At 46.5% G+C, this 121,896-nt stretch overlaps 2 protein-coding genes across 2 annotated transcripts; one reads left to right on the top strand and one right to left on the bottom strand.

Moving 5' to 3' along the window:
- Positions 1-271: 271 nt before the first annotated feature.
- On the bottom strand, positions 272-60,998 carry GRK5 (G protein-coupled receptor kinase 5). The gene is made up of 16 exons (XM_082266715.1): positions 60,853-60,998; positions 26,690-26,785; positions 25,296-25,408; positions 23,667-23,744; positions 22,378-22,478; positions 19,549-19,641; positions 19,407-19,470; positions 9,932-10,072; positions 8,025-8,215; positions 7,899-7,936; positions 7,537-7,626; positions 5,064-5,272; positions 4,409-4,546; positions 2,694-2,831; positions 2,469-2,600; positions 272-827 (listed from the first exon to the last, which is right to left on the bottom strand). Exons 1-16 carry the CDS (start codon positions 60,902-60,904, stop codon positions 729-731), a joined length of 1,773 nt encoding a protein of 590 aa, XP_082122841.1. The 5' UTR covers positions 60,905-60,998; the 3' UTR covers positions 272-728.
- A 30,057-nt stretch (positions 60,999-91,055) lies between these two features.
- PRDX3 (peroxiredoxin 3) lies at positions 91,056-105,049 on the top strand. The gene is made up of 7 exons (XM_082267563.1): positions 91,056-91,195; positions 94,160-94,274; positions 97,893-98,034; positions 99,311-99,446; positions 101,069-101,172; positions 103,595-103,760; positions 104,873-105,049. The coding sequence occupies exons 1-7, from the start codon at positions 91,160-91,162 to the stop codon at positions 104,921-104,923; spliced, it is 750 nt and encodes a 249-aa protein (XP_082123689.1). The 5' UTR covers positions 91,056-91,159; the 3' UTR covers positions 104,924-105,049.
- Positions 105,050-121,896: the final 16,847 nt, after the last annotated feature.

Genomic DNA, 121,896 nt, shown 5'->3' with positions numbered 1-121,896 from the left:
ATCTGATCAGATAGTATATTCCTTATACTGGAATTTTTTTGTCCAACTTTCTCTCCTGTAAATACTGCATGAAAGTTCTGCCTTTTGTGCAGCCAACCAATGATACACATTCTGCAGCAAGATGTTCTGTGCATCTATGCATACTCTCATGTAGTCTCACAGACAGAAATGTGCCACCTGCTTCACCTGGAGTGCTAAGTTATGAAATTAAACTTTAAGTCCTTCTGTTTTTCCACAAAATGTTGTAACAAATGTTAGACACACTTAAAAATCCCGAAAAATAAAACATTTTTTTAATTTCTTTTGTTGAAAATAAAGATATAGAGTACAACTGCGGACTTAGAGGCCAAGAGGCCCATTGGTCTTGTCGCTTGTCATGTGGATTTAGTCCTTTTTGTTTGTGTACGATGTGATTTTGTTACCTGTTACATGCAATTGGCAATGTCCTATTGCAAAGTCATGTGACTGTGGGAGGTATAATTTTTCTTGTTTCACCCCTGTCATAAAAGGAGGGGCTTGTACCCCCTCACCTGAGCGAATCTTCCATGTGAGGCTTCACTGTGAGAAGAGGAAAGAAACTCTCGTCTGTCAATCCTGCCGACACACATATACAGCTTTCCCTGGTGGAAGGCTGTCAGGCCTCTGACTCTCCTCTCTCTCTGACGTCAGCAGTAGAAGAAGGTCACCACTCCTGACTGTATTTCCCTGTTGGTGAGTGCACTCCCTCACTAACTGCTTCCCGTTGAGTTGGAATTGATATGGTTGGTGTTCACTTGATGGTTTATAGAGGGCTTGGGGACAGGCAAACTGTTGGAGTTGTTTTGGTGCTAAAGAAGAAAAAGATGAATTAGACATTTTTTCAGATTTCACAGATAGATGTACAAATCCTGGTTGGAAGTCGAAGTGGTTCAGTAAATAGACTTTGCACCTGACAAACCTAGTTTTCTCAGAAAAGCTATGTAGGGATTCAGGGAACATTCAATTACTGTAGCAGGAGATGTACCTCAAGCTGTTTTTTTGAAAGAACGCATGTAAGCATGTGGCAGAATACATGTACAGTATATTAATCAGCATTGTACGCGTCACCCTGTTTGTTCAGTGTTCTATGTGAGTGGTCATCAAACTGCGGCACGTGGGCCGAATGTGGCTCTTTGCTTACCTTTACCTTGCCCTTGGGGCACTGTTCCTCCCACTGATATGAGGCACTAATTCTTCCACTATCACCAACGATCATGGAACCATTCCTCCCACTGACGGCCAAATTGGGGCACTATTTCTTCCATGGACACCGATGAGTGGGCATTATTCCTTCCACTGACACCAATGATGAGGCAAAATTACTCCCACTAATACCAATGATTGGGGCAGTATTCCTCCTCCTAATGACCACTGGTGCTATGTAATTTTTACTCTCTTTGACCATCAAGCCTGAGACATGATCTACTCCCACTAATGCTGGGGAATTTACTACTCTCACTGGCTACAGTCCAACCCTCCTAAAGTCTGAAGGACAGTAAATTGGCCCTTTGCTTACAAAGTTTGGAGACCCCTGCTCTAAATCAATCACCTGGTATGAGTCAGCATTGTATACTTGGCCCATGTACAAGACTGCATGTTAGTATAACCCAACCTAAAGAAGGTCCATGTATACTTACAGCAAGTCAGCTTTGGAACCAAAACCTCTTTTGGAAAAAAACACTCAGTAGACATCCCCCTTGAAGGGCCACATCAGTCCTCACTTAATCTTTTCATTAGCCTCAAACCCAAGGATATCTGTCCTTATGCAACCCTGTAGCACAGACTGTAATGGCTCCCTTTGAGCAGTACACCTCTCCCCCTTTAATGGGATTTATGGTCATACTGCAGGTTCTTTGGATGCAAACCCCACTACTGTATAGAAAGGTTCCTGAACCCATGCAGTCAGGGCTGATGATCTGAGGAACGTGTGTGGCTATGATGTTGATCCTTCAGTTAAAGAATCAGAAGTTGCCGTTGAACCTGTAATTGAAGGAACAGTGCTAGTTGGTAAAATGCTGGAACTTTCTGTCTCTTGAAGGTCTGCTCAGTCTTCCTTTTTCAATACAACTTTAGAAAGTCCTATCTTGGAAAGGTTTAAAAAGGTAAAATGAAACTCATTCTCCTGAATACACAACCCTCTTGTAGAGAGAATTAAACAGTGCACAAGCTGTGCAGCGGATATGTGAGGGGTTTTGACCATAATGAAGTATCTTTATATCTCTATATTCTATGATATAGAATAATTCCTCCTAACAGAACTGCAGCTGTACAGAGATCCTGTAAAGAAGTTGTCACCTGACACCAGAAAGACAATAGCTGACAATATGCATTATATTAACTACTGTCTGCACTAGAAAAAAATGTTCTCAGGAAGTACAGTTCCTTAAATCTTTCTGGAGACCTCTTCCCAGGACAGGACGTGGGCAAATATGACCCTCTGCTCTTCTCACCTGACGTTTAAATATGCGATGTAGCAGACTCTTCTTAGGTGGCTCTGGTGGGTGACTTCGATTAAGATCAGGGGACAGGGTACCATTAGGCCCAAAAACATTCAGTTCTTTGAAGCATTCAGTCTCTACCATCTAAAGGGTGGAGAGCAAGAGTTGTTACATGATGATACACTGAGAACAAAACCTTGGTGTCAATGCAGCGGATATTACCTTTCATCTTCTTACCTCATTTTGCCAGGGGATGGACACTGAGCCTGTAGAGAATTTGCTATAAAAGTCATCGTCTGTTTGGTCCAAGTTCACGCCCTTCACAGTGGAAAACTGTTCGATGTCTAGGACATCTTTGCAGTAGACGGCTCGAGGCTGGAGGAGAGTATCAGTCACACGTAAGTTCAAAAGAAAATTATAATGGGTTTGTATGACTGCTATTCAGTGGCGGCTGGTGCTCCATGGGCCAGGGGGGCGGCAGACGGACTGCACCATACACCCCCCCCCCCTCGGCCCCCACCAGGCTGCACACCAGGACCATAGACTCCCCAAGGACCCAGGACCCCGGACCCCCCAATGGCTCACTCACCCCTAGTGGCGGCGGCAGCTTCAGCTTCGGCTTCTTTCCCTTCATTAGAAGTGTCTCCTCCCCATGTCCAATGGCATGGCTTCTACTTTCGGCCAATCAGGAACCGGGTCTCAGGACCTGTTTCCCGATTGGCCAGGAGGCGGATCCGTGTGACAATAGCGAATTTTCATTCACTATTGTCACACAAGTGGGTGGGATCGGGGCACACTGCTCTGCGCCCCGAGCCCAACCTTTTCTTTAGCCTGTGAGAGCCTCTGGCTCTAGTCACATGGCTAAAAAAAAAAAACCCCATTGAACTCCATGCGTCCAGCGTCCCGCATGTAGATTAGGGGGCCGGACGCATGGATGGGGGGGAGCAGCGCCCCTGCGCCCCCAATACAGCAGCCGCCACTGCTGCTATTTGAGTTGTTTCTTTATGCTAAACTCCAGCTTCAATCCAGAGCTGCTCCCTCAACAGTCATTTCTTTCAGCCATTAGATTTCCTTTGTCTTCTGGGTTAAATAACAGCCAGTGTCATTAACTCCACTTCCTCTGAGCCCAGACTGTTACTGACCTGCCCCCGTGTGGTCCTTACACAGCTGGACGGTGTCACATTTTATTACATGAGAGGTGTTCACTGCAACAGTAAGGACTGGGGCGATCCTTACTACTGCATTAAACACCTATAATGGGTCTTTCCTCTTTTCCTTCAGTGGTAGCGGCGGAGGCCACCATCAACACTGCAGGAGACGAGGAAAGACCCATTTTCCCAATTAGAGGGCTGCATCTAAGTCAATCATTTTTTATTACAAATCTTCTGTAACAAAACAAGGAAAAGACATGCATACAGCAGGGATATCCCTTGTCTAGAAAGCCCCATCCTCAGGGGCCCCTCCACTCTCCTCCATACTGCTTCTGTATTCCCCTCTGAAACCAGCCTGTGTGGAAGCAATGCCACAGACATGGTCATACAATGGGTTCTGGGTTTTCAGCTCAGAGTGGTGGCAAGTAATAAAGAGCGTTGGCCATCCTGCATTGGCAACTGTCTAGCTGGGATGTTGCAGGCCACAAAAGAAGGCCCCCATGAGCCTCCAGTTGGACAGCCCTAGACTATATCAATGCAGGGAGCTTATAGAAGCTATACTATGAGTAGAGTAAACATTGCCGATGACAGTGTTATATGGCAGCAGCATTGGGTGACATACTGGTAGGAGGTGTTCTAAAATAAGACGATTCCTTCAGGCATGCAATCGCCTAACATACAGGATCAGAAGGAGCACCTAAAGCATGCATAGAACCAGATGAGGCAGATTATTTTAATACATTGAGCTTTATAGTGTCCAAATTTCCAGCCAATAACACCAACTATCTGAGGAATACTCACATCGGGGACAAATGGAGGGTCCATGATTCCTGCTTCTAACCGCTTAAAATTTATGACTTTGAAGAAAGGATGTCTCTTGACCTCTGTTATCCTGTCGTTGTGACACCCAAGCCGATGTCTCACGTCTTTGGTTAGAAGCTGAAAGCAATATAATAGAATTAGCAGAATAAGAAAAACACAGAAAGAGCTGTAAAGTGTATGATATAGGTAATGAAGATACATGACATTGGGGCTACCCCTCGACACCACCACACTCTCCTGGGATTGGCTGATACCAGGAACTAGCTGAAGGTACACATAACGTGGATGTGAGCAAACATGGATGCGAAGTTGTAAACATTTACCAACATGCTGGACAATTATCTGCCTTAAAAATATATGTTCATGGCATACTGATTAACACTGAAGCATAGGGAAGGCTGATAGTGCTGACTAGCCCTGCTGAAGGTAGCCGCAAATTCTACCTGGGCAGCAGATACACCTGAGTCTGTGGTGGGTGCCATAATCTGAATGGTCACATAGGGAGGTGATATGAGTGCTGATAGGGGGAGACATGTAAGATCAATACAGATGTCCATGGTGTGGAATTGAGTGACCCTTTGGGCACAGCCTGAAATGAGTACATGTGGAGGAGCAGAGCACTGAGTGGACTCACCATGTTACACAGTGACTTTGCTTCCTCAGAGAACTTCTCGCTATAAACCTCCTCTGTCTCCAGGACCCTCCTGTCCACCTCTTCCCGCTTCACCTTCTCCTTCCTGCCCCTGAACGGACTCTGTCCAGCTATCATCTCATAGATCAAGCAGCCCAGGCCCCAGAAATCAGGACTGAAGGAGTATCGTTGGTTATTGAGCACCTCCGGGGCTGTAAGGACAATTCACAGGCTCAACACATAGAAATAGAGTCAGGCTGCCAATCCTGAGTTTCCTCACAGAAAACTACTCCTTTGGGGTCAGGGCTACCCACACAGCTTCTGTTTTACTAGTGAGAAAGCCCTTGAAGCATTCTGTTTTCAGTCTGAACTGACCTGGTTGGTCATCCTCCCTGAGAGAGGGATGCGAAGCAGAGATTTAAACTGACCACTACCAAAGTTTTCAACTGTTGTAGTCAATTCAAGCCCATATACAGGCAGATTTTAGCACAGTTTTTTTTAGATGACTAGTTATATAGTTACGTACTTGGTAAGGTTGACTAAAGACACCAGTCCATCCCTTTCAAACTGAGTATGTGTGTTTGTGTATGTGTGTTTATGTCACTACCATTTTCCATGGTGCTGTACATTGCGCTCTCTAAGAAACACATCTAAAATGTTTTTTAATTTATCTACCCTCTCCGTCGACACCACCAACTGTGGAAGGGAGTTCCACATTCTTACTGCTTCACCAGTAAAAAACCTCTTACACAGTTTAAGATTGAACTGTTTCTCATCCAACGTTATTGTGTGTCTTCTTTAGAGACTTTAGATTAACCACTTGACGACCAACCGCCGCAGATGTACTGCGGCAGGCTGGCTCTCCCAGGCAAAACCTTGTATATGTACGGCGCTCGCCTGGGAGGAGCTAGGGGGCGAGCGCCTTCTCCCTCGGATGATCACAGAGGCTATGTGATCCTGTTATATAGGATCACATGTCTCTGTGATCATCTCACAAGTCCAACCCCCCCACAGTTAGAATCTCTCCCCTAGGCTTACATTTAACCCCTTGATCACCAATAGTATTAACCCCTTCCCTGCCAATGGCATTATTACAGTAACAGTGCATAGTTTTAGCACTGATTACTGTAGTAATGTCACTGGTACCCCCAAAAGTGTCAAAAATGCCAGTTAGGGGTCCGATCTGTCCGCTGCAATGTCGCAGTCCCGCAAAAAATCACAGATCGCCGCCATTACTAGTAAAAAAAAAAAAAAAACAATAAAAATGTCATAAAACAATCCCGTAGTTAGTAGATGCAATAACTTTTGCGCAAACCAATCAAAATACGCTTATTGTGATTTTTTTTATCAAAAATATGTAGCTGAAAACAAATTGGCCTAAAATGTTAAAACATTTTGATTTTTACAATTTTTTTGAGAATGTCATATAGCAGAATGTGAAAAATATTATTTTTTATTAAATTGTCGCTCTTTTTTTGTTTATAGCGCAAAAATACAAATCGCACAGGTGATTAAATACCACCAAAAGAAAGCTCTATTTGTGGGGAAAAAAGGACATCAATTTTATTTGGGTACAGCATCGCACGACCACGCAATTGTCCGTTAAAGTAACGCAGTGCCGTATCGCAAAATAGGACCTGGTCATTAAAGAGGAAGTAAACCCTCCTCTACAACTTGAACCTATAGGTAAGTCTATGATAAGGCTTACCTATAGGTACTGTAAATATCTCCTAAACATGTACCGTTTAGGAGATATTTACCTTACATGCAGCCAGTGACGTCACTGGCGCATGCGCTCTGAAGGAACGGCCGCTCGTGCCGTTCCTTCAGAGTCCCGTGCCGTGACTGTCGGCTCTCGCGCGCGTGCGCGGGAGTGATGTCACCGCGGCTCCGGCCAATCAGATGGCCGGATGCCGCGATCCCGGAAGACGGGCGACTGGACATGTCGCCCGTCATAGAGGTGAGTGAGCGGCACAGCGGGGGCTCGTTCTAAGGTAAGTATTGTATAATGAGCTAGTATGCGATGCATATTAGCTCATTAAGTCTTTCTCTTGCAGGGTGGAAAAAAAAAAAACTAGTTTACAACCTCTTTAAGCAGCAAAATCTTCAGATCTTAAAGTGGTTAAATAGTTTTCTCCCAATTCTAGAGTCACCATTTAGAGATTTATATATCACTATCATATCCCCTCTTAAGCACCTCTTCTCCAGGTAGAAAAAGTTTAATGTTTTTTAGGTCCTACAGTCCCCTTAATAGCTTTGTTGACCTACTCTGGACTCTCTCCAGTTCAAGGACGTCCTTCCTGAGAATTGGTTACCAGAACTGAACAGCATACTTAAGATGAGGCCGAACCAGAGTTTTGTAAAGTGGTAGAATTATATTTTTACTGCATGTTGAACTAATTTTGACAGCAAAAGAGGTATACTTGACCAAGCCACATTACATAGCAGAGTCATAACAGTAGCACACTCTACTCACCCATATAACCAACTGTCCCCACACGGCCACGGATTGTGTCCCCCTCTGGAATTTTCACAGCTAGACCCAAATCTGATATCCGGATATGACCTGTAATAATGTAGAACACAGACATAGGAAACACTTAACTGTCATAGAAGATTCCCATCATGTTCTTGATAAGTCTAGGTGGCTGTGTCGCATTGCAACCCTTCTCCTAGAAGGCCATGTCACATGCTGACCCTTTTCCCAGTAAGTTGTGTCATTTGCCGACCCTTCACATGCCTACCTTTAACCCAGGAGGCCGAGCCATATGCTGCCCCTTCTCCTAGGAGACTGCATGACATGCTGACCCTTCTCCCAGGAGGCTGAGGTCTACTTACCATGATCATCTAACAAGATGTTTTCTGGCTTCAAGTCTCTGAATAAGACAAAGCAAAAGGGTCAAATTCATTAAACTTCATAAAAATTTACAATCAATAACAACATAAGCAGCCTGGTACTCTCACCGGTACACAATATTTTCTTGATGGAGATCGCCAAGACCGCACAGTATCTCAGCTGCGTAGAAAGAGGCTCTCTGTTCCTGGAAGCCTGGGTTTCCCATGTTATAGATGTGGAATTTCAGGTCTCCTCCATTCATCAACGTCAGCACAAGACAAAGGGCGTCCTTCGTCTCATACGCATATGCCAGATTTACCTGATGTAAAAATAAACATTTTTTATTTCCGAGCTTTCTTATCATATAGTACCATGTAAATGAATATATTCTTGTTGCATCCAGCACCTGCTTCTTGGAGATGCAGACAAAACTGGAGGGTGGTAGGACAGCCTTGTGCTTATCACATCATCCACATGTGGCCACCTCTTGAGGAGGTTCAGCCACACCAAATCTAAACACATGCTAGCAATTGTCCCTTCATTTGCTTCTTTACATCCATCACTGCAACCAGGTGTGTCTGAAATAAGAATTGCCTGTGTGACTCTACATCAGTGAATCAGGTTTTCACCTTGTATTGCACTCTGTGTATTCCAAACACATAGGTAAGGAATGTCCTTCAACCTAGCTACTGTACATTTGATACAGCCTTAATTCAAAGCATTACTGAATTTATATTTTCATAAAACTAATTAAACAAAATATATAAGTCTCTAGCTGTCCCTGGCCGGGTAAAAATGTGGTTGCACAGACCATTCTTATTTTGGGTAATTTTGAAAAATGAGTCTGTGAAGGTTCTTGTGTATCCTGGTCACAGTATCTACTTGCCGTCTGCTCACTAGCTCTTGTAGGTCTGACGACGTAGACCTACGTCGGCAGACACTCCCCCTTCTCGGCGGCATGCGTGCGCCGCCGGAGGCTCGCTCCCGCTGTATTCAGTCACAGCGGGAGTCGGGCCAGGGGAGGAGCGGTGGCGATCGCCACTGCTCTTCCCCGATCGTCGGGGAATCAAGTCTGGAGATCCGCCCGCTCGTGTAAACACAAGCGGGCGGACCTCCTAAGTGACAGGCAGGGTCAGATTTCAGGGTTCAGCATAGCTGAACCCTGGATCTGTCCTTGTGTCACTCAGTCACCTCCCCCCACACACGTCAGTAAGCACCAGGCATACATTAACCCCTCCCTCTCCAATAAAATTAACCCCTTCCCTGCCAGTGTCATTTTTACAGTAACAGTGCATATTTATAGCACTGATTACTGCAGTAATGTCACTGGTAACCCCAAAAGTGTCAAAAATGTCAGTCAAGGGTCCGATCTGTCCGCCGCAATGTCGCAGTCTCGCAAAAAAAAAATCGCAGATCGCCGCCATTACTCGTTAAAAAAAACCCACCAAAAACGACAGAAATCTTTCCCCTAGTTAGTAAACGCAATAACTTTTGTGAAAACCAATCAAAGTACGCTTATTGCAATTTTTTTTAACAAAAATATGTAGCAGAAAACAAATTGGCCTAAAATGATAAAAAAATTTGATTTTTACATTTTTTTTGGGGGGGGGGGGGATTTCATATAAAAAAATTTGAAAAATATTGTTATTTTTTCAAAATTGTCGCTCTTTTTTTGTTTATAGCGCAAAAAGTAAAAATCGCACAGGTGATCAAATACCACCAAAAGAAAGCTCTGTTTGTGGGAAAAAAGGACGTAAATTTAATTTGGGTACGGCGTTGCATGACCACGCAATTGTCAGTTAAAGTCGCACAGTGCCGAATCGCAAAAAGTGGCCCAGACGTAAGACAGCAAAATCCTCCGGTGGTAAAGTGGGTATAGCTAGTAGTAATTTTGTTCTGTAAAGTTGAAGGCATTTATTAGCTTATGCAATGAGTGTGATAAATGAGATATAGCAGAGGGTTCTTGTTCAAACCGTCCTCCTCAGATGCTCCCTTTGCCAACCCTGTACCATCGTCTACAATCTAGAGAGCTTACCACAAATCTGCTGGTCACTTTCTCCAGGATCTGCTTCTCGTTCAACGCCATTGACTCGCCCTTCCTCTTCTTAATTCTCTTTTTCTCTAAGCGCTTACAGGCATACATTTTCCCTGTGGCACGTACTTGACACGCACACACCTGCCAATTACAATCTCCATTTAGTGTATGTCTGTCCTGCATGCCATGCTAAGATATGACCTGTCAATGTCAGGTCAGCACACTTTCACATTCATGGGATGTAGAAGGAGTGAGGATGCCTGAATAAGCAGTGTTGAGGGCCTTAATAACAGTAGAAATTTGCTGTTCCACATTAAGCTGCAGTTTAAAGGTTACAGCCAGAAACCTATACAGTGTACACAAAGTTTTCCACTTTCTCCATCACCGAAGTCTCATCTATCCACAAGGAAAGTTCCAGCCCCTATTGCCCTCCAATCACCCACCAGCGACATGGGCTCCCAAATGTCTCACATTTTGTTAGCTGATTCCCAAACCCCCTTTACCAGGTAGGACCGTTCATATATTGGTGTGAAGTATTGTAAAACAACAGGAAACTCTCATCAACCTAGAAGTTTTTTTTGTCAAATATGCTGCAGATGTACTGTGCTGGAACTTCCGTTGTATCCCCTGTACCTGATGATATCTGGGGTAGAGTGTGAATCATATAGGAAGTTGGGGACACTAGAGGGTCAGTTCCATGTGAAGGTGGGGACACTAGAGTGTTAGTTCCATGGGAAGGTGGGGACACTAGGGGTCAGTTCCATGGGAAGGTGGGGACACTAGAGGCTCAGTTCCATGGGAAGGTGGGGACACTAGAGGCTCAGTTCCATGGGAAGGTGGGGACACTAGAGGCTCAGTTCCATGGGTAGGTGGGGACACTGGAGGGTCGTTCCATGGGAAGGTGGGGACACTGGAGGGTCAGTTTCGTGTAAAGGTGAGTACAATGGGGGGTCAGTTCCATGGGAAGGTAGGGATACTAAAGGGTCAGTTCCATGGGAAGGTGGGGACACTAGGGGGTCAGTTCCATGGGAAGGTGGGGACACTAAGAGCTTAATTCCATGGGAAGCAAGGGGACACTAGAGGCTCAGTTCCATGGGTAGGTGAGGACACTAGTGGGTCATTCCATGGGAAGGTGGGGACACTGGAGGGTCAAATTCATGGAAAGGTGGAGACACTAAAAGGTCAGTTCAATGGAAAGGTGTGGACACTAGAGGCTCAGTTCCATAGGAATGTGGGGACACTAGAGGATCAGTTCCATGGGAAGGTAAAAACACTAGAGGCTCAAGTCCATGGGAAGGTGGGGACACTGGAGTGTCAGTTTCATTGGAAGGTGGGGGCACTAGAGGTTCAGTTCCATAGGAAGGTGGAGCACTGGGCAGTTAGTTCCATGGGAAGGTGGGCACACTGGAGGCTCACTTCCATGGGATAGTGGGGACACTAGAAGGTTGGGAACCTAGAGGGTCAGTTCTATGGGATAAATGGGACACTAGAGGGTCAGTTTTATGGGAAGGTGGGGGATCTAGAAGATCAGTTCCATGGGAAGGAAAGGACATTAGAGGATATTTTCTATAACATCCTATCACACACAATTTACTACATGCAAATAACATTATTGATTTTGGGATTGTTTGGTATGTAAGATTCAATTCACAAAATCAATTGCTTAAAGTGATTGTAAATGATCACCTTGTAAAACAACCCATTCAGTTTAAAATAGAAATGAAAAGCAAACTATTTGTGTATAGATATAAAAAAAAACATTATGAATACCTTTTTTGTCTTTTTTTTATAAGTGAATCACATTCTCTCTGTTCTCAGCTGCATAAGAGCTGGGGGAGGAGAAGCAACAGCACACTGATCTGTCCAGTGATAGGCTGTGCAGGGGGGGGGGGTGTCAGGACAAGTGTGATCATTGGAGGAGAGCACACTGAGTTCCCAGCATAGCTAGAGAACTTACCATGTTCTTCTGCATAGTGTGGTCAGTTTTTTTTAATGGAAAACAGAGGGACTGGCAGGAAGACCAGGGGTTTTACACAAAGAGAATATGATACTTTCTCATACAAGTACATGGTACAGCAGACACATATCAGAAATATGAAATGTTAGGGAAACAAACACTTTAAGGCCTCTTGCACACTGCAGCTTGAAAAAAGCTCAGTAAAGCTCTTTTTTTACTGAGCTAAAATACAGCCCATTAATTGTAATGTGCCTATGCACATAGGTGTAAAAAACGAGCGCCGTGAATTCTTCACTAAAAACAAAATAGAAAAATCTGCATTTTTGGTCAGTAATTTACCCTTTATTCGCACAAATGCGCGCAAAAACACGTGCAATTGTGCGCAAATGTCCATTTACATATTGTGCTGAACAAGAATGTGAGAAAAAGTCTTGAAAATGCCACGTGCATGTGAAAGTGTGCGAACGCATTTGTGCCAAAATACACGCAAATACATACAAAGAAATGGGATTTTTTACTTACCGTAAAATCCATTTCTCTGATGTTCATTGACAGACACAACTCCTGGTATTCATAACCATTGGGTTATACTGCCCCCCTACAGGAGTAGGACACTAGGCAGAAAAAAATTCTGGCTACTCCCATGGGCAGTCCCAGTCCCCTCTCTCTGCTATAGCCACTCTGTTTTGTAACAAACAGTGTAAGGAGAATAATAACTCCGCAGAAGGGTGGGTGCTGTGTCCATCAATGAACATCAGAGAAATGGATTTTACAGTAAGTCAAAAATTCAATTTTCTCTTTCGTTCATTGACGGACACAGTTCCTGGTATTCATAACCATTGGGACGTCCCAAAGCAGTGTTAAACATGAGGGGTGGGAACAATCAAAATATTCCCAAGGTAAAACATTAGCCAACCAGGCAACAGGGGCTCAACCAAACAACCGGAGCCCACCTGAAAAAAACAATAGACCCTCAAAGAGGATCAGGTCCTCTTTAACAGCAGCCTGCAAAACCTAGCGGCAAAGGAAGCATCCACAAATGCCAACACATCCATTAAAAACCTTTATCCTTTATAAAACTTTGTAAAAGTGTGCACCAACGACTAGGTGGCCACCTTGCAAACCTGCGTCACTGATGCCTGATGATGGAAGGCCCAGGAGGCATTAAGCGCCCTAGTAGAATGCGCCTTTACAGGGTATGGAGGAACCTGACTGATGGAATAGGCCTGAACCACCGTCTGTCTGATCCATCTGGAAGTGGTCACAGAGGAAGCGGACAACCCTTTTCGATGTTCATCCTTGTGCACAAATAGAGAGTCTAACTTAGTGAAAGACTCCGTAGCTGCCAGGTACTCCCTAATTGCCCAGACCATATCCAAGGCATGCAAGGTAATTTCCTTCAGATGTTTAGGCCTGGGACTCAGGGAAGGCAACACAATGTCTTCATTCAAATGAAGTGACAACCTTTGGAAGGAACGATGGACAGAGGCGAAAAACCACCTTATCCCTGTGAATCAGCAGGTAAGGTGAATAACAGAAAAACCCCGCCAGTTCCGACACCTTGCACGCAGAATGGATCGCCACTAAAAAAGCCACTTTCTGAGACAACGAAAGCAGGGGAATCTCCCCAATATTTTAAAAAGAAGGCTTCTGCAGAGCTGAAAGCACCAAATTAAGATCTCAAGGCGGCAACGGAGCCCAAACTGGAGGAACCAAATGTCGGACACCCCTAAGAAAGGTACGCACCAGGGAGTGTGTGGCCTAAGGTTGTTGGAAGAAGACCGCCAAAGCCAACATCTGGCCTTTGATGGTTCGCAAGGCTAATTTCTGTTCAACCCCCCCCCCCCCCCCGTTGAAGGAAGGCTTAGATCCGAGCCACCGAGAAGGAGCGAGGAGGAAACCCAAGACACCCATACCACGCAATGTACGTCTTCCATGTATGATGGTAGATCTTCCTAGAAGTAGATTTCCTAGCTTTCAACAGGGTAGGAATCACCGACTCAGATAAACCCCTATCCTTCAGCACCTGCCGTTTAACAGCCAAGCCGTTACAGCCAGCGACTGTAAAGTAGGATGAAAGATCGGTCCTTGGGACAGAAGATCCTCCCTGAGAGGAAGTTTCCAAGGAACGTCGGCAACCAGCTGCACCAGATCGGAGTAACAAGCCCGGCGAAAGCCAGTCCAAAGCCACTAAGGTAACCAGAATCCCTTCTGCCTCGATCCTGCATAGAAGTATGGTCAGAAGCTTGAGGAGAGGGAAGGTGTAAATTAGTGATCGACCGATATCGGTTTTTCGTTGCCGATAACGATATTATGGCCATTGCATATCGGTATCTGCTGATATTGGCCGATATTTTCGCACATTTAAAAAAATGTTTTTTTTTTTAATCACTTGACAGAGCGGCTTTGATCGGGTCTTCGGCGGGCCATGCAGGTTAGTTGCCTGGGTCTCCCGGTGGGACGGGAGACCCGGGAGAGCCGTGGAAGGCGGCGGGAAGGAAGGGGACGTCCCCTCCCTCTCCTTGTAATGACAGCCGAGCGGCTTCTCAGCCGCATCGGTTGTCATTACAAGACAGCCGACCGTCGGCTATGGACGCCGGTACCGGGGTGATGCCTCTAGCTGCAGGCATCACTCCGGTACAAGCGCTTTCCGAAATATCAACAATATCGGGCACCTTGATTCCGATATACAGTAAAACCTTGGATTGCGAGCATAATTCGTTCCGGAAGCATGCTTGTAATCCAAAGCACTCTTATATCAAAGCGAATTTCCCCATAAGAAATAATGGAAACTCAGATGATTCGTTCCACAACCATTTATTCATAAATCCTTCAGTTTATAGTCCATATAAAAAGATTATAGCATTGCGATAGGTTATATAACCATAAAATGTCCATCCACAAATAGCCGCTTCCACAAGGGGATTAGAAGCAAAATCCAGTAGGAGCTACAGAGTATCAAAGAGAAGAAAGGCGCCTCTAAGTGTAGCAATATGGTTCCATTTAATGAAGGTACAACATTTAGCAACTCACATGGTTGATGAATAAAACAGGCACATCTAAGTATGCAGGCATCCGGGGTAAAGCTGTCCACAGGGACTATCTTCTGCACCGCCGGCTGCCAGTCTGTAATCCTGACCGGGAAGACCACCCTGCAGTAAAGGGATCTGAAAGCGAGGGGCAGCATGGAAGGGATGACGTAGATGGCGGTGTGGAGGATGGTCTATGTGGACAGCTTTAGCCTGGATGCCTGCATACTTAGATGTGCCTGTTCCAATCCTCAACCATGTGAGTTGCTAAATGTTGTACCTTCATTAAATTTAACCATATTGCTACACTTAGAGGCGCCTCTCTTCTCTTTTATACTCAGCTGTGACTTGAGGCTACTTGTATATCAAGACATCGCTTGTAAACCAAGTCAAAATTTATTTGAAAATTTTGCTTGTCTTGCAAAGCGCTCTTAAACCAAGTTACTCTCAAACCAAGGTTTTACTGTATTGGGGAAAGTGCATATCGGTCCTCGATATATCGGCTTTGCCGATAATCGGTAGATCACTAGTGTAAATCAGCCGATACTGATCCACGGTGCCACCAGCCCATCTGTGGCGTCCGCCAGGGGATCCCTTGACCGAGCCTCAAACCTCTGCACCTTTGTGTTGAGCCGAGACACCAACAGATCCACCTTGGGAGTGCTCCACCGGAGACACAGCTGATGAAACACCTCCGGACGCCTGCCAATTGAGATAATCTGCCTGACAATTTTCCACCGGAGAATATGTACGGCAGAGAGGGCTGGAACAAAACCATTCTTTCCACCTTAGAATGCCTGCTACCTCCAGAGTCGCCAGGACACTTCTTGTGCCCCCTTGATGATTGACATAAGCCACGGCCGTGGCATTGTCTGATTGAATGCGCACTGGACAACCCTGAAGATGATCCGTCCAATGATCCAGACACAGTCTGATTGCTCGGAGTTCCAGGACATTGATCGGTAGTCTGGACTCTACTAGCGCCCAGATCCCCTGAGCAGAATGCTTGCCGTGGACGCCTCCCCAGCCGGACAGGCTGGCATCCGTGGTGACCACTGTCAAATACAAGGGGAGGAAGGATTTTCCCAGCCTAAGCGCCGGAGAACGAAGCCACCATATCAAGGAATCTCTCATTCCCCAACTCAGCCGGATCTGATATTCCATAGACTGGGGAGTCTTGTCCCATTTGGTCAGAATCTCCCTTTGCAGGGACCTCGTATGGAACTGTGAAAAACCGCCTCGAAAGTAGACACCATCAGGCCCAGCACCCGCATGCAAGTCTGGAGGGACGACCATCTGTTGGACAGCAGGAGATGAATTGCAACCTGCAATTTCTGGAGTTTGTCCAGAGGAAGGAGCACTCTGGCTTAGGCCGAGTCCAGAGACAGGCCCAGATAGTCCAGCTTCGTGGACGGAACCAGAGCAGACTTCTGAAAGTCCAGATTCCAGCCGAACTCCCTCAAAGTCCAGATTGTGATCTCCAGGTTGTCCACCAGAGCACAGGGAGACTCCGCTTGCAGAAGGAGATCATCCAAGTAGACCAGTAGCGCAATCCCCCATTGGCGTAGCAAGGCTAACACGGGGGCTAACACTTTGTGAAGACCTGAGGAGCAGAGATGAGATCAAAGAGAAACTGATAATGCTCCTCTTCCACAGCAAAGCGGAGAAAACGCTGGTGACTGGCACATATTGGAATGTGAAGGTAGGCATCCTTGGTATCGATAGAGGCGAGGAAATCCCTCTGACGCAGAGATGCCACCATCGTTCTAATGGACTCCATTCTGAACTTCTGTACCCGCACAAAGCAGTTTAGCGCCTCGAGGTCCAGGATTGGACGCACTTTGCCTTTCTTCCTAGGAACTGTGAACAGGTATGAGTAAAAACCCTAAAAACATTCTGAAGTCAGAACCGGGACAATCACCCCTTGAAGGAACAGATCTTGTACCACCCCAAACAGGCCCTGTAAGCCGCCTGCGGACAGGCGCAAGTTGGAAGGAAAAAACCTTGCCGGGGAACAAGGGTGAAACCCGATCTTGTAGCCAGCCGGACCAAATGACTTTGTGGACCCACTTCTCTTGCACTAAGGAAGTCCGCAGGTCCGGAAACCAGCGAAGACTTCCCCCCCTCCCGATACGGGTGAGGGCGCACCTTCATGCTAAAGGGGCCTTGTCCAAGGTTCTGGAGAAGCCCGATCTTGGCTTGCCAGATCAGGTTCATTTGGATTCTCCTGAAGAGGCCCTGAAAGGCCTCGAGCCCTTGTCAGTCGACCCTGAGGGACGAAAAAACTTCTTATCAGCTACATAGTTACATAGTTAGTCAGGTTGAAAAAAGACACAAGTCCATCTGGCTCAACCAAAAAAAGGTAGTGAGAAGGAAGGCCCACTCCTCCAGGTTCCTTGCCCTTAGTACCCTGGGAAAGAAAATTACTCTTCTCCCCGTGAGACCTTTAATGATGTCATCCAGGGTAGCTCCAAACAGGCGATTTGGAAGGATTAGAAAGGAAGATCAGTCAAGGCCTTTTTTTAAAGTCTGATCCGCAGACCAGCACTTGAGCCAAAAGACACGCCGAAAGACCACTGCCAAAACAGAGAGGCGAGCCATCAGGGGAGCCGCATCCAAAGAGGCATCACAGATAAATTGCAGCCCCTGGACCAGCTGGTCTGCCAGCTCGGCAAAGGCAGAGGGGAGTTGTTCCCCCTCCAGGTCATGGCGTAAGAGCTTAGCCCACTCAGTCATAGTTTGCGACACTAGGGCAATGATGAATACCAGTCTCATTGCTGAACTAGCCAGAGTGTACATATGGCGGGCCACAGCCTCCGCCTTCCGGTCACCTGGATCCTTAAAGGCCGGGGACTCTTCAACCGGAATCATGGTTGCCTTGTTTAATCTGGAAACCGGAGTGTCCACCACCGGTGGCACAGTCCACTTCTTAGGAAGGGACTCCTCATAGAGGTAACGCCTAGTTAAGCGCTTAGGGACCCCACGGGGACACTTTGGTCGTTCCCACTCTTTAGCGACAATTCTGTCAAAATAGGCAAGGAAAGGAAACACCTTTTCCATTCTGGATGGTCTGTGAGTGCCAAAGGGTACCTGCGCCTCCGTCGCAGCTTCAGCTGCATCTTCTATCTTCAGAGTCTCACACACAGATACAATCAGTGCATCCACCGGCGCCTTTACGTGCGTGGTCACAGACGTGGAGGGATCATCCTCACTATCACAGGATTCCAGGCGCGTGATTGCAGACCCAGCAGGGTGACCCACGTCCGTGGTAGCCGAATCAGATTCAGGATCTGATGAGACAGATGAGGCAAGGGAAGGCGGGGGTTGCTTTTTGCTAGCCCGTTGCTCACAAGCCACCTCCACCTGGGACACTAGGGACTCCAGGACCGCTGTCAGTGCATGGATGGATGGTTGGCCTCAGAGAGGGGATCAGGGGGGGGGGGTGTGCTCCAAAGACTCCATGAGTCAAAAGAGGAACCCCACAAAAAAGTGTAAAACACTGCCAAGGGACAACTCCCACCACACTGGCAGCACCCCCTAGTCACCCAAGAAGAGGCCCATGTCCACCCCAAAACCCTCCAGGGGGAGAGGGGGGACAGTTACTCACCATACCAGGAACCAGGCGGGCACCGCTCCAGACAGAACCCCTCTCCATCAAAATGGGGTGCTGTCGGCAAGGTGGAACGCTGTGACTCGGGCCGAGACCCTGTCTTATGCGACCTCGCGGGACGTTAAACTCGCAGGCCACCCCCGTCCAGTGGGGCTATGTCATGGCCGACCTAGCGCAGATCTGAGGTCTGCGCACGCGCGCTGGCCAGACTGGGGTGACCATTGTATCTAGGTTATTCAGCCCGTCGCTCAGTCCGGCAGTTGATTGTAGATCTCACAGGAAAAATCCAGTAGGAAAAAATGTTCTATCTAAAAAAGATCCCCACAAGGAACTAGGTTCTTGCTCCTGACTAGGCAGAGTGACTATAGCAGAGAGAGGAAGTATACCCCCTGACAATGCCCATGGGTGCAGCCGGAATTTTTTTCTACCTAGTGTCCTACTCCTGTAGGGGACAGTATAACCCAATGGTTATGAATACCAGGAGCTGTGTCCATCAATGAACGAAAGAGAAAAAATGTCTGAAAAAGTAGATGGTCAAACAGGAGTATCGTGTGCAAGAGGCCTTAGTTTGCTTCAGTCTGGTAATAATTGTGAGGTTATTTGAGGTATCTATTGTGCAAATGTGGATATAAAACATCTCTATGAGGTAAAATAAGGACACATGATAAATAATAACTTTACAAAAGTGAAGTGCCTGCATGTTTTAAGAAAAAATAATAATTATTTCAATTTAGTGATGTTCTGATGAACTCATTAATGTGAGATAGAAGAACAAACAATGGCCCATGCCTGCTCCTCCCCTTCCCCCAACCATAAATATCATTGGATAAGTCACACCATGAATATTTCCCCTGTAAAAGGAAGATTACTGGAGCTCACCTCTCCAAAGCCACCTTTTCCAAGAACTCGGTACTGACGAAATGTATTCTTTGTCACTGGCTGCCTATAAGATAAGAGATTCCTCAGTACTGATCATGACATTGATTTGGTAATCATAGAAGACAGTACTCAGGACACCTACCTCTCCAGCCATTTCCACTGCAGGAAACGGTCAAAGTACATGCTGGACAGATAACACTGGAAGGGCTCTCCACTTAGAAAATCATAGACAGACCTGGAAAACCATTGTCATTTTACAGAGCAGAACTACAATTGCCATTATTAGTACATCATATTATCACCATTATTAGTGTCCTAAGTGCTGAGTGCCAGTATATAACTCTTGGGGTTGGCACATCTGTAACATTTTACCCTAAATGTTATCTGTGTACTCTACAGTAGAACGATGCAAGATGGGGGCTGACATGTGTAAACTGCTGCACTGTCCTAATTCCTCAACATTGGAAGAAACCATTTGCAATGTCAGGGTGGGTCAAGTGAAACTTCATATACAGTGTCCAGGGGGAAGGGGGGCATCTGTAAGTGTCACTGAAGGTCCTGTGACACTTCAAATAGGACAGTGTATGGAAGAGACATCTATAGTGGTGGTCAGTGAGAGGGAGGGAGCATCTGTAGTAGCAATGTGGTACATGTGACCTGAGGCTGCCTATGCGTCTGCCCACACCCTCCCCCCACTGCTGTACATGCAGCCCCACTATTCCTGCCCCTACTGTCAAGCACCAGACCCCAAGTCCTCCACTGCAATACATTAGGCCCCACTATTCCTTTCCCCACTGCTGTAAATCCAACCTCACCAGTTCCCCCCCTACTGCTATACATTCAGCCCGACCAATCAGTTTCCCAGCTGCCGTAAATTCTTACTCATCAATCCCTTTCCCACTGTCAAGCATCCAGTCCCACCATTTCCATCCACCACTGCTGTACCTCAAGTGACAGCAATCGCCCACCTACTGGCATACATTGAGCTGTACATCCAGCCTCACCAATCCTTCTCCCAATATTGTACATCCAACTCCATCAATCCTTCCCCCACTACTGTACATCCAACCCCACCAATCCTTTCCCTACTACTGTACACCCAACCCCACCAATCCTCCTCCCACTACTGTACATCCAACCCCACCAATCCTTTCCCTACTACTGTACACCCAACCCCACCGATCCTCCCCCCACTACTGTACATACAACCCCACCAATCCTCCCCCCACTACTGTACATACAACCCCACCAATCCTTACCCCACTACTGTACATCCAACACCACCAATCCTCCCCCCACTACTGTACACCCAACCCCACCAATCCTCCCCCCACTACTGTACATCCAACCCCACCAATCCTTTCCCTACTACTGTACACCCAACCCCACCAATCCTCCCCCCACTACTGTACATCCAACCCCACCAATCCTTCCCCCACTACTGTACATCCAACCCACCAATCCTTCCCCCACTACTGTACACCCAACCCCACCAATCCTCCCCCCACTACTGTACATCCAACCCCACCAATCCTCCCCCCACTACTGTACATCCAAACCCACCAATCCTTCCCCCACTACTGTACATCCAACCCCACCAATCCTTTCCCTACTACTGTACACCCAACCCCACCAATCCTTCCCCCACTACTGTACATCCAACCCCACCAATCCTTTCCCTACTACTGTACACCCAACCCCACCAATCCTTCCCCCACTACTGTACATCCAACCCCACCAATCCTCCCCCCACTACTGTACATCCAACCCCACCAATCCTCCCCCCACTACTGTACATCCAACCCCACCTATCCTTTCCCCACTACTGTACATCCAACCCCACCAATCCTCCCCCCACTACTGTACACCCAACCCCACCAATCCTCCCCCCACTACTGTACACCCAACCCCACCAATCCTCCCCCCACTACTGTACATCCAACCCCACCAATCCTCCCCCCACTACTGTACACCCAACCCCACCAATCCTTCCCCCACTACTGTACATCCAACCCCACCAATCCTTTCCCTACTACTGTACACCCAACCCCACCAATCCTCCCCCCACTACTGTACATCCAACCCCACCAATCCTTCCCCCACTACTGTACATCCAACCCCACCAATCCTTTCCCTACTACTGTACACCCAACCCCACCAATCCTCCCCCCACTACTGTACATCCAACCCCACCAATCCTTCCCCCACTACTGTACATCCAACCCCACCAATCCTTCCCCCACTACTGTACATCCAACCCCACCAATCCTTTCCCTACTACTGTACACCCAACCCCACCAATCCTCCCCCCACTACTGTACATCCAACCCCACCAATCCTCCCCCCACTACTGTACACCCAACCCCACCTATCCTTTCCCCACTACTGTACATTCAACCGCACCAATTTCTCATCCTGTCCCTTAATGCTGTACAGCCAGATCCACCAATCCCTCCATCACTGCCGTATATCCAAAAGCACCAATCACTCACCCAATGCCAGACATCCAGCCCCAACAATTATTTCTCCACTGCCATACATCCAACCCCACCAATCCATTCTCCTACTCCTGTATATCCAGCCCCTCCAATCCTTCCCTACTACTGGACATCCAACCTCAACAATCCCTCCCCGACTGCCATTCAATTAGCCCCAATAATCTATCCCTCACAGCTGTACAGTCAGCCCCACTAATCCCTCCCCTAGTGCTGTACATCTAACCCCACTAATCCCTCCCCCACTGCCATATATCCAACCCCACCAATCCCACTCCCACTGCCATATATCCAACCCCACCAATCCCACTCCCACTGCCATATATCCAACCCCACCAATCCCACTCCCACTGCCAAATATCCAACCCCACCAATCCCACTCCCACTGCCATATATCCAGCCCCACCAATCACTCCTCCTTGCTGAACATCCAACCCCACCAATCTCTCCCTCACTGCTGATATAATGGCACTTACTTGGCACAGTTAGAGAAAAGCTCTTTGTATGGGCAGATTTCCAGTTTCTCTTCCATCTGATGTACAATATCCTGTCCCACTTCAGATACATAAACTGGAGACTGCAGAAAAGGAAACCAAGCTTCAGAATTAGTGACAGAATTTCAAAGCATACACAAATTTTTTTAGCATATTTTGACCCTACTCTTTCTTCTCAAGCCAGTTGTTCACAGGCATTTATGCATATTTTTATAGCCTACCCTGTGGATCCTGGCTATTTATTTCTGCTGCTCTCTGTTTACACTGTTAGAGCCCTTTTCATCCAAATCTTTCTAATCTGCATCTTCAGGATACTCATTTCATACCAAACTTACTCTAGCCAAGGTTGCCAGCATAGCTCTCCGTCATTTGCCTGTAAGGTACAGACAAAGCTAAGAACAGTCCAAATATCTGTACCAAATTGTTCTGTGTCTGGAGCACACAGGTAAATTACTGAAGACATATTTACATGAAAACATCCTAAACTGTGTGACTGCAGTGCACATAGCTAATGTCTAGTGACTAAGGATCATCAAGCCTGGCTTTGGATTAATGTCAATGATGTCATATAGTAGGAAACACAAAATGAACCACGCAGATTTCACATTAATTGTTCTAAACTTGTCCCATCACAGCACTATTGTTATTGCAAAGTCTTAAGCCCCTTACACACGATCAGATTATCGAACGATCTGTCGTCCGTTTTTTGTGGCATGCTAGTCTGATGTGGAAAGTAAAGAGGTTATTTTCATACGAATTTTCCCGTACGACAGAATTCTACTTTAGAAGTGATGTCATGTGTTGGATTGCTTTGTATATGTTCTTTCCTCTCTGAGCATGCCTAGTCTTGCTCTTAAGATTTTTTTCCGTCGAAATCTGTACTAATGAGATGTAAATCGGACGTTGTTTTGATGGACGACAAAAATTATATAGCCTGCACATCAGGATTTTGTCAGCCGAAAAGTCGGAGTTGGCTGTCGAAAGCACCATACTAACAATCCGAAAATCGGCAGATCGGTCGTCGGACGAAATTTCCCTACAGATTTTCTTATCGTGTGTACGGGCCTTTACAGTGAAATTACAACCCTCTGGACCTTACTAATGAAGGATTTGGTAAAAAGAACTGAGGGCATCAGCCACCAGATCAGAAGCTTCTTCTAAAAGAAAACTCACAATCTGGTTACCCCGTCCTGTTATAAACATCTTCCTACTATCAGACATGGACATAAGTCTTGTCTGCAGCAGGTACGTAAACTAAACTGCCAAATTACCTCTGGGGTGAGGAACTTCAGAATAATCTCCCTTCCCTTTTCTCCTAGTTTTTCATCCGGTGTAACTTCATACTCTGCCTGGAGAGGAAACCAAACAGATGATGATAAATATAGGGCCATACAGACCGATTCCACACGTGATCATGGAAATCAATTACAAGAGACCATGAGATGGAGATGAAAAGGTACGGAAAAGTATGAAAATGGAAAAGAGATACAAGAGAATACAATAGAATGCTGCGTTAGAAGTGTGCAGTGAAAGGATGGTGGGATGTTGGATGAAGGGTAAGAGGAGTGCAATGGAGGGATAGAGGGTAAAAGGGGTGCAATGGAGGGATGGGATAATGGATTAAAGGTAAGAAGAGTGCAATGGAGGGATTGTGTATGGAGGGTAAGAGGAGTGCAATGGGGGGGGTAGTGAATGGAGGTTAAGAGGAGTGCAATGGAGGGATAGTGGATGGAGGATAAGAGGAGTACAATGAAGGGATAGTGGATGGAGGGTAAAAGGGGTGCAATGGAGGGATGGGATAATGGATTAAAGGTAAGAAGAGTGCAATGGAGGGATTGTGTATGGAGGGTAAGAGGAGTTCAATGAAGGGAACAGATAGAATGAACAGATAGAAGATCGAGCATTAGAGGAGTGTGATTGAGGAACTGTGGATGAAGGGTAACAGGAGTGTGATGGAGGGATAGAATGTAAAAGCAGTGCGATTGAGGAAAGGTGGATGGAGGGTAGAAGGAGTGTGATGGAGGGACAGGGGGTGGAGGATAAGAGGAGTGTGATGGAGGGAAGGTGAATGGAGGGTAGAAGGAGTGTGATGGAGGGAAGGTGAATGGAGGGTAGAAGGAGTGTGATGGAGGGACAGAGGGTGGAGGAAAAGAGGAGTGTGAAGGAGGGAAGGTGGATTGAGGGTATAGGGAGTGTGATGGAGGAACAGAGGGTAGAGAATAAGAAGAGTGTGATGGAGGGAAGGTGAATGGAGGGTAGAAGGAGTGTGATGGAGGGAAGGTGAATGGAGGGTAGAAGGAGTGTGATGGAGGGAAGGTGAATGGAGGGTAGAAGGAGTGTGATGGAGGGACAGAGGGTGGAGGAAAAGAGGAGTGTGAAGGAGGGAAGGTGGATTGAGGGTATAGGGAGTGTGATGGAGGAACAGAGGGTAGAGAATAAGAAGAGTGTGATGGAGGGAAGGTGAATGGAGGGTAGAAGGAGTGTGATGGAGGGAAGGTGAATGGAGGGTAGAAGGAGTGTGATGGAGGGACAGAGGGTGGAGGAAAAGAGGAGTGTGAAGGAGGGAAGGTGGATTGAGGGTATACAGAGTGTGATGGAGGAACAGGGGGTGGAGGATAAGAAGAGTGTGATGGTGGAAAGGTGGATGGAGAGTAGGAGTGTGATGGAGGGAAGGTGGATGGAGAGTAGGAGTGTGATGGAGGGAAGGTGGATGGAGAGTAGGAGTGTGATGGAGGGAAGGTGGATGGAGAGTAGGAGTGTGATGGAGGGTAAGAAGAGCACAATGGAAAGATGGATGGAGAGGCAAATGACAGAGGGATGGTGGAAAGGAAATGACTAATGGGGGTGGATCCAAAGGTATGCTCCCAAAAACCTTCTGAGCTGCATTCCATTTGCCTTACCACAGTATCCAGGAAGTCAATGAGACACTGGAGCTCCAGCTGCGTCTGACAGAACTGGCGGAAGAGGAACCTCCCGATTGGCTGCTTCTCACACAAATTATAATAATCTTTTTCTACAAGACAGTCACCATCATTACGATTGTCTTAATATTCAACATTGGCAATACACAGAACATTACACAACAATGTGATCACATTAGGGGAAACCTGTACTGAGAAGAATGAAGGGGTTTCCATTACTGACCTCCTTCTAAGAATGCTAGGCTGCCTGGCAGTCTCTTGTTGTACAGGTTTTGACCTCGAACAAGCATCCAGCCTCAAAAATCAGAGTAAAGTCCTGATCTGCATACTGTTTCTAGTCCAGCCAAGCATTAATGCAACTGAATCAACATCATAAGCCAGGCAACTAGCATTTTCGCAAGGGGGTAAGCAGCTTCCATATTGTCTCTTTACAGTTTTAATATGCAGTTAGAGAATGTCAGATTACAGCTGCACTATTTTTACAAATACATGCAGTGTAAAACAACACAAAGTTTACCAACAGAAAGTTACATTGATCTATGTATGGAGAAGGCTATTTTATCTCACATCCTTGGGGGTCCCGACGGCTTTACTCATGTATTAGGCTTGTTCAAACTATGCTTGGTAAACCTGCAATTTTCTGCACTGGATGAACGCAGGACATTTTTAGGGCACATAAAAAAACTATTGTTTTCTATGTGCCACATTCACACAACACTAGTGTGATGTGCGATGCATTGCAGTGTGTAAAAACGCAGCATGTCTGCATTTTACAGTATCGCATTTGATGGCAACACATGTTATTGTGTTAACAATGTAACACTTTAAATAAAGGTGAAAAGAAACAAGCGATGCGACACGCATGGAGGTGCTCCCTGCCAACACTGACCTGCATTTTACAGTACAGGCAGGGCCGTCTTTAACACAGCGCAAAAGGGGCAGCTGCCCTGGGCCCAGTCATTGTTGTGGGGCCCAAAGCAGCAGTTTCTTGAGCCCGCACTGCCTGCAAATAGGTACTAAGTGGATTTTGGAGGGCCCAAGAAAATATTTGCCCAGGGTCCAAACAATATTAAAGACAGCCCTGAGTGCAGGCTAATATGAACCTAGAAGAGAACAAGTAGTGCCATCATCTTCACATGCAGAGTTGCTTCTAGCTCCTGTTGCAGGCTGCCACTCAGTCTCTGATTCTGGACTTTCCTTGTTGGACTGTTTTAGGACTTATCTACAGTATATAGGACTGTCCATTACAATCATATATTTTTTCATCATCATTGATTTTTCCTTCTCTGTGCGCCACATTTCTCTTCTATTTCTAATGCCAACCTAGGCTTAGTTACCAACATTCACTGGAGAACCCACAGTGGGAGGCTCACCTATACTTCGCCGGAGTTCCTCACACTGGCTTATGTGCGGAAACCTCAGAATTTCCTTCCACTTCTTACTCTTCCCCTTCCGCTTTCCACCACCCCCTGGAACGAAAGAGAGTTCAAATGAAGTCAATCTATTGCATACATTTCATCAGGCAGTGCAAACAGCAAAGTCTAGTAGGAAGGAAAGATAATGAAAGATGGTGGACAGGGATTATTGTTTTTATAACAGATTATAAAATACATAACACCGCCGGGGTGATTCTTCATATATACTACCAAACAACCAGGGTTTTTTTTCAGCGGGAACATGGAGGAACCCAGTTCTGGCAACTCCAGCACTGAATGCATGCAATGGTAAGGAGTGCTGGGGTGTCCTGGAAGGTCCACTGATGCTGGCTGCTGGGAATATACTGTTCCTGGAGGAAAATATATTTTTGCATGCTGGAATAGTATTGCTGGGGAGGTCTGTTTTTATTGCTGGTGGGGGAGAGTTATGTTGCTGGGGGGTCATTTGTTGCTGGAAGAGATCTACTGTTGAGGAAGGTCTATTGTTGCCGGGGGATCTATTGTTGCTGGAGGACATCAATTTTTGCGTGGTAGTCTATTGTTGCGGAGGAGGTCTATTGTTGCCAAGAAGTGACTGAAAGGGGTGAGTTCCTGCACTTATTCTTTGAGAAAAAAAGCCCTGCTACCAACATTAAGCTATTATGTTTTGTTTAGTCCCGGTTCACACTGGTGCGATACAGGAAGCCCTGCGATTCAGTGCCGGTTCCCACATCGCACCTGAATTGCACACTGGTTCACAATGACATCTGCAAACCACTGGGGGTGTCAATGTAAAGTTAATGACACCCTCAGATCGGTTCACAGATCTCAGTGCAAAATGTCAAATGGTGCAGGATTCGGATCGCTTTGTTGTGAACACCCATGTAATCTGATTCCAGTGCGGACCAAAAAAAGGGTCCTGCACCATTTTGGTGCAACTTTTGGTTTGTATGGCTGAATTTGCATCGCACAGTCATCGCATGTGTTGTGTACAGCAATGCAGTGCGAATCACATGCAATGTCTGTGATTGAAGTGTGAACCCAGCCTCAAGTGTGAAAACAATTTGAATTAGAGCTGAAAAGGTTTTGGTAGACTGTGAAGAAGCGGTGGCCCTTTACTGATCTGTCAGTAAGATATGAAGGATCAAAAGGGATATTTACTGTTACATTCCAGTCATATAATGAGGTTATTAAAGCGGTATTGAGGTTAAAGATTTAAAAAGAAAATGCTGACAGGCAACTTTTTTATAACAGAAGATACCCTAGTCAGGGGAGGACTGGGTCAGGGGGCAGGGGGGCAATTGCCCCCCGGGCCGCTCTGATGCCCCCTAAAAAGGCTGCACTGCTTCTGCCACAGACATGCCTATAGGATTCCTGGTATAGAGAAGTAAAATGTCCCCACTGCTGACCTACTGAGTGCGGAATGAAGACAAGGACAGAGCGCAGGCCTCTCTCCCCCCCCCAGCATGGATGGTGTAAACTGTGTCTGAGCAGAGGCCCCACTGGAGATTCTTCTCCCCCAGGCAGCCCTGACTAAGCTGTCCCAGCTCCCTCCAACTGTCCCCTGCTGGCCAGGTCAGGGACCCGGATTCGGCCAGTAAGTAGAGAGTGCCTGGAGCGGAGCTTCAGCCTGAAATGGGGGTCAGGAGGAGGCCTTGAAGAGGGAGAGCCAAGTTGCTGCACCATGGGCCTCTGGTTTGTACTTGCCCCCTGGGCCAAAAGTTGCCAGTCAGCCCCTGACCCTAGTGGTTTCCATAACTCCCAACTTTTTGGGATGGGAACAAGGGACACTTATTAGCAAGAGTATGTAGGCATAGGACACACCCCCTGCCACACCCTCTTAAAGAGAGAATTCTAAAAAAAAATGATTAGTTAAACCCTTTATTTCTTTAGATTGGCTTCTAAAATTTACAAATGCAGCCATTTAGAAACTGGATGAAAGGTTTAGCACTTGGAAACACTTTTTGAAAGATAAAAAGTGCATTTTATATACAACTGTAAACACTATAATACCAAAACACAAGGAGAAGCACAGGCGCTGTAGTGTAGCTTTTACTAAAAGATTTATTGGCAATTAAAATCAGACCTACTCATCTCCCAGCGCCGGCCATCCGCACAGCCTTCTCGTGGACCCCCTGTTTTGCGGTATAAGGACCCCCATACACAGTACTATGGACTACATGCTTGATCCAAAATACACTTGTGAGTAGTTCTGATTTTAAATTGTCAATAAATCTTTTACTAACAGCTACACTTAGAAGGCGCCTGTGCTTCTCCTTGTGTCTCCCATAGAGCCGCTTCTTGCTTCTACAAGGAGCTGCCTCAGTTAGCTGTACCTGGACCACACAGGGACTATGCGATCTCTTAATGGACTCTCTAATTTAAATTTTTTATATAATTTTTCTATGATAGTTTTTTTATTTTTTTTATGTATTTGTTCTTCCTTTTTTTTTTACCTTGTTTGCATGATAAGGTGTCCTCCTTGCACCAAAAATGACCTCTCTCTCTTCCACTATATTACCAAAAGTATTGGGACGCATGCCTTTACACGAACATGAACTTTAATGGCATCCCAGTCTTAGTCCATAGGGGTCAATATTGAGTTGGCCACCCTTTGCAGCTATAACAGCTTCAACTCTTCTGGTGAGGCTGTCCACAAGGTTCAGGAGTGTGTCTATGGGAATGTTTGACCATTTTTCCAGAAGCGCATTTCTGAGGTCAAGCACTGATGTTGGACGAGAAGACCTAGCTCGCAGTCTCCCCTCTAATTCATCCCAAAGGTGTTCTCTTGGGTTGAGGTGCAGGCCAGTCAAGTTCCTCCACCCCAAATTTGCTCGTCTATGTCTTTATGAATCTTAAAAAGTAGGCCCGGTCCAGGTGTGCAAGTGAGATGTAGGGCAAGGGGATAAGGGGATAAAGGGGGGAAGTGATCAAGCACACCTGGGCAAAAGGGGATTTAATTGTGCCACATACTCGCTAAAGAAAAAATCTTTAAAAATAACAATGTTTTATTTGTACACAAAGTTTACATATAAATGTTTAAGACCCGTTCACATTAGGTCGCTCCGACTTAGGGGGCAACCTGTGAAGTCGCGTGCAGCGCAACTTCGGCGCGACTTGCACGGACTTCACATAATGGAAGTCAATGCAAGTCGCCTCCAGGTCGCCCAGAAGTAGTACAGGACCCTTTTTCTAAGTCGGAGCGACTTGTGTCGCTCCTATTAGAACGGCTCCTGTACTACACAGTGGGACCGGTGGTGCACAACTTGTCAGGCTGACCAAGTCGCCTGACAAGTCGTACCAGTGTGAATGGACACTAAAACAGAGATAGTCAAAGATAATGGTACATATATACAAACGCATATCCTAATAAAGAGGTATACACTCAGGTTCACTGACGGATCAACGCATTTTGCTGAGACAGCTTCCTCAGGATCCAACAGGTATATCTCAAAGCAGAGTGCACATTATCACACTATCTGTAATTTAAAATCAAACTTGAAGATAATAAGGCAGCACATCATCCAAGAGATATAATAACCAAGACTGTCTTACCAGAGATCCCAGAAATACTTCAAATATAGGGGAAGGTGGGCGGCAGCCTGCTAGTAGGTATGCCAAAATGTCCTGAATTTCCCATAGGTAGACCCATAAATAGGGAAAGTATCACCCAATCAGGACCAAAGAATTGAATAGTCAATAAAATAAATATACAAGAACAACCTGAAACCTCCTTTTGGTCAGGGATGAACTAGGAATCCCCATTTGCAATCATACAAGTGGCCGCAGAAAAAGAGCTACCACCTATATGGACTGGACGTCATGTGTGTAATGGGGGAACATGCCTCCTCCATCTTTATGAATCTTACTTTGTGCACTGGTGTGCAGTCATGTTGGAATAGGAAGGAGCCATCCCCAAACTGTTCCCAAAAAGTTGGGAACATGAAACTGTCCAAAATGTCTTGGTATGCTGATGTCTTAAGAGTTCTCTTCACTGGATCTAAGGGGCCAAACCCAACCCCTGAAAAACAACCCCACACCATAATCTCCCCTCCACCAAATGATTTGGACCAGTGCACAAAGCAAGGTCCATAAAGACATGGATGAGCGAGTTTGGGGTGAAGGAACTTGACTGGCCTGCACAGAGTCCTGACCTCAACCCAATAGAATGTCTTTGGGATGAATTAGAGTGGAGAATGCGGGCCAGGCCTTCTCTCCAACATTAGTGCCTGACCTCACAAATGCGCTTCTGGTCAAACATTCCCATAGACTCTCCTAAACCTTGTGGACAGCCTTCCCAGAAGAGTTGAAGCTGTTATAACTGCAAAGGGTGGGCCAACTCAATACTGAACCCTGCAGACTAAGACTGGGATGCCATTAAAGTTCATGTGTGTGTAAAGGCAGGCGTCCCAATACTTTTGACAATATAGTATAGATCAGACCAAAATGAGGAGGAAAGAGGGACAGAGGGACTTTGTTCCAAATCAGGGACAGTCCCTCGAAATCAAGGACTGTTGGGAGTTATGGGTTTCTTCTGTCATAGATGCTGCTCCTGGCCTGTCAGTGGTAATGTAATATGAGCCGTGCATGCGCAGTTCACCCCATATGTCCAAAACCAACTCTGAGCCGTTATGGAATTATTTTCGTGCGAATGCATGGGAGTGACGCCATAGCAGCCTAGCTCTTTAAATGGCAGGAGGGAAGACCGGGAGAAGATGAATGCACCTGCAGTGATGACAGTGCAGCAAAGTAGGGATGGTTTGACAGATAAGCCTACCATGATGTGCTAATGCTGCATACCAGCCATTATGGCATAATCCTCCTGGGGGCCCATTAAAAAAAAAAAACTTTTTTTACTACTTTAAGTGAACTGTCCACAGCTGCTATCCTTTGAAACCTGGATCTACAGCGTTTTGAAGAAGTATGGCCAAAGATTTTGTTTGTTCTGCACTCCGGTGACCCGTTTTCAGCCGACAGCGGCTGAAAGCTGTCGGCTGACATCACTTAGCAGGTCCAGGCTCAGGAAAGATCCCAACCATATGGTCGGTATCTGCCCAGAAGCCTGGACCTCCACCTGGCTCAGCCTCTCAGTGATCTCAGTGATCCGCTGACAGCCTGAGCCAGCCCCTCTGGTCCTCTTCCCAGAGGGGAGAACTGATTGATCAGCAGTGTTTGAGCGCTCAGTTCTCACTAAAGAGCCGGCAGGGGATCGAGGCTGCATCCATCTAGGTGAGTATAAATGTTTATTTTTTTAAATCCCTAACTTTTAATGCATAGAAATGCGTAAACCAAAATGTATGTCATCAGGAAAGTCCACTGCTTGTTCCAATTATATTACCTTATCAAATCTTAGCATTGCTGTCAGATCCAGAAATTTTCGAATTCTTCATAAACTAAAGAGGAGATCATTCTGGTTTCAGAGTTGGCTGTTTAGTAAAGGTTTCTGTACATAGCACACCATACTTGGAGGCAGAATTTCTATCACTATAGCCAGGGCTGTTGTTAGAAATCACAGGGCCCCATACAGCCACAAAAGTTGGCAATAAGAGAGTACAGCCAACGCTCCTGCTCGGCAGGTGCCTGGGCCCCCCTTTACAACTGTTGGGGCCCGGTACAGGAGGGCCGACTGTACTACTTTATCAGCGGCCCTGACTATAGCTAGAGCTTTGGAAGCTAAAAATTATTCAAAACTACCAAATATCTTAGATTATAATTCTTACTTTGGTCTTTTTGGTATGAAAGTATTTCAATCCTTATTGAATTAAGTTTAGGCAGTCTTGGGGCATGGGGGGGGGGGTCTCTGCACATCACACTTTTCTGAGAGATTGGTATGTAGGCAGGTAAGGCCCTTTTAACACTTGTGGAACTTGTCCTGTGACTTGGGACTGCAAAGTCGCATGACAGGTCGTACCCTATGTTTTCCAATGAGTACCGCTCATATCTGTGCAACTTCAAGGTAGTCCCTGCACTACTTTCGTCTAACTTTGATGTAACTTGAGGTCCATAGACCTCAAGATTACCATACCTCCCAACTTTTTGGGATGGGAACGAGGGTCACCTATTAGCAAAAGTATGTAGGCATAGGAAGGAATGAAATACTGTTGGACAACATCGCCTTGAAAATAGGATGGAACCTGGAAAAAGACTAATCAGTTTCTGTAACTACAATGACCTTACTATATACATTCTAGTATACATATATACAGTATACTTGAATGTATAACATATACTAGCAATCAAAGCAATATCTATGTACCTGAGCTTCACCAGATGGACTTTGTCAAATCAATTAGACTACATTCTCTGTGCCAAATGATGACCAGGGTACTCGCCTGTAGAGATGGTAACCACAAAGTGTGGGTGATGATTGAGCAATTGGGCTCCGCCATTCAAGTACAATGTTTGCCTTGGTTACAACAAAATCCCTGGGAACACTAATGCACCATCCTCTCATTGGGGCGACCACCCTTGTGGTGCGTCAATGCCGTCAATTTTCCACTCTAGAAGGGGAGGTTACTCAGCTCTTCCCAATACTGGGCAATCCTGCATTTCCCCCTGTTCTCACCGATAGTCATTTTCAAAGCCTTCTCGCGCAAGGTACATTCTATTTGGGTGATTTTCTTGTTGATGCCCGATTAAAGACTAAAACTGAACTGCAATTGAAGTTTGACCTATCGTTAGGCCCTTGGCCAATGCAGCAACTCACTCATTTTCTTACCAGTGTACTTCGGTGTGAGTGGTCTGCTTGTTTGAACTCCCCACTGGAAAAGCGATGTCTGTAACCGGGCCCCTTAACCAATGGGGTCTCGGAAGCATACAAACTGCTTATTCGTCTCCCCCAGTGTTAATTTTGGCTTCAAATTTTGATTTAGTTTTAGTTATAGTCTTTTGACTGAAATGCCATTTTTAGTTTTAGTCCCATTTTAGTCATCTGCATTTGTTTTAGTTTTAGTTGTATTTTAGTCTACTGAAATCTCCAGTACATTTTAGTTGAATAAAATCATGTTAATCAACTAAAATCTTATGTGTTTAGGTAATTTGTAATGCATTATTTATGCATTTCTTACTCATGATGTACTCCTGGAGTAAACAAATCTAATATCATGGTATTATGAGGCCTGTAATGCTGCACAGTACTTTGGACGGTGGTCTGAGGAGGCCTGTAATGCTGCACAGTTCTCTGGATGGTGGTCTGAGGAGGCCTGTAATGCAAACAGTGCTTTGGTTATGGACAGCCTGAAGAAGCCTGTAATGCACACAGTGCTCTGCACATAGACAGTCTGAAGAAGAGGCCTGTAATGCATTGCACACAGTGTTTTAGATGGTGGTCTGAGGAGGCCTGTAATGCACACACTGCTCTGGACGGTGGTCTGAGGAGGCCTGTAATGCTGCACAGTGCTCTGGGTGGGAGTATGAGAGGCCTGCAATGCTACACAGTGCTGTGGATAGTGGTATGAAAAGCCCGTAATGCTGCACAGTGCTCTGGATGGTGGTCTGAGGGGAGTCCTGTAATGCACAGTGCTCTGGGATAGTGGTCTGACTATGAGAAGCCTGAAATGCTGCACAGTGCTGGATGCTGGTCTCAGGTCTGAGGGATGACCTGTAATGCACAGTGCTCTGGATGCAGGTGATTACTGGTCACAGTGGTCAGAGGAGGCCTGTAAAGCTGCACAGTGCTGGATGGAAGTCTCAGTTCTGAAGGATGGCCTGTAATGCACACACAGTGTTCTGGACAGATGGTGGTATGATGGGATGCCCCAGGCCTGAAATTGTAATTTACACACTCAAAGTGCTCTAGTTTGCTCTGCTCTGGATGGTTGTCATTGTGACTGAGTCCGGAGTCCGGAGTGGGACTGAGACTGTCATCGAGAGGCTGCACAGTGCTGCTCTGCTATGGTTGTCTGAGGACTCAGCGTGGCCTGTAATGCTGGATGCATGCTATGGACTTGACTCGTTTGCTTGCTGGAAGCGTAAGCAGGCTAAGCTTCATGGAAACTGGAAGTTCCAAATGGGTAAAGGTCCCTGTCTCACATTTTCGTTTAGTTTTAGCTTGTTAACGAAAACGGAATTGATTTTCATCATAGTTTTCGTTAGTGGACCCAAATGAGGAATTGTTTTTTGTTGTGTTTTCATCACTGTAAAAATGCGGCTGATGAAAACTTTGAGGAAAACTTTTTTGTTGACAAAATTAACACTGGTTCCCCGGAAGGATTTGTCCCAAGGTTCCTACTAAAATGGGAAAGAGACTTGGGCGTACCATTCTCTGCTGAACAGCGGGAAGATATACTGTACTTTGCTCACTATTCTTCAGTGGCCAGTAAGTACCAGGAGCTCAACGCAGGTCACTTCTGTCTGGAAAAAAATCTATCCTGAGGCAGTGAGTACCTGTTGGCATTGTGGGGAGGCTGAAGGCACCTTGTTACCTATTTTCTGATCATGCTGGAAATTGGAGTCGTTTTTGACCCAGGTATGGGATACAATCAAGGGATTCACTGACTTTGATTTGGGCACTGACCCAGCCAGATATCTTCTCCACTATTCTGATCTCTCAAGACGTAGATATAAAAACTCCATGTTAGTTCACCTCTTGAATGCGGCAAAGGCCTGTATTCCGGCAGTGTGGAAGAAGAATTTCCCCCCTACATTTTCGTTGTGGCTTACCAAGATACCAAGGAAAATATCACTGTTGTCTTATGTAGTAAGGAAGAGAAATTTAAAAAAAAGAGGTTCTTTTGGACTCAATATACTTTTTCCAGGGATTACAGATCTGCTTTCGTAGCAGAGGATGGGTAAGGGACACACACCCTTCTTTTTTCCCTTCTTTTCCTCCCCTCCTCCCCCCCCCCCCCCCCCCCGCGCTTTTTTTTTTTTGCAGTGTACACTTCACATATATTGTGGGTATTATCAATAAGTGTTTAAAAATTGAAGTATAAACTGGATAGTGAAAACATTAATGGCATCCATTTTTGGTGATCACAGAGGCGTAACTAGAACCTTCAGGGCCCCGGTGCAAGAAACCATGAAGGGCCCCCCCCACCCCTGGCCTCCTATCCAGTTCACTGACACAGGTGAACATAAGAGGAGTGGCGGAGGCAGCATAGAGAGGAACCAATCTCCTCCATTTTCCTCCTGCAGTTACAGGAGGAAAAAGGAGGACAGTGATTTCTCTACATGCTGCCCCCGCCGCCCCTCCTATCCAGGTGTACAGGGGAGCTGCACAGGCCCCCTGGAGCATGGGTCCCGGTTGCAATTGCAACCCCTGCAACCCCTGTAGTTACGCCCATGGGTGATCAATATACTGTAGCATGTCTTTTGATAACGAGCATTTTCTTCTAAAATAAAAAAAAAAAAACAATGATGAAAGAGCATAATTTTAGCAGTAAAGACATGGTCTGGATTGTGAAAGAGATCATAAACTGTTAAAGTGCAAGCTTCAGGCCAAATTGAATAACAGCAAAACTTTAAGTCCTACAAGTTGTAACCTGGACAACACACCCACTACCTTTAGGCTGCATTCACATGTCAGCTTATAATCGCGGGCAGAACCGCCGCGGTTCCGCCCGCGATTCGGAGATTTATTGCAAATCGCGGGACGCCTAGCGTTGCCCGTTGATTTGCAATAGCCCCCCAAACGCAGAGCGATGTTGCCGCGATTTACGCCCGCCGAATCGCGGCAACATCGCGCAAACAAAATCGCGGGACGCAATACGCTCCAAAAAAGTACAAGAGCTTCTTTGAAGCGTATTGCGTCCCGCGATTTTGTTTGCGCGATGTTGCCGCGATTCGGCGGGCGTAAATCGCGGCAACATCGCTCGGCGTTTGGGGGGCTATTGCAAATCAACGGGCAACGCTAGGCGTCCCGCGATTTGCAATAAATCTCCGAATCGCGGGCGGAACCGCGGCGGTTCTGCCCGCGATTATAAGCTGACATGTGAATGCAGCCTTAAAGTATACTGTACATCAAGAACAGATTTCAGATGTTAAACATAACTTATAGAGAATCAGATGAATTTTAGATTAAATTTCAAGAAACTATCAAAGATTAATAACAGAAAAACTTGGATAAAATAAGCGAGACCAATAAATTGAAGTGGATGATGGGAGATACAGTGAAATATGCACAGAAGTTAAGAGAAGCTAAAATTGAAAAATATGAAAATCTTGTATAACTGAAGAGTTTATTTGTAAATTCCAAACAGCTGCTAGGAAGGATAAAGATCAATATTACAGCAACATTTGTGAAGCCTGAAGATGGAAATGTGAAAAAATAAGGATCACATTCCAGAAGATCCATGAAATCAAAAAGAAATTTCAGCCTACGTATGCTCAAAGATATCCATTGAGAAATTATCACTGATAGAACTGAGATCAAGCAAAAATAAAAAGATTACACGGAGGACCTTTATAGAAAAGACATCAATAATCAAGAGACTTTATTGATGGAAGCTATAGTCAGACACCAGATCAATGCTATAAAGGAAGGCCACAGGAATTGATAATATTGCATTACAATTAGAAGCCAAGGAAAAGGTAGTGATGAACTTAAGCCAACAAGTGCCAACCACTCAGTGACCGACATATTGGAGAAGATCAGTTTATTTTCCAATACTAAAAAAAGGAGAACTAAAAGACTATGAAAACGGATATGAAACTGATATTACATGCCAGCATGATTATGCTAGTTATTCAATGTGGACTAGAACCTTACATTGAAAAATAATTATCAGATGTACTAGCTAGATTTAGAAAAGGACAGAGGAAATGTAGATAGCATCACAGATGCATGTTGGATAACTGAAAAAAGCTAAGGAGCACAAGAAGTTAGTTAATATGTGCTTCATCGATTACAGCAACGCCTTCAACTATATCAACTATGCAAAATTATGAAATGCCCACAACATCTCATTGTTATGAGAAACCTCTACACTAATTATGGAGCCACAGGCATGACAGTGTAGCACTACCCCCGAAGGGGCCACTGGTAATAGCTTGTTCTTTCCTAAAAGTACAAAGGTTGCCTACCACTGCAAGCACCAGTCCATTCACACCAGCTCCATTGACACAGTCTAGGGCATTCCTTTTAAAGATTGGGATACTTCAAAACCAGGGGTCTCCAAACTTTCTAAACAAAGGGCCAGTGTACTGTCCTTCAGATTTTAGGGGGGCTGGACTATGGCCATTGGGAGTAGAAAAGGTCCCAACATCAGTGTGAAAAAAACAATGCCCTTTCTTTGGTGTCAGTGGGAAGAATTGTTACCCATCATTGATGTAATTTGGCCTCATTGTTCGTGTCATTGGGAGAAATTGCACCCCATTATTGGTGTCATTGGGAGGAATTGTATCCCATCAGTGGTGTCATTAGTAGGAATTGAGTCCCATCATTGGGGTCATTGGGAGAAATTGTGCCCCATCTTTAGTGTCATTGGGAGGAATCGTGCCCCATGTCATTGGGAGGAATTGTACACCATCTTTGGTGTCATTGGGAGGAATTTTGCCCCTTTACTAGTTTAAGAGGGAGGGAATTATGCCCCATTGTTGGTATCAGTGGAACCAAATCGTGAATTGCACATGTGTAATACAGTGTAGTGGAGGACAATTGGAGTTGCAGACAGTCACTTGGCCGTCAAAATGGTATGTTGGAGTTGATTGGAATGGTTCGATACAATTAGATCCATTGGCTTATCCTTTCCTTGGTTGATCTGTTTGAGATTCTTATATCGTCTGTTTTTGACCACCATCTGGTAAGCAGTTTGTGTGATCATCACGACTGGGTGTATATTCCTCCTGACCTCACCATTGGTATTTGGGATGTCGCTCTGATCTTTCCCTCTCCATATAACGTATTGGACATTTTGGACTGTATTTTATTGGACGTTTTATTCAATTTTACATCAATTTTTTTGGCGCTGCTTTTATCTCTTTTTATACCTAGTTTGTAATCCACTTTTTTAGCTGGCTGCCTCATTCAACTTATTGATATACTTATCTATGTATATATCTATATATCTACATATGTATTTATGCTATTAGTCTAAGCACAGATATCATTCCTCTTTTTCTCCTTATTTACAAGGACCGTGAAATTATCCTGAGATTAGCCAGGGAGAAGGCGGATATTTGTTACCATGGTGCGAAAATATTGCTCTACCCAGACTTCTCGCAGAAGTTCAACAACTACTGGTAGCCAATGCCATTTTCAGAACACTGCACAGTCACAGGGACCAATTTAGGTTGTTTACTCACAAGTCCCCAGGACAGCTGACACCTTCCAGCTTCCTCTTGACATGGTTCAGTTAGTGAGTCCTTCTCCAGACCAGATTCCTTGTGAAGAGTTCCTGAAATCAGGTTCCAGGCCCTCAGCTCTGACACCAATGAGGCCTTTAAAGCAGGCCCTCAGGCTCTGGAACCCAGCTCTCCATTGCTTCACACTATATATATCACCTGCCCAGCCCCCTTCTGGATACTCCTCTCCAGGAATTGGCTGGAGCTTAATAAATATTCAGGCTGGTTATTTGCATCTCCCTCCCTAAGCTCTGGAAGCTTCTTCCAGAGACAGGGGTAAGCAATCAAACCCCCAGCCTGTGAAAATATAACCAGACCAAGGACAAAGGATAACTGTTCCCTTGATTACAGAAAGGAGCCAAAAACGAAATTTACCTAGCATTATACACTGGGAGGGTGCTATAACAGAAAATGGAAATGCAGACTCGTTCAAGCTCAGAAAAAGAGTTAGACAAGGCTACACATTTTACCATCATTGTTTAACCTGTATGCTGAATATATAATGAGAAAAAGCAGGCCGGGAGGAAGATGACAGATGTTTCAGGAGTGGTGGAAGAAACATTGCCAATCTTCACAGTATAGCAGGCTGCTGGCCCAATTAGCTGTGGCTAGGGAATTCCCTGCCTGCAGCCACATGCAACAAAGGAAGAGGGATGCTGGTGAGACCATTGACCGAATATGTCCACTTGGTCATATTTAGTCAAAGATATTGTTTAAATTTTGCCATGTGGCCATATTTGGGTAATGACATTAGCCAGCATTCCGGCCCCTTTGTTTAGTGTGGCTGTGAGGTGAAGAATTCCCTGCCTGCAGCTAATTTGGTTGGGCGCCAGCTTCCCACAGGTTTGGGCCAAGCAGGATTTGGCCTGAACCTTAGCTCCTCCCTAACTACAACACCAGGAAAGACAGCTAACTTCAAAGTCGGTGGAATAGTCAGCGGTGTATTTAGGTTTTGTGCTGCCCAAGGCCTGACTAAACTTGTGCACCCCCTAATTTACATATGACCCACCCCTTCCTGTAAAGGCCTCGCCCTTTACTGTTTACGACCCGCCCTGTCATCTGTGAACCACAGATCACAAGTCTATCAGTGCCCATCAGCGTAGCCTCATCAGTTCCCACACGTTCAGCCTCATTAGTGCCCATCTGTGCAGCCTTATCAGTGTCGCCTCATTACTGCCCATCAGTGCAGCCTCATTACTGACCGCTTTATGGGGTGCCAGACCGATTTGCCTCCTGGACTCTGCCCTCTGGCCCAATGCACCCCATAAGACTTGCACTATATTAAAAGTGTAGCGCAAGCCGGGGAGACCCGTTTCGTGCGGGAACCGGGAGGAGGCTGTTTTTTTTTGTGCAGGGTTCAGCTTTTTTGCTGCCCCCCTTCAAAATGCCGCCCTAGGCCTGGGCCTTGTTGGCCTAGGCCAAGATACAGTACAGCACTGGGTATAGTCATAAAAATAGTAGACAGCTTCTGCCTCAGTTATTAAAAACAAAGGATTCAGCAGTCAAGAAATACAATCCAGAATGGCATGTGGTAGAGCAAGGACGGAGGACTGATGTGTCCAAAGATCAGAAGTGTCCAGGCTATCATATTTTCTGCCACTCTCTATGGATGTCAAAGCTGGACAATGAAGCTAGACAGGAAAAGTATTAATGCTTTTGAACTTTGTGTTGGTGAGGAATTTTATGAATACCATTGACAGCATGGAAATTAAAAAAAAAATGGATCCTTTATTAAATCAAGCCCAACCTTTCACTAGAATCCAAGATGACTAGGCTGAGAGAAGTCAACTCACTCCAAGAGTGAATTTGGGCTTGAATGTTATGAAAAAGTTAAAGAGAGAGGAGGAAGAGGACAACCAGCACAAGTGAATAGATACAGTCACAGGAATAAAGAACATGCAATTTCCAAGGCTTAAAACCAAAACAGAAATCAACTTGACGGCACTTCATATTACAAAGAATGATGGCGCTACTATACACTAGGGATATTTTAGTAAACCTATCTCACCCAGAGACACAGAAAAAAAGGAACCCATGTTGGAACAACGACCAAGAAGCGTTACGGGGTTACACCGTCCATCATAGGCCTTAAAGTATAACTCCATCCTGTCTTGAATGGAGTGTGGAAGGGTTATAACTTCTATCACATGTATAATGCTCCACAAAATAGGAAATAACAGAGCAATACACCCATCTTCTCTGTGGATCTTGATGTGGGGATCCCTTTCATCAAGCGAGGATACAGAAGGTGGAAGAACTTACCATCTATTAGGGTATAAGGGAGAGACGTAGAAGCTTACAATCAATCAGGGTAAAAGGGATGAAACATGAAGGTGGAAGAGTGTACAAACTATTAGGGCATAAGTGAGGACACAATGGACAACAGAACATACAACATAATATGGAATAAGGAAGCATACAGATGGTAAAAGAGCTTATGATGTGTTGGGTATTGTATATTAGAAGATACAGAAGATGGAAGAGTTTATATTTATTAGAGCCCATTCACACTAGGGCGACTTATGTGTCGCCCCAGGTCGCTTGACATAACAAAAGCAATGTTAATCAATCAGTGCCGTCTTAATTGGCACTACTGAAGTCGCTCCGACTTCAGAAAAGGGTCCTGTACTACTTTGAGGCGACCTGTGATCCGACTTGTCCCATATACTTCAATTGGAGTCGCCTCCTTATCTTAATTGAAGCGACTTGTGATCCGACTTGTGATCCGACTTTCCATAAAAATGGTATTGAACAAGAAAAAAACTGAATTTTTGTAAAATCTTACCTGTAAAATTCCTTTCTCTGAGTCCTCCGACAGTCGCCGCCCCTTCATATTCGTCACAATAGGGTTATTGACCTTTGCTCCGTAGGAGTGGCTAGACAACAGAATATGTTAATATCAAAGCTTTTAGCATACCCCACCCCCAGGGGGTGGTCCCCTCAGTCAATACCCTCCTGCTTCCTGCATTCCTACCTCAGTTTCAGTAGCATAGCAGTAGAGTACATAAACAAAACCCCAAAAGAGGGGCGGGGGCGGCGACTGTCGGAGGACTCAGAGAAAGGAATTTTAGAGGTAAGATTTTACAAAAATTCAGTTTTCTCTTACGTCCTCCGACAGTCGCCGCCCCTTCATATTCGTCACAATAGGGACGTCCCAAAGCAGTGTAGACATGAGGGGTGGGAAAAAAAGCAGCCGCGCCTAAGGCAACGCAATACCCACATCAGAGAAGAGAACCTTACCAAAGGAAGGAAACCAACTGGGCAACATGAAAAAAGCTTGCTCAACAGGAGCAACAACCCAGGAAAGAACAAGTAACCTAGGGGTAAAAATACCCCAACAGCCAAGGACCCAAACAAAAGGACCCTAAAGCACTGCCGCACTAAGAACTTTACGGCCAAAGGAAGCATCTGCCGATGCCTGAACATCCACCTTGTAGAATTTTGAGAAGGTGTGAACGGACGACCAAGTCGCCGCCTTACACACCTGGGCCACAGAAGCCCGATGATGACAGGCCCAAGACGTACTCAGAGATGTTGTAGAGTGCGCCTTCACAGGCATGGGAGGAACTTTCCCCCTCAAAGCATAGGCCTGTTCAATGACCTGCCTGATCCATTTGGCGATGGTAGAGGCCGACGCCGCCATGCCCTTCCGAGGCCCCTCTGGAAGGACAAAGAGAGAATCCGTCTTGCGAAAGGATTCAGTCGATGACAGGTAAACCCTGATCGCCCGAACAACATCCAAGGAATGCAAAGCCACTTCCTTTGGATGTTTAGGCTTTGCGCAAAAGCGAAGGCAAGACAATGTCCTCATTGAGGTGAAATTCCGAAATCCTTATCGGAAGGAAAGACGGGTTAGGACGCAAGACCACCTTATCCAAGTGAACCACTAAATACGGAGATCTGCAGGACAAGGCAGCCAGCTCCGACACCCTGCGAACCGAGGTGATTGCCACCAAAAAGGCGACCTTCTTGGACAACATAGACAACGAGATCTCCCTGATTTTTTCAAAGGGAGCATGTTGCAACACGGACAGAACAAGATTCAAGTCCCATGGAGGCAAAGGCTCCCTCCTAGGAGGGACCAGATGCCGCACCCCTTGAACAAAGGTGCCAACTAAAGAATTAGACGCCACAGGGCGCTGAAAGAGAACGGCCAGAGCAGAAATCTGACCCTTAATCGTGGCCAACGCCAAACGCTGGTCCACGCCCGTTTGAAGAAAAGCCAACACCCTAGATACCGAGTATGAACGAGGGGAATACCCCCTGGACTCACACCAGGCAAAATAGGCCTTCCAAGTACGGTAGTAAACCTTCCCCGAAGAGGACTTTCTAGCCTTAATCAAAGTGTGAATGACCTCAGGGGAGAGACCCCTATCCTTCAGGATCTGGGTTTCAACAGCCAGGCCGTCAAAGCCAGCGACTGTAAAGCAGGATGAAATATCAGCCCTTGAGACAGGAGATCGTCTCGAAGAGGCAGACGCCATGGAGCGTCGACCGCCAGATTCACGAGGTCTGCGTACCAAGATCGGCGAGGCCAGTCTGGTGCCACCAGAATCACCGTTTTCGGTTCCGAGGCCAACCTCCGAAGGAACCTGGACAGCAGCTGAATCGGTGGAAAGGCATACATCAGACGATACTGATGCCAGGGCGCCACCAACGCGTCTGAGGCGTCTGCCCGAGGATCGCGCGTTCTTGCCACGAACCTTTCCACCTTGTTGTTCAGACGAGACGCGAACAGGTCCACATCTGGGGACCCCCACTTCTCGCACAACATCAGAAAGACATCCGGGTGAAGGGACCATTCTCCCTGGTCCAGGCTCTGGCGGCTCAGATAATCCGCCTGCCAGTTTTCCACCCCCGGAATGTGAACAGCAGATATCGTCGGGACGTGCGTCTCGGCCCAAGACAGAATGTCGGCCACTTCCCGAGCCGCTCGGGCACTCCTGGTGCCCCCCTTGGTGGTTGATGTGGCATTGTCCGTCCGCACCCGAACCGGACGGCCCTGCAGCCTGTCCGACCAACGCCGAAGGCAGAGATTTATTGCTCGCAATTCCAGAATGTTGATCGGAAGGGAGGACTCCTCCTCCGACCAAGTTCCCTGGGCAGTCAGAACGCCCAGAACACCACCCCAGCCCGACAGGCTGGCATCCGTGGTGATCACCGTCCACGACAAAGGACGAAAGGACTTGCCCCCCGACACCGCCGGGGACTGGAGCCACCACAGAAGGTCCCTTCTGGTGCGATGACTCAACGAAATCTGGAGATCCAGAGATTGAAAACTGGGCAAAGGGTATCGCCTCGAAAGCCGAGACCATCAGTCCCAGATACCTCATGCACGTCCGGAGGGACGAGCACTGAACGTCCCTGAGGGACCCGACTTCTTCTTGAAGCTTCCGGAGCTTGTCTTCCGGCAGGAAGACCTTCGCTTGAACAGAGTCCAGGATCATTCCCAGGTAAGGAAGACGAACCGACGGACACAGCGTCAATTTTGGAAAATTTATCGTCCAACCGAACTCTTGCAGAGTCTGCATCGTGACGGACAGGTCGTTCACCAGGCCCTGACTGGTCGCAGACCGAACCAGAATGTCGTCCAGATACCCCAGGATCGAGATGCCCTGGGCTCTCAACAAAGCCAGAACCGGCGCAAGCACCTTGGTGAAAACCCGCGGAGCCAAGGCGAGACCAAAGGGCAATGCCACGAATTGGTAGTGATCCTCCGCAATGGCGAATCGAAGGTACTGCTGGTGACCCTCGAAAATGGGGATGTGAAGGTACGCATCCTTCAAGTCGATGGAGGCCATGAATTCCCCCGGAAGCAGGGCAGCCACCACCGAGCGCAGGGATTCCATGCGGAACTTGCGAACCCGCACAAAGCGGTTCAGAGCTTTTAAGTCCAGAATCGGACGTACCTTGCCCTCCTTTCTGGGCACAGTGAACAGATTTGAATAGAATCCCCGAAATCTGTCCCGATGAGGCACCGGAATCACCACTCCCGGAGCCCGCAGGTCCCGAACCACCAGGTGCAGATCCCGCAAGCGCTCCGGAGACAGCTGAAGATTTGAGGGAAAAAATCTGCCCGCCGGCCGAGAGAGAAACTCGATCTTGTATCCAGATCGAATGATTTCCTGAACCCACCTGTCCCGAACGCGGGCCAGCCAGGGTTGAAGAAAACCGAGCAAACGTCCCCCCACCCCAGAACTGGGTGAGGGCGCCCCTTCAGGCCGCATTGTTATGGGCAGCGGACCCGGACTGGCCGGACTTCTGCTTACCTGCCCACGGCTTTTTCTGGGAGCCTTGTCCCTTGAAGGGCTTACCCTTATAGTGCGACCGAAAGGCACGAAAGGACCCCTGAGAGGGCCTAAACAAAGCATTCTTCTTACCGCGAACAAACTTAGACTTGTGAGTCTGGGGCAAAAGAGTACTCTTACCCCCAGAAACACCCTTGATCAGAGTATCCAAGGATTCGCCAAAAAGGCGAGAACCCGCGTAAGGCAAATTAGCCAAAGTCTTGCGAGAAGATTGGTCAACAGACCAACATTTCAGCCAGATCAGGCGACGGTTCAACACCGCCACACTCTGCAGACGCGCAGCCAAAGGGACCATATCTAGGTCTGCATCACACAAATACATGACACCCTGATGATTCTGATCCACCATAGCCAATGTCGACGGTGAAGCAGAGTCAGCCACCAGAGTGCGCCAGAGCACCTGCGTCCAATCGGCAATAGCCTGGGCTGCCATAATGGAAGCAAAAATAGGCTTCAGCATAGAGCCCGCAACCGTATAAGAGTGACGGGCCAGAGACTCCAATCTCCTGTCCGTAGGGTCCCGGAACACCGGGGTATCCTCAGCAGGAATCGCAGTGGATTTATTCAAAATCGCCACCGCACGATCCACCTGAGGCGGCACACACCAACGCTCATCAGTAGCTGGTGTAAAAGGATAACGCAGCTTGAACCTACTCGGCACAGCAAAAGGCTTCTTTATGTTTCGCCATTGCTCCTCAACAGCGCGCTGAAATTCCGTACAGCAAGGAAAAACCTGCGACGTTTTGCGTTTTCTCTGCGTCCCATAAGAGGACATCAAAGCAGGAGGACATGGTTCATCCTCCAAATGCAGCGTTTGTTTGATAGAAGCAACCAACTCATCCATGAGTGCAAGCTCTTCAGACGAGCCAGGGGGAGAATTATCAACCCCTTCCACCTCAGCCTCCCCTTCAGACCCCGCAAGGTCTAGAGAAGAACGAGACCCTGAGAAGGGCACTCCAGCCATAGCATCCCCATCGCCCTCTGAATCAGAGGAAATGGACACCCTGGGCCTTTTTGTGGATCGATCAGCCACCAGCATCGGCACCTGAGCAGCAAGGTTAGCCACAATAGTAGCCAGATCAGCCCTCTCGGGGGAAGCAGCAGCAGCCCCCTTGCCCCCTACCAAGGAGGGAGGAAACTTGCTTTCCTGAGAATCCATGCCCCAGTAACTTAGGAAAAAAAGGAGTACTGCCCCTTTAAGGTCGTGGCGATCGCAGCCCACCGCACTCACAAAACACACTGACCCACCGGGCTAGGAATACAAAGGCAAGGAATACAGGAATGGAAGGTAAAACCTGGAGAGGTCACACAGGCTGCTGCTTCATCGATCGCTGTCCTCAGAGCAAAAGGAAGTGATGCGAGACTGACCGCCCCCATAAAGCCTATGTAAGGCTACACAAACATGGCCGCCGGCCGAGGCTGTAGAGGCAGAAACACTGACATGTGGCCCGCGCGATCGCCGCTAAAATGGCGGCGTTTGGCGCCAAAACGGCGCTCTCACCACACAGGATCGGCCACCACAAAACTGTCACAAAAAAATGGCGGACCGCAGCAGCGGTCGCCGCACAGTATGCCCACAACATGTCTCACAATCATGTCCTTCACAGCACACAGCATGTCACACAGCCTGTTACACAGAGCAGAGCAGGAGAGCCCCTCCCCCTTGCAGCCCACAGAGAGCAGCTATACTGACAGGGAGCTCAACATTATGCACAGACATGCAGGGTCCCACAGTCCCAGACTGACACCCAAGACAGACAGGTCCCCACACAGAAATACACTTACCATCCGGATGGTGTGGGGAGCCTGCACAAGCGATCAAACCGCTGCACTAAGGACAGGGAGAGTCACAGCCAGGACGCAGTGGAATTGCGGTGCGAAACTGCATGGCGTCCAGTGAGGTAGCCACCTCACCGCAGCATCCCCGCAGCGGACAGGGATGGGTCGTTCATATTTGCCAGGGAAACCTAGCTGAACACTCGATGGCAGGCTGGGAAGCCACTGGCCCTGAACCCCGGATAACCAGGGAGGCCAGCCCGAGACCCAGCACCGCACGATCATCTTCATCAGAAGACCTAACTAGAGCTGAAAATAAACAGCTAAGTAAAGAAAGAGAAAAAAACTCCAAATAAAATCAAAAAGAGAAAAGAAGCTGAGACTGAAAAGTCCCAGCACAGGAAATGTCTAACCTACTCCTGAGCTAGACAAATGAAACTGAGGTAGGAATGCAGGAAGCAGGAGGGTATTGACTGAGGGGACCACCCCCTGGGGGTGGGGTATGCTAAAAGCTTTGATATTAACATATTCTGTTGTCTAGCCACTCCTACGGAGCAAAGGTCAATAACCCTATTGTGACGAATATGAAGGGGCGGCGACTGTCGGAGGACGTAAGAGAAAAGAGCATTTTTCCTATAATTTTTATTAAAACATGAATACGGCTTTTCTGCACCCAGCGTTTTTTCTTGCAGGCATTTATCGGGCATTTTCGGAGGCAGGCATTACTTTTTTTGGATTTTATATACTTTCTTAAGTTTCCCCTTGGGTAGTAAATAAGGCACTCGCTTTTGAGCTGTGACTTGGTTGTGGCCCGATGTGTTAGCATGCTAAACAGCTCTCCCAACATGGAGGCACACCGGACTAAAGCAGGTAGACTAAGGTGAATAATAAATTCTGGAAATGAAAATAGATCACAACCTTCCTGCCCTGGCCTTCTTTTTTTATCTAGCCTTCAGGTTTGATAAACAAGTCATGATGGCATTAGTAATCTGGTGTTGTGGGAACACCATCTGTTAAATGAAATGAAAATGAAGGTTAAGTCTTCTTGATTTTTGTTTGTTTTTTTGGATAGAGTGGAGATGGGTTGGAATTTTGGGTTTTTAATGCTGTCTGTATCTACCATGGGGAAACCTCCCCTCACTTTTTGTTCCAGTGACACTCTGTTACACAGCTTGCCAGTTAGAACGAAGCTAGGGGGAAATATCTCCATTGAGGATAAAGAGATTCTAACCTTCACCTACTCCATTCTAAAATTGTACTAAAGCACAAACCTTTTTTAGATAGAGTAGGGAAGGATTAGAACACCTGCCAGGTTTTTATTGCTGTCTGAGTCATCGGCCTGTATCCCCTTTAGGGATATTCACCATCTTTTTTGTCCTGGTGACCGTGAGTGAAAGTGAAGGAACATGCCAAATTTTGAGACAGAAAAGGGGAATATAACAATTTGGGCACTAGGTATTATTGTGTATAAGGCAGGAAGTGAGGGTACATGTCTGTAATGGGACACAGATGGCAAAAAAGCAAAAAAAAAAAAAAACTGAAAGGGGTTAAAACCTTCCAAAAATGAGTGCCAGACATGCCCAAAAAAAAACTTCACCATTGTACATAGGCTGTGTGTAGCATGACCATTGTCTCTTTCCTGTTGCTGGGATTCCCCCCTCTCCCCTCCCAGTATACAGCAATTATCAGCTTGATTAGAGCCCATTCACACTGGGGCGACACGACTTGGTGGGGCGACCTCTGAAGTCGCGGTGCACAGAGTGCACCGCGACCTCGGCGCGACTTGCACGGACTTCATATAATTGAAGTCAATGCAAGTCGCCTCCAGGTCACCCCAAAGTAGTACAGGACCCTTTTTCTAAGTCGGAGCGACTTGTGTCGCTCCTATTACAACGGGTCCTGTACTATTCAATGGCGAGCGACCCACCGCGACTTGTCAGGCGACCAAGTCGCCTGACAAGTCGCGCTAGTGTGAATGGACTCTAAGAAAATGTCCAGCTGCAGCTGTCAAAAAAGCAAACTGAATCAGTGTTTATAAACAAAACTAACATAGAAAGTTACAAAGTATATTGAAACTCTGATATCATTTTGTTCATTCATCTACAGATCAAAGGGATGAACTTGGATCTGCAGATGATGTCACACGGAGTGGACTGCGGTTGCCACCCGATCCGATCCGCTGGACAGAAGGTGAAAGGATCCCCATCCATCTTTTTTTGGTGGATCAAATTGGATGTAGGCGGTTGTAAACCCAGTGCTGTTTCTTGGCCTAGGCTGACAAGGCCCAGGCCTGGGGCGGCACTTTGTAGGGGGGGGCAGCAAAAAAGCTGTGTCCCGCACAAAAAAAAACAGCCTCCTCCCGTCTCCCACACAAAAAGGGTTCCCGCTGGCTTGCGCTACACTTTTAGTATAGTGCCAGTCCTATGGGGCAAATCAGGCCGGAGGGCAGGGTCCAGGAGGAAATTCAGTTTGGCACCCCCATAAAGTGGTCACACTGCTACCTGCTGGTATGATAATACCGGCCGGTGAGGACATTCGGACAGACCGCAGGCCGCGGACCACACTTAATACAACTGGCCTAATGGCCACCAATGCTAATAAGTGTGGCACTGCAGCCTATTGCTCCGCCTACCCTCCTCCGCCTCCAGGTATGGCAGGCATCATGTCAATAATATGATTTCATTTCTTTAAAGTCCTTGAGTGAGCATATTGAGTTGCATCATATACAATTTAGGCTATCGCAATATGTCACTCGGTGGATAAGATTACTCCAATCTTATAAGATATTTGGACTTGTGTTTGCTGCCACTGATTATTTCACTTATTTATATAATGACTATGGACTTCCTATTTATTATACAAATAAGTGAACTAATCCTATGATTACAATCAGTGGCAGCAAACACAAGTCCAAATATCTTAAAAGAAAGATGTGATCCTACTTATCCAGTGACATAAGGCTGTACTAATGAGCACTGATAAGGCTGCCCTGATGGCCTCTGATGAGGTGGAACTGATAAGCTGCCCTGATGGGGCTGCACTGATAAGGCAGCGCTGATATGCTGCACTGATGGGCACTAAAATGCTGCACTGGTGGGTACTGATATGCTGCACTGATGGGCACTAATAGGCTGCACTGATGGGCACGAGGTGGCACTGATAAGCTTCACTGATGGGGCTGCACTGATATTCTGCCCTGAGGGGCACTGATATGTTGCATTGATGGGAACTAATAGGCTGCACTGATGAGGCTGTGCTGATGGTCACTGATGAGGCTGCGCTGATGGCCAATGATGAGGCAGCACTGATAAGCTGCACTGATAAGGCAGCAATAATGGGCACTGATATGATGCACTGATAGGCTGCACTAATGGGCACTGATAGGCTGCACTGGTTACCACTGATGGGGCTGTACTCATGGCCACTGATGAGGCAGGAAGGGTCATAAACAGGAAGGGGTGTGGCATTTACAAGAAGGGGTGGATCATATTTAAATTAGGGGGTGCACAAGTTTAGTCAGGCCTAGGGCAGCACAAAACCTAAATACACCACTGTGTAAACAGAAACATGTGGGTTTAGACCCGCCGCTTCAAAGAGAAGAATGGAGGTTCTAATCGGGTCCATCTGACAAAACTTTTTTTTTTTTCCATTTTTAAATGGTTCTCTGTTTATCCCCTTATTGGCCCCTCGTTTACTCGAATCAGCCCTAATTAACTCCTTATTCTCCTGCTCCATAAGGCTGCACAGCCTTAGTGATTGCTGGATAGACTTAGTACCGGTCTAAAGGCAGCATCGCATGTGAGTGGAATTTTGTATGATGTTTAAATAAACCTTTTTACACTTATGTTGCGCAATGATGTCTATCATTTATTCCCATGAATGCATAAGAGGGAATCTAGGTGGAATAAATTGGGAACCAGTGGACCATTGTCATCTGTATCCGGGATAATAGGAGAGACCCGCACAAGGAATTATAAGACTGATCAGGCCTACTAAAACTGATCAGGCCTACTTTACACTACCTTCTGGTGAGTGTGCATTTTGGAAAGTGGTGGATTTAGACACGTTTAAGTAGGTGAACCACTATATGAGCAAGACATCCCTATTGGCATGGAACAAACTTATGAACACTTTATTTTGCATTTGAATCTTTTTGTTTTGGAATTGCATAGTTCACATATATGGTTTTACTTGCTATTACATTTTGTAATTTTATTTGTCATAGTGTTTACAGTATAGTTTTTTTTTGCTATCACTTATTGGTTGTATATCACTAGTGGCGCAGTAAATGTGAAGGATAATTGAATTATTCTCCTAGAGGTCAGCGCAGCTAACCACAGATTTTTATTAGTACTTGCTCCCAGATGGAGTCATTTTAGCTGCAGCAAACCAGAAAAAATTAGTTTAATTAATTATAATATATATATTATTATTATTTTTATTTTCTTGCACCAGTGACACATACACAATAACAGAAAAAAAATAATTTTTTTTTATCTTCAGTAACACTATTTATTTTTAAACTAACACTGCTCAAAAAGAAAAAGTGCGTTTGTTTAGTTTTGTTGTCTAATGCTGGCCATACACGCACACAGAATTTCGTCCGAAACTGGTCGTTTTCGGAAAGATCGTTCGACATTCGTAACGTTAGTGAACCCAACTTTACCGCCAATTTCGACCTTGGGCCCGGCTACTGTCATTGGATCCGAAGCGAAAACGTTTACTGTTTCAACTAAAGTGTATTCGTGTATGTTCTAATCGAAACAAAAAAAATATTCTGTTTTATATGATTTTATTGTTATCTAGCGATCACTACGAACATAGAAACGATCATATAAATGAGTGTATTATATCAGTTAGTGGACAATTTGCTTTGGAACGACGAATGATCGATCTGTCTGCAAACGGCTGAAATTCTGTGCGTGTGAGGCAGGCATAAGGCTGGGGTGTCTAACCTGCAGCCCAACACAAAATCGTAAACTTACCTTAAAAATTGTGATTTTTTTTGGTAGGGGGGAATTTTTTTATAAAAAGGCTTTTTCACTTAGCAAACATATGCAGTCTAAGAAAAAATTGACAATGCCTCTTTACTGGACTTTTCTAAGTTTTATCTTCCCAACTAAAAATCTCTCACTCTTCACAATCACGCCTTATTCATGTCATAAGTTTTTGGCAGCACCTATATTTGTGAGCGACTATTTTCAAGAATGATGCACACGAAGGGCAAAATTAGAACCAAAATATCTGATGAGCAGCTTGAGATTTCATTGAGAATTGCTACTTCATCCATTGAACCAGATATTAATGTGTTAGTTCATCAAAAACAGTGCCAAATATCGCACTAGTTTTATGTTGCCTTCTTTTAGTTTTATAAGAAAAAATATAAAAAAAAAAGTTTTATTACTCAGATAGTCAGGGCCACTGATAGAGGGGACCACCAGTCCTCCTGTAGGGGGCCCGGGCACACAGGGGGGCCCCAACAGCACGGGGAATTGGTGCGGTCAGGAGGAGGAGACAATTACAGAAGGAAGCCCTGTGCGGCTCTCTGCAGCAGCTGAAAGCCAATTTCTCCCCCTTCTGCCAGCTTTCAACTGCTGCAGGGAGAGACACAGACACAGGGCATCGTTCCTGTAGTTGCTTCTCTGACACTGATCCCCCTCCCTGTTCTGCCTGCTTCTGATCCCCCCCCCTCCCCTTGTGCCCCCCTCCCAGAGCACTGCAGGCTTTCCTGCCCTGTAAAAAATAAATTCTAATAAATAAAAAATAACTAAACATTGTAATAAACAATTTAAGAAAGTTGTAAAATAAAATAATTGTAAACATTTAGGCCTCTTGCACACTGCAGCTTAAAAAAAGCTCAGTACAGCTTTTTTTTCTGAGCTAAAATACAGCCCATTCATTGTAATGTGCCTGTGCACATCCTTTGCATCCTTTTATTCATGACCAACAGAACTCAAGAAGAAAGAATTATTGCAAGATTATGTATAAGAATTATACTGCAACAAGTCCATAGTGCGCCACCAGAAGAACAGATCTTGGGGGTTTCCTCCCATTCTTTCTAGTACCCAAGGCATCAGGAGCTTTCCCTACTGTCTGGGTTTGAAGAAATTGAGTGGGTACATACACACCGAAGGGTTCAAGATGGAGTCTGTGCAAACAGTCATGGCGGTAGTTCAGCATGAAGACCAGTTTTTGTCAATCGACCTGGCGGACGTATACTTTCATGTACCAATCAGTGCGTGACACCAGAGACATCTGAGATTTGCAGAGAGCTGTCACTTCCAGTTCAGGTGTTTGCCATTTTTAAAATCGGCACAGCACCAAGAATCTTTTCGAACATTTTGTTGGCTGGCAGTGGTGGCTGTAATTCAACTTTGGGGATAAGACTTTACCACTACTTCGAAGATGTTTTGATTGCCACACATGTAAGCCGGGAGCTGGCACAGCATCAAAACCTTGTCCTAGAAGTCCTTTTTTAAGTTCAGTCGACTAGTGAATAAACAGGGAAAGCAGTTAAACTCTTCTCAATCTATGAAGGATCTTGGAGTAGTATTTCATACCCGAATAAGTCAAGTGGTTTTTTTAAAACTGTAAAATTTCCAAAATGAAAATCTGCGTACAAAGTAATCGAAACAACATTTAGGTCGACGAGGGATTTTTTTTTCTTCTTCTTCTTCTTAGCTAGTTGCCTTCAGCCTATTTGTACCTACTTTTTTTCAGCTACTTTCCTGCAGTCTATTAGCACCTATTTGCCTCATGTGTGTGTGATATATTTTTTGCAACCTGCCTTTAGGACATCTCCTGCAACCTATTTGTGCATATTTCCCTTCTTATGTTTCAATGGATCTCCTAAAGCTTTATATAGCCAGTGACGTTTATCTGAGTCCATATACATACATATATATATATTTTGAGAATATGTCAGTATTGGTCTTTATGATGTTCTAACACTGCTTTTAAAATCTTTTGTTCTTAACATCAACTTGACTGTGTGTGTACATATTAGAGATTGACCAATTATCGGCAAAGCCGATATATGCACTTTCCCCGATATATTGGAATCAGCCACCAAGGTGACCGATATTGCCGATATTTTGGGAAAGTGCTTGTACCGGAGTGATGCTTGCAGCTAGAGGCATCACCCCGGTACAGGCGTCCATAGCCGACGATGCCACGGCCGTGGCTTATGTCAATCATCAAGGGGTCACAAGAAGTGGCCTGGCGGCTCTGGAGGTAGCAGGCATTCTAAGGTGGACAGAACGGTTTTGCTACAGCCCTCTCTGCCGGGTGGAAAATTGGCAGGCAGAATATCTCAGTCGGCAGGTAGGCTTCATCCGGAGGTGTTTCATCAGCTGTGTCTCCGGTGGGGCACTCCCAAGGTGGATCTGTTGGTGTCTCAGCTCAACAGAAAGGTGCAGAGGTTTGTGGCTCGGTCAAGGGATCCCCTGGCGGATGCCACAGACGCGCTGGTGGCCCCGTGGATCAGTATCGGCTGATTTACACTAGTGATCTACCGATTATCGGTAATGCCGGTATATTGAGGGCCGATATGCACTTTCCCCGATATATCGGAATCAAGGTGGCCGATATTGTTGATATTTCGGAAAGCACTTGTACCGGAGTGATGCCTGCAGCTAGAAGCATCACCCCAGTACCGGCGTCCATAGCCGACAGTCGGCTGTCTTGTAATGACAACCGATGTGGCTGAGAAGCCGCACGGCTGTCTTTACAAGGAGCCGGAGGGGACGTCCCCCCCCCTCCCGCCACCTTCCGCGGCTCGCCCGGGTCTCCTGTCCCATCGGGAGACTTGGACAACCAGCCTGCACAGCCACCAAAGACTCGATCAAAGCCGCATTCAGCTCTGATCGGGTCTCCATGCAAAAACCCGGAAATGATGTCATGAGTGATTAAATAAATAAATAAATAAAAAAAAATTACAGCATTCAAAACAGCCAAAAAAAAAAAGCGTTTTGAATGCTTTTTGAATGCTTTTAAGTGCAGAGGAGGGGTTTGGGGTCTTTTAGATCCCCAGATCCCTCCACAATAGTACCTGTAAAGTAAAAAAAAAAAATGTTTTTTAAATGTACAAAAATATCAGCTCATATCGGCTGAAACCGATATGCATTGACCAAAATATCGGTATCGGCAACGAAAAACCGATATCGGTCGATCACTAGTACATATATACATGTTTTTTTCTATTATTTTGTATATGTTGTTGCTATTATACAATGATTTTGAATGATGTGTCGAGTTTGCTCCAGGTTCAGTTGGTGTATCAGATTATTTCTGGCAGTGGAACTAACGTTTTCTTTGTGGTACCAACTGAGCACTGTTTTTATTTGGTTAGTTCACCTGTAACCTAATGATGACACATTAGAGTTGTATATAGGTGATTGTGGTGACTAGTTCCAATAGGGAATGACTAAGCGCTAACATTTGCGCCAAACGCCTCTATCTCTTTGTCCCCTGCTCCATCTGTCAACCACTTGTCATATGAAGCTTCAATAAAAAGATTTCCTTTTGATATACAGCATGAGTGCTGGGCTAGCACCTGACTAGTGTGTGTTGGGATTAACTACAGACTCACTCACCTGGAGCAGCGTTGTTTGTTTAATTGTCAGTGAGGGATTGCATTGTCCCCCATTGGGACCTTTACCGGCGGCCATTCCAGTGGTGCCTTGGGCCAGGTGGCACATGGGGGCATTTTAATTTGCCTTCCTCGGTCATTGGGACGGGCTGTCTATGGATCAGAAGGTCTTTGCCGTTGCACGAATTAGCAAGAACTGGAGGTTTGGACATCACCAGTGTGCCTCTTTTGGTGTGTGCCTCTCAGCCCAGGAGATGGAATAATTCTGATGTCAGATGCCAGTCTGTCTCCAGTCTGATGAGACAAATGCGAGGTCATTGGAGCCTGGTGGAATGCAGATGCTCTGAGCGTCCTAAATAGCAGACTTTTTTCTAGCATTGCAAGCCTTTCAGGATCTTCCTCCAAGGGACCTGAGTGAAATTTATGATTGACAGCAAGACAGCAGTAGCCTACATTGCCCACCAAGGGGGCACCAAGAGTTTTTTCCTGTTACTTTTTGCAACAGAAACTTTTCGCTGGGCGGAAAGCCGCTTTACAGGCAGTTAACGGCAGTCAACTTGCTGGGAAATCAGGATCCACTAACAGATCAGTTAGGCAGATTATTTTCCAACAATGAGTACCTCAACTAGTATTGGCTCTATGGGGCATTCCAGTATTAGTGATCATAAAGACTTCACTAAACATGCAGCTTCTGGTATTTGCAACAAGGTACAAAGGTGAAGTGATAGAAGATTGGTTCACAGTGCCATGGGTTTTTTTTCCATTGGTCTTTGCATTCCTCCAGTGTCCTTGATTATGAAGATTCTTTTGAAAATTTGGAGAGAACACATTTATTCTATATAGGTGCTTTCCATCTGCAGAGAAGGCCTTGGTTTTCATTGCTCCCCCAGATGCACCACAATCTCGTTTCCGGTCAAACAAGGTCTTTTATGCCAATGTCAGTGCCAGCACCCTAATCTGGTGAGACTCTTGTAATAGCCTGGCTATTGAATCGGGCCGGACTAGAGGTGCAGAGATTCTCACCCAAGGTGGTTCAGACCTTGGTGAAGACCACAAGATCATCCATGAACGCTACACATAGGAGGATATGAAGGAAGTTTGTTCTGTTTGCTCTGCAAAATATCCCCCCCCCCCCTGTATTCCCAGCTCTATCCAATATCCTGGACATTTTTTACAATTAGCTCTAGAGGTTGGTCTGGCATACAACTCCATTAAAGTACATGTCTCTGCCTTTATCCTCTATTTCAGGCTGCAGATGGGTGAATGAGCCTTTAACCAGATGCTTCATGCAGGCAGTAATCCATATACAATCACCAAGGAAATACTTGTTCCCTTAAAAGAGATGTATGGCTTTTTATTTCCCCCAATTATACCTACCTAGGTGGATGCAGCATCGGTCTGATGCTGCATCTGTCCCCCAGCGCCTCTAACACTGAGAACCGATTGATCAAAAGCTACTGATCGCTCGGTCCTGACAGCTCCCTTAGCAGAAAGCTGCTGGCTGTCAGTTGCCCTCTCTTTGCTCACTGGAGCGCTGGGCTGTGAAGGCGGCAGAGCCACCGACTCAGGCTCTTAGCGACTTGCTGAGAGACTGAGACGAGTATCAGTCCGGGCACCTGGCGAATCCCGACGTCCATTGTCATGATGACGGGGTGCCTGGACTGACATCTGTGACATCAGCAGAGAGCGGACTTCAGTCACGGGTCACAGGGGTGCAAATGAATTGCACTCCTGTGATCCATAGGAGATGTACAGCCAAATGAGCTTTGGCTGTATATCTCCTTTAATGGGACTTAGGAATGGTTCTGAAAGCATTAGTACAGGCACCCTTTGCTCCAATAGCTTAATTTCCATTGCGGTTCCTAGTGGTAAAACTAGTTCCTCTGACAACAGTTGCTTCAGACAGAAGGATGTTGGAGATTGCCGCACTTTCCTGCAAAGATCCCTTTTGTGTCTTTTTACCAGAAATCCATCAAAAAAGCTCAATTCTAAAGTGGTATGCAGATTCTAGGAAAACTGGAGGAAAGTCCCTCTGAGCATTCGAACAGGAGTCACTGAGTACACAGCAGGAAGACTTCAGTTCCTTGCACATGGACAAATTGCTAACAGTGTACATGAAAAGGTCAAAAGATGTAAGGAAAATGGACAATCTTTTTATTTTGCCATCAGCCTTGGGGGCAGTTATGCTACAAATCTGGGGAAGATACACTATATTACCAAAAGAATTGGAATGCCTGGACGCTTGCAAATTTGTCCATCATTACTTGCAAATTTTATAAATTACAGATCCCAGAGTAGAGGTACACATCAGATACTCTGGGCAGCATTTGTGGCTTGGTGGTTAGCACTTATGCCTTGCAGCACTAGGGTCTACGGTTTGAATCCCAAACAGGATACTACCTGCATGGAGTTTACATGTACAGGGTTTTCTCCGGACGTAAGGGGTTGTGCCTGGTCCATTTTTATGCAGCCTTCACATGCAGCTGGGTGCCAGCCTCTACATACAGGTTGCAGGGTGTCACAGGTTGATCAACTCAAACCAATATAGGCCTGAGGTCTAGACCTTCTGTCCTCCTGGCCCTTACATAGTTAACCCCTACTTCTCCGGGAGTACTCACTAACAAGTTTCCAGAGCTCGGGTGGCCAGGTTTGCCCCAGTAAGCACATCTCTCACTTCAAACCTCAGTCATTGACTATTGAGAACACTTCTCCCATTAGAATGTCACACAGAGGCTTTTTTAGGAAACAAATTATTTTACTTGAACGATTCTTCAGCTAAGCAATCTAAATAGTGGCAATCTAAATAGTGGCAATAGCAGAGTCCACATAGAAGAAGAGAGAAGAATGAACAACAACATGAAGTAGCTGTAGCTTATAGCTTTCCATTCAGCGGGCATACCTATTCTCTCTGATCCCAGCTGCTCTCTCTCCCATAGGTCATGCAGATTTTCCGAGGGGAGAAGTAGGGGATACCCCAGTTTCTTTCCTCTAATGGCGCTTTTCCACTGCATGGAACCGAACGGTTCGGCACGCTTTTGTGCTTTTCCACTGCTGGTACCGCATGGTATGGTGTAGGAACGGTTCGGTACGGTACGGTACGGCGGCGCTTTTCCACTGCATGGAACCAAACGGTACGGTACGGCTCAGAAAAAACAGTACCTACTCGATTGTGGTTCCAACAGGTACCAAACTGGTACCATATCCCACAATCCTTTGCATGCAGTCACTACTAGCCACTGATTGGTCAGAGAATCCCACCCACCCCGTTGTTATCCCACCCACTTAACTTTAGTACTACTTTAGTGGAAAAGCAAACCATACCATACCGTACCGAACCGTTCCAACACCGTACCATGTGGTACCAGCAGTGGAAAAGCAAACCGGGCCAAGCAGGGCCAAGCAGGGCCGAGTAGAGCCGAGCCGGTACTTGCAGTGGAAAAGTGCTATAATGTTCTTCCTTCAGTCTTTTTTTTGTTGTTGTTAAAGCCATTAGTTCCTCCTCTCTCTAGTGAGCTCCAAAGAATGGGAACCAACTCCAGCCCCTCCAAAACCAACTCCAGCCCAATGGGAACCAACTCCAGCCCAGAAAGTATGAACCCTGGAAAGGGGCCTCTTCTCTTTCTATCTCCTGGCCCGAAGCCATAAACCTAAACTCCACCCAGCATATAATGTATAGGGACCTCCCCTGAATTCTCAACATTTAGACTCCATTTACAACTGAGCGCCAAGGAAAAGGTGGGCAGAAGAACCCCACTTTTCTGCCCACTTTTTTCGGAAACATGAGAAAAAAACACACGAAAACACATGTTGCGCTTGCGGTGCCATTATTTCTTAATGGAACCTAAATGCGGGTAACAGTTGTATGATTTGTTGAGTGTTTTTCGCTTAACAAAACGCACATAAATGAGCGTCGCCATCCCCGCTTGGCTCACTGCCAAAAATGGTACTTGAATGGGTTGAATCCCTTATCATGGTTTCAGACTAACCAACTATTGAGTAGTTGAGTAAATGTTAAGTTCTGCCTGCGTAGGCTTATTATCTGCGAATATGTGATGCCTCCTTTTTTGAGAAATATGAAACAGTTGTCTGCCTTTGATATACCGTGATGTTTGCAGGTGGGGTGGGTATCCTAATATCCTTGGAATGGGGAGTGTTTTTGTATGGTCGTAGGTATATTTGGTTGTATGTTTTGTTTTCTTTGTCTTTATGTCTATGACTACGCAACGGTTCGCAAAATTAATGAAAATAATTTAAAAAAAATAGTTCCTTTGGCGCATTTTTCGCGTGACAGGCAGGCCCTTCAACTCAACGGGCTGTCACACATTGCGCCACTCAGGTGTGAATGCAGCCTTAAGGGGACCTCTATTTACCTCCTCCTGACTACACCTGTCTAAATGGCTCCTGTTTAGGTCGGCCATAGTATGTATGCATGTTAAAAAGGGACGTTAGATTGTAAGCTCCTTGAGGGTAGGGACAATATGTAATCTGGAAATATGCAAATAAACTATTCTAGTAAGGCTGGAACACAAAATCAAGACAGTCAAATGATCATCCCAACACTAATGACCCCATCATCACCCAACATCTCCAAAAAAAAGGTGTGTGTGTGTGTGTGTGTGTGTGTGTGACAGCTCCTTCAACCACAAAACAACCATGAGATAGTCAATGACCTCCAGGCCTAAAATTCCAATCCCAGGCTCTAAAACAACACAGGGACCTTTATTGCAATCAAGAAGCGGAGGGAGCCAGTCTCATGTTTGCAGGGTAGCGTCAGTGCTGAGCATCCACCAATTCCCACAGACGGCTCAATGTGTACATTCCACCAGGCCTGGAATCATCACAGCAAAATGTAACCCTGCGAGGGTTAAAGAAAGCATCACACACTTCTGTATAGATGGGGCTGCGGACATCCCCCTCAATGGATCCCATAATATCAGGCCAGCAGCAGAACTCAGGGATGCGGGATGTGTGGATGGTACTGCCAGTCTGGGTATACAGCATCATTTCACAGGTGCATACACACTGCTTGTATACAACATGCCATGGCTCTGCTATGAACACACATAGAAAGGACCAAGTGTTCTTGTGTATGATGCTGGAGGATGAGGGAGGATGGAGCGAGCAGCCTCCTCCTTTCTCCATTCTCCCTCAGATGGCTCACTTACCTTCTCTGGCTTTCAGCAAAACCGTGTTGGCCACAATGTTTTCCAGCTCCATTGACAGTCTCTGTCTGCAAGGTAGCAATGCAGCAGCTCTGGAGGCAGCAGGAGAGGGAGGGAGGGATGGATGGAGGGAGAGCTGGAGGTGGGAGGGGGGAGTGAGAAAAAGGGTAGACAGGAGCCCAGGGTACACACTACACCTCATATACTATGCACAGGGATGGGCAGATGGAGATGGGAACTGAAGAGATCGGGGTAAACACTACATCCCGTATACTATACACAGGGATGGGCAGATAGAGATGAGAGAAGAGGAGATCAGAGTACACACTACATCCCATATACTATACACAGGGATGGGCAGATAGAGATGGGAGAAGAGGAGATCAGAGTATACACTACATTCCCTATACTATACACAGGGATGGGCACATATAGATGGCAGCAGAGATCAGAGTATACACTACATTCCCTATACTATACACAGGGATGGGCACATATAGATGGCAGCAGAGATCAGAGTACACACTGCATCCCATATACTATACACAGGCATGGGCAGATATAGATGGCAGCAGAGATCAGAGTACACACTGCATCCCGTATACTATACACAGGGATGGGCAGATAGAAATGGCAGCAGAGATCAGAGTACACACTGCATCCCATATACTATACACAGGCATGGGCAGATAGAGATGGCAGCAGAGATCAGAGTACACACTGCATCCCATATACTATACACAGGGATGGGCAGATAGAAACGGCAGCAGAGATCAGAGTATACACTACATCCCGTATACTATACACAGGAATGGGCAGATAGAGATGGGAGAAGAGGAGATCAGAGTACACACTACATCCCATATACTATACACAGGGATGGGCAGATAGAGATGGGAGCAGAGGAGATCAGAGTACACACTACATCCCATATACTATACACAGGGATGGGCAGATAGAGATGGGAGAAGAGGAGATCAGAGTATTACACTACATCCCATATACTATACACAGGGATGGGCAGATAGAGATGGGAGAAGAGGAGATCAAAGTATACACTACATCCCATATACTATACACAGGGATGGGCAGATAGAGATGGGAGAAGAGGAGATCAGAGTACACACTGCATCCTGTATACTATACACAGGGATGGGCAGATAGAGATGGCAGCAGAGATTAGAGTATACACTACATCCCATATACTATATACAGGGATGGGCAGATAAAGATGGGAGCAGAGGAGATCAGACCATACACTACATCCCATATACTATACACAGGAATTGGCAGATAAAGATGGGAGCAGAGGAGATCAGAGTATTACACTACATCCCATATACTATACACAGGGATGGGAAGAGAGAGCTGGATGCAGAAGTAATAGGGGGATATACTACACCCTGGATAGTATACACAGGGGTGGGCAGATGGAGATGGAAGCTGAAGTGATCAGAGTATACACTACAACTCATATACCTATCACAGGGATGGTCAGAGAGAGAAAGATGGGGAGCACAAAAGACCAGGGTATACCCTACACCTCATATACTATGCACAGGGATGGGCAGAGAAAAGGGGAGCAGAAGAGACCAGGGTACACCCTACACCTCATATACTTTACAGAGGGATGGGAAGAAATTGATGGGGAGCAGAAGAGATCAGGGTACACCCTACATTTCATATACTATACACAGGGATGGGAAAAGATGGCTGGGAGCAGAAGAGATCAGAGTACATACTACATCCCATATATCATGCACAGGAATGGGCAGAGAGAGAGAGAGATGGGGGGCAGAAGAGACCAGAGTGCACACTACACCTCATATATGGACAGAAATTGACGGGGAGTAGAAGAGGTCAGAGAATACCTAATACCTCATATCCTATGCACAGGGATGGGCAGAGAAATGGGGAGAAGAAACCAGAGTACACCCTACACCTCATATACTATACACAGGAATGGACAGAAATTGACGGAGAGTAGAAGAGGTCAGGGAACACCCTATACCTCATATCCTATGCACAGGGATGGGCAGAGAAATGGGGAGCAGAAGAGACCAGGGAACACCCTACACCTCATATACTATACACAGGGTTGGGCAGAAATAGATGGGGAGCAGAAGAGACCAGGGTACACCCTACATCTTATATACTACACACAGGGATGGGAAAAGATGGCTGGGAGCAGAAGAGATCAGAGTACACACTAAATCCCATATACCATGCACATGAATGGGCAGAGAGAGAGATATGGGGGGCAGAAGAGACCAGGGTACACACTACACTTCATATACTATACACAGGGATGGACAGAAATTGTCAGGGAGTAGAAGAGTTCAGGGAACATCCTATACCTCATATCCTATGTACATAAATGGGCAGAGAAATGGGGAGCAGAAGAGATCAGTGTACACACTATACCTCAAAGACTTTGCACAGGGATAGGCAGAGAAATGGGGAGCAGAAGAGATCAGTGTACACACTATACCTCATATACTAAGTACAGGGATTGGCAGAAATTGATGGGAAGCTGAAGAGGTCATGGTACACCCTACTTCTCATATACTATGCACAGTGATGGGCAGAGAGAAAGCTGGGAGCAGAACAGATCAGGGTACGCACTATATCCCATATACTATGCACAGGGATGGAAAGAAAGAAAAGGGGAGCAATATAGTTCAGGGCACCCTGTACCTCATATACTATACTCAGGGATGGACAGAGATAGATGAGGAGCAGAAGAAATCGGGGAACACACCGCCACTCACATATTATAAATAAGGAAGCAAGAAGGGCAGGGGTACACACTGACTATTCACAAGAATTTGGAGAGAGAGATAGTGGTGCAGGATAAGAGAAACCATGGTACTCTCTACACCTTGTATAGCTATGCAAGATTCTGGGAAAGTTAGGGGTGCAGGAGAGAAGGGGTGACGGAAGATCAGGATACACTCTGTCTCCCACATACTACGTACAGGCCAGGGTAGCTAGAGGTAGGGATGTAAGAAAGGTTACAACTGAATGGGGTACACACTGTCCCAATATAGCAGGGGGGGGGGGGGATAGGGTACAGGGTAGAAAAGACTACAGGATGCAATAGTACACACTGCCCCTCGTATACTATGTGCAGGAATTAGCAGATAGATAGAGTGCAGTAGAGCAGAGACTGGGGTACACGCTGACTATGCACAAGATTGGGTAGAGAGAGAGATGAGGTGCAGGAAAGGAAAAACTGGGGTACACACTGACAATGTACAGGAATGGGGAGGGAAAGATGGGGGTGCAAAAGAGGAGAGATCTGGGTACGCACTGACTATGTACATGGATGGGGTGAGAGATGGGGGACAGGAGAGGAGAGACTTGAGTACAAACTGAATATATGCAGGGATGAGGAGAGAGAGAGATGGGGGTGCAAAAGAAGAGAGATTGGGGTACACACTGACAATGTTCAGGGATGGGGTGAGAGATGGGGGACAGGAGAGGAGAGGCTGGAGTACATACTGACTATACGCAGGGATGGGGAGAGAGAGATGGGGGTGCAAAACAGGAAGGGCTCGGGTACACATTATGTAAAGGGATGGGGTGAGAGATGGGGGACAGGAGAGATTGGGGTACACACCATATATGCACAAGGATGGGGAGAGATATGGAGGGACAGGAGAGGAGAGACTGGAATACTTACTGACAATGTAGAGGGATGGGGTGAAAGATGGAGGACAGGAGAGATTGGGGTATGCACAACTATGCACAAGGATAAGGGAGAGATGGGGGGGAACAGTAGAGGAGAAATTGGGGTATATACTGACTGCACCAGAATAGGGAGAAAGATGGGGGTTCAGAAGATGAGAGACTGGAATACAAACAAGCTATGACCTGGGATGGCGAGAGAAGTATGGGGAGCAGAAGCAAAAGAGGTACATACTATCTATGTAAAGGAATATAGTGCACACTACCCTACATGCCCATGCACAGGGAGGTAGAGAGAGGGGTGTGCAGCCGGTGGGAGAAGGAAAGGTAACAAGGGTGAACACTGAATAAAAAGTACACTCACCGGCCACTTTATTAGGTACACCTTGCTCGTACCAGGTTGGACCCCCTTTTGCCTTCAGAACTGCCTTGATTCTTCATGGCATCGATTCAACAAGGTGTTGGAAACATTCCTCTGAGATTTTGGTCCATAGTGACATGATAGCAGCACGGAGATGCTGTAGATTTGTTGGCTGCACATCCATGGTGCGAATTTCCGGTTCAACCACATCCCAAAGGTGCTCTATTGGATTGAGATCTGGTGACTGTGGAGGACATTGGAGTACAGTAAAATCATTGTCATGTTCAAGAAACCAGTGGTGAGATGATTTCAGCTTTGTGACATGATACATCTTCCTGCTGGAAGGAACCATCAGAAGATGTGTACACTGTAGTCATAAAGGGATGGACATGGTTAGCAAAAAATACTCAGGTAGGCTGTGGCGTTGAAACAATGCTCAATTGGTGTAAGAGGCCCAAAGTGTTCCAAGAAAATATCCCCCACCCCATTACACCAAACCACCAGCCTGAACTATTGATACAAGGCAGGATGGATCCATGCTTTCATGTTGTTTACGCCAAATTCTGTCCCTATGAGCTGAATTTCGCAGCTGAAGTCGAGACTCATCAGACCAGGCAACATTTTTTCAATCTTCTATTGTCCACTTTTGGTGAGCATGTGCAAATTATAGCCTCAGTTTATTGTTCTTAGCTGACAGGAGTGGCACCTGGTGTAGTCTTCTGTTGCTGTAGCCCATCTGCTTCAAGGTTCGATGTGTTGTGCGTTCAGAGATGGTATGCTGCATATCTTGGTTGTAACGGTTGGTTATTCAAGTTACTGTTGGCTTTCTATCATCTTAAACCAAGTCTGTCAAGACATGGCTCAACCTCCTGTTTTTGAGAGATAGGGTGAAAGTGAGAGGGCTGAGAGGGGGGTGAGAAAAAGAGGGGGGAGAGAGAGGGGGGAGGTAAGAGAGAGAGGGGGTGAGAGAGAGGAGGTCAAAGAGAGAGAGAGTGGGGGTGAGAGAGAGAAGGATGGAGAGGGGGAGAGGAGGGGGAGAAAGAGGGGGGAGAGGGAGCAAGGGAGTAAGGGGAGAGGGCTGAGAGGGGGGTGAGAGAGAGAGGGGGGTCAGAGAAAGAGAGAGGGGTGGAGTGAGAGAGGGGGGAGAGAGAGGGGGGTAAGAGAGAGAGAGGGGTGAGAGAAATAGGGCAAGAGACAGAGGTGGGGCAAAGAGAGAGTGGTGGGTGAGAGGGGGTAAAAGAGAGAGAGGGTGAGAGGGGGGTGAGAGAGAGGGAGGTGAGGCAGAGCGTGAGAGAGGGGTGTGAGAGAGAGAGGGGGGTGAAAGAGAGAGGGGATGAGTAAGAGAGAGAGAGAGAGGGGGGTGTTCAATATGCCTGCTACTCACAATCATGGCCCCAGGCTGGTCTACCCTAGGCTCAGGCAGCAAGGGTCCACAGCTGCTGTGTCCTCTACATTTATGTAGCACCCTCCTAGGTAGGTGAGAGAGAGAGAGAGAGAGAGAGTATAGTTTTGGATCCTTTCTGCTTACCAGAAGGATCGCCAGGTAAATCTATATTCTATCTGCTAGTGAGGTCTGCTCATTGTGCTCAGGTGCAGCTCAGTTTGTCTGAAGTGTTTCACACTGGCCCAATAGGGAGGCATATTGGATAGTGGGAGGAAACTTCACAAATGACTGCACAAGCATTTAGTACAGCCCTGGTGACTGGCATAGGAAAGTGCCTTGGTTCAAGCTAGGATACTGTATAAATACCAAGAGCACATGTGCTCGGGGTCTTTCAGCTGGAAAGCAGAGTCTGGGAGCCGGGAGGGAGGGGGGGGCTGCCTCCTCTGTAGAAGTTGCCATGCGGCCTCAGGTGGTTGACCTGAGGGCCTAAAGAGCTAGAGAGGAACTGAACATGGAGGTCCTGTAGAGCTGACTGGAAGGATCTGATTCTGCATACAGTAAGTACAGATCTGTGTCAAGGGGCCCGACCTGTGGGGGCCATCCCTGCATCTAGAAGAGTCAGTGGACGGGGTGTCAGTAAAGGGGATGCTAGAGAGTGTCCTAAAGATAATGTAGTTCATCAAGTCTGTAGCTGGAGAAAGAGCAAGGAGAATTAACCCTTTCCATACACATGGCAGTATGGTCAAAGCAGTTTGACTGCTTCCACAAGTAACCTGGTGAGGCCAAGTAAGAGTTGTCCTTATTAACTGTAAATAGTTTCAGTTGGAGTATCCCCCTGTTCCCTTCTCCCATCCAAGTTCCACAATAAATGCAAATAACCAACACCCCTGGAGTGTTTATTGAGTAATGAGCCATTGGGAGTAAGGAGGAATGTGTGAACTGTACCCTAAGTAACTGTCTGCAGGTAATTTAGAGGAGGGCCAAAAAGTCATCATACAGCAAGCCCTACAGGGACAGTGCTACATTTGGGGGCTCGTCCGGGATTTCCTCTGAGTTACAGCAGTGGTTGCTACCGGCAACGGTCGAGTATTTAGCTTGGAAACACTATGTCTTCTCAAGTAAATTGCTGGAGTGCCGATGGAGAAAGGATGCACTGTATTGTAGGAGAAAATTGTGTCTGCTTTATAGTAACCTGTGCAAGTGTGCTTTAAAGTTATGGTCAAGAAAGACCTGTGACGTGGGGATTGGCGTGTCAGGGGTTGTGTCAACAGCAGGACAATTTCTAACAGCAGTGAGGGAGTTCGGTAGGCTTGTGAATGAAGAAGTGCAACTGAAGCTCAAGTACAGACAGAAGTGGCAGATGTATGTGTATCTGTGACAGGGAACGCAATCTGTATTGCAGTACCATTTATGCAGGCTAAGCAGCGGCAAAGGGGTTACTGCACCGTGCGGGAGAGAACGCGCTCAAGAGATCTGCCTTGCAGGAGGAGCCACCACCAGAGAGTAAGCTAGTCTGGGGCGGTGGGTGGACTTGCCGTCCGTGGGCCACCAATCAGAGTGGAGGAAGGGAACTGAGATGTCACTTCTGCCATCGGGTGTAGCTGAGGAGCAAGATGGTGTGTGCATGTGTGGAGGAGCAAGATGGTGGATGCCCGAGTGAGCCGGAGCGCAGGGGCTATCCCACATGCTGGCGGAGAACCTGCAGAGTAGACTAAATTGCAGAATCCGAACCTGTTGGACACAGGGGTCCGATTGATGCCCAAGGGAAGTTTGGCCTTGTGCAGCGGAGGGGACACGCAGCATCTTGGACTGGTATGTAGCAGATGCCTGAATGTGTCCATGCGGCTGCAAGCGTGGGGTTAGTGTGGGCATTGCGGTGACATGCTGGTGAAGATAGAGAGGAGTGATTGCCAGCCCAGAAGATTGTATGTGAACTGGGAAGTAGGATCCACTTCAGAACTGCTAACACCCATAGTGGTTATCCCTTTTAGGAGAGGACGGGGAGTGCCGAGAGTACTGCTGGGGCCAGGACCAGTGATGCAAAGCTGCACAACCATATGCCTAACCAAGGAGACCCACATCTCAGAGGTGCAATGCACACAAGTTGTAAGAGCTGAGCATCGGTCGCGAGGTGCATTGGTAACAGTTACACCAGAAGTTGAAGTCCTCCAGTTCATCCAGTGAAGGGGAGGTAGGGGCCATTGATGAGGGGTCCCCCAGTTTCCAGTATCGCTACGGGTCCCTGGAAGAGGGAATTGATGAATCAAGTTCCCTCATTGAAGGCAGCAGTCATTCGAATGCAGTGCCCAAGGAACTTGGAGTTCTGTGAGGCCTTTGCCACTAGGGTCCCAGATCGATCCCCACCTTGAACCTATGCCCGGGCTCAGGCACAGAATGACGCATTCTCTCATCTGATCCAGAAAGTGAAGACCCTTTACAACCCACCTGGGAGAGGAGACAGGCAAAAGCTCACTATGTTCTCACGTTTCCAACGCCTTGTTCAGAGGAAGGTGGCCATGGAGTATGGATACGATTATCCATATGTTCCTTGGGAGATAATGGAAGAAATCGAGCGCAAGACAGGGGCCTGGTGTGAAGAAGCTGTTTGGGACTTCCTGTATGTCCCCAAGCCACATAGGGACCAGTCCAAGCCTCTTTTTGGGACACCTTCCTATCACTCAAGGCCAACTGTGGTGGTTCATCTATATTGACTAAGCTGAAGTCATCTGTAGGGGGTCAGCCCCTTGAATGACTAAACTCCATTACACTGTACTTCTATTGAGAAATTCCCACAGACTGTCATGCATCTTTCAGCCACAAGATGTCACTGTTGTTGTTTTTTAAGTGAAGGGATCTTTCTGGAAAGGAGGGGGGAGCAGGAAGTTCCTGGGTCAGTGTGGTGTTCGTCTCTCTATGGCTGTGCTGAGCTGAGGAAAGGTACTGCATGCTGTGGCCTTGAGAGGGCATATAGACTGTATAATCCAGGGACAGAGCAACAGGATCTTGCCAGAGGAGACAGAGCTGAACTGTGGTACTACGGACTGCAGCTGAGAACCAGAGAAAGAGAGGAGAGAACATGCCAGAGCACCTCAAGCAAGTTACAGAGCAAGGGGCCAGACTGCAGTGACCTCCACGTGACAGAACAAGATAAACAACCTGCAAAGAAACCCAGACCAGTGCATAAGAGACTGCAGCTACAGACAGCAAGGGACAGATCCAGAGACCTGACTGCATCCACGATCACAGAGACTGAGATAAAGCAGCTGTACCTACAGAACTGTGAGTGTGCACCGGTTCTAACCTGTGGCAGGGCATAGAGCAGGTTTCTGTAGACAGAGCGTTGCAGCAACGTGTCCCGGTTAGTGGGAATCAGATAGGATCATATAGCAGAGTAGCCTGTATTTCTGTGTGTGCGTTGGCGGGAGCGCCATTTTAAGTATCACGTTGCAGTTAACTTTGCTGTAAACCTATGTAATCTGTTATTACTGTGAACATCATTCTCCAGCCATTATACTCTGTTGGTTAATAAAGCCGGTATCTGCTTCAGCCTCTCTGTCTGCTGTACCGTACTTGAATTCTGCATTGCAGTCCCCTACTCCTCTGACCGCTACAAGTGGCGCTGCGAGCAGGGTACGGTTACAGAGATGGAGGCTGCTGAAGGAAATGTGCATGATGCTAATGTGAGTACCTCAGGCAATGGTGGAACCCCTGCAAGGGCCCTCCCTATGGGCATGCTGTTTAACTTGCTGCCAAAATTTGATGGCAAGAACATGTCACTGTCAGACTGGGTGACAAGATTACAGAGCGCTGCAAGAATTTACAATGTCAGCCCAGAGTTACAGATAGAAATTGCTTTGGCTGCCCTGGAGGGTGAGGCCCAAAAGAATGTGTTTCTACAATCAGAAGCCACAGGCAGCACCTTGCAAGAGATTGTGCGATTTCTGGAAGAAATATACAGTGAAACAGCTAGTGCAGGCCACCTCCGGGCGAAATTCTTCTACCGGGTTCAGCAAGAAAATGAAGGGGTCTCACAATATGCGATGGCTCTACAAGAAGTATTGGCTGAGGTACACAAAAAGGAGGCAGACGGAGTATCTGGCATGGGATCTGCCGACCGAATATTGAGGGAAAAGTTTATTCTGGGACTCTTCAGCTCTCCCCTGAGACAGGTTCTGCGGGAGCGAGTCAGGGTGGACCCTACTCTGAACTTTCGGCAAATATTGGCGGAGGCTGTGGCACGCAATAAAGAAGAAAGTTATGCCTCCGGAGTGATATGGACCCAGACCGCCACACCCTTTGGGGTTGTGGGGAAGGAAGAGGTCCTAGTTAAAGTGGTACAAGACCTGCAAAGCTCCCTGAGTGCTATGCACGAAAAATTGACACAAATGGAAAGGCGAATGGAGTCAAGCTATTCCCCTGGGGCTGCCTATCCGGCCCAACAACCGCCCTATCAGATTGCCCCACTGGTTCCTACACCACAGCATCCTTACCCGAGTTCACCGTCACACCAAGTTCCTCAATATCTTCCAACAAGGCCAGCCAGGGCGCCTCCCGCACGCAGACGGAGAGACTATCGTCCAGGGACACAGTGCTGGCGGTGCGGAGAAGAAGGACACTTCGCCAGAGAGTGTCGGAGTGATCTATCTAGACGCTCAGAGCCGGCGTTAAACTACCGGCCCCCGCAGTAGTGGGGCGTACTGCGGGGGAGGTGGAGAGTCAAGACACCCAGCACAGCTCTGAACACCTGGTCGCAGGGTGCCCCGTCATACAAGCTGAATTTGAAGGAATCCCAGTCAACTGCTTAGTAGATACCGGATCACAGGTGACGACCATGCCTGAGTCATACTTCAATCGTTACTTCCAAGCACTGGCTAAGCCAGAACGAGAGACATTGGTCCGAATTACAGCTGAGAACCATCAGCAAATTCCGGTCACGGGAGTTGTCTAGATGAACGTACGGCTGTGTGGACAGGAAGTGGGAAGAAAAGGCATTCTGCTGGTCCCCGAGACGTTCAAGGAGGATGTACCGGTGATAATGGGCATGAATATTCTACGAGAGTTGGATCAGATCATGTTCACTAAACGGGGACCTGGCTATTGGAAGCAAGCCACCCCACACAAACCCACGCAAAAAGCTTTCCAACGGTTGATCCGGTTCTGTGGGACACAGAAGAGTGTCCCAGTACACCAGTCCGTGGGAACTATCCGAGTGCCGGGAAAGGCTACCCTCAGTCTTCCTCCTGGTCGGGAGACTATACTGACACTGCCTGTGGGAACCTTCCGCAACCTTGAAGGTATGGAGGTGATCATCGAACCAGGGGGTCAGGATGCCCTAGTGGCCCGGACACTGGCACTGGTCCAGAATGGACGAGTACCCATAAGAGCTGTGAATGTGGGACATCTGGAAGTCGCTTTGGCGCCTGGAGTAGAACTGGCCCGTGTGTACTTACATCGGGGAGAAGTGCTAAGTCGGGAAGAAGTGACTCTAGCTCCAATAGGCAATGCTGCATGGACACTGGCAGTTACTGCCAGACCCGAAGAGGCTCCGACCCCAGAATGGAATGGGAGAACCATTGTGGACCAAATGGAGATAGATGTGAAGAATCTCGGTCCAGACCGTTTGCGGGCGGTTGAAGCCATGCTGTGGGAGAATCAGGCTGCGTTTGCCCGCCATGCCGATGATTTTGGCTGCACAGATGCTATCACACATGAGATACCGACCGGGGACGCTGCCCCAATCCGGGAGAGGTATCGACAGATTCCACCCAAGTTGTACCAGGAAGTTATGACATTGTTGAAACAGATGATAGATTCAGGAGTGGTACGAGGTAGTCAAAGTCCTTGGGCAGCCCCAGTGGTGCTTGCCAAGAAGAAGGACGGCACTATTCGATTTTGTGTGGATTATCGGCGGTTGAATGCATGCACCACACGAGACTCATACCCTCTGCCACGCATCGAGGAGTCCCTGACAGCCCTAGGGCGGGCTAAATACTTCTCCACCCTGGATCTAGCAAGCGGGTACTGGCAAGTATCGGTGGCCGAGAAGGACCGGGCCAAGACTGCATTCATACTCCCCATGGGACTATTCAAATTTAACAGAATGCCATTCAGGCTATCCAATGCCCCGAGCACCTTCCAGAGGCTGATGGAGAAGTGTCTGGGAGACCTGAATTTTGAAGCAACCTTGATATACTTGGATGATATCATTGTATACTCCGCTACTTTTCAAGAACACCTAGACCGACTAGGACAGGTACTCAAGCGGTTGCGATCCCATGGCCTGAAGATAAAGCCAAAGAAGTGTCAACTCTTCAAGAGGAAGATAGAGTACCTAGGCCATACGGTGTCCCAAGATGGGGTGCTGCCATCTCAAGACAAAATGGCTGCAATACAACAATGGCCAGCGCCCAGAACACTGCGGGAGTTGAAGGCTTTCCTCGGTCTGACCGGATATTACCGGCGATTCATCAAAGACTACGCAAAGATAGCGGGCCCTCTGAATGAGCTGCAGAGAGGAACAGCTGGGAGGCCCAAGGGTCAAAGTGTCCCCTGGGGACAGAAGCAGGAAGAGGCCTTCCAGGCCCTGAAAGAAACCCTGACATCGGCCCCCATCTTGGCTTATGCTGGCTTTGACAAACCATTCCTCTTATCGACTGATGGCAGCCTCTATGGACTTGGGGCGATACTGTAACAGGTACAAGAAGGACGTGAAAGAGTTATCGCTTATGCCAGTTGGTCGTTGCGGGATACAGAGCGAAACCCTCATAACTATAGTTCCTTCCGGCTGGAGCTACTTGCCCTGGTGTGGGCCATGACAGAAAAATTTGCGGGCTACCTGACAGGGGCTAAGATCTTTGTACAGACCGATAACAACCCCCTGGCCCATCTGGATACTGCCAAGCTGGGAGCCCTGGAGCAGCGTTGGGCAACTCGCCTTGCCAAGTATGACTTCTCGATCCGCTACCGCTCTGCTACAGAGAACACTAATGCCGATGGTCTGTCGAGGGTTACTTTTGAGACTCCAGTACGGGATCTGGATGAACAAAAAGAAGAGGATGAAACTCCAGACTTCCGCAGGTTCACACCTCCAGCAGTTGCAGCACAGACAAGTGGGGAGGCCCGAGTGCTACCCAAGGCATTAGGAAGAACCAATGAAGAATGGGGCCGAATACAGGATGAAGATGTCGGACTGCGGCAGATGAAAGGTTGGGTGTCCCAGTGAAGAAAACCTGACAGAGAAGAAAGGACTGAGCTTGATGCCGAGATGAAGTCCACTCTACACCAATGGGATAGACTGGAATTTCATGGAGCTGTTTTGTACCGCAAGTGGCAGCAGCCTGCTGATATAGAGGCAAGGTGGCAGGTAGTTATACCCAGAAGCATGGCACGAGAGGTAGCCAAGGAGGCTCATGAATTTGGAGCTCACTTTGGGCCAGTTAAGACCTTCCAGTGGCTGCAACGCTATGTATATTGTCCACGACTGGAGGCCACGGTTGAGGAAGTCTGCCGGCAGTGTCGAATGTGTGAACTCACCAAAAGCACCGAACAGAGGGCACCCATGCAGTCCATACAGACCAAAGAACCGCTGGAAGTATTGATGATAGATTATCTTCTCGTGGGACAATCCGCCAGAGGTCCACAATACTGCCTGGTCATGATTGACCACTTCTCTAAATTTGCAGTGGTCACCCCAACTCGAGTCTGCAGCTCGGGCCATCTGTCAAGATTTCATCCGAGTCTACGGGTGTCCGAAGCAAATCCATTCAGATCAAGGAGCGTGCTTTCAAGGGAAAGTGATGGAGGAGCTACATCGACTGTATAGCATTGAAAAATCCAGGACAACTCCATATCATCCCCAAGGGAATGGGGCCTGCGAGCGCTTCAACCGGACCCTGCTTCAGATGTTGAGGACATTAGAGGAAGACAAAAGGATGCACTGGCCAGACTACCTCCGTGAATTAGTCTGGGCTTACAATAATCGGGTTCACAACCCAACCGGGTATACTCCGTACATGCTATTGTTCGGCAGAGCTGGCCGGGAAATTGTTGAACTGAATTTAGAACAACCACAGGACTTAACAGAACGATCGACCACCTCATGGGTGAAAGAACACCGTCAGCGGCTCCAGACCATCCGTCGGTTAGCAGGCCATCGTTTGCAAGAGAGAACTCATAATGACCGTCCTCCCCTCCAGGAGGTTCCGCTGCAACCTGGAGACCGGGTACTGGTGCGGGAGAAACGTCCCAGAGGCAAGTTGAGTGAGCGTTGGGAGGTACAACCTTACAAAGTGATCAGGAGAGTGTACCCCGATGGCCCGGTCTACGAAGTACGGGTGGAAAATGAGGAGTTTGCCTCAAGGATCCTACATAGGAATATGTTACGGCCATGTCGGTCTGAAGATCCCAAACCTGCTGAAGAGACAACACTTCCTGTCCCGTCCTCAGAACTCATTATCTCCAATGAAAACAATGATGAAGACTGGTGGATTGTTCCTGACACTACGGAAGGTCCCCAGGCCACAGGGGATGAAGCTTATGCTACAGAACCACCACCGGCTCGCAATGAGGAGGAACCCAGGTTGGCAGCTCCCAATGAGGAAAGTCAGTCCCTTACAACAGATAGTCAAGACCTCCGGAGATCCAAGAGGTCTACTGCAGGGGTTCCACCAAACAGGTACAATGCTGATCAGTTCGTTTGGTCCACCTGTATGTGTTGTGGACAATCTTGTGCTGCTGTTAGAAAATGTAATAAACACTTTCTTCCCCATGGACTATATAGGATGGCCGAGGACGACCATCGTTAAGTGGGGAGGCATGTAGGGGGTCAGCCCCTTAAATGACTAAACTCCATTACACTGTACTTCTATTGAGAAATTCCCACAGACTGTCATGCATCTTCCAGCCACAAGATGTCACTGTTGTTGTTTTTAAAGTGAAGGGATCTTTCTGGAAAGGAGGGGGGAGCAGGAAGTTCCTGGGTCAGTGTGGTGTTCGTCTCTCTATGGCTGTGCTGAGCTGAGGAAAGGTACTGCATGCTGTGGCCTTGAGAGGGCATATAGACTGTATAATCCAGGGACAGAGCAACAGGATCTTGCCAGAGGAGACAGAGATGAACTGTGGTACTACGGACTGCAGCTGAGAACCAGAGAAAGAGAGGAGAGAACATCCCAGAGCACCTCAAGCAAGTTACAGAGCAAGGGGCCAGACTGCAGTGACCTCCACGTGACAGAACAAGATAAACAACCTGCAAAGAAACCCAGACCAGTGCATAAGAGACTGTAGCTACAGACAGCAAGGGACAGATCCAGAGACCTGACTGCATCCACCATCATAGAGACTGAGATAAAGCAGCTGTACCTACAGAACTGTGAGTGTGCACCGGTGCTAACCTGTGGCAGGGCATAGAGCAGGTTTATGTAGACAGAGCGTTGCAGAAACGTGTCCCGGTTATCGGGAATCAGATAGGATCATATAGCAGAGTAGCCTGCATTTCTGTGTGTGCGTTGGCGGGAGCGCCATTTTAAGTATCACGTTGCAGTTAACTTTGCTGTAAACCTATGTAATCGGTTATTACTGTTAACATCATTCTCCGGGCATTATACTCTGTTGGTTAATAAAGCCGGTATCTGCTTCAGCCTCACTGTCTGCTGTACCGTACTTGAATTCTGCATTACGGTCCCCTACTCCTCTGACTGCTACACATCCGCCCAGATCGAAAAGGCCAAGCCTGGGCCCTCAATATCCTGAGTCCTTAAGGCAAGATCGTTTGCATACCTCATCTTGATCACTACTACTGAGGTGTGCCAAGTTCTTGTTTCAGCTGGAAGTTTGAGATAAAAAACAAGCCTGAAGAATTGGTTATAGCTGTTGGAAAGTGTTAGAAAGGGGCTAGGATGCCTGAAGAGTCTCTTTGATACTAATGTAGCACTGTCCCCGTAGGGCTTGCTGTATGATGACTTGTTGGGCCTCCTTTGTTTACCAGCACACAGTCACCTAGGGTACAGTTCACACATCCCTCTTTACTCCTGGTGGCTCGTCACTCAATAAAAAGTCCACAGGTATTTTTTTTTTTGTGTTTATTTTGGAACTTGGATGGGAGAATGCAATAGTGGGATATTCTAACTGTAACTATTCACAATGGATAAGGACAACTCTCACTTGGCCTCACCAGGTTGCGTGTGGAAGCAGCTGCACTGCTTAATCCATACTGCCACGTGTATGGAAAGGGTTAAGTCTCCTTGTTCTTTCTCTACAGTAGTAGACTTGGTGAACTATATTCTCTTCAGGACACTCACTAGCATCCCCTTTACTGACACCCATCCACTGACTCTTCTAGCTGCAGGGGTGGCCCCCCTCAGGTCAGGCCCCTTGACACAGATCTGTACTCACTGTACTGCAGAATCAGATCCTCCAGTGTCTCTACTTTTAGTCAGCTTCACAGGACATCTGGGTTCAGTTCCTATCACTAACAGGTTCTGCTTTCTGGTAGACAGAAAACAATATAGATTAATTTACTTGCAATCCTGCTATTTATATATATTTTTTATTTTTTTCACACTATTTATTGTATCTACTGGCCACATATGGGGTATGCCCCATAGCCCTGTACATATATTTTTCCATTTTCCACCTTTTCCCCTTTTCCAAGTTTGTGGGATTCTCTGTGTAAATTTTTGTATAGGCATTTTTGTAGGGGTGGATGTCCAGAGCCAGTGAGGACATGGCTCAGTTTGGCGGGGGGCGGTGGATGTAGTACCCTCCTAGGTAGGTGATAGAGAGAGAGAGAGAGATATAGAGTATAGTTTTGGATCCTTTCTGCCTACCAGAAGGATTGCAGGTAAATCTATATTGTTCTCTGCCTACCATAGAGCAGGATCTGCTAGTTAGGTCTGCTCATGGTGCTCAGGTGCAGCTCAGTTTGTCTGAAGTGTTACTCACTGGTCCAATATGGAGGCATATAGGATAGTGAGAGGAAACCTGACAAATAAGTGCACATGCATTTTTTTACAGCCCTTGTGACTGGCAGAAGAAAGTTCCTCGGTGCATGCTGAGATACTGTATAACTGCCAAGAGCACATGTGCTTGGGGTCTTTCCGCTGGATAGCGGAGTCCCGGAGGGAAAGGGGGTGGCTGCCTCCTCCTCTGTAGAAGTTGCCATGCTGCCTAAGGTGGTTGACTTGAGGGCCTAAAGAGCTGGAGAGGAACTGAACCTGGAGGTCCTGTAGAGCTGACTGGAAGGGAGACACTGGAAGGATCTGATTCTGCATACAGTGAGTACAGATCTGTGTCCAGGGGCCTGACCTGAGGGGGACCATCCCTGCAGCTAGAAGAATCAGTGGACGGGTGCCAGAGGGACTGGCAGGAACACCAGAGATTTCACATAAAGGAAGCAATACAAAGAAAACAGGAGATTTATTCATACAAGTACATGGTACAGCAGGCACATATCAGGAAAATTAAATGTTGGGTTTACATATTCTTCAAAGCTGAGAATTCACAACTGAACATTACACAGGCCACTTTATGCAATCCACTCCACCTGAAACTAATCTCACCTCTTCCCAGTATATTCTATGTAACCTTTCATTACAAACCAATTGTATGTAATGCAAAACTGTTTATCTACTACCACCTGGAGGTCTGCATATTCTTGCCTATTATGTATTATCACAGACATGCTGTTATCTGGAAATCTGCAGAATATCACGTCATGTATTATTACAGATGTGCTGCTACCTGGACTTTATAGTGTAAGCTCCTTAAGGGCAGGGACTCGTGTACATGTACAATAAAAAAAGTGCTGCCTAAATTGTCATTGTTATTTAAATACCTGGAAGTCTGCAGAAAATCACCTGTTATGTATTATCCAAGATGTGCTGCTACCTAAAAGTTTGCAAAACATCACCGGTAACAAATGAATACAGCTGTGCTTCTACCTGGAAGTCTGTAGATCACCTGTCAGTATTATCATGGCTGTGCAGACCATTGCCTTATACTCACCACAAGCAAGGCTCCACATGTAGCACTAATGATGGTAAAAGTAGAGCAGGGGCCAGCAACCTGTAGATTGGGTCCAGGTGACTGGTAGATTTCGGTCTGGGATTGCTGACCCAAAATCCCAGAGCATCAAACAGAGTGCAATGCATAGGGACTACTTGTAAAGTTGGAGCTGTAGTAGGGAGCAAGAGCCGCATAAGCCAATGTAGTTCTGGCTCCTGCCCCATGCAGAGTGATACCAACTGCACTCCACCTCTTATCCGGGCTAGCGGTCTACAGAGTGGTGCCAGCAGCAGGAAGGAAGAGATATTCAGGTCAGTGTGAAGCAATACACTGGGCATAATAATATAAGGTTGCTTTCACACTGATGTGCTACGGTTTACCCCCACTGCGGGTGCAGTGCAGTATATCTGCAGCTTCCCTGTGGGTTTGCTGCGCTTAGCCATAGACCTATATTATATCCTGCAGGTTTGGTGCACTTTATGAATGCAGGAGTTTCAGTGCACCACACCTGCAGGCTATAATAGAAATCACAGGAAAGTCACAGATGCACTGGGCTGCACCCCGCAGAAAACTGCATCAGTGTGAAAGCAGCCTCATAGGGGGCTCAGAGCAGTAAGGGTTAATTTACATTAAAATGTTAGTATGTGGTAAAACCCCATTATTAAGATGTGTTTTTACCACCCCCGCCCCAACCGCACCCCCTTTAGCTGCAGTGGCCAGGGATGTACACATTTCACAGCCACAGCAGGAGTTATATGCCCTGTCATGCTTGGTGGGTGTAGCATGTGCTAAGCATGACCCATTCAAGTGAATGAGGCCTCTCTGCAACTGCCCTCCAACCTTATGTAGTACAACAAACAAGGGGTTAAAGCAGGCAGCGTTGTGTTGCTTTCTCACCTGCTTTAACCCCTTTGACTCCACAGAAGCATACAGTCTCTGGGCACTTGCAGAGTGGCCCCATTTACTTTAATGGGTTGCAATTGGCAGGTGGTAGCACCCACCAAAAGCAACAGGGGGTTTAATACTGCTCTGGCATGTGTACACCTTTGGCTTCTGTCTCAGCAGCTAAAGGAGATGGGGATTGGGGGCGGCAAAACCACTACTCAACCGGAGGGTTTTACTGCAGCTAACTTTAGGTGTAACTAAGAGCTTATTCACAAGTGCAGCAGGCACAGCTGCTCCTCTGAAAAGCGATCCGAGTGTGTTTGACAGGTGGTGAGGAGGCGATATGTTGCCTCCTCACCACCTGATTTAAATGCGGTGCAATGTACAGGATTGCGACACAGTAGCATGGCAATTAGAGGTTTAAATCAGGTGTTAGGAGGCGACACTGTGCCCAGTGACCTTTTACTTCTCCTAGGTTGCCTACCCCTGAATTAGAGCCCCTTCTTAACTGTTTGCTGCTCAAGTCACTGTAGATTTACTGTGACAGAGTGGCAGCTACAGGCTCAGCAATGTACTGTAGATATATATAATAAAAGGCTTTACTATACACCAGGGCTGGCCCAAGACATTGTGGTGCCTGGGTCCAAGAATGAAATGCTGCCCCCCCCCCCCCAAAAAAAAATCACACAGACCAAAAGGCCCCCACATCCATTATTTTATATAAATATAAAATGTAGAAAATATTATATATACTGTTATCTTCTTCCATAACTCACCACCGGACCGGTCCACCAAACATCCACTGTCTGTCCTCAGTCCTTCTGTCACTCCTGTGTCTGCTGCAGCCACAGCCCTAGAAGATCCAGCCTGCCCTGCATGAGATGGAGTGCGCTGATGTCTGATGTCAATGCTCACACCCCAATCACGCGAGGGATGTTCCCAGGAGGAGACCCTCTGCCTCCTCATTCTCATCAGTTTGCGCTACGGGCAACGGTATGAGATGGGGAAATGCCGCCCGTAACACGCCGCAAATGGATAACACACAAGAAAAAAAAATATTGGAAGTTATTTTGCTGCCCCTCTCCAAGTGCTGCCTGGGTCCAATGGACCCAGCGGGACCCATGGTAGGGCCAGCCCTGCTATACACACCTTCTTTAGTTTGTTATTATATATATATATATATATATATATATATATATATATATATATACATATATCTCATACATTCTGTACCCCTAAACTTGAGGCATTCGGGCTTCCATTACATTAGGGCCCCCCAAAAAATTACTGATCTTATCATAAAGTTCAAAATGTGAGGAGTATATAGGGATAATTCTATATGGTGACTCGCATCAATAGAGGACCACGATGTGTACATATTTTAAGACCCTGGCTGATGGGCCATATTATCATTAATACTTAATGTAATTCACCCTACACCCACTCAATAATCTACTCTACCTATTTAGATATGCAGTGATTGGTAGGGTAAAGATATCTATGGGAATTCTACTGTAAAAACAAGTTTTCTAACTACAATCAAAAAGAACAACTTATGCACCTAAAATAACTTAAATTATAGTACTGGCCTCTAATTTCTCATTTAACCCCTCAGGGGACATGGTGTTAAGCGTAAATATCCAAAACGTCTCCCACATACATAACCAGGAGAACCTCTCCCCTTCAGGGAGTGACATGGGTATGGCTTCAATGCCGAAGAGCTCTAGGCCCTGCTACCTCCATGAACCTGATAGAAATGCAGAGGGATACTGTGTTTATCCTTTTTCTGCTCTATGAAGCGACGGTGCTCACCAAACCTGGTTTGCATGGTTCGCACCATTCTGCCTACGTAGAGAAAGCCACATGGGCACCTTGGTCTGTAAACCACAAATTGGGTACTACAGCAAATTAATTGTTGGATTTTAAAGGTCAGTCCATCCCTCTTAGTAAAAAGTATTTTTCCCATGACACAAAAACTTACAGGTCTTGCACCTGCTCAGTTTACATTTAGATGATCCTATCAAATTAAGGAACATAAGAATGTCTTTAACCTGTCGTTGTTCATTATGAATCCGACTAGGAACAATCATGTTCTTAATGTTGTTTGCCTGTCTGAAAACTACCCTTGTCTTTTCTGGGCATACCCGACTAAGAACAGATCTTAATGGCCCAATGTAGGTCATTGAACCTGATTATAAACAGTATATCACGGGACCCCTCTGCTGATGTTTCTGGCCTACTGTTACCCCAACTATTCCTGTAACGAGCTACTGCTTTCTGAATATGTCTTATATTCTTCTCAGGGAACTAGTATTCTAGGTAGGAGGTAAGCAATGGGGGTCTGCTTATTCTTCACAGGAAAGTAATGTTTTATATAGGAGGTCAGGAATGGAGACTTCTTTATTCTCTTAGGAAACTAGTATTGAATGTAGGGGGTCATCAATGGCAGCTTCCTTAAGTTGGCCATAGACGTTTCGAATCCCTGCTGAACCAGCCAAGATTTGAACCATCTTGGGTAGGCCGAATGTACCCAAGCTGATTGATCAATCAATTTGTGTACAGCCAGTCTGTCTGATTTTACATGTGATTATAACTTGTGGCGGTTATAGCTGCTAGCAGTAATCTCTATGTTTTCCCAGTGCAGGCGGCTCCTCTTGCCCCCTTGTCGGGAGAACACAATGGCTCAGCTGGAGGGATTCCCCCCATCAACACTGACTGAGAGATTTACTAAAACTGTGCACACAGAATCTGATGCAGCTGTGCATAATAACCAAACAGCTTTCAGGTTTTATTGTCAAAGCTTAATGGCAAAGGCTGAAGTTAGAAGCTGATTGGTTACTATGCACAGCTGCACCAGATTCTATGTGCACCAGTTTTTGTAAATCTCCCCCACTGTGTTGATGGTGGAAAACAGGTGTGCAGAAATGAGTTGAGGACTGGAGGTGCAGAGGTGAGTTGTGGATGGAGGTGCATAAGTGAGTTGTGGACTGGGGGTGCAGAAGTGAATTGTGGACTGGGGGTGCAGAGGAGAGTTGTGGATGGAAGTGCAGAAGTGAGCTGTGTACAGGGGAGGCAGAGGTGAGCTATAGATAGAAGAAATGCAGAGGTGAGCTGTAGATAGAATAAATGCAGAGGTGAGCTGTGGATAGAAGAAGTGCAGAGGTGAGCTATGGATAGAAGTGCAGAGGTGAGCTATGGATAGAAGTGCAGAGGTGAGCTATGGATAGAAGTGCAGAGGTGAGCTGTGGATAGAAGTGCAGAGGTGAGCTGTAGATAAAAGAAGTGCAGAGGTGAGCTGTGGATAGAAGTGCAGAGGTGAGCTGTGGATAGAAGTGCAGAGGTGAGCTGTGTACAGGGGGGTGCAGAGGTGAGTTGTGGATGGAAGTACAGAAGTGAGTTGTGGACTGGGGGTGCAGAGGTGAGTTGTGGATGGAAGTGTGGAAGTGAGTTGTGGACTGGGGGTGCAGAGGTGAGTTGTGGATGGAAGTGCAGAAGGGAGTTGTGGAAGGTGGGTTGTAGAAGTGAGCTGTGGATTGAAAATCAACGGTACACAACTTGTTTGAACCAAAGCAGCATGGCTTTACTGAGGGCAGATCATGTCTAACTAATCTGGTTACATTTTTTTTACTATATCACCATTGCTTTGGACCAGGGTGGTGCTGTGGACATAGCATGTATCTTGATTTCAGCAAGTCATTTGATAAAGTTCCACATATAGATCTAATACAAAAGTTGTACAAGCTAGGACCTAGCCTTTGGGTGGTTCAGTGGATATGCAGTTGGCTAAATAATAGGTACCAGAGTTTGGTTGTAAATGGGGTTCACTTGGAACAGAGACCAGTCACAAGTGGTGTACCACAAGGTGTTCTATTTAATCCATATGTAAGTGATATAAGTAAAGATTTGTTGAGCAAGGTTTCTTGCTGATGATACAAAGGTTTGTAATATGGTCGATATCCCATGAGGTGCCTTTAACATGGAACATGATTTGGCATTGCTGGACGATTGGTCAAAGCAGTGGAAACTGCAGTTCAATGTTTCTCCTTTCAATAATTTGTATTTGTTTTTAGACATTTCTTTTACAAAATCATAAATCATGCAATCAATCTCTCAGTTACAATTAAATGTCAATATAATGAACCTTACAGAAATACAATTATCCAAATTACATCTTAAAGTGGAGTTCCACCCTAAAATGTACCTTTGATCCATCTTCTTGCTCCGGGTCACCTGAAAAACAAATGGATAATCGCTATTTTTTTTTTTTTTTTTACTTACCTTGTTTTAGAAGATAATATACTTACCTTACTTCCTCTTCCTCCCTCGGCGGCCTTGGCAAGTCGTCACTTCCTGGCTTGCAATGATTCCTGGGAGCTGAATGTGATCGCTCCCAGGAATCAATGCGCCTGCACCAGCCCCGACGTCAGTTCCGGTGCAGGCGCCGTCATACCTTGCTAAACAGCTTCTGGGCATGCCCAGAAGCTGTGCAGGGATGACGCTGCAGCCCTGGAAGTGACGGCGGGGCCGGTGCAGTGCATCGTGGGATGGAAGAGGACGGAAGAGGATGCAGAAGAGGATGGCGCTGGGTTCAGCTGCCCACACCTGAGATGGCAGCGCTGGACAAGACATTTTCAAGGTAAGTATTTCTTCTAAAAGGTAAGTGCAACCCGGGACAGTTCAGAGGCTATCCATTGTGGAATGCACTAGCCCTGACTGTCCCGGGGGTATTTTTATGTATTTTTTTTTGTTTTAGGTGGAACTCCGCTTTAACCACTTGCCTACAATGCACTGTCACCCCCTTCCTGCCCAGCCCAATTTTCAGCTTTCAGCGCTCTCACATTTTGAATGACAATTGCGCGGTCATGCTGCACTGTACCCATATGTAATTTTTATAATTTTTTTCACACAAATAGAGCTTTCTTTCGGTGGTATTTAATCACCACTGGGTTTTTTATTTCTTACAAAAAAAAGAAAAAAGACAGAAAATTTTGAAAAAAAAAAGTTTTTCTTATTTTCTGTGAGTAAATGTTGAAAATAAATAATTTTTCTCCTTCACTGATGTGCGCTGATGAGGCGGCGCTGATGGGCACTGATAGACTGCACTGATGGGCACTAATGAGGTGGCACTTATGGGCACTGATGAGGTGGCACTGATTAGGAGGTACTAATATGCCGCACTGATGGGCACTGATAGGTGGCACGGACAGGCGGCACTGATGAGCACTGACAGGCGGCACTGATGGGCACTGACAGGTGGCACTGATGGGCACTGAGAGGCGGCACTGACGGTCGGCACTTATGGACACTGATGGGCAGCACCATCAGTGCCCACAATCAGTGCCCATAGTGCTGCCAGTCAGTGTCTAGATGAGCAGGCACTGATGGGCACTGACTGGCAGCACTATGGGCACTGATGGCGGGCACTGATGGCGGGCACTGATTGGCACCTAATTTCACATTTGTGTAATCAGGGCACTGATGATCAGTGCCCTGATTATATGTCTATGTCTCCCCCATGAGGAGGAGCCGCTGATCGGACCGAATAACCGCACTTCCTCATTTGCATGTGACCGGCTGTGATTGGACACAGCTGATCACATGGGCAAAGAGTCATGTCATTGACTCTTTACTGGGATTGGGGTCGCGCCGTGTCCTAGCAACATGGCGCGGCCACGATCGCTGCTCTGTGTGCCCCTGGGGGGGCAAGAAAGAGGCAGTTCTGGGGCACCGTCATATGACGGCGCCCCAGAACAATATATGCACCGCTCTGCCGTCATTTGACGGCGGGCGGGCAGGAAGTGGTTAAACTCTAAATCTTATGCACAAAAAATACAATATAAATACACCAAACACTAAAATAAGACCAAAAAAAAAGAAAAACACATTAACCACTTGTCGACCACCCACAGCAGTTTTACAGGCTGGCTCGGCTGCGTGAAACGACGTAGGGGTACGTCGGTCGCACGAGTGGTGCTAGGGGGCGCGCACCGGCGGCAGTGTGCTCTCTCCCCCACTAGGCAGCGGGGATGCTGCTCCACGGGATTGGCAGCGGCGATTGCCGCCGAGCACCCGCGATCGCTCCTTGCTGATAGAGAAGGACAGTCAGCTGTTGTACAAACAGCTGACAGTTCTTCTCTCTGAAATGATCACAGTGTGCCTGTGATCCTTCTATATAGGATCAAAGGTCTCTATGATCATTTCACAAGCCCATCCCCCATACAGTTAGAAAACACTCCCCTAGGCTCACACTTAACCCTTTGATCACCACTGTGTTAACCCCTTCCCTGCCAATGTCATTATTACAGTAACAGTGCATATTTTTAGCACTGATTACTGTAGTAATAATGTCACTGGTCCCCCCAAAAGTGTCAAAAATGTCAGTTAAGGGCCTGATCTGTCCACCGCAATGTCGCAGTCCGGCTAAAAATCGCACATCGCCGCCATTACTAGTAAAAATACAAATAAATAAAAAAAAATAACATAAATCTTTCCCCTAGTTTGTAGACACGATAACTTTTGTGCAAACCAATCAAAATACGCTTATTGCAATTTTCTTTTACCAAATCATGTAGCAGAATACAATTTGGCCTAAAAGGATGAAAAATAAATTTTTGGGGGAATGTTATATAGCAGAATGGGAAAAATTTAGTTTTTTTTCAGAATTGTCGCTCTTTTTTTGTTTAGAGCGCAAAAAATAAAAATTTCAGAGGTGATCAAATACCACCTAAAGAAAGCTCTATTTGTGGGGAAACAAAGGACATCAATTTTTTTTCGGTACAGTGTTGCACGACCGCGCTATTTTCTGTTAAAATAATGCAGTGCCAAATCACAAAAAATGGCCTGGTCATTAAGGGGGCAAATCCTTCTGGTCCATAACTGGTTAAGCGTCTTGCCTTCAAAATCCTACATATATTTCATACAGCCATAAACAATATAATAACTGGCTGATCACCATGAATACCCAGGTACCCTTCAATAAAGGACACAGCCAGCTAAACTCAGGGTAACAAGACACAGAAGGCAGAAGGCAGGAGGCAGAAGTAAGCTGTGGATAGAAGTGCAGAGGTGAGCTGTGTACAGGGGAGGCAAAGGTGAGCTGTGGATAGAAGTGCAGAGGTGAGCTGTGTACAGGGGAGGCAAAGGTGATCTGTGTACAGGGGAGGCAAAGGTGAGCTGTGTACAGGGGATGCAGAGGTGAGGAGCTGTGGCTAGAAGTGCAGAGGTGAGCTGTGTACAGGGGAGGCAGAGGTGAGCTATGTGCAGGGGAGGCAGAGGTGAGCTGTGTACAGGGGAGGCAGAGGTGAGCTGTGGATAGAAGTGCAGAGGTGAGCTGTGTACAGGGGAAGCAGAGGTGAGCTGTGTGTAAAGGGGAAGCAGAGGTGAGCTGGGTACAGGGGAGGCAGAGGTGAGCTGTGTACAGGGGAAGCAGAGGTGAGCTGTGTACAGGGGAAGCAGAGGTGAGCTGTTGATAGAAGAAGTGCAGAGATTATCTGTGGATAGAAGAAGTGCAGAGGTGAGCTGTGGATAGAAGAAGTGCAGAGGTGAGCTGTGGATAGAAGAAGTGCAGATGTTAACTGTGGATAGAAGTGCAGAGGTCAGCTATGGATAGAAGTGCAGAGGTCAGCTATGGATAGATTGCAGAGGTCAGCTATGGATAGAAGTGCAGAGGTAAGCTATGGATAGAAGTGCAGAGGTCAGATATGGATAGAAGTGCAGAGGTTAGCTATGGATAGAAGTGCATGCATAGGTGAGCTGTGTACAGGGGAGGCAGAGGTGAGCTATGGATAGAAGTGGAGAGGTGAGCTGTGGATAGAAGTTAAGAGGTCAGCTATGGATAAAAGTGCATAGGTGAGCTTTGTTCAGGGGAGGCAGAGGTGAGCTGTGGATAGAAGTAGAGAAGTGAGCTGTTTACAGGGAAGGCAGAGGTGAGCTGTGGATGGCAGTGCAGAGGTGAGCGAGCTGTGGACTGGTAAGGCAGGGGTGAGCTGTGGATGAAAGTACAGAGGGGAGCTGTGGATAGAAGTACAGAAGTGAGATGTCTACAGGGGAGGCAGAGGTGAGCTTTGGATGGCATTGCAGAGGTGAGCTGTGGTTGGAAGCGCAGAGGTGAGCTGTGGCTGGAAGTACAGAGGTGAGCTGTGGATGGTAGTGCAGAGGTGAGCTGTGGATGGCGGTGCAGAGGTGAGCTGTGGATGGCAGTGCAGAGGTGAGCTGTGGATGGCAGTGCAGAGGTGAGCTGTGGAAGGCAGTGCAGAGGTGAGCAGAGGTGAGCTGTGGTTGGAAGTACAGAGCTTTTAGATCACTTTTATGGGGCTCTCAAAGAAGCACCCCCCCACCCTGGCGGCAGCATCTTCAGTGGTCTCTTGTTCCACCAGGGAGCTCAGGACCTCAAGAAACAGCTTCCCTGGTTAAAGTAGAAGGAACTTGAGGTACATCTGTTCCCTGATCCCTCCTGTGACAAATGACCCTATAAGCAACATATATTACGTCACTTCCAGGGTCACAGCTGTCGTTCCTCAGGTACTGTAGCCAAGGATGAAGCTAATCGAGCACCATCTGTGCAAGATCAGTTGCACTGGAGGGCAGGGGAGACACTGGGGTTCTAAAGAGAAATAGTCATCTGCCTATACTATTGCATGGGGGCCAACAAGCTCCCGTTGTAATGGCAGTAAAGTAAAAAAATGGTATAAAATAAAAAAAAATAATTAAAAAAAAAATTGAAATCACTGGCCATCATCCCCGTACACACACCCAAAAAAAAGCGCAGTGTAGGATGAGCACGTTTATGTAACATCAATCGTTCCACACATCATAAGAGATATCGTCACAGAGTAAGATCAATCATTCTAGGCCCATAGTTCATGGTTAAAGTAGAACTATAGGCAAAACTTTTTCATTTTGGATAGAGTAAGGAAGGGTTATAACCCTTAGATTTTTTTTTTTTTTTTCGCCATCTGTGCCGCATTTCTGACATTTCACTTAATTTCCTGTCCCATAGCCAATCAGGAAGTGAGAGGAAATCCCTGCGAATTAAGGGAATCCAGTGGGGACCCCCAGGTCACCAGAACTAGTGTCCCCATTGGAAGATTTTCCCTCTATTACTTCTATGGGAACAACCAAAAATCTAGGATTATCTTTTACTTCCAATGATTAGTAAACAGGAGGAATAGAGAGGGTGAATCTATTTATCGGGAATCTCCTTATGCACAGACAGCAATAAAAACTGTCAGGGGTTCTAATCCATCTCCACTTCATCCAAAACTAAAAATAAGGTTTTGTCTTTAGTTATACTTTTAACTCTAAACTGATAGCCTGTTAAGGATTTTAAAGTGTTGCCTATGCGGATATTTGGGTAGATTTTTTGCCCCTCAAACAAAAAGGTATATTATTGTTAGTTCGCGCTAAAACTAATTTTAGTGTATTTTTTACCTGAAAAAATGCAGTGTGCAAATATTATGCTGCATAAAATAATGCAGCCACCATTTTATTCTCCTTTTTTTAATGTACTTTTGGGGGACTTTATATTTTAAACCCCTTTCACACTTGTGCAACTTTAACCACTTAAGCCCCGGAGGATTTGGCTGCTGAAAGACCAGGGGGTATTTTTCAATTCGGCACTGCGTGACTTTAACGGACAATTGCACGGTCGTGCGACGCTGTACCTAAACGAATTTGACGTCCTTTTTTTCCCACAAACAGAGCTTTCTTTTGGTGGTATTTGATCACCTGTGCGATTTTTTGATCATGCGCTATAAACAAAAAAAGAGCGTCAATTTTGCAAAAATAACAATATTTTTCACATTTTTTTATATATAATTCCCCCCAAAAAAAATGTAAAAATCAAAATTTTTTAACATTTTCGGCCAATTTGTTTTATGCTACATATGTTTGGTAAAAAAAATTGCAAAAAGCGTATTTTGATTGGTTTGCGCAAAAGTTATCGCGTTTACTAACAAAGGGAAAGATTTTTGTCATTTTTGTGGTTTTTTTTAACGCGTAATGGCGGCGATCTGCGATTTTTTTTTGCGGTACTGCGACATTGCGGCGGACAGATCGGACCCTTGACTGACATTTTTGACACTTTTGGGGCTACCAGTGACATTTCTACAGTAATCAGTGCTATACATATGCACTGTTACTGTAAAATTACACTGGCAGTGAAGGGGTTAACTGTATTTGAGAGGGAGGGGCTGTGTGTGTCCCTAGGGGCGTGATTCTAACTGTGATTGGCTGTGGCTTGAGCTGTAGGAACAATGATCAATGGTCCTACATAGTAGAACCGTATGATCATTCTTTCTACACAGGGGAGAATGACAGGCGGCTTGTTTACACTTTTAATTGTTTACACTAGCCGTCTGCCTTTCTCCCTCTCCCCCGACGATCGCTGAGTGACCGGCGGACAGTGTTGGTGGTAACTAGTTACAAAGTAACTGATTACAGTAACTACATTACTTTTTTTAGTAACTAAGTAAAGTAACTAGTTACAATACTAATATTGGTAACTACACTACTTTACTAGGCTATGGGAAGTAACTACACTACTTTACTAGACTATAGGAACGCGATTTCCTGCGTAACCCAAGCCGTGCGATACAATCGTTATTTCGAAGAATAGAGAGGGATGAAGTTTATGACTTTTTGTTGCACTTTATGTTTTATTTTGTTTCTTCAGGTTTTATTCTCATGTTTCCCAAAGCCTGAGTTTATATAATAAACTCTATGCAGAAAGAGAGTCATGTATCTTCTTCTACATGGTCAATTAAGAAAGAGGAAAGTAAAGTAATAAGTAGTGAAGTTACTTTTCAAATGCAGTAACTAGTAAAGTAATCTCATTACAATTTACAGAAGTAACTAGTAACTAGTTACATTTTTTGAGTAACTACCCCAACACTGCCGGCGGACATCGGTTCCGCCGGTCACACGCGCGGGGGGGGTCCGCGACTTTGTTGCAGCAATTTTGACGCAATTTTGATGCGAGTTTGGCTGGGCTTGAATGTCTTTGGACCTCAAAACGCATCAAAATCGTGCCAAAGTAGTGCAGGGACTACTTTGAAGTCGGTGCGAATTCAAGTCGCACAGATATGAACGGTACTCATTGGAAATAATGGAGAATGACTTGTCATGCGATTTTGCAGTCCCAAATTACATAACAAGTCGCACAAGTGTGAAAGGGGCCTTAGTGTGTGCAAAAAATGGTAAAATTGGCCCAGTAGATGAGTGTACAGAACACATCCTCAGGATGGAAGGTCACTAAATTGATGGATGTCAGCGGTCTCCAACCTCGCCGGCACCAAGGACCCACCTCACGGAAGGGGACCCCTCTGTGGACCGGAGAAGGGGGGGAGGGAGGTTGTTGGGGGATTGCAGCCTATCACCCCACCTGCCACTCACATCTTTATTTGTATCTGTATTTATTATCATTAGTATTTTGGGAAAAATATTATTATTGAAAAAAATTGATATATTATATATTTATTTTTTCCTTATTTGTATTTATTTGGCTGATCACATGAGCCCTATTTAATATAAATAATGATATTGAATTGAGATCATGTAATCAGCCAAATACAAATAAAGATTGAAAAAATATATACTGAGAGACATGACCACAAAGAGGGGAGCGAGCGCCCTCTGGTGGTGGGAGGGTGGCAGTGCACATGGATCCGCCGACCAGAGAAGGGGTGGAGCCCAGGCGTGGCCGTCAATGCAAATCGCCACCCCCCTGCCTCGCGGCCTTCCCCCTGACAGGCCATATGGGTCCCCCAGCACCCCCTCCTTGTTCAATCACACACACGCCGCACTCTGACTGGGACTTTTGCAATTCTCAGTCCCGCCCACTACTTTCCCAACATCCACTAATATCTCTTTTCCCCGCCCACAGAACGGGTTTTCCAATGCTATGGAATGCGCGGCCAATAGGATATCTCCTTTTATTTGGCGCCGCCCCCTCTGGCTGACAGCAGGTAGCATTCAGATTCTGACTTGCAAAGATGGCGGCCTCCTGGGGAAGGTTACTGGCGACACGAGTGAGTGCGGGGAGGTCCCGGGGTGTCAGTACCGGGGGAGATTACCTGCTGGGTATATACCACTATGTACACTACACAGGGGAGATTACCTGCTGGGAATATACCACTACCTACACTATACAGGGGAGATTACCTGCTAGGAATATACCACTACCTACACTATACAGGGGAGATTACCTGCTGGGAATATACCACTACCTGTCCTACACTATACAGGGGAGATTACCTGCTAGGAATATACCACTATGTACACTACACAGGGGAGATTACCTGCTGGGAATATACCACTACCTACACTATACAGGGGAGATTACCTGCTAGGAATATACCACTACCTACACTATACAGGGGAGATTACCTGCTGGGAATATACCACTACCTGTCCTACACTATACAGGGGAGATTACCTGCTGGGAATATACCACTATCTACACTATACAGGGGAGATTACCTGCTGAGAATATACCACTACCTACACTATACAGGGGAGATTACCTGCTGAGAATATACCACTACCTACACTATACAGGGGAGATTACCTGCTGGGAATATACCACTATGTACACTATACAGGGGAGATTACCTGCTGGGAATATACCACTACCTACACTATACAGGGGAGATTACCTGCTGGGAATATACCACTACCTACACTATACAGGGGAGATTACCTGTAAATATACCACTAAATACACTATACAAGGGGTATTACCTGGGGGTATACCACTGGGGGTATACCACTACCTACACTATACAGGGGAGATTAACTGGGAACATACCACCCTAAACTATACAGGGGAGATTACCAGGGAATATACCACTATGTACACTATACAGGGTAGATTACCTGGGAATATACCACTACACACACTATACAGGAACAATTACTTGGGAGTATACTACTATGTACACTATACAGAGGGATTACCTTGGAATATACCACCACACACACTATACAGGGGGATTACCTTGGAATATACCACTACACACTATATAGGGGGATTACCTAAGAGTACACAACTGTGTACTCTATACAGTAGTATACTCCCAAGTAATTCCCTCTGTATAGTGTAGATAGTAGTCAATTTTCAGGTAATCCCCCTGTATAGTGTACACAGTGGTCTAACCCCCCCTGTATAGTGTACAAAGTGATAAATTCCCAGGTAATCCCCCTGTATAGTGTACACAGTGGTCTAATCCCCCCTGTATAGTGTACAAAGTGATAAATTCCCAGGTAACCCCCCTGTATAGTGTGTGTGTAGTGGTAAATTCCAGGTAATCCCCCTGTATAGTGTACATAGTAGTATACTCCCAAGTAACCCCCCCCCCCCCCTGTTTATTGTACATAGTGGTATATTCCCAGGTAATCCCCCCTATGTACAGTAAACAGGGGTATTACTTGGGAGTTTGCCACTGTGTACACTATACAGGGGTGGTTACTTGGGAATATACCACTATACAGGTGAGATTACCTGGGAATATACCACTACACACACTATACAGGGGAGATTACCTGGGAATATATCACTATGTACACTATACAGGGGGGATTACTTGGGAATATACCACTACACACACTATAGAGGTGAGATTACCTGGGAATATACCACTACACACACTATAGAGGTGAGATTACCTGGGAATATACCACTACACACACTATAGAGGTGAGATTACCTGGGAATATATCACTATGTACACTATACAGGGGGGATTACTTGGGAATATACCACTACACACACTATAGAGGTGAGATTACCTGGGAATATACCACTACACACACTATAGAGGTGAGATTACCTGGGAATATACCACTACACACACTATAGAGGTGAGATTACCTGGGAATATACCACTACACACACTATACAGGGGAGATTACCTGGGAATATACCACTACACACACTATACAGAGGAGACTGCCTGGGAATATACCACTACACACACTATACAGGGGAGATTACTTGGGAGTATACCACTACACACTATACAGGGGAGATTACTTGGGAGTATACTACTATGTACACTATACAGGGAGAATACCTGGGAATATACCACTGCACACACTATATGGGAGGGATAATGTGGAAATATCCTGCTACGCACACACTATATAGGAGGATTACCTGGGAATGTACCGCTGTACACACTATACAGGTGGAATTACCTGAGAATATGCCATAACACACACTATACAGGTGGGAATATACCACTATGTACACTATATATGGGAGATTACCTGGGAACATACCACTATGTACACTCTACAGGGGGATCACCTGGGAACATACCACTGAACACACTATACAGGGGAGATTATCTGGGAAGATTACCTGGGGAAATACCATTACACACATTATTGCACACGCTATACAGGGGGGGGATTACCTGGAAATATATTACTACTCACACTATATGGGGAATATTACTTGGGAGTAATACTTCACATAATTACAGAGACATGACGTGTAACCACCACCCACTCCTCTATTTGCCTCTGTGTATTGATTGTTGAGAAATATTCAGGATTTTTCTATAATCTGCACAACCGGGAGCCATTTTTTAAAATTGGTAACAGTTTGGTGTTTGTTCATTTCTTAGTGAAGTCCAAACTTTCCCCTATCAGATTTTCTTCATCAAGGCCGGACCCTGCCCCCGCTCTCAGGCCAGACCCTGCTACCACTCTCAGGCCGGAGAGATCTGTTGCACAATTCTCCCACTGTGTGCAGCTTTTGGCATAGTTTTTTTCTGTAGGTTATCGCTGCCAGTCGAGTTTTCTTGTACAGATCTCTGCCATGTAACCCCAGTACCATGTCAGGGGGGAAACAGACATCTGGTGGAGCGTTGGGGGGATTCTTTAATCTATTGGGGTGTCGGGGGGAACACATAGATTTGCTGGGGTTTGGTTGTAGGGAAATGCAGCGTTCTGCTGAAAAGATCACCTTATTGTTTTTCTGTTTGCAGGTTATCCGCGCTGCAGCCGCTCCCATTTCACGTTCCGTCCAATGTCCTGTCCTCCCTGGAACCAGTACAGGCCGCGCTGTCTTCTGCGCTAATCCAAAATTTAATTTCAGTACCAGTGAGTCCTGTTATTATTGATCTGTGCACCTCTATACACGGAGTATTCGGATGTCTGCTACTCTTGTACAGTTATAGTATGTATGGAGGCCTGGATTGTAGCTGCTGAAAGGAGACCTCCCTGTGTCCTACCCTCTGATCTTTCCCCTAGGAGTAATTTCCTGGGTTTATTGGTTCGGTTGTAGCTGCTGGGAGGAAACCTTCCTTTGCCCTCTCTTCCAATCCTGCCCCTAGAAGTTATTACCTGGGTTGATTGGCTTGGTTTTAGCTGCTGGGAGGAGATCTTCCTGTGCCCCGCCCCCTAGGAGTTATTACCTAAATTGATTGGCTCAGTTGAAGCCACAGAAAAGAGACCTTACAGTGCCCTCCTCTATAATCCTGCCCCCAAGGTGTTATTACCTGGGTTGAATGGCTTGGTTTTAGCTGCTGGGAGGAGATCTTCCTGTGCCCCGCCCCCTAGGAGTTATTACCTAAATTGATTGGCTCAGTTGAAGCCACAGAAAAGAGACCTTACAGTGCCCTCCTCTATAATCCTGCCCCCAAGGTGTTATTACCTGGGTTGAATGGCTTGGTTTTAGCTGCTGGGAGGAGATCATCCTGTGCCCCACCCCCTAGGAGTTATTACCTAAATTGATTGGCTCAGTTGAAGCCACAGAAAAGAGACCTTACAGTGCCCTCCTCTATAATCCTGCCCCCAAGGTGTTATTACCTGGGTTGAATGGCCTGGTTTTAGCTGCTGGGAGGAGATCTCACTGTGCCCTGCCCCCTAGGAGTTATTACCTAAATTGATTGGCTCAGTTGTAGCCGCAGAGGAGAGACCTTACAGTGCCCTCTTCTATAATCCTGCCCCCAAGGTGTTATTACCTGGGTTGATTGGCCAAGACAGTGTGTGACCGCTACACATTTCAGAGACTATGATGTCCACTTCTTCAAGAGCTATCGTGAGTGTATAATGTTAATTACATGCAGTTGTGAGGGGTAGGACCCTCCAAATCCACTGACCATGGTGGCTGCTGAAGAAATGGTAGGATACTTCAATTGGCCAGACCTTGTTTTATTGCTAGGAATATCCAACCCTCAATATATTTCTTATGGGATTGCTTGACTGCTGTTTGCCATATACCTGCACCCTCTGATGGGCACTTTTCCTAGGGCAGGCATGTGCTATGTTGATTAATATATTACTTTGGTTGCCCCCTAGATGGCAACACATTGAATCCTAAAGCACAGACCCAAATGCCAAAAATCAATACAGGACCGGCAACACATTTCAGACTGATCAATAGTACACTATCAGATCCTGAAAGACTAACAGATGTTGTCCAGTCACCGTCTGCTGGTGAGATGTATATCCCCGTCTGCTTGGGATAGCCTATAGGCCCCCCCCCCTGTACTAGGTGTAGCGATCGCATTGATTCTCTTTCCAAAAAAAAAAAAAAAGAGTAAATAGTCCACTGTCCTTATTCCCAGGAAAAATATATCCCTAAAGCAAGGGTCTCCAAATTATGGCCCTCCAGTTGTTCAGGAACTACAATTCCCATCATGCCTAGTCTTGTCTATGAATGTCAGAGTTTTAAAATGCCTTGTGTATTTCCGCAACAGCTTGAAGGCCGTTGTTTGGAAATCCCTGCCCTGGAGTATACCCCTAGACCCATGGCGGTCAACATTCTTGCAGGGAAACATAAGCAGGAGGAGCTTCTAGTCCTCTGCTACTGCTCACATGTTAGAAAATAAAAAACGGATTTGGAATACGGAGTAAAAAACAATACACTTTTTTACTAAATGGTCATACAAATTTATATTTGAAATCAAATCTTTATTATTTTTTGGCAATAACATGGTGTGGGTGGATTTCTGCCAGTAACAGGCTGTGTCATGCCCCTCCAGCCTGTGTCTTAGAATAAGAGGGAGGTGAAGCAACCATTAATCTACATGTAATATCCCACCCTCATTGTGTTTAGCTGGTTAGTGGACATGGAGAAGGAGGGAGGGAGTGGGCTATCATTTACCACTGTATATACGCCCACATGTGTGTCTATAGTCACATGGGCTGCTCAGATGTGATGGGGGGGAAATGCTCAGCATGGAAACTCTGAATACTGAGCATGTGCAGAAATGCCACCACAGCTGCAAAATTCCTAGCTGAATTGGGGACATGGACAGAAGGGGGAGATAGAGAGCAGCAGGATCAACCAGGTTTTTTGCAGAATACAGAAAATTAATCTCATAGTGACTGAGTGTATGAACAGCAAGGAATACCCATTTATTGATAGCTTTTTTTATGTTGTGGATTTAGTGACACTTTAAATGCAGTACCCAGTAAAAAAGCAGACCCAAAAGTAGACATAGCCAAAGACTATGGGCATCATACAAGAGGTGGTCAGAGCCTGTGGGCATCATACAAGAGATGGTCAGAGCCTGTGGGCATCATACAAGAGATGCTGTAGGAGACAAGTGACTGTGAACATGATATAGAAGTTGTTGGAGACTGGTAACATGCTTCAAGAGTCATAGACTGGAGACACCCAACATGAGTCTGCTAAAGAACACTGCCATTATGCGGCAGTAGGGAAACGCATATTAGTGTCTACAGGAGCCCAAGGGCCCCACATAGGGTGCCAAACAGCTGCTTGAAGCCCCTGGGCAGCAGAGCCCTATACAAAGTGTGGCAGGATCACCAGGTGAAAATGTTAAAAAAGAAAACTAATGCTGCTATATATATATATATATATATATATATATATATATATATTTGGCTTTTGGTTGAATTATTCTTTAGTCAGATACACAAGATACATCTCATTTTACAGTATGCAGGGTAAGCCCCCCCCCTCTCTTTTTAGTTAATGAGGACTGTTGAGCTCCTCCCCCTTCAGTATATGAGGACTGTCAGGCTCCTCCCCCTTCCGTATGAGGATTGTGGAGCTCCTCCCCCTTCCGTATGAGGATTGTGGAGCTCCTCCCCCTTCCGTATGAGGATTGTGGAGCTCCTCCCCCTTCCGTATGAGGATTGTGGAGCTCCTCCCCCTTCCGTATGAGGATTGTGGAGCTCCTCCCCCTTCCGTATGAGGATTGTGGAGCTCCTCCCCCTTCCGTATGAGGATTGTGGAGCTCCTCCCTCTTCAGTATGAGATTGTGGAGCTCCTCCCCCTTCAGTATGAGATTGTGGAGCTCCTCCCCCTTCAGTATGAGGATGGTGGAGCCCCTCCCCCTTCAGTATATGGTGACTGTGGAGCCCCTCCCCCTTCAGTATATGGTGACTGTGGAGCCCCTCCCCCTTCAGTATATGGTGACTGTCGAGCTCCTCCCCCTTCAGTATATGGTGACTGTCGAGCTCCTCCCCCTTCAGTATATGGTGACTGTCGAGCTCCTCCCCCTTCAGTATATGGTGACTGTCGAGCTCCTCCCCCTTCAGTATATGGTGACTGTCGAGCTCCTCCCCCTTCAGTATATGGTGACTGTAGAGCTCCTCCCCCTCCAGTATATGGTGACTGTATAGCTCCTCCCTCTTCAGTATATGGTGACTGTAGAGCTCCTCCCCCTCCAGTATATGGTGACTGTAGAGCTCCTCCCTCTTCAGTATATGGTGACTGTTGTGATTGTATATTGTATCCTTCAGGTTCCTCGTGGCTCTTCCCTGCCGTAACTCAGCATGCTCCACAGTTCAAAGGGACAGCCGTTGTCAATGGAGAGTTCAAAGAATTAAGTCTGGATGACTTCAAGGGAAAGTACCTGGTGCTGTTCTTTTACCCATTGGACTTGTGAGTATTTCCCGGGGAGGGGTTTAGGTGTGGGGGGGGAGATAAATATCACAAGCAGCCTTGATGTGGGGATGATATAAATCACATCTGGCATGGTTGGGGGATGGGCTGGTGGATATCACATTTGGTTCTGGAGATGCATACGGCTCTTGTGATAAGGGTGTGTGTGTGGGGGGGTGGATATGACATAAACACACAGTTAAAGAGGGGGAGGTTGTAGATGTTACATATGGCACAATTGGAAGGGGGGATGGTGGATATCACATACTAAACAGTTGGATGGCGCATGTGGCTCTGGTGGTGCAGAGTGGTGGATGGCGCATGTGGCTCTGGTGGTGCAGAGTGGTGGATGGTGCATGTGGCTCTGGTGGTGCAGAGTGGTGGATGGCGCATGTGGCTCTGGTGGTGCAGAGTGGTGGATGGCGCATGTGGCTCTGGTGGTGCAGAGTGGTGGATGGTGCATGTGGCTCTGGTGGTGCAGAGTGGTGGATGGCGCGCTGTGCTCTGGTGGTGCAGAGTGGTGGATGGCAAGCGGTGCTTGGTTGGTGCAGAGTGGGGGGTGGCACATGGGTCACCGGTGGTGCAGAGTGGTGGATGGAATGAGAGGCTCCAGTGGTGCATAGTGGGGGATGGCAAATGTGGCACATGTGCGGAGTGGGGGGGGTGGCACATGGGACACCGGTGGTGCAGAATGGGGGGGGGGTGGCACATATGGTGCAGAGTGGGGGTTGGCACATGTGACAACTCTGGTGGTGCAGAGTAGGGGATGGCATATGGGGCTCTGGTGGTGCAGAGTGGGGGATGGCACATGGGGCTCTGGTGGTGCAGAATAGGGGATGGCACATGGGGCTCTGGTGGTGCAGAGTGGGGGATGGCACATGGGGCTCTGGTGGTGCAAAGTAGGGGATGGCACATTGGGCTCTGGTGGTGCAGAATAGGGGATGGCACATGGGGCTCTGGTGGTGCAGAGTGGGGGATGGCACATGGGACTCCGGTGGTGCAGAGTGATGGATGGCACATGGGGCGCTGGTGGTATGGGGTGATGGATATATATATATTGCTCATTTATAATGTACAGTCACAGCCTGGTCTCTGTGTCTTCTGGGTAAAGGGAGGCTCCTGACTGTTGTCTTATCTGGGTGTTCTCAGGCCATCACTGCAGATAAGGGTGGAGGCATTATAGATGGTGATGTGTGCTCTGTACAGTAAAGATATTATTAGTCTTAAAAGAAAGGAATCTCTGACTGTACTCTGACATCTCTCTCTCCTATTACAGCACCTTTGTCTGTCCCACTGAAATTGTGGCTTTCAGTGACAAAGCAAATGAGTTCCGTGATGTCAATTGTGAAGTAGTGGCTGTCTCTGTGGATTCTCATTTCTGCCACCTGGCCTGGACAAATACCCCTAGAAAGGTGGGTGTAAGATCACTTGCCCCCATGCTCACAGGTTAGTATCACTGACCTCGCTGGCATGATTTATAATGGCAGGCTCAGGAGTCTCATGGTTTTCTCATCTTCCTTCAGATGTTGCTGGCAGTATTCCAACCTGCTACTTTATACTCTTATCAGGAGTAAAATCAGCATAGGCCCAGAGCTTACAGAATTATGGTTAAGGGTCCTTTAAATTAAATTTGTCACTCTTGGTTTTTATGTCTCACAAGATGAAAAGTTTAGGCAAGTTTAACCCAAAGTGCAGGTAACATGCTTTCCTGGTGCCTTTATGGCAGCATATACATGGCCGTTACATCAGATCGCAGGTACCTGAAAGGTAAGTATTCAATTTTTGGTTTTCCTGGTGCCATCATGGGACCATACTCATGGTTGAAGGACTACCCTGTCCAGGAAAAATACAATATAGAGACCCTGAGAGCTTAAAGCGGAGTTCCACACAAAAGTGGAACTTCTGTTTTAGGTACTAATAACCCCCTGACATGCCACATTTGGCATGTCATTTTTTTGGGGGGGGGAAGCAGGTACCTAGTTTTGACAGGTACCCGCTCCCACTTCTGCTTGGAGAGCCGCGGCGCCCTGAACAGAAGTTCTCCTCTCCCCCTCCCTCCCTGCAATCTTCTGGGACATGTCAGAGGTCCCAGAAGATTGCCCGCCAATCAAGACGCGCAGCGCAACTCGCGCATGCGCAGTGCGTACCCGGCTGTGAAGCCGCAAACTGTCACAGCCGGGTGCCCACACCAGTGATGCCGGCGCCGCCGAGACCAGAGGGAAGAGGATCGAGGCTTCGGGCGGCCGCATCACTGGACCGTGGGACAGTGAAAAGGCTGGAACTCCGCTTTAAGGCTTGTATTTTTGAGACCCTGCGACCTGATGAAACAGTCATGTGTATGCTGCCATGGATAAGCACCAGGAAAAGAAAATTATGGAAGGGTAAGTATTCAATTTTCATTTATTTCTTTATCCCGAATAGGTGACACAGGACCAGTAGATATTCTGATGCGACTGTCTTTTGCTGATGCCTTCAAGAAGAACTGAATACTGGCAAAAAAGAAAAAAAGCAGTTAGTCAGTTATAACCCTCCTACTCCCAGCATGCTTTGGGTTAACGTTGGTGTCCTAGGAGGACATGTTTGCTCTACTGAGAGAAGTTTTGACCTTTTTTTGTTTTTACTAGCCTTTTTTATGTTCTCCTATATTTTTTATTTTTTTTTCTTCAGTCAAGACTTCCATCTGTGCGCTGCTAGGCTAAACTCACTATGCAGCCATCTGAATCCACTAACCCCCAGGGCCTCCTTGGAGGCTGTACCTGGATTCCGCTGGACTGTTATACCTAGCAGCTACCCATGAAGGTGGCAGTATAGCCCAATAGGTATCAGAATATCTACTGATCCTGTGTCCTTTATGAACTCAAAGTAAAGAATTTTACAGTAAATACAAAATTTCCCATTTTTCTAACCACTATACAAGCCTACAACATATTCAGTAAATATGTGTGGAGAGGGCACCCATCACAAGTCCGTGTTCATTCTTTGCCTTGCTTTATATGTGGGGATGTCTGAGTGAGTGTACCATATTGCCTTATAGAACGGAGGGCTTGGACACATGAATATTCCGCTGCTGTCTGACCTAACAAAGCAGATATCCCGCGACTACGGAGTCCTACTGGAAAACCCAGGCATAGCTCTAAGGTAGGCTATGTTTATTCTATGTATTTCTTCATTTATAAATCTGTGACACATGCTTCCCCTTCCCTCTGACTTTGCTCTTTTTCTCTCCTCTGTCCATTCTATTTCCTCTCCTCTGTCCATTCTATTTCCTCTCCTCTGTCCATTCTATTTCCTCTCCTCTGTCCATTCTATTTCCTCTCCTCTGTCTATTCTATTTCCTCTCCTCTGTCTATTCTATTTCCTCTCCTCTGTCTATTCTATTTCCTCTCCTCTGTCCATTCTATTTCCTCTCCTCTGTCCATTCTATTTCCTCTCCTCTGTCCATTCTATTTCCTCTCCTCTGTCCATTCTATTTCCTCTCCTCTGTCCATTCTATTTCCTCTCCTCTGTCCATTCTATTTCCTCTCCTCTGTCCATTCTATTTCCTCTCCTCTGTCCATTCTATTTCCTCTCCTCTGTCCATTCTATTTCCTCTCCTCTGTCCATTCTATTTCCTCTCCTCTGTCCATACTATTTCCTCTCCTCTGTCCATACTATTTCCTCTCCTCTGTCCATACTATTTCCTCTCCTCTGTCCATACTTTTTCCTGGACAAAAAAGGAGAAAAACCCCCTAAGTGGGACTATAGCGGGCAACAACTCATAAATGTATAAAAATTATGAAATTTTATTGATACATGTAGAAAAAAACATTGTAGAAACAACATACATAGCTATATATATATATATATATATATATATATATATATATATATATATATTAAAAGCAAAGTTAGCGACTGAACAATTGCATAATGTGACCACGCATGACATGGGGGGAACTTTAAAAGTCCATAGAGACCCTACGCGTTTGGAATTAGCATATGTTATCTCTTCCTCAGGGGTCTTAGACCATAGTTCCACTGAAGGGTATCTGGAGTAAGAAAAATTATATTCAAATATAGGTAATATTTACATCTGTATATGCTTTCATGGCATCAAAAATATCAAAAAATGTTGAAGTTGAACATAAAGTTTCAAAGAAGTAGATAAACATACCATGCATTCGGTCACTGTTATGAGCACAGTCGCTTGATTAAAAAGTATGATTGTAGATACACCAGAGAGAGATATGCCACAGGACTTCACAAGGCCCAACAACGCCTGCACTGCACTGAGTTCCAATGAAAAGTGGGAGGAAGGATGGTAAAACTGCGTAACGGGAGGGAGGGAGAGAGGGGCGGACCAAGGCTCCACAAGGGGTCCAACTGGGTGACACAGGGATACCCGGATTGGAAGATATGGTTTTCTTCTGTGAACACTGAAACATTTAAATTGAATATAAGATGATGGAAAAAGGGTGGGAGAGTCCATACTTTTTCCTCTCTTCTGTCCATACTTTTTCCTCTCCTTTGTCCATACTTTTTCCTCTCTTCTGTCCATACTTTTTCCTCTCTTCTGTCCATACTTTTTCCTCTCTTCTGTCCATACTTTTTCCTCTCTTCTGTCCATACTTTTTCCTCTCTTCTGTCCATACTTTTTCCTCTCCTCTGTCCATACTTTTTCCACTCCATCCTTCCTTCCCCTCCCCTCTGTCTATGCTTCCCCTCCCCTCTGTCCCTTTTTCCCACCACCATTTAGGGGTCACTGACATTTTTACCAGGTGAAATAACCTATATTATCCCCATCAGGCTGCATTCACCACTAGGTATTTTGAGGCACGGGCGGAATCACCGCGATTTCAAAATGCTCTGCTAAAATGACAAATCGCACAACGTGATTTTTAGATGCCATTTATTTTAATGGCATCTAAAAACGCAGTGTAGTTTTGCTGTAGTTGTCACACAATAGATTACGCTGCAAACGCAGCAAACAGAATTGCAAAAAGCTTGTCGCTGAAAGAAGCTCCTGACCTTGTTTTGGGTAACGAGGTTTATGCAATGCGGTTTGCTGTAATTTCAGCGAGAATAATCGTGCGGTAGAATGGGACCATGTTTTTAGGTGCCATTAAAATAAATGGTATCTGAAAAATGTGTTGTGCGATTAGTAGAGCGTTTTGAAATCACAATTCTGCCGGCAGTTCAAAACGCCTGGGTGTAAATGCAGTCTTAGGGAAATGCCTCTTCAAGCTGTTGGGGGTAAACATGATTACAGGTAGATGATTACCCCAGTCAGCTCTGCTTCCTTTGGCACAACCTGAGCAGATACCCCTAAACCTGCTGAATTTAGGGTTCATTAAACACTGTCAACTGCACTTTTGCTGTGAACCAGGTTACTTAGCCTTATTGCAGAACACAGTGGAAAACGTGTAAAGGATCTTCTTTTAACATGCTTTCCAATGCATTAAGTAATCTGTGTGGAGTGCACTGCTGAATCACTGGGCATGGTGGTCCATGTGCCCTAATAAATTACTGTGAGGGGCTTTACCGACTCCATTCATGAGGCTGTCTGTCTTCTGTCTTCCAGGGGTCTTTTTCTCATCGATCCTAATGGAATAGTGCGACACATGAGTGTGAATGATCTTCCAGTTGGCAGAAGTGTGGAGGAGACTCTTAGGTTGGTGAAAGCTTTTCAGTATGTGGAGACACATGGGGAGGTGTGCCCAGCCAACTGGACTCCGCACTCTCCTACAGTAAGTATACTCTCCCTCAGAAATCTGAGTTTTTTTGTAAAGTAGAAGAAGTTTAGGTTATAAAATATCCCTCCTTATAAATACTGCCTCCCCAGTTTTCCCTACTTTCTGCATACATTTTAGAAGAGATCGCAAAGTAAATATCCTTTTTTATTTTTTTTTTCCTTTTTATGTGTTTTCTATGCCATCACGTGACTGCTTAGCTCTGTCTCCAACAACCCATAGAGCAGCGATTGCCGGAATATTACTACTTTGTGGAGGTCGGACAACAAAGCTGATTCACAAACAGCTTAGCAGTCATATGACTGTATAGAAAAAAAAAACTGAGCTTAGTGGTCACACGACTACATAGAAAAATGTGGAGGAAACAAGCTATTCACTTTGCCATTTCTGCTAAAAGTTATACAGAGCAATCAGGAGCACTAGAGAGGTAGCATTTCAAAGGTGGGATATTATATGACCTAAACTTCTACTTTAAATCTCACCCACATGTCATGCGATTCAATTAGCACTGCAACTAGATAGGCATAGAAATCAATCTGCATGGTCAGTGGACCTGAAAACTATCATTTTGATGTTTGGTGGAGCACTTGATGGATCTGTAAATGTGGAAGTCCCCTTTAATCACACTGCCTGTATCTATCTGCTTGGTGTCATTGTTCACACACATGTCCAGGAAGGCTCTGAGGTTCTAAAGCAGGGGTCTTCAAACTATGGCCCTCCAGTTGTTCAGGAACTACAATTCCCATCATGCCTAGTCATGTCTGTGAATGTGAGAGTTTTACAATGCCTCATGGGATGTGTAGTTCCACAACAGCTGGATGGCCGTAGTTTGAGGATCCCTGTTCTAAAGTGTGGGGAGAGAGGAGGACAAATCATGTACGGGGGATTTAACAAAAAATACTTACTGTGATTTTCCTTTCCCCGCACCAATCCATGGCAGCATACATGTGGTAGTAGCTCCCTCTACATGTTGGTACCAGGAAAATCCTTTAGAAACAGGAGGTTTCCTTAATTGGTTTTGTAGTTCCAGGCATGCTTCTCCCACACATGGAGTCTGCAGTGCTGGTCACATGTGCCGTGTTGGGAATAATGTTTCTTTTCTCTTCCAGATTAAACCAAATCCAGAAGGATCAAAGGAATACTTCAATAAAGTGAACTGAATGCCCCACTCACTGCAAATGTCCACAAAGCTAACCACTGTGCCTGTGAGGGGGGTGGGAGACCCCCCACAAATGTTCCGCTGTATAGTAATGTTAGATGATTGCTCAATAAACCACTCAAACCATCCTATTGTCTGTGGATTAATACGTTGGAGAATGAGTGGTGAGTTACAGGTGGGGGAAGGCTGCGTCTGCTTAGGAGGAACCAATAGGGATCCAATATTAGGAAAAGTCTATGCGTCAGGTGGTACCGCTAACAAAGTCTTAGATCATCTGTGCTTTATATGTGACCACCATCCACCCTGAGAGAGACCTGAAGGCAGCCATTCCTACTTCCCACCTGGCTGCCCTGTTTACCCTCTCACTTCTATATTTGGAAACAGGAATGTCTGACCTTACAGTTTTGTATAATTGTACCTTAAATGGTAAGTTCACCTTTTCATGACAAATTAAAAGGTGAACTACAAATAAACCTGCCACCCTTCAGGACTCTGCTGCACATAGCACCAGTGATGCCCTTTGCTGCTGATGTAACCGTCCTGGCACCGCAGTACGCAGCCCCAGAGTGAGTATCCATCATAATGCTTGAAATGGAAAGCACTCATTGGCTGACCTGACCACGTGACTGAGCTGACCAATGAGACGTGCATCTGAAGCTTCTGCTAAGGTGTTTTAAAAGAAGAGCTTCTCATTGGTCACATTGCAAACATTATGATCAATACTCCAGGGTACTACTATGTACTGCGGTGTACAGGCCACTACACAGGCATCATGACTGATATGTGCAGTAGGGTCCAGAGGGGTGCCCAGGATGTTTGAAGTTTGTTCACCTTTTTGTTTTTAAAGATGAACTTATCCTTTAATGAACCCAGGTGGTCCATGTACTTGCCAGGTAACCGGCATCTTCAGAAGGGGAAGGGTAATGGCCCCTGGAAAGGTTTGCTTTAAAGCAAAAATAAAGTCTGCAATACTTACCTCTTCTCCAATCTCCACAACGTCCCTCACCAGCACCTTCCCCCAGGCTTCTTCAGGATGTCGGTCTTCAGCCTTCTTGATTGGCTGGCATGGAATGACGTAGCTGCCACTCATGCGCAGCCCAGTGTACATTCTACAGAGCACAGCAAGCAGGCTGGTACGGTAGGTTTAAGTTTTGCAGAAGAGACATTGCACATACCTTCTGCAATAAATAGCCCGCCTGCTCATAAGCTTTTCATATTTGACTTTAGTCCTGCTTTAAATCTGACCTATAGATAAATAGAACCTCAACCCTCCATTTTATACAGTCCCTGGTATAAGAAAAGGCAGCATAAATCAACTTTTGAAGGACAAGTAAAACCTACCCCAGTTGCTTACTTAGCCTGAATAGGATGGGACTGCTGCCTGTTTTTAGCCTCCTCCACAATGTCTGCACATGAAACCTGTATAGGACAGACAGCTGGGAGTGGAGAGGGGCCAGCAATGATGAGGATATTGGTTACAGAAGATGAGGAACCTTCCATGGCTGTCCTGCTGAGATAAGTAAGCAGCTTTGGTCTTGGTGTAGATTAGCTCAGGAGGTCAAGGATGGGTGCGGTGCCATACTTTATCTGAAAGCAAACTTAGACTTGCATGTCCTGAGTCTCTGCTGATACAGTGAGGATGATTTACTAAAGCAGCTGAGAATAGCCACTCAATTAACTGTAGATGCGTTCACTTAGAGATGACAGGATCTGTGATTGAAGAGCTACCTTGTTCCAACAACTTATTTTTGTGAGCAGAGAGGGGAGCTTGTCAAGGACTGGGCAGAGGTCATAGTTCCAGCCGTATGACCAGCTCTGCCAGTCAGGAATGTATACAACATCCTTAATATCCTACTGGACTGTCCACCAGCCACCCTCCTCTGTTAATTGTCCTTCCATCCCCATCACTTTTCTGTACAAAGCAAGCTAACAATGCAATTACAGAACAGACCTAAAGCTGCTGCGATAGATGGCAATCCAGAACTTATATAAAAAATATATAAAGTCAGTGCAGATCTACATTCCCTTAATTGATCACCTATTAGTCAAAAAACCATTGTGTTCTATCCTAAAGTGCTAGTCCAAAAATGATAGAAGCAACTTCTATGAACAATGAATCACCTGAAAGTGCTGGTTCAAAAAATGAATCTAAACCGCTCAATATAAACAATTAAGCCCCTTTCACACACTCCGTCCATCGGACGGAGTCCGTTTTTCTCAGCGGGGGATCGATCTGCCGATCCCCCGCTGAGCAGGAGGATGACAGCTGTGTGCGGAGACACAGCTGTCAGTTCCCCATGCATCTCTATGGGGGAAATAAGATGGGAACGGACTGTCGGTCCGTTCTCATTCGATCCAATCTGCTGGACGGATGGAAAATAGGGTTTCCATCCTCCAGATTTGACGGATCGGATGTCAGCTGACATGTCTCCGCTGACACCCGATGCCCCATAGGGATGCATGGGGGGACCGTTCAGATCTGCCAAAAAAACTGACAGGCGGATCTGAATGGTCCGCGTGTGTGAAAGAACCCTAAATCTCACAAGTGAGTGAGCAATCAGTGCCCTAAAATTACATAGATACAAATGTGCAAAAATACTTTCCTAAAAACATAATGGCGTGTATAATGAATCCAATCTCATATATTAAAAAAAAACAAAAAAGGAAAAATCAGTCAAATATATTTTTTTATTAATTTATACAGTCCCAAAAAAAGTTATGCATAAGATATAGTGCAAAATCTTCAAAATTCAATCTTGTGCAAAGAACACCCAGTGCAATCCATCCACCGATCACCCCAAACTGGCTCACCAGATGGAGTGGCTGGTAACGTTATAAAGCAGCTTAAACGCTGCTTTATAACGGCTCCAATAGTTCCCCAGCACCTGGCGTTTGGGGGGCAGCGGTAAGGTTCGGCTTTTGAGCGGAGACAAGTGGGTTATGGTATCTAATCAGCTTCTATTTTTTTCATTTTCAAAGCTTAACGGGAAACTATAATCCCCTTCCTTCCAGCATTGCACTGTCCTGAAGCCCCCCATTGGCTGTTTACATCTTCGGTCCGACTGCTTCCATGTGCTGATCTTCTGCCATTGTTATTGGCCGGACTTACATAAAGACTCTCCCACCCATGGATGTAAGTTCATTAAAGTACAACTAAAGGCAACATTTTTTTCTCTATCGCTCATTGACAGACGTAGTCTTCTTGATTCTCAAGAGCTGGGTTATGTTGTCTCCGCAGGAGTAGGACTAGGCAGAATGACAAAACGTTCTGGCTCCACCCTAGGGGCAGTCCCTGAGGGTATATCCTCCCTCTCTCTGCTACAGGGAATCAGTTTTTTTCTGTCTAGTCAGGAGTAAGGACCTAAGTTCCTTGCTGGGATCTTTTGGTCCTGGCAAGACTTTTTTTCTTTAAGAAAAAGACATTTTTTAGGTAGTTTTCTCCAGTGTTTTTTTCCTGTGAGATCTTCAAGCAAAAATGCCGGACTGGGCGACACTTGTGGTTACAGGGTATTCCGTCAGAAATAGCTAAAACTGAGATCCCTTTTGGGTCTAAAAACGCATCTAGTGGCGAAGGTTTTTCCATTGCCCAAATGTTTTGGCAATCCAATCAAAGAAGAATGGAGTCTGCCAAAACGCATTTCTACTATTTCTAAACGCATTAACAGGCGTTATCCGTTTGAGGAAACCCTCATTAAGAAATGGACAGAACCACCTGTGGTGGATTCACCAATTGCTAGATTGAATAAAGCCACGGTTATTCCTTTAGAAGACGCTCCGTCTTTTAAAGATCCAGTGGATCGCAAGATAGAAGCTATGTCTCGCACCATGTTTGCCTTGATTGGATCAGCTTTCAGACCTATATAGCTATTGGTCTGTTTTCGCAGGCTGTAACTGAATGGACCAAGTGGTTACGCCGGGACTTAGAAGAAGTCCCTCAGGCGGTATCAGATTTGTTGGAACAAATGATACAGGGGTTACAGTTTGTGTGTGATGCGGCGTTAGACGCCACTCCATTAATGGCGCGAGCATCTGTCTCAGCAGTGGTTCTCAGGCGTACACTGTGGCTAAAAGGTTGGTTAGCCGACCAAGGTTCCAAAAAAGCATTGGCTAATATCCCCTTTTCAGGATAGCGTCTATTTGGAGCCAACTTAGATGAGATCATTAAGGATCTCACCGGTGGAAAAAGCACCTTTTTACCACAAAATTTTAAAGGTAGAGGAACTCGTCAAAGACGAGGGCCTTCTTTTTCTGCTCACAAGAGGTTTTTTCGTCCAGCGGGTGAAAAAACTAAGTCCTCCAAAGCTCCTGCAGGAGGCGTCAGGGGTCGTTGGTCGGGCAAGCAAAAGCCCGCCCCCTCCAGACCTGAAGATAAACCGTCCAAAGACTGAAGGTGCGCCCCCACCCATAACTGGGGTGGGGGGACGTCTTCGCCGGGTCCCGGATCCATGGCTTTCCAGAATCCCGGACAAATGGGTCTGCAAAGTCATAAGGTCAGGGTACAAGATCGAGTTTCGATCTCTCCCACCGGCGCGATTCTTCCCTTCCAATATCCGACTATCCTCAGATCGTTTAGAAGATCTGCGGAGAGCAGTCATAGATTTACTACAACAAGGAGTGGTAGTCCACGTTCCTTGGACAGAACGGTTTCTAGGGTTTTATTCAAACCTATTTACAATAAGAGGGCAAAGTGCGTCCAATTCTGGACTTAAGGGCACTCAATTCTTTTGTCTTCATAAGAAGATTCAGAAAGGAGTCCATTCGCACGGTAGCAGCCTTCCTGCATCCAGGGGATGTCCTAGCATCCATAGACATCAAGGACGCCTATCTTCACATTCCCATTTTCGCAGGACATCAGCGTTTTCTACGCTTTTCCGTAGAGGAGAACCACTATCAGTTTGTGGCGTTACCTTTCGGTCTCGCCACGGCTCCGCGGGTCTTCACAAAGGTGTTGGCCCCAATGTTGGCACTTCTGCGCCAAAGAGGTATATCGATTCTAGGTTACCTAGACGATCTTCTGCTTCATGCAGAGTCTCCTCAGACCTTGCTACAAAACATAGAAATTACTATGATTTCTTTACAGGAATTCGGGTGGCTGGTGAACCAGCAAAAGTCATTTCTGGTTCCCACCCAGAGGCTCGAATATCTGGGTCTAATTCTAGACACAGTCAGGACAAGAGTTTTCCTTCCGGTAGGGAAACTCCGAAAGATTCAATCAGCAGTCCAGTTGTTACTGTCCAACAGCTGGTCTTCCCTTCGGACTTGCATGAGGGTTCTGGGGTTGATGGTGGCTTCATTCGAAGCAGTCCCATTTGCCCAGTCCCATACCCGAATTCTTCAGCAAGAGATTCTTCTCAGATGGAATCGGAATCCGGAATCCCTGGACAATCAGATACGATTGAGCAAACAGACCAGAGAGTCTCTGGTTTGGTGGCTTCGGTCTCCAATGCTCAGCCAGGGAAAGTCATTTCTGCCAATATATTGGACGATAGTGGCCACGGATGCCTGTCTATTCGGATGGGGAGGAATTCTTGGTCAGTTATCTGGCCAGGGACTTTGGTCCCCGGAAGAATCCAGATTACCGATAAATGTATTGGAACTGAGAGCGATCAGACTTTGTCTGATTCACTGGACCGAGCAGCTCCAGGGCAGCCCGGTTCGGATCCAGTCGGACAATGCCACGGCCGTGGCTTATGTCAATCATCAGGGGGGCACCAAGAGTGTCCGAGCGGCCAAAGAAGTGGCTTGCATTCTTCGCTGGGCGGAACGATTTGTTCCAGCAATCTCTGCGGTGTTCATTCCGGGGGTGGAGAATTGGCAGGCAGATTATCTCAGCCGTCAGACCCTGGATCAGGGGGAATGGTCCCTCCATCCAGACGTTTTCCACCAGTTGTGCCTACGATGGGGCACCCCGGATGTGGATCTGTTGGCATCTCGATTCAACAGGAAAGTTCAGAGATTCGTGGCTCGCTCCCGCGATCCTCTAGCAGAAACCGCAGACGCACTGATCGCCCCGTGGGGGCAATACCAGCTAATGTATGCCTTCCCTCCTCTTGGGTTACTGCCAAGACTTCTTCGCAGGATAGAGGAGGAAGGAATTCCAGTAATCCTGGCAGCTCCGGATTGGCCTCGTCGTGCTTGTTACGCCGACTTGGTCAGACTGATGGCGGACGTCCCGTGGAGACTTCCTCTCAGGAAGGATCTACTGTCTCAGGGACCGATCTTCCATCCTGCTTTACGATCGCTGGTTTTAACGGCCTCGTTATTGAGACCCAGGTGCTGAAGGACAAGGGATTGTCAGCTTCAGTTATTCCTACTCTAGTTAAAACAAGGAAAGCGACTTCCAGAAAGATTATCATCGTACATGGAAGTCTTATATTGTGTGATGTGAATCCCTTGGGTTCCATCTACATCTTTATTCGGTAGTCCGAATATTGGCTTTCTGCAACAGGGAGTTGAGCAGAAGCTGGCCTTGAGTGTTATCAAGGGTCTGGTTTCAGCATTTTGCTATCTTCTTTCAGAAGCTTTTGTCTACTCATTCCTTGGTGCGGAATTTCATCCAGGGGGTGCGACACCTGGCTCCGCCAGTGCACGCGCCGTTACCATCCTGGGATCTTAATTTGGTGCTGTCGGTTCTTCAGACACCTCCCTTTGAAAATATCAGGGAGATTCCCTTGCCTACTTTATCCCAGAAGGTGGTCTTCTTGGTGGCTATCACTTCTGCACGCAGGGTGTCAGAACTGGCTGCATTATCCTGTTGTTCCCCAGATCTGGTGGTTCATAGGGATAAGGTTGTTCTTCATCCGAATCCATCCTTTCTTCTAAGGTGGTTTAAAAGTTTCATTGATTAAGGACAGTGTACTGTCCTTCCTATGTCCTTAGCCCAATCATCCTCGAGAATTGCATGGCATTCCTTGGATGTAGTTTGGGCGATCAGGATATACTTGAATACTACGGATTCAATTTGTAAGACGGATTCACTGTTTGTGATCACGGATGGCCCTAAGAAAGGGTTGCCTGTTCTGCTGCGACCATCTTTAGATGGATCAGTCAGACGGTGGTATAGGCTTATTTTATCTAAGGGTCGGGATCCCCCGTTCCCTGTTAAGGCGCATTCTACTCGGGCGCTTAGAGTTTCCTGGACCTTCCGCCATCAGGCGTCAGTGGTTCAGGTTTTCAAGGCGACTGTTTAGTAGTCGGTTCATACCTTTACAATATTGTATAAGGTTTATGTGATGGCATCGTCAGATGCCTCTTCTGGCTGCAAGGTTCCTGCAGGCCACTGTTTGAGGAGACTGTTGGTCTACCTCGAGGGTAGGTCTCATCTGTTTACTCGATGAGTCCTTTGATACTTCTGGTTGGCTCCGGTTGGGCCTTCTAGATTGGATTTGATTCTGTCAATCCCACCCCTCATTTTGTGGCACTGCTTCTGGATGTCCCAGCTCTTGAGAATCAAGAAGACTACGTCTGTCAATGAGCGATAGAGAAAAATGGATTTTTGTAAGAACTTACCGTAAAATCCTTTTCTCTTAAGCTCATTGACAGACGTAGTACCCGCCCCTCTATAATTGAGTTGGGTTGGGTTAAATTCTCTGTACTGCTTTAAACAGAACTGATTCCCTGTAGCAGAGAGAGGGAGGATATACCCTCAGGGACTGCCCCTAGGGTGGAGCCAGAACGTTTTGTCATTCTGCCTAGTCCTACTCCTGCGGAGACAACATAACCCAGCTCTTGAGAATCAAGAAGACTACGTCTGTCAATGAGCTTAAGAGAAAAGGATTTTACGGTAAGTTCTTACAAAAATCCATTTTTTTTTTAGTTTTGGATAGAGTGGAGACTGATTTGAACGTTTGTCAGGTTTTATTGCTATCTGTGTAACTGTTAGGGAGAGTCACCCTCTCAACTTGTCCTGTTTATAATTTTCATTGAAAGTAAAAGAAAATCCCAAATTTTGGGGTGTCCCCAAAAAAGTAATAGAGGAGAAATATTCCAATGCGGACACTAGTTCTGGTGACCTGGGGGTCCCCAAGGAATTCCCTTTTTTTGCAGGGATTTCCTCTCACTTCCTGTTTGGCTATGAGACAGGAAGGGAAGGGAAATCTCCACAATGGGACACAGATGGCGGAAAAAAATCTGACAGGGGTTATAACCCTCCCTTACTCTATCCAAAAAGGAAAAAAAAAAAAGTTTTGCCCATAGTTCTACTTTAATCTCAGTATTGCTGAATGCCGATTTGCACATGCATAGCACGGTGTATAGGGCAGACAGGTAAGAAACTTTAATGTAAAGTAGTATAAAAATACTATGCTTCTTCTGTATTAGCCCTTTCACTGATGTACATAGTATGTCGGTGACAACGGGGGGTTTTACATACTTAAGCCTCGTACACACGTACCGATCGTCGGCCGAACGATCGGCCGTCTTTTGTCCAGGGCTGTCGTGTCTGTTGAAAACTGCAAAAGACTGCACACAAATTTTGTCGGCCAACAACAGCCGACTGCAGAAGTGATGTCATGTGATGGTTAACTTTCCGTGTGTTTTTTCTTTTCTGAGCATGCCCAGTCTTGCAAATCTGCTGATTGTCGGCCGAAATCTGTACTGACTGGCGAACAATCGGCCGTTCTGGTGTTGGCCAACAAAAATTTTAATGCCTACATGACTGATTCTTTTCGGCCGAAAGTGCGCTGTCGGCTGTCGGAAGCATCATACTAACAAGCCTACAATCGGCCGATCGGTCGTCGGCCGAATATTTACGGCCGACAATCGGTACGTGTGTACGGGGCTATAGTTGGGGGAATCCAATAAAGCTGCTGCACTACTTTTCTGGCATTAATCCCTCTTGTTAATGTGTTGCACCAAATTCAGGAAGCAACACTTTCGATTCTGAGATCGACTCGTGCACCAAATTTATATAGTTCTAAAATGCACAACTTTTACATTATGTCGCATTGAATGCATCAAATGTAAAAGTGGAGCTAATTAAGACCAATTCTCTTTTGGTCTACGGAGAGAAAAACTGGTGCATACAGATTTTCCAAAAGTGTCTCGTGCATTCTAAAGGTGGCGCAGCATGAGCCAAATTCAAGTACAAGTTCTACACGGGTACATGAATTTGAGGAATTCTTCACCACTTTTAGAATGCAAGAGAGACACTTTCACACTTTTACAGTCTATGAATTCCAGGGAGTGTCTATAAAACAGACAAGCCAACCATTAGTTGTCAGATGGAAGTGATACGACGGCTCTGCAGCCACCAGATCGCTTCCACACAGACCAGTAACACCTGTCTTCCCCCCCTTCCCCCACCATGGCCCTACCTATCCATCTACTCCCCTGAAACCAGCATGGCGGTTGCTGTGAGGTAGAGGGAAGGGAGGCCAGCAAAAGTCTGTTTACCGATCTCCCCTTCCTGTTACTAACTCGGAAGCGATGTGTACAACATTGATTCCAAGTCCAGGAAACACTATCCCCAGCCTGTATGGAAGGAGAAGAATCTAATCGACTGCTATAGTTTCACTGGAGGACAGGTAAGACATCAGGGGCCTTTTAGACCCCTGATGTCTCATTAAAGAGAACCTGTCAACAAAAAAATGATCACATCCCCTGTGTGCCGGAAAAAAATGTTAAATCAGAACTCTATGAAAAAAATGTCTCCAATGCAGTGGCACTGTGCCTGCACTGTATGTATTAACTGCTTTTATTTCTAGGAGCGTACCGAAAAAGGCTATACTTACTACGCTCCCCCACATCCAGCGGTGGACTGTTCCTGCCATCCTCTCGTCCAGAGTCGGTCTGTGGGCATGATGACGTCAGGAACAGTCAATTAACAAGAACGCTAGCATAGGTGATCAGTCTTGCACTCGGAAGATTGTTGGCTTAGGTAAGTATATCTTCACTCTGCAACCCCTGAGACAAAAACAAGCCATTAACTCATGCACTGCATGCACAGCCCCACAGCATGGGAAAATACAAATTTTACCCAGAGTTATTCTTTAAGAAAAAAAAGTGTGCAAAATTAAAGTTACACTCTAGCACTTAAAATCCCACCCAAAAAATGTTTGAGCCCAACCCCCCACCCATGCATGTACGAATGTAATTGTATGCGTCAGGGGCAGGTACGCACGAAAAAGTAAATTGGGCTACACGTTACATATTGCTGCGTGTGCCGGAGTGAGAGCAATACTTCTAGGGCCATTATTCATTGTTATCTCGCTATTAAAGTTGGAAATATGGAAAATATAGGGTACTGAAGTTTGTCGCTGCTTCACGGGCACACGCAATTTTTAGGTTTGACATGTTGGGTATCGAATTACTCGGCGCAACCTCATCTTTTATATTTTGTCCAAAAATTTGGTAATTTATTTATGTATCCTAACCTTTACGCTGTTATAGACCGCTCCACGCAGATATATTGCAGCAGGGTGGTCCTCCTTCGCAAAATCATGTACCTGTATGTGATTTTGTTCACTGGGTCTAGGGCGCGCGTGTCGTCGGCGACCAGCTTCCGCTGTGATTGGACACATGAGCCAATCGGTTGATCCAATGGATACGATGTCCGCTGGGACATGTCGATTGTTCTCTATGTAAACAAGGCAGACTGCCGTTCTGTGAAAGGGGGAGATGGAGATCTTGTGTTCCTGCTAAGCAGAAACACGGATCTCTATCTTCCCCCAGTCAGAGCAACCTTCCCGCAGTTAGAAAGCACTCCCTAGGAGCATATTTAACCTTTTGATTGTCCCTGATGTTAACCCATTCCCTGCCAGTGTCATTAGTACAGTGACTGCATTTTTTTAGCAGTGATCACTGTATGAGTGTCACTAGTCTCCAAAAAGTGTCACTTATTGTCAGAGTCCCGCTGATCGCTGCGATTACTAGTAAAAAAATTAATAAATAAAATAATAAAAATTTCATAAAAATATCCCATAGTTTATAGATGCTATATTTTTTGCTTTGCAAACCAATCAATATACGCTTATTGGGATTTTTTTTACCAAAAATATGTAGCAGAATACATATTGGCCTGAATTGAATAAATACGATTTTTTAATTGGGTATGTTTTATAGCAGAAATTTAAAAAAAATTGAAAATTTCCTATCAAATTCTTACCGTAATTTTCCTGATGGCCTCCATGGCAGCCTTCGTGTAGGTTAATCCCGCCTCCTCTCCAATGCTATAGGACCCCACTCCCAAAAATGTTTAGCTCCTGGCCAGAGACTGTGTTCCGTAACTAGCCGACTCTTGACCCAAAAAGAAGGGTGGGAACTCTGTCTGCCATGGAGGCCATAAGGAAAGGAAAATTACGGTAAGTATTTCATAGGAAATTTTCAGTTTTCCTGACGGCCTCCATGGCAGTCTACGTGTGGGAAATAACTAGCCATTATCACACGATGAGAATGCTGAACAAAAGAAGAGTTAATTTACCCCGTCCACTGACAGGACTTTTAAACCAAAATTTACATAAGATAAGGAAGCTGGTTTCACACAGTAATGCGACATAAATGTATTAATAGAAGCCCAAGATGCCGCTCTGCAGATAACATCCGGAGCCACATGTCGCGCTCCCGCCCAGGAAGTCGAGACACCCCTAGTGGGGTGCGATGTCACCGCCTCCGGAGGAGTCAAGCCCATTGCCCTATAAACCTGCTGGATGACCTGGACAATCCAAGAAACAATAGATCTGGATGAGGCACGTTTTCCCCTGTTTTTGCCACAGAAAAGGATAAACAGATGGTCAGATCTCCCAAAGGAATCCGTAGCCTGGAGATACCCTTTTAGCGTTTCTCCTACGTCCAGGGCATGAGCCTCGGTGGTGCCTGGGGCCTTTAAGGTAGGTAGGATTATCTCCCGGTTCTCGTGGAAGAGCGAGGTAAGTTTTGGATTTGCGCCGATCATGGGTATTAGTTCCACCCGGTCTTGAAAAAAGGTCAAGAATGGCTCTTTGTAACCGAGGGCCCCAATATCAGAAACTCTTTTAGCCAAGGTATTGGCCACAAGAAAGGCAGATTTGGCAGAGAGATTCCTAATAGATGTCAGGCTGACCCCATTCGCTTCTGGTTCTGAGAGTGAGTCGAGTACTAAGGGAAGGTCCCATTTGGGGAATCTTGATTTTCTCTCGGGCCTGAGTCTTGCTGCCCCTCTGAAGAATTGCCGAACTAGAGGATGACCGGCCCACCGAACTCCGGAGAAGGCCGATAGGGCCAAGACTTGGACCCTAAGGGATCCGACTGATAGAGTTAGATCAAAGCCAGACTGAGGAAAGTCCAGGATGTCCTGCACCCCCGAGTCCCTGTAAGACCTTCCCATGGAAGATGAAAAGTCCACAAACTTAGTCCAAATTTTTGCATAGACCATATTCTTACTCAACCTCCTAGAACTCATGAGGGTAGAGACGAACCTAATGTGCAACCCAGGGCTTCCAGCCTCTCCCTCTCAAGAACCAAACCATCAGCCCCAGGAGTACTGGGCATGGGTACAGCACTGCTCCCTGGGACAGAATGTCCGGCCTGAAGGGAAGGGGTACTGGGGCCGGAAGCTGAGCTGTGTTGATAGGGGAAACCATTGCCTGTTCAACCAGTATGGCGCCACAACCATTACCTCGACGGCCTCCGCACTGAGCCTCTGTAAGAATCTGGGGATGACTGGAATCTGAGGGAAGGCTTATTCCCTGCTGAACCTCCACTGATCTGTTAGGGTATATACCCCGAAGGCCTGGCTGCAACGGGCCGGAGTGTAAAATTTCTTGAACTTGAAATTGCATGGGGATGCAAACAGGTCGACCTCGGGATCGACCCCCAGAGACAGAATCCAGCTAAAAGTCCCCATATAAAGGGACCACTCGTTGTCCATCTGGAACCTGGACAGAAAGTCTGCCTGTTTTTTCTATGCTCCAGGACATAGACTGCTGCTAGATGTTAGCCAGATTCCTCTGGGCCCATGCCATGATTGGCTCCACCTCCTGAAGAAGCTGAAGACTGCGAGTCCCTCCCTGTCTTTTCATGTACAAGACTGTTATAGTGTTGCCCATTCTTAACAGCACCAACTCCCCCTTTTCCAGACGGTGGAAGGCCGAAGAGCACAGAAGGCGGCTCTAAGCTCCAGGACGTTCGAGACTGGGGTGCAGGAGCTGAGATCCCAGGTGTCTTGGGTGATCTCCGACCCGCAATGGGCCCCCAACCTGTACTGCTGGCATCAGTCGTGACTATGACCCAGAGAACAGGAGCGATGAAGTGGAAATTGAGCAGGTTTCCCATGATGCAGCCACCAGAAGAGGCTATCCCTCATGCTTGAAGTTAAATAAATGAGCTATTTGCTCCTGTCTGGGTCCCATCGCTGAATAAACCCCTTCTGGATGGGGTACATCCTCCAAAGGACCCATTTGACCATGGGGGTCGTGGAGACCATCGTGACGATAATTCTGAGGCATTGAGAGGCTGTTAGGCGTGAGGAAGACAGGGCCGAGCGCATCCATTCGTATCACCGGTATCTTCTCCAGGGGCAGGGAGCTTTTTGACAGTGTCAAACTGGGCCCCTAGGTATACCAGGCACTGTGATGATTCCAGGTGACTCTTCTCTAGATTCAGAAGCCATCCAAATTCCAAGAGTGGAAATGACTTGAGTCCTATGAAGCAGCAGCTGATCCCTGTCCTGTGACACCAAAAGGAGGTCCTCGAGATTATGATGAAGGCATATGCCTCTCGTCCTGATATTGGCTACCATAGCCAAAAGGACCTTTGAAAATACCCTAGGTGAGATTGAGAGACCGAAAGTGCCGAAAGTGAGGCAGGGGAACTGAAGGCCCGACTGTGAACCGGAGAAATTTGCGGTACTCTTCAGTGATGGGTACATGGATGTAGGCATCTTTTAAGTCTATGGAGACTAGTCAGTCACCAGGCTGGACCACTTGTTTTATTGTAGATAGAGTCTCCATATTGAACCTTTCGTACTTGTTCAGATTTGTAAGATCTATCACTGGACGCCATGAGACATTCTTTTTTTGAGCCAGAAAAAGAGGTGAATACATGCCCTGGAATTCGTCGTCCTTTGTTACGGACACTGCAGCGCCCTGAGCCACCAGTGATTCCACATAGGATAGAAGGATCCGTTTCTTTTCTTCCGACTGAGGCAACAGAGTAGGGACGAACCTGAGAAGGTGGGAACTTGTGAAGGACCATGCTGACCACAGGGTGGCGGCGATTTATCCATTGCTTATAGGGCAGAAGGGGGGGGGGGGGTCCCGCCGGAGTGCTGGGAGGAAGCAGGGTTTTTAGGGAAGACAAAAAAAGGCACACAAAAAGCATTCCACTTCCCCTTTAAGAACCCCCCAGCTCCCCAGACCACCAACAGCAGCTGGTACCTGTGGAAAGACACCCAGGGCCTGGGGAAGCTGCAGCACACTGCCCGCAGGATTTCCCAATAGACAGGGGCTTGACAGCTGTTTAAATCCCCCGCCCTGTGACGTCATGGCCACCAGAAAGGGTCACATGAACAGAACATGCGCGAGCAACCCCGTAGCAACTGCACATGCACAAAACCAGGCCTCAGTTTCACTCGCGGCCTCGCGCATGCGCAGGAGCCCTGTCGTGGCCTGACAGCCAGAAGAGGTGTGGAGGCTTAGAATGCAGGAGCGCTCCAGTTGCCATGAGAGGCTGTTTAGCTAGAGCCTGAGAGAAGGAAGAAGATGAGGAGCAAACAGGACCCATAATGACATAAACTGCTGCCATTAAGGCCGGTAGTGGGGACCATCTTCTGAGACCTGCCAGCTGCACCAACCGCATTCATCCCAGGCAAACATACAGGCAACCCACACGTCCATGGGGCATCCTGCCTGACCGCCACTCGCCTGTCAATGGCTGGGCCCTGGGTTGGGTGACACCGCACCATCAAAAGTGTCCAATCCGACCCACAGCTGGGGCTCAACGATTGGAACTAGGATGCAACTATCTTCCTGGTAGGTGCATATAGGGTCAACAAGAGGAGGAAAAAAAGGAACGCAGCCTCTAAAATTTATGGGAGTGGGGTCCTAAAGCATTGGGGAGGAGGCGGTATTAACCCACATGTAGGCTGCCATGGAGGCGTTAGGAATTTTTTTTTTTTTTTCAGAATTGTCAGTCTTTTTTTGTTTATAGCGCAAAAAATAAAAACCGCAGATGTGATCAAATACCACCAAAAGAAAGCTCTATTTGTGGGAAAAAAACATCAATTTTAATTGGGTACATCGTCGCACGTCTGCGCAATTGTCAGTTAAAGTAACGCAGTGCTGTTTCACAAAAAATGGCCTGGTCATGAAAGGGGGTAAACCTTCCAGGGCTGAAGTGGTTAAGTAAAAAAAAATTGCACAAAATGAAAGTACTTAAAATCCCACCCAAAAACTGTTTGGGCCCAACCCCCTCCGCCCATGCATGTACGAAGGTAACTGTACGTGTCAGGGGCGCCTACGCACGAAAGAGTGGATTGGGCTACACGTTACATATTGCTGCGTGTGTCGGAGTGAGAGCAATAATTCTAGGGCCATTATTCATGGTCATCTCGCTATTAAAGTTGGAAATATGGAAAATATAGGGTACTGAAGTTTGTCGCCACTTCACGGGCACACGCAATTTTTAGGCTTGACATGTTGGGTATCTATTTACTCATCTTTTATGTTTTGTCCAAAAATTGGGTAATTTATTTATCTATCCTAACATTAACTTTAGGCCCCTTTCACACAGGCGGACCGTTCAAATGCGCCTGTCCGATTTTTTGGCGGATATGAACGGATGCCCCTTCCATCTCTATGGGGCATCGGATGTCAGCGGAGAGATGTCCGCTGACATCCGATCCGTCAAATCTGGACGGATGGAAACCCTATTGTCGATCTGTCCAGCAGATCGGATGGGATCGGGTGAGATAGGACAGACTGTCCGTTCCTATCCCATTCCCTCATAGAGAACAGCAGGGACCTGACAGCTCTGTCTCCGCTCACAGCGCGGAGACAGAGCTGCCATCCGCCTGCTCAGTGGGGGATCTGCGGATCGATCCCCCGCTGAGAAAAACTGAGTCCGCTGATGGACCGGAATGTGTGAAAGGGGCCTTAATGTATTTTTACTGTAATTTTATAAGCTGTTATCCTATTACTCTGTGACATAAAAAACTGGAACTACCACTATTTTACTCTCCAGGATATCTGCGTTCAGACCGTATACAATGTTATGTAATCTTCAGCCCTAAAATGTTTTTTTTTTAACCACTTGCCGACCGGTCACGTTGACCGTACTGCGGCAAAGTGGCTCGATATCGTCCAGCAACATAGACCTACGTCGCTGGACTCCTCCCCTCGTGGGCGGCGTGCGCGCGCGCCGCTGGAGGCCCGCTTCCGCTGTTTTCAGTCACAGCGGGAGTCGGGCCAGGGGAGTGATCATCGCCGCTCTTCCCCGATCGTCGGGGATCGAGTGTGGAGATCCGCCCATTTGTGTAAACAAAGCGGGCGGATCTCCTAAGTGACAGGCAGGGACAGATTGCAGGATTCAGCATAGCTGAACCTGCGATCTGTGCCTGTGTCACTCAGTCCCCTCCCCCCACACATGTCAGTAAGCACCAGGCATACATTAACCCCTTGATCACCAATAAAAGTTAACCCCTTCCCTGCCAGTGTCATTTTTACAGTAGCAGTGCATATTTATAGCACTGATTATTGTAGTAATGTCACTTGTACCCCCAAAAGTGTCAAAATGTCAGTCAAGGGTCCGATCTGTCCACCGCAATGTCGCAGTCCCACAAGAAAAATCGCAGATCGCCGCCATTACTAGTTAAAAATATGTGAAAAATATTGTTATTTTTTCAAAATTGTCGCTCTTTTTTTATTTAGAGCGCAAAAAGTAAAAATCGCACAGGTGATCAAATACCACCAAAAGAAAGCTCTTTGTGGGGAAAAAAATGACATATATTTAATTTGGGTACAGCGTCGCATGACCGCGCAATTGTCCGTTAAAAAAACGCAG

The sequence above is a fragment of the Pelophylax lessonae genome (genome assembly GCF_965119305.1).
Source record: "Pelophylax lessonae genome assembly, chromosome: 9".
Classification (NCBI taxonomy): Eukaryota; Metazoa; Chordata; class Amphibia; order Anura; family Ranidae; genus Pelophylax; species Pelophylax lessonae.
The sequence above is the reverse complement of the archived record's forward strand: the minus strand, read 5'-3'. Positions and strand labels throughout refer to the sequence as shown.

Bases quoted from the DNA above. Each gene is read 5' to 3' on its own strand.
- GRK5 (XM_082266715.1), bottom strand. From the start codon at position 60,904: ATGGAGCTGGAAAACATTGTGGCCAACACGGTTTTGCTGAAAGCCAGA. The intron at 22,479-23,666 runs GTAATTTGGCAG...CCTTTTCTGCAG, and splicing joins TGAAGTTCCTCACCCCAGAG to TCTCCAGTTTATGTATCTGA. The intron at 19,642-22,377 runs GTAAGTGCCATT...ATGGTTTTCCAG, and splicing joins CTTTTCTCTAACTGTGCCAA to GTCTGTCTATGATTTTCTAA.
- PRDX3 (XM_082267563.1), top strand. From the start codon at position 91,160: ATGGCGGCCTCCTGGGGAAGGTTACTGGCGACACGA. The intron at 99,447-101,068 runs GTGGGTGTAAGA...ATTGCCTTATAG, and splicing joins GGACAAATACCCCTAGAAAG to AACGGAGGGCTTGGACACAT. The intron at 103,761-104,872 runs GTAAGTATACTC...TTTCTCTTCCAG, and splicing joins GGACTCCGCACTCTCCTACA to ATTAAACCAAATCCAGAAGG.